The sequence below is a fragment of the Ochotona princeps genome, chromosome 19 (assembly GCF_030435755.1).
Source record: "Ochotona princeps isolate mOchPri1 chromosome 19, mOchPri1.hap1, whole genome shotgun sequence".
NCBI lineage: Eukaryota > Metazoa > Chordata > Mammalia > Lagomorpha > Ochotonidae > Ochotona > Ochotona princeps.
In genome coordinates, this window is record NC_080850.1 from 47,313,124 (window position 1) to 47,455,332 (window position 142,209).

General features: G+C 53.4%; 1 protein-coding gene across 1 annotated transcript; it reads left to right on the top strand.

Annotated features, from left to right (window-relative positions):
* Positions 1-22,494: 22,494 nt before the first annotated feature.
* SEMA6A (semaphorin 6A) lies at positions 22,495-113,596 on the top strand. Its single transcript, XM_058677263.1, has 20 exons — positions 22,495-22,956; positions 72,132-72,269; positions 73,970-74,087; positions 77,458-77,518; positions 79,133-79,195; positions 79,723-79,824; positions 81,725-81,815; positions 82,242-82,361; positions 82,812-82,900; positions 83,630-83,847; positions 86,059-86,190; positions 87,365-87,520; positions 88,831-89,007; positions 89,580-89,720; positions 89,812-89,892; positions 91,694-91,752; positions 93,708-93,728; positions 93,854-93,904; positions 98,096-98,260; positions 112,434-113,596. Exons 2-20 carry the CDS (start codon positions 72,170-72,172, stop codon positions 113,594-113,596), a joined length of 3,108 nt encoding a protein of 1,035 aa, XP_058533246.1. The 5' UTR covers positions 22,495-22,956; positions 72,132-72,169.
* Positions 113,597-142,209: the final 28,613 nt, after the last annotated feature.

The window sequence follows — 142,209 nt, forward strand, 5'->3', positions numbered from 1 at the left end:
AGCTGGGCATAGCAAGCCTCCCCCCTCACCTCCTCCTTCACCTCCTCCCTCCTCATCTCCTCCTTCACCTCCTCCCTCCTCATCTCCTCCCTCACCTCCTCTCCCTCCTTCTCAGGGCTCCCCAAACCCACATGGCCCAATGGAGGGGGCTGACCTGATTTAACCCAAGAGTGACCACGTCTCTGGATTCCCCTGGACTTTCTGGCAAGAAAGCAGGTGTGCTCATACTATTCATCAGCTTGGCATCAAAATGACTGAAATACCAAGAGGAACATCTCGGCAAGGGAAGAACCTCTCAGTGTTCCCATGGGTCTCGTGTCTACAGAGGGTGTGCAGAGGCACATGGCGGGAAGCTTGCTCAGCTCACCAGCCAGCCCCCCTCCATGAAAACATCAGTAACTCTGCCTTTCAAACAGATAAATCTTTTTTTAAAAAAAAAAAAAGTACACTTGTGCTTTCCTCTGGCCAGATGGTGTCCTCGGGGCTTTGTGAATCCTCACTTCTTCACTGCTTGCAACAACCCTAGCTTGGAGGGCCTGAGTGGTAGGCTGCCATTCCCAGTACTGGGAACTTGCCCAGGGGCACAGGGCCGCTGACTGGTCCAGGTTTGGTCTGAAACCAGGCACAGGAGGTGAGTCACAGCCCTGAAGGTCTTCCCAAGCCTTAGGAAGCAGAGGCCACCACCGCAGGCCCTCAGCCTCTGAGGAGTTCTGCAGTGGAATGCTTCCCTCGGGCGCTCCAGTGGCCCATGGGGAAAACTCTGGTTAGACTGGATGGTTGGTGATGAGGTGGGTCACAAGTTAACTCACAGCAAATCACCCGCCATAAGTCAGTCCCAAGCAGTTCATTTGTACCACCTCAGTCAGAATCCACAGTGAGAGCCAGGGAGAAAATGTCCCAGAGACCAGTGTCAGGGTATTCTCTGGAGCAATCAGCCAAAGAGCCTGGTGGCTGCAGCTCAGCCACACTCGGCAGCGACTTAGAATTCCCAGTGTCGCTCACAGCAGCTCTGCAAGATAAATGACTTCAAAGCAGCAAAGTTTCCATTCACAAAATGGGTCACAGACCAGAGCTCCGGGGCGCACAGGAAGTCTAACAAGCAGAGAAATGTGGCAGCCGGGAAAATGGATTTTTACCCTCGTGCGGCCTTTGCTTATCTGTTTCACACTGCATTACCAGCAGACTCGTTCCTTCCTCATCACAGCAGGAGGAGCCAGGGAAGGGGCTTGGCCTTACCCCAGATCCCACTGGGAATGCAGCTCCCACACCTGCCCAGAGAACCCCACTCACCCATCCCATGGTGGTGGCTCTGCTGGGGCTGTGTGTCTCCGCAAAGTTGCCTGTGACAGGAGTGTCGCGCGCTGCTCCTTGCTCCACGAGGCAGCCCACCTCTGCCTGCAGGTATAATCTTAATCTTGAACAGAAGGTAAGGATGGCCCTTGTGGATGGCTCAAGCTGCTATTCAGGAACAGCACCTGGTAGCCCGTTAGCCCGTGCTGATGGACTAGGGATAAAGGCAGATGCTGGCTTCAGGTTTGGAGCCAGAACCATCTGGTGATGCCGTGGGAGAGCAGCTGGAGCACCCAGAGGCGATGGGGGCAGGTGGAAGGGGACCTGAGTCACAACAGACATGGAGGCAGCAGGAAGGCCCCTGCCACCCCCATCTGGTGCTGAAAGAGCTTGAGGCCACGTAACAGGGTCACGTGGCTCTCACTGCATAGGCTCAGCTCTGCAGGAGTCAACTCAGATCTGGTTTCACATGAATTGTGGAGCCGGTGCGAGGAGCCTTGCCCCAGCCAGCTCACTGGCCAGCCTGGCCCTTGCAGCTCCCACTGATGATGAGGGACTGCTAGGACCCAGACCACGCAGCCAAGACCCTGACATCTTACCTGGGCCTGCACATCCTCCTTCTCTACACCCCTGAAACTCGACTCACCTTTCCCCAGCCCCACAAAGGAAAGCCAGTGTGTACAACTCAGGGAGAGGATGGCCTGAGCTGTGTGTTCCGGAGCTCCCTTGCCCAACCTGTGGGTTTCAAGAACTCTTGTCACCTGGCTGCGCAGGGAGGATGGCATGGGGCTGGGCAAGGCTTGGTTCCTGAGGCAGGGATTCTTATCCTCACCACCCCAGAGCTCCCTCTGCGTTTGTGGCAAAGTTAGTAGCAGGATACAGTCAGCACACACCTCTTCCTGCACTCCGGGTTCAGCCAGAGGAGCCTGGAAACCAGGGCCAGGAGCAGAAAGTGGGGAAGGAGCTGGGAGCCCAGCCAGCAGGGAGGGCAGCATCCAGAGAGGCTGCTGAGAGAAACACAAGTGTGTTCTTTGGCTGCTGGGTGGTGACACGCATGGACAGAGCCACATGGGGAAACAGCAGTCAGAAAAATAAGCCAGAGGGGAAGTGCTTGCATGCAGTACAGAGCCAGGCAGCAGCGAGCTCGGGCCGCCTTCTAACTGGCCGCCTTCTAATTGGCCGCGTGACTCCAGCCACAACACACTCGTAGCTAGATTTGGCTCCCAGGTTTGGTCCCACCACCAACAAAACAAATGTAATTGACCAGTGAGTCAGGTCGCTGGCACGTGCCGGGCACGGTTGTCCCCACCTCTCCATGCCCATAGTGTTCTCTGAAGACAAAAAGAAGGAAGACAGGATATTGAGTCGCCAGCTGCCTTGGAAGCAGACCACTCCCTTCCCTGGGCCTCTGGGTCACTGCACAACGCCACTTCCACGTATCCACCCGCACACACACGCTTGCCTGGAAATCACACAGAACGGCCTTGTGGGGGTGACAGTGTAAGCACAGCAGATTACAGCTGTTCTAGGATGCCAGCATTCCATGGAGGGCACTGGTTTGGGTCTAGGCTGCTCCAGTTCTGATCCAGCTCCCTGTAAAAGCTCCTCAGGAATCAGCAAAAGTTGGCCCAAGCACTTGGGACCTTGCGCCTAACATGGGAGACTTAGATGAAATTGGTCAGCCTGACCCAGTCCCAACCATTGTGGTCACTTGGGGAATGAACCAGAGGATGGAAGTCCCCTGTCTCTGTCTCTCCTCCTTCTCTGTAACTCTGCCTTTCAAATATATATATGAAAAAGTATAAAAGTTGTTTGTACTAACAATTAGAGAAGTCCTGGTCCTAGTTGGGCTTTGTCCTTACAGAATTGTGGCCAGCCAGGACAGACAGAACCAGTGCTGATGCAGCTGGTAAAAAATCACAGCTTTTGCTTTCTGCGAGAGTTCAGGCCACACCCGCTCCCTTTGTCCTTTCTGTAGAACTCAGTGAATAACCAACTAGGCGCTACTTGCCTTCTGAGATGGTGTTCAGAGCGCACGCCCTCACACTTGCATCCGCGTCACTAAGTGTGTCAAGGAGACCAGCCTGACAATATCATTGTGCACTAGAACTCCTTCTTCTGCAGTTCCTGGGAACTCCAGCCACCCTCTGAAGATTGTAATCGAACCTGAGGCTATGCAGGGAACTTGCAGGCTTCAAGCAGGAAGAGCTGCAGACCCTGGCCCCCACTCTGCACTCACCTGTGGGATGGACAGAGCAGGGACACTGGGACCAGGGCCACCTGCCTGTACAGTGTCATGTGCTATACTTCCTGTACGTGGCTGCTGCATTAAGTCCATTTGGACAAAACATCGTGCGTGGAGTCAGGAGGAGTCAGAGTGCCAAGTGATGTTTTTCCCACTACTGCATTCCTGATGCCCACTACCGTCCCTGGGCTCACACGCTCAACCTCGTGTGTGTGTGTGTGTGTGTGTGTGTGTGTGTGTGTGTGAGATGAACCAAGCACCCACGGCAGGGGTCGCTGTTCACTGGTTCCCACCAATGAGTGGTTAACAATTCCAATCTGTCACACGGAATAGTCTTCGAGTGTGCCTGTTAGCTAAACTCTTCAGTCACTCACTGATGGGGAGCCGTGGTCTGTAGCCGACACCTGCAATCTAATTAACCTGCACATCCCTACTCAACGCCAACTCAATCATCCCTGGAATATTAAATGGGCATTAACCCTTGGCCAGCAGCGGCCAGGTGTGGAAGATGCAGAGCTGGATTGTCAGGTAACATGTGGTTCAGTAGAGGAAATGAAGACATAAACATGAGACCCGGCACTTCTGAAGGGGAGTTCATGAGAGTGCTTCATGAACAAAATGGAATGCAAGCTAAATGCAAAAGAACTGTGAAATCCATTCATGGGTTTTCCACAACAGACTTTCTGAAAATCCTTAACAAGCACTGATTTCAAAACTTTTTGTACTAATACAAATTTATCTTTTAGCTTCACCTTCCATAAACACTGGAAAGTTCCATCCTATGTATAAATGTCTTAAAGAAGAGGTTGAGAGAAGGCCCTCCCAGGACACATATATGTACAGTGCAAAGGGGACCCTGGGGTGCTCTATGCAGCATATGATGTGGGGATTCTGGACTTTTCTATGCAATAGCCCAACCTGTGTCCGCACATGGTTGTGCTTTGGGACCCACAGGGTATTTTTTTATTATTTATTTATTTTTATTGGAAAGGCAGATATACAGAGAGAAGGAGAGACAGAGAGAAAGATCTTCCATCCATTGGTTCACTCCCCCAAATGACCACAACGGCCAGAGCTGACTCGATCCGAAACCAGAAGCCAGGAGCTTCTTCTGGTTTTCCCACATGGGTGCAGGGTCCCAAGGCTTTGAGATGTCCTCTACTGCTTTCCCAGGCCACAAGCAGGGAGCCGGATTGGGAAATAGAGCAGCCAAGACATGAACTGATGCCAGTAGAGGACCCCAGTGCGTGCAAGGAAAGGACTTCAGTTGCTCGGGTACTGTGCCGGGCTCCCCACAGGGTACTGACTGTAGGCTACGCTCCCCCACAGACAACTAAATCCAAGGAGCTCCTATCCTCTAAATAAAATGGGATAGGTAGGGGTGTTTGATTCAGCTGTGGGGAGGCCACATAGAATGCCTGCATCCCACATCCAAGTGTGTGGGTTTTAGAGCTAACTCCACTCTCAATCCCAATTTTCTGTCCCTGCTTGCCTTGAGGGGAGCAGCAGGCAATGGCTCAAGCACATGGATTTTGGCCACCCGTGTGGGACACCGAGACAGAGTTCCTGGGTGATGGTTGTGGTCTGGTGCCGTCCCAGCTTCAGAGAATACATGGGAAGTAAATGTGGCTGAAGTGAATGGAAAATCTTCCTTCCTTCCTTCCTTCCTTCCTTCCTTCCTTCCTTCCTTCCTTCCTTCCTTCCTTCCTTTCTTCTTTCTTTCCTTTTATTCATTTTAATTGGAAAGGCAAATTGACAGAGAAGGAGAGATAGACAGAAAGATCTCCCATTTGCTGATTTGCTTCCCAAATGACCCCAATGTCCAGAGCTGAGCTGATTTGAAGCCAGGAGCCAGGAGCTTCTTCGGGGTCTCCCACATGGGTGCAGGGTCCCAAGGCTTTGGGCTGTCCTCAGCTGCTTTCCCAGACCACAGGCAGGGAGCTGGATGGGAAGTGGGGCAGCCAGGATATAAATCAGCACCCAAGGGGGATCCTAACACTTTCAAGGGGATGATTAACCAACTGAGTCATCATGCCAGGCTCGCTCTCTCTCTCTCTCTCTCTCTCTCTCTCTCCCTCTTTCTAATAAATTAATAAAAGTTAAATGCCATCACATTTGCATGTAATCTGGGTACATCCTTCCATATACTGAATCACAACTAGATAATTTACTCTAATGCAGGATGAATGTTGTATAAACAGTCATTAAACTGCCTATCTAGGGAATAATGACCAGCAGAAAAGGTATCCCAGATGGCACTTGACCTTGCTGTATTGCACTGCCCTTGCCTATACCATGTAATGCTTGGAACAATATTAATGACTATTTTATGATATGTGAAAGCTCCTTGAACTGCAGACTTTTTGCCCACAAGTCAAGCTCTCATGGCACATAGCTCAGCTCATTCTCCCCACCTGTGGATGCTGTCGCAGAACACTGGCTGAGGGCAGAGGAGAGATGGAGGAAGAACAAAGCCCCAGGTGAACTTCTTCACGGGTGCTGCCTGCAGGTGGCGCTACACTAGCATCAGGCTGTGCTTGGCAATTTCTTCCTAGAGTTAGGATGAAGGCAAAATGAGTTTGAAACTCTGAAGTACCTGTTAGAGAATTCACACCCCTACCAAGTTTGCTGCAATGCCATTCGAAACACTGCCAACTCTTGTCACGGGTGACAGCAATGTACCCCTCACCCATTCTGCTAATACACAAGGACCCAGAGTGAACTCAGGCCTGTGGAAGCTGCCCCAAGCATGACTTGGGGCCAGACAGGTGCAGACATGGGGATGTGGACCAGTGGTCACCACAAGGTGTCCACATTTGCAACTGTGAAGCGAGAAGCTCGGTCAGCTGCTGGGCCAAAGCTGCAGGACAGTGGGTCTCACTGCCCACTTTCCATCAGTCCTCAGCGTCAAGAGAACACCCCAGGGTTCCAAACAAGAGCACTAAGGGCCAACTCTTCTTCTTGCCTCCCAGGACAGGCATCCTGCTGTCCCTCCCTTTTGGAGCCTTTGCTGTCACCTCCTTTCTTTCCTTTTTACTAAAACAGTATTTAGAGAGTATTTAGTATTTAGAGAGAGAGAGAGATCTTCTTTCTTAAAAATATTTTTATTGGAAAGGCAGATGAGACTTACAGAGGGCAGTCAAGACAGAAAGAAAGATCTTCCATCTACTGGTTCACCCCCCACATGGTCACAACAGCTGGAGCTGAGCTGATCCAAAGCTAAGAGCCAGGAGCTTCTTGTGGGTCTCCCACGTGGGTGCAGGGTTCCAAGGCTTTGGGCTCCTGGCCCCTGGCTCCTGGCTTCACATCAGCTCAGCTCTGGCTGTTGCAGCCACTTGGAAAGTGAACCAGCAGATGGAAGATCTTTCTGTCTCCCCTTCTCTCTGTAAATCTCACTTTCCAATAATGCATACTTATTACAATCTCATCCACAGCAGCAGGACTCTTGGCAGCTTGTGCAGTGTGGGTGGGTGCATACACTTGTGTGTTTTGGGGGTAGGTGTGCCAGTATGGTCTGTATGTGTACACGTGTCTCCTTTGTATTGTACCAGTCTGTGCATCTGTATTCACATGTGTGTGCACACGCGCACAGCAGTCACAGCTGTCCTCCCCCGGGTGGGGAAGGGTAGAGGAGGTCTGAGGGCAGAATCATGGAATTTGGCCCTATTCAGTGATGAAGGCGTGGCTCTGGGTATTCAAGGATAAAATGCATGGATATTTCAAGAAGGCTTTTGATCAGGTTCCTGTAAAATGCCCTCTGTGTGCTTTCAGACGGAATGTGCTGTCATTACCCTTGCTGGCCCCTTCAGGTAAAAGGCTTAGCACTCCCACCAGGAGTGTGGACGCTGAGTCCAGCAGCTAAGGAAGCCAGTCCACGTGGCCGAAAACGTGAAGAAAAACCAGCCCCAGAACAACACAAGCTGATGCCAAATCTGATTTGTAAATCAAGAGGACTCTGATTTTCAAAAGCAAATACAGAAAGATAGTGTTAAAAAGTTGATCAACCTTAAAAATTCTAAGATCCAGTGAGCAGTCTAGATCATGGCTGGCCTGCTTACTCCCACCGGGATGGTGTGTCTATCTAACTCCCTTTCGAGGCTCCTCGCCTTTGGACGACACTTCTTTAAAACACGGTGGCGTGGCCTAGCGACTAAAGTCCTCACCTTGAACGCCCCGGGATCCCATATTGGTGCCGGTTCTAATCCCGGCTGCTCCACTTCCCATCCAGCTCCCTGCTTGTGGCCTGGGAAGGCAGTTGAGGACGGCCCAATGCATTGGGACCCTGCACCCACGTGGGAGACCCGGAAGAGGTTCCTGGTTCCTGGCATCGGATTGGCGCACACCGGCCCATTGCGGCTCACTTGGGGAGTGAAACATCAGACGGAAGATCTTCCTCTCTGTCTCTCCTCCTCTCTGTATATCTGACTTTGTAATAAAAAAAAATAAATAAAATCTTTAAAAAAAAACACTAAGGGAGCCCCTGTCCCGTTCACAGCTGTTGGTGTGCCTTGGATCTCTGAGGACCCAAGCCCATCTCTGCAGAATGTTCACGGTCATCCCAGCTCCCACATCCTCTCCCCATCCTGTGTGCTGACTCTATGCCTGGGGCTGGAAACACAGCCCGAAGAGGCACAGACCCTGCGTTGAAGAACCTGAGCTCTGAGGGCACATGGGTAGCAATGCCCCACGTCCCACATGAATGTCAGTCTAAATCCCATCCAGCTCCCTGTTAATGAGCCTGGGAGGACAAGAAGACAGGGCCCAAGTACTTGGTCCTACAGAGCAAAAGACAGGTTCTCCAAGATAAACACAACTCAGAAATGTCAAAAAAAAAGAAAAAAAGGTGGGGGCAGAACTCATCAATCAGATGGAAGTGGTAGGAGACACAGAGAAGCCAGTTAGCAGGGCCCCTGGCTGCTGCCTAGGGTGAAGCCCCTGTGAGTCTGAAAATTCCAAGTTTCTTCTAAGCCCTTGAGGAAACTATATGCATATTCAGTCATATTTAATCACAGCCGGAGGACAGGTGCAAGTATAGTTAAATATAATCTATTCTTTAAATCTTGCCTAATGAACACACACATGTAATTTTCCTAATCACAGTCTTCAAAACTTAATACTAGTATTGCGGTTCTTTCCAAGTTGATTTCTTCTATACCATAACATAGTTAAGCAATTCCGTTCTGTTTGATTTTTCAGCTCTTTAGGCCATGAGCAGACAAGGGTAAATCCCAAAACCACGTTCAAGAGGCAAACACGGGCTTGGGGGCAGCCGTGATGCAGGTAGAGTGACTCAGTCCTCAGAGGGAAAGTCTGAAGTCCTGGCTTATCCACTGACTCCCTGGTGGGAAATAGGGACATGGTGTTACACTGCAAACCATGCTAAGTGGAAAGCCGGGCTCCACCAGCACCAACACAGCAGCCCTACCATGGCCAAGACACCCAAGCCTCTCAGGTCTCCTTCTCTGTAGAGCTCCCACTAGGAATTTTCTGCAACTGCTTCCAATTCCAAATCCATGGCTCTGCTACACCAGTCAAGCATGGTTTGACTCCAAGTGATAGAAACAGATCACAAACAGATTTGAATCAAAGGGGAGACGCCGTGGTCCACGGCCTGCTGAGCTATTCGCAGCAGACACAGCACCTTCCCAGAAACCAACAAGCAGAACCCTGAGCGAGCATGTGACTTGGCAACATTTCCTTGCAAGAACAAAACAAACACAAACACACATCTATCCCTTCCTCTGGGTGCATAAAGCCGTGTTCCCAGAGGCACACAATGGATTTCAACCACCTTTGACCTCTCTGGCTGGGGATCCGGAGCAGGTCCCAGTTGGCTCAACTCCGCAGTGACCCGGAATCTCAGGGCAGTCTGCACCCAGCGACCCAAACACCCCCACCTGGACAGACTCTTTCTTCCTGGCTCTGCCTTTGTTTTGTTGAATCTACTTGTTTCTCTCTGCCTCTCCTGCTCTGTGTGTGTGTGTGTGTGTGTGTGTGTGTGTGAGAGAGAGAGAGAGAGAGAGAGAGAGAGAGAGAGAGAGAGAGAGAACAAGAGAGGAAGAGTCCCTGAGAGCTGAAAGTGGAGCTCTGAGCCTGCCCAACTGCATTGGCCAGGGCATCAGAGAGAAATGAGCAACAGAACTCAGCGGCCTGGCATGGGGCTCAGTGGGCAGAGGGGCCCATGTGCTCCTCCAGGTTTCCACAGTCCCTGGTAAGTGCAGCAGGCAGGCTAGGGAGACTCAAAGGTCAAGCCTTCCCTGAAACAGTGACATCAGCAGGACCTGCAGTGTCACCAGCTAGTGCTGGCAACGCTGCAGCGAGCATGGCAGACCTGCACATTTCTGGTGGCATCACTCACTGGCACCGGCTTCAGAAAACTATCCAGCCTTCTTGATCAATAGTCATAAAGGACGTTGGTATCGTGTGGTACAGTATTACCCTGAGAACTTCTCCTAGGGAAACAATGGAAATTTAAAAATTCATGCATGTGAAAATGTTTATTCAACACTATGTAGGATGACAATGGGTGGAAATGGCCTAGCTGTCCAACTCAGGGGAGCAGCTAAGTAAATTATAACATAACAACTGAATCAAATATTGAGTAGCCATTAAAGTGACAGCCACGAAGGGTATAAAACAAGCATGCAAGGCAGAAAAAAAATGCATGCATAAAAGTACATAAATTCTTTGATGACAACAAGAAAAAATATATAAGCACTGAGAGTACCCAGAAATTAACACTTAAAAATAGAACTCCTGTTGCAGATTAGACAGGAAGGGGACTGGGATGTGGCTTTTCTTTACATTTCTTCTGATCTTGTCTAATGTTGCTTTATAAGAAAAGAAATTGGCTGAGAACATCCTACCCATAGACAATGCTTTCTCCAGGATTACGCGAGACAATGTGCATAAAATGCTGAGGGGGAGTGTGCCCTTTGCCGAAGACTCAGCTCTACCGGCTGAGGATGCAAAGACAAGGTACCCAAACTGGGAGCACTTTCCAGGGTGCTGGAGCAATATGTGAAGTTGGTTCACACCCAGGCAGCCCAGCACTCTCCTGAGCTTCCTAATGGCCCCCTAAGGGCCCCCTAAGGTCTTCCACAGGCATTTGTGGTCAGCAGCTTCAGACCAAAAGGAGATCTTCCCAGGAGGGGCCATTGCCCTGGGCTGTGGTTGCTGTCCAGTGCGGAGAAGGAAAGAAGGGTGGGTACAGAGCCAGAGGTCACAGAAGCTTACTGTCAAAGGTGAAATGTTCTAATCCCAAAGTAACACCCGAACGCACTCTCCTTCTGAGCCACTGGCACTTGGGGCTAACCTCCACTGTGATGTACGTGGTGTGCGGCTCAGTCTGTTCTTGGCCGGTAACAACAGCACTCATTTCAGAGCTTTCACAGCCAAAGCACCTTCCTGGGGGCTGGGAAACCTACCATCAGGGTTGACAGGGGGGTTGGGCTCAGGTGGGGGCTCTCTTTCCAGTGTTCCATCTTGTCATACTCTTCCTGTGGCCAAACATCTTCAAAGGAGGGGAAAGGAAGGAGAGGAAAAGAAAAGAGAGAGAGAAGAAAAGAGGAAAGATCCATTTCACTGGATCTGGACCCTGCCCTTATTTCCAATGACATCATCTGATCCTAATTAAATTCTTCCTCCCAACAGAACCTGCCCTATTGGGGATTAGGGCCTCATACGGAGTCCAAGCAGTACCCTCTCCCTTCCCTCCTAGGCATTCTCTCTCCATTCTCGGGCTCAGACATGTATGTAAGCTTTACTAAAAAAGAAGAAAAAGCTCATAGATTTCAAAGTTGTTCTTAATTTTGTGTCACTGAAAAACTCTTCCCCAGGGCCAGTTTGTATCCTGGCTGCTCCACTTCCAATCCACATCACTCTTTGTGACCTGGGCAAGCAGTGAAGGATGGTCCAAGCCCTTGGGGCGCTGCACCCATGTGCAAGACCCAAAAGAAGCTCTTGGCTCCTGGCTTCAGACTGGTTTAGCTGTGGTTGTTGTGGCCATTTTGGAGAGTAAACCAACAGATGGAAGATTTCTATCTCTCTCTCTCTGTTTCAAATAAAATTGAATAAATCTTCAAATACATAAGCAAATCTTTCACTAAAGAAAAGAAAAACTCTTCCCATACATAGACTTCTTCCATTAGCTTGATGTAAAATGTGTAAATTGTGCTTGGCAGCTATACGAACCTCTAAAATATGGCTACCATATATTTGATCATATATTCTAAGTAACCACTCAACACTAACTGATCAACATTTGAATCACTTCTGGTTCTTCCCAGCTGCCAACAAATCTATAGTGAGAATTGTTTTTTTTTTAAAGATATATTTTATTTTTATTGGAAAGGTGGATATACATAGAGGAGGAAAGACAGAAAGGAAGATCTTCCATCCGGTGTTTCAATCCCCAAGTGACCACAACGGCCGGTGCTGTGCCGATTTGAAGCCAGGAGCCAGGAACCTCCTCTAGGTCTCCCACACGGGTGCAGGGTCCCAAAGCATTGGGCCGTCCTCGACTGCTTTCCCAGGCCACAAGCAGGGAGCTGGATGGGAAGTGGAGCTGCCGGGATTAGAACCGGTGCCCATGTGGGATCCTGGTGCATTCAGGGCAAGGACTTTAGCCACTAGGCCATACCACCGGGCCCTATAGTGAGAATTGTTACATCTGCCTCTGGCAGACACAGAATGCCTCTCAAAAGTGAATTGCTGGATCGCAGAGTATGTGCAGTGACAGTTAGAGTATCTCTCTGCCCTGAACTCAGGAATTTAGTCTTATGCCAAGGGCTCTAAGAGGGCAGAAACCTAATCCAATCACAGATTGTTGTCGAGTGGCTTGATAGCATTAGGTCCTTGGATTGGATCAGGGCAAAATGCTGGTGGCTTCCCCAGGGCCTGGGAGACACAGCTGTTTTCTTCTCCTGAGGTGTTGTGGCTGCACCATTGCAAGCGGCTGAGCCAAGAGGCTTGCCCTGGGAGCCTTCACAAATGAAAGGCACAAAGAACCTGTTTTCACCATAAATTCAGGCTCGCTCAGGCATTGCGCTACAGTAAAAAAGAAGTGATTAGTACCAGTGTGTCATGCTGCTAGATTATCCTCCCAACTGGTTTCCTCACTAGTAACTTAGGAAGTTCCTTGTCCGAATTCTGTACCAGATGTTAATACTCTGTGTCAATGTGATGAGTATCACTGAATGATGCTCAGATCAAGCATCTCCCTGGATGGCTACTGGGCAGGTGAGCTCCATGCACAGCATTGCTTCCTTATAGCTTTTGTGCATTCTTCCCTATCAAATTCTTTATCACTGTCTTATTCAGTTTGTACGATTCCTTTATCAATCTTGCATCTGTTAGTTAGGGTACAAATGTTTTCTCCCATTTGTGTCTTTATATTTTTTCCCAGGAAATTTTTATTTTGCAAATAGTCAAAACAGCTAATTTTTCCTTGAGAGATTTTCGCTTTTGGTGTCTTAAGAAAGTCTTTTCTTTTCCAAGATCATAACCATGTTCTGTCACACACTCATTCCACTCCCCTATTTTGTTTTTCTCTTACTTTTAGCTATTTCACCTATCTGGAATTTGTTTTCAGAGTTGCCATGAAGCTGAAACTAACTTTGTTATTTTCCACATGGACAACCTGCTGTCCCAGCATGGCAAATCAACTCTCATTGTTAGAAGTTCATCCTCTAGGAAGAGAAATCCCATTTGTAATTCACTGTTCCTGGACCCAACTCAAGAGGCACATTAAGCAGTATGCGCACAGCCGTGCCCAACAGTCCTTGGAAAAAAGGACCACACACACAGAGTGACCCATGTGTGGCCACTCCTCACGCCCTACAGCAAGGAATCCAGGGTGAGGTCCTTGTCCATACCACACACAGCAAGTATTGGCTGGAAACGTGAATGTTAACACGGAGCCTGAAGCAAGACCTGGCTTCCACACTGAGCGCTGCCAAAGCCAGGCATCGTCTCCCCAGAGGAAACTCGCATCCCCATCTGTCTAATTTGGTCTTTACCACAAAAACACACCAAGACATATTAAAGTTATTTCCACATTTTCCCTCCCAACTACAAAAAATTCTGCCAAGAGAACTTTTATGTCAGTCTTTTGTGTAGCAAGCTGAAGATTTCTCAAAGCTGAATTGCTGGGCCATTAGTCTGATCAGGTTTTGATTGAAGGAGCGTGTATTTAAATGGAAGCAATTTGTGGAAATTGTGTTGGGGAAGGGATGCCCATGACATCACATGCATTTGGGATCACCCCCGAATTGGTTAAATTAGCATCAATGATCAACACCATGCATCTCAGAGATCTTCTGGACTCCAATGTATTTTCTGAAAGGGTTAAACCCACCCACTGCATGCAGTGCCCCACTTTCCTACGCTGCCCATGCGGGGGCCACAGTTTTGGCTCTGCCTCAGCTACTTCACAAGTGGCAAATGTTGGCTGTGCTACCTCCTGCACCTTGTCAGTTGAATGGGCACAGTAATAACAACTGTACATTGAGCCAGTGTGACAGCTGACAGTCTCCCTGGGGGAGAAAAGGGAGCTGGAGAAAGACAGACAGACATCAGCCAGCTCTTGCTTATGAGGCTTTAAGTGTTCAACAGTTCTGGCAACCAACTTTGGGAACCATTTCTGAGGCCCAACAATGTGCGTTTGTACCCTCACCACCAACAACTGGTAGGCATTGCTCAAGGGCAACACTCACCTTCACCACAAAAGTGCATTAAGGAGAACTTGGGTGGAGGATCAGTTCTGAGCACAACACACACACACACACACCTGGTGGCCCTGATGTGACCCAAGGACTCCAGCTGCTTAGGCGGTTATTCACTCATTCACTCAAACGTCAGTGTGTGCAGAAGACATGCTAATAAGCACAGCAGACGTGGTGGCAATGCAGGGCTGCTGCCTAGGTGCTAGCCAGTGCATTCCTGGCCAGAAGGCAGCACGTGCCACGAGGGAGATGATGGTGAGGCAGAAGGAAGGCCAGGCAGAGGGGACCCGGGCCCTGACTCTGATAGGGGCAGGAAAGATGTTCAGGACAGTTTTTGGCAGAATTGTGCTATGATTTAGTGAATCTGTGCAGAGGCCACCACGACTCCCATGCCATGGGGCGAGGCCACAGGGAAAGAGTTCTGAGATCACTGCCAAACTCCAAGGGAAAATGAGCTTGGTCATTCTCCTACAAACCTGGGGGAGATCCCGTTGGTTGGCGGTCAAGGGAGGCCAATGGCACTCAAGGATGACAGGAAGTGACAGATGAAAACGGAGAAGCCAGGGACACTCAGGGTCCTGTCCACAGTGACTGGATGTCATTCCGATCACGTGTCACCACTAACAACCAAATACAGCAAAAGGGGAAAGCCCCCAAAACAAGGGACTCACAACAAAAACAAAACAAAACAAAACATTGTATGTCAAACTCGGGGCTGTAACCATGCAACCACCAGGCTGGCGATCCTGATGGGAGACTGGAGGCCAGAAGGCAGCAGTGACAGTGACAAGGGCCAGCAACTTCGAAAAGTTTATTCTCCCATTGAAGAAAAGGCTGAAAAAAGCAAATGATTCCGTGGCTTTGAGGCACGGACAGGGAGGGAGAACAATGATAAGGAAGCCCAAACACATTCATGTGCACGAATCTCAATTGTCCGGTTCATGATTCTGCTCTTTAAGAAAACATGTTCAAATACTGAAGCACATTGTTCTAGCTCGTGTTATCAAGTGCCTGCTTATAGTAGATACACGTGCCCTGAAAAGCAACTGACAAACCAAGAGCTGGGAACCACTGAGCGAGCCGTGGGAAACTTGGACTGTACCACATTGTGTGTTATTTATCTTCAACTATGCCATGAAAGCCAAATGGAGTTGAAACAGTTTAGGTGGAAATATTGTTCAATCGAGCAGCTTCGGATCAGTATTTTGTAGCAGAGGCAGCCACGCCAGGTGCAGCTTCCACAGCGGGCGAGACAGCAGCAAAACACACTTCCACTACATCATTACTCACCAAAGGAAGGGTACAGAGGATGATTTTATATTCAATAATATAATTTTTAAAAACTTAGCTTCATGATCTTCTTTAGGTCTGAGCATACTTTTAAAAAAATCGGCCCATTGTCCACAGCCCTCCAGTCTGGCTCCGTAAGTTTGAAACAGCTGCCTCTTGTGTTAAGAACCTCAGCCGCCAAACAAAGCACACTTCAGTTGTCTCCACTTGTCAGGTTATAAAGTTACTCTGAAACAAGCATCAACCGGCCTGGAAGAAGTCTTGGAACCAACACTGGTATTGAGTTTCCTCACACCGTCCAGAAACTAGGATGGGAACAAATTGCAGCATAATTTCATGCCAGTGGGTGTTCCCAGGAGAGTTTCCTAGTGGGCTTTCCACTACCTTGGAGCCAGGGCTTTGCAAGCAGTCTCTAGATAGACATGTCAGTTAATTTTTAATTTTCATTGCTTTTTGGGCCAAATAGCAAATTCCAAGCTGGTGTTTCATCAATGCGCTTATCTTATGAAAAGCACAAATTACCTTCAGGGAGGTGCATTTTATAAAGCTCACCTCGGAGTGGGAATATGAAGGTCTAAGTATTACTAGGAGGGCAATTAAAAGAAGTCATGTGGGAGCTCAGCAACAAAAGAAAGGCCAAAGACAGTCCCTTCTCTGTCCTCTATCAGTGCAGACTTCAGCCAAATCTAAGGAGCTTTTGTCGGGGTGCTGAAGGGAGCCCCGGTTTACTTAACGCCTATTGTCCATTCATGACCTTATTCCTAATCTACCATTCTCTTAATTTCCCCAAAAACAATGTGATATCAGAAGCGAACGGAGCCAAGCTTCACAGTGGTACAGTGGCGCGATTGTCACACACGGTAGCAGAGACTGCCACACACACGGAAGGCACACAGTGACTCACTGTGCGAACCCAGCTCACGGGGGGCAGGGACTCCAGACACTCCTGTGGGGCTCCCTGGGACCGAGCCCCAGTTTTCCTTCCTTCCCCTGCTCTTGGAGAGCTGCATGCAGATTCCCATAAGCATCTTGCTTTTGTTCATGCTGACTGGATGCTTCTACTTGCCAGTCTTCCTTGCCCCTCGTTCACAGAGCAAACCAAACCCTGCTCCGTGGGAGTCTGGTGCTGGAGAAAGGCCAGATGTGTGCATGTGTGGAACGGGAATCTCAGGGAGGCTCGGGCAGCTTCCCAGCGATTTTCCCTTCTCTTTTTAATTACCCTATCCCATGGTAATCCCAGTTCATCCTACTGAGTTCCTGAAAAGAGCTCCCTGCTTTCATGAACTCATCTCTCTCTGCGAGCTGCTGCGGCACAGAAGGGAAACAAGAGGAGCGAGTGAAGGGTTCCTCGCAGTGCAGTGCTGCTGCCTGTCAGATTTATTTATTTTTGTTTAAAAGCTAGAGAGAGGGAGAGAGGGAGAGAGAGAATGTCCTATCCGCTGGCTCACTCCCCAAAAGGCCACCACACCCCAGGCTGGCTCAGGCTGAAGTCAGGAGCCTGGAATTCCATCTTGGTCTCCCACCTGGGTGGCAGGAACCCAAAATTTGAGGTCACCAAACACTGCTTCCCCAAGCGCATTGAAAGCAGAATGCCACTCCAATGCAGAATGCAGGCAATCCAAGTAACTGTTTCATTAGCCATGCCACATGTCAGCCTGTGAAAGGTTTAAGGTGCAGGTTGATGTTCTCAGAGAAGCAGCTTTCAAAGATCACTTTGGCTGAACTCTGGAGACTGGATCCGTGGAAGGAAAACCAACCGATCCAAACATGGCAAGGACTCTTCCAAAAGCTTATGAAGAAACTTCATGTGGACTTCAAGTTGTTTTATACCCAAACTAACTTACATTTTCATTTCAGTTTCCCACAAATGCTTTGAAACCCTCCCTATTAAAAGTGTGTGTAGGGGGCCCCATGCGGTGGCTCAGTGGTTGAATTCTCACCTTGTGTGCACCAAAATCCCACATGGGCGCCAGTTTGTGTCCCAACTGCTCCACTTCCCATCCAGCTTCCTGCTTGTGGCCTGGGAAAGCAGCAGAGGACAGCTCAAAGGCTTGAGACCCTGCACCCACGTGGGAGAACCATAGGAAGCTTCTGGCTTTGGATTGGCTCAGCTCTAGTCATTGAGACCACAAGGGAGTGGACCAGTGGATGGAAGATCTTTCTCTCCTTCTCTCTTTAAATTTGTTTTTCCAATAAAAATAAATACATTCTTTAAAAAAAGTGTGCATAAGCCCAAGTAACTGCAAGGGAGCACACAGAACTCTGGACAGCACAACCCATGAAGAGTGGAACAATAGGGAAATACACTGAACATGAGTGTCCACCGCATCTTATTGCTTAAAATGTTCATTTTTCTGAATGGCAAAATCTGGAATGTTTGTTGCATTATCCTTGCCAACTCTGTAACTTCAGATGTTCCGAAAAGACAAAGTTAACAAAGACGGGCAGGTGTGGCTATGCAGTGGTGCAGATGCTGTTTGGCACACCTGCTCCCCTTTCGCAGTGTCTGCATCCCAGTTCTGTTTCTGCTTCCCATCCTGCTTCCTGCCGGTGTGCCCACTGTCACAGGAGATGGTTGAAGGGCCTGAGTCCCCACCATCCAATTGGAGACCTCAGCCCAGCTTAGCCACCATTTACGTGCATCTGGGGAGTGAACCAGGTGACGGAGGTCTCCCACTATTCTTCTTTCAAAGAAATAAAGATGAAAAATAAAATGGTTGAAAAAATAGAAGTGTGTTACAGAAGAGCAGAAAGCACTCCACAAAAGGATGGAGAGATCACGTTCACACGTTCACGGTTATCCAGAATTCACACAAAATGAAAACCCGCTGTGTTTACTGACTCCAGCATGACTGAAGACTGAAGTAGCAACCCTGCGGATGGAGGGCTGGGAACAGAAGCCAGGCTTGGCAGTAAAGACAGAGGGCAATGATTGTCTGTGACTTTGGCTTTGAAGGACAGGAGAGGTGAGGTGGTTTGAACGGAAATCAGGGGCCACAAGAGGGCCTCGGGTGAGAATGGAGCAGCTTACCTGCTGATGATGCCATGCAGGGGAGGGCACAGGCAACCTGTGACCTAGAGGGAGATGAGGAGGGTTGCTGTCCTGTTGGAGGGTACACAGTCCGTGCCATGAACAAGGAGCATGGAAGAGAAACGTCCCTGTGGTTTCAACGAACTGCAAGGAGGCAGCAGCAGATGGCTTGGGAGCAAGAGATGGTGATAGTGGAGGAGGAGGACCCCACTGAGGCTGCCCCTCCACCCGGGACGCTCAGAGTGAGAGCAGAGGAGGCTGGTGTGCACACACCTTGGAGTTGCTGTGAGTTGGGCGCGTGTGGCAGCAGTCAGACATGTACCACCACCCCTCAATGCCTGACTCCGGTATTTACCGGAAAGAAAGAAGTGCATTTCAGCTCACCACCTTGGAAGTGTTCGGCTAAGGACAGATGTTTGGTGAGACTGGAGCTGGCAGTGCCCCAGCTCGTGCTGAGGAAGGATTGCATGGAGAGCCGGCAAGCAGAGGCCAGAGTCAACCACCTCCCTCTAGGCCCGCCCCCCAGGGCTGAGGACGCTTAGTGCAGGGCCTAGGGCTTAGTGGTCCACACTGAGTTCAGCAGCCAGATCCTGCTCAAACGGCAGCAGGTGGTGACCAGAATGTGGCAGAACAGGGACATGAGGGGATTGTGCAAGAGCTGAGTGCACAACCCTGCAGGTGGGGCAGGGAAAGACATGAGAAACCAGGGCATCTATGCCTGTGTGATGCAAGCTCTGCCACAAATAGGGACGGGAATGGGGGACACACAGGTGGGCAGGCAGCCTGGTATCTGTTCTTGGAAGCATGGGGTAAAACAAGGCTTGCAGCAACAGTGCCTGTGTGTGGAACACAGCCACCTGGGACAGGGTTAAAGAACCGGAAGGCAGCACCTCCTGACAGGGAAGGGCAGGCCAGGCAGTGTGCTGACAGAGGCTGGGTCCTCCGGAGCAGTGGCCCTCACACTGGCTGGGCATTACATCAGCCAGGAGCTGCAGGGTCCCTACCTCCGTGCCAACTGGAGCAGCCAGCATCTCAAGGCACCTCTGGTAATGCAAGTGGATTGCACAAACCTCGGATTCCAGGCAAGGAGGGCTGGGGACACAGAGCCTGCTCCTGATGACAGATGACCACAGCCTGAGCCTGTAAAGCATCCCAAGAGGTCACCAGGCAACTGTTCCAGTCCAAAGCTCTATCCCACAGCAGGAAGGTCCTGGCAGACTTGCCTTGACCTCCAGGCTCTGCGCAGGCAAAGCCAGCATTTACTGCAGGTGCACTGACTCGGCGGCACCCAGGCTGACCCAGATACAGGTGCTGGGCAAGCCACCTCTGCCCTGTGTGCCTCCACCTGACCCCTGTAAAAGGTGGCCCCTGGATTGATGTGGGGATGACAGATGCTTGTGAATCTTGTCCAGCTGGCCAGTGCTGGACTTTCCATGGGCCACTGGGTCCCTGGGATGTGAGAAGAGCAGGAACCCCAATGGCTAGTCCCCCTGGGCTGGAGAACGGTGGAGGGACTTGGCTGGGGCCGACTGCTAGGGACTGACCCAAGGGCAGGGAGGCCTGCATGACCTCATTTGGTGCCACCTATTCTTTGGTTTCTTCACCTCCACAAGCGTCCTCCACCTGCAGACCTCAAAGGCTTGGGGGATGGGAGGGACAGAAATCAAGGCGGTCTAGAGGGAGCAGGCAGAGGACACATCCAGGGTTTGGCACAGGTGCACCCAGGCTGTGCGGGTGGGTGCAGCTCTCGCAGGAGGTATCAGTGTGACGTCACATGGTCCCGCACCTCACTGGAGGAAGGTGCATTCCAGGCCTAGGAGGGGCCCAGAAGGACCATGGGCAGTATTTCACCACCGCCCGGGAGTGCTTCTCTCCATCATAGTACAGCCGGTCAGTGAACTCATCTTTCACTTGCAGGTTCCGGCTCGTGGCTAATTAACCCCTCAAGCTCTAACAACCAAGGATAACTTCCCCGTAAACTACGTCCCGGAAGCGGACGCGGGCCATACGCAAGACACCCCCTAAACGATGCAGAGGACCTCATCGCCTCCGTCTCCCAGGGGAGCCGCTCAACCCCGCACCCGTGCAGTTCAGTCCAGGAAACACCAGTCCGCTCGGTAGGATGCTACGTGGAGAACTTTGCGTGGCCACGTCGGAAAGGTCCATGGCGAGAAAGCGGCTTGGGGCGGCGGCGGCCGCAGCCGGGTGACCAGGGCACGCGGCGAGCGCTCGGGGACGCGCCAGCCCTGCCCGCCGGCCCGGCCCCTCCCAGCCCCGCGGCTGCGCGCGCACCCAGGGCCGCGCGTCCCGAACGGCCGTGGCCACGGACAGGCGGGGCGAGCGGCCCCTGCTGGCAGAGCTGCAGCTCAGCGGAGGAGGCGGCGACTTCACCGCGCTCGCCGCCTTCCCCAGGTGGCTTGTGCCACACACAAAAAGGTGGCTGTGGTGGTGGCGGGGGTGTGGGGGGGCGGTGTGCTGCAGCGTGCTCATTTATTCCGCGAGAAGATGTCTTTTTCCATGCACGAACGACATAAAAAAGGGACGCGCCCTGGCTGGGGCCCAAGCCCCAGGCTAGGAACAGATACCAGGTACCGCGTCCAGTGGTAGGGCCACGGCCACAGTGGGGACCGACAGAGACCCCCGCGCTCTCGCTCCATCGACTTTTCTCGGCCGCACCCCTCGACCTCCCGGCTCTTAAACTCGGCTCCGATAACTGCGTGGCGACAGGCGCGCTTTTTGCTGGAGCTGCGGTGGCCGCGGCCCACGCGCCCCGTGCTGGCCTTCGGGGAGGGTGGCTGGGAATTGATGCTACAGGACAATGACCCCCCTCCCCCGCCCGGCGATGCGTGACTTGGCGGGCATTGTGAGCTCCAGAGCGGCCCGGAGGCTGGCCACCGTCCACTGTACAGCCCTAACAATAGGTCTTGGTGCTTCCACGAAGCTGTGCCGGGTTCTCGCCGGACTCGCTGGCGCCTCGTTTCTCAAGTTCACTCATTTTTCAACGCGGTCCACCCTCCCCGCACACTCCCGAGCGCAGAAGTTTCCCGGCCCACCACGGGGTGAGCGGCACCGCCCGGTGGTCGCCGTGCGCACCTGCCCCGCGGCCCCGCGCGCTCGTGCGCCGGAGGCCACCACGCTCGCCTTCCCCGTGCGCCCTGGCTCGCGCCGGCTCCTCGCCAACTCCGCCGGCCGCGCGCGGCGTCCGCCGCCCCTGGAGTCCGCTTCTGACACGGTGATCAGAATCGGAAAGGCTCGCAGTTCGCTCACCCTCGTCCTTTAAAAACTTTTCCATTTAAGAAAATCGATGGGTAAATCCTTTCTTGTAACTCGTTCCTGCGCTACGTCTATTTTTATTTATTTTTCTGATTTAGCAAGGCTCAGCAATGCTGTCCCGGATTTTTCTTCTTCTTCTTGCCCCCACCCCACCCCCTTGGCGAGAGCAGCTGTGGGGGTGGAGCAGCCGAGGGCAGGGCTCCAGCCGGAGGCGCCCCCACGCTGGGACCTCCGTGGGGCTGGGAACCGTTCTGGAAGGCAGCAGCACTGGTGGGTTGCTCCTGGGCTCCACCTGCAGCCGCGCTGCCGCGTTCCTCGCGCTCCGCACCCAGGGCTAGCTCGCACCCCTCCTCTCTATCCCCACCCCCACCCCGTTCTCCTTCGGGTCGGAGCAGACGCCAGCGAAAGGAGGCGGGGTTGCGGGAGGAGAGTCCGCCCTGCGCAATCCAGTCCGGGACTTGGCTCCGCCCGGGAGCGGAGGCTCTAGTGACAGGGGTGAAGGCGCAGCCAACTCCGCTCCCCGCGCACTCGGCTGCCCAGCGCCCCGGACGCAGCAGCGCCGCTTCTCCGCGGGGCCGACCGCCCGCGATGCCCGCCTAGGAGCGTGCGGCCGCGGCCAGCCAGCCTCGCCACGCCCGCCGCTCCGCGCGGCCGGAGCCGTGCGCCCCTGCCTCAGCGCCCAGCCCGACCCCCGCCCTGAAATGACTTCTTAATCGGCGCCGGCACCACCGAGGGGACTCGCCGGAGTGGAACCCAAGTGGAATCTGGATTTGCAGAAGAGTTTCTTGAACATTTACCCTCTTGCTCGTTGCTGGTGTTTTTTTTTTTTCCTTCTTCTTCCCTTTCCTTTGGCTTCTTTCTTTCGTCTCCCTCGCTCCGCCTGCCACTGGAGATGAACACAGCGCGTCTGCACCCCACAAAGTAGCCGCTGCGACTGTTGCCCCGAAGAGATCGGCACACATGTAGGAATGACAAAGACGTGCGGAGGACAGAGCGCAGCCAGCGGCCCAGAGAAGTCTCCTCAGTAATGGATTACTAAATGGGATGCACGCCGCGCCAGTCTGCCCGAGTCCCGGCCGCCTGTCCGTCCATGCACCGAAAAGGTACGCCCGGGCGCCCCTGCGCGCCCCACCTCCCGGGCGGCCGGGCTGCAGCCGGAGGGTCTCGGGACGCTAGCCGCCGTGCGCCGCGGGCTTTGTGGTGCCTGCGTTTAATCTTGCCTCGGTGTCCCTGTCTCTCGGGCTCGGCGCGGCCCCGGGGGAACTGCCGTAAGAACCTCACCCGCCGCCCCTCTCCGCCCTGAGCCCCAGAGACCGCCCGGCTCCTCGCCGCGAGAGCCTTTCCACTCGCGCCGCACACACGCCCGGCGCCGCCCCGGACCACGACGGTGCGGATAGCTGCCCGACGCTCCCCGGGACTCGGGGCTCGTCCTCCCTACCGGGCCAGCGGGGAGCAGGGCGGCCTGAGAGGGTGGGGTTCTCCGAGCGCAGAGGCCCCTCGTGGCAAGCAGTGATCGGGGGCTCTGCCCTCGAGGGCTGGAGGGGGCTGGGAGGAATATTGCCTTGTGCGTCCAGCGCGGGGGTTTGGGTTCTGGAATGGGAGCAGGGGTGCTGCGGGCATGCAGGGGGAATGAACGCAATCTTTTGTTGTCAGCGCGAGCTCTGTGGGCTGGGCTCGGTGGAGTGCGGGAAACTTGTAATGGCCCTGGCACCCGTGCGCTCTGCCTCTGGCTGAGACCCCGGCTCGGGTGGCCGCTGGCACCGGCCATTCCGGGCTTTGTTTGCTCGAGTGAGTGCTGAGGGGCGGTGTGGCAGCCCCTGCCGTGATCACTTCCGAAGCAGCGGGGACTCGGTCTCGTGGCAACGGCCCTTCCCAGAGAGCCCCCCATTCCGGGGCGGGCACCCGCTTCACCCTCTGCCGTGGTCGGTGTGGTCCCTTCTTGATAGGTTGGGGGGGGGGGGTGGTTGTAGACCTGGCCGGAGGCGGTGCTGGGCTAGTCACTCAGACAAGAGTCGTGGATGTCCAGGGGAGAAGGGGTGATGGTGGAGGGCACCGGGGCGCCCGGGACCCGACGGGCAGTGCCCACCCGGCCGGCTTGGATGGATCGGGAGGGAAGCGCCTCCTTCTTGGGAGGTTGTCTCTGTTCTCAGCTGTGGGAGACGGTGCTGCGCAAGCCCCCGGGGTCTCCTGGCTCCTCGCTCGACCTCAGCTACAACAGGCGAGCCAAGGAGCAGCCGGAACTTGGGGGAGGGATGAGGGATCGCGGATGGAAACAGCACCAGGTTCTTTCCCGCTGCCTCTGCGCCCCCGCGCCCAGCGTCTCCGACCCCCTTCCAGCCGCAGGGTCACTAGACCCAGACGCTTCAGTAAAGTTTCTGGAAGCGAGAGGTGGCCAACACAACAGGATTGGGGGCTCAGCGCTTGCAATCTGCGGGACACTAGGGCCAGAGGGACTCCAGCACAGCCCGCGCGTTGCGCCTGGGAGCCGAGTACCGGCCCCATGGAGAGGGGCGCCCAGCCGCGGCGCTGCTGGCGGATCCAGTGTGTCCGGCACTGGGGAAGGAATGGGTTAGGTGGGGATCCTGCGGCCGAACTCGCTTCTGCGCACCGCGGCTGGCGCGAGGGGGATCCCGGACTCAGGCTGGAGCTCGCTGGTTCCAAGCCTCCAGCTGGCCGCGCGCGCCTCCAGCTGCTCATGTGTCCACCGAGCGGCGGGGCAGAGCCAAGTGTGCGTGAAGCTGCGGAAAAACGCAGGCTGGAGGCGCTGTCCTCCCGGCCAGGGCAGGCGCTCACACGGAGGCCTCCGGCCTGTGGCGCAGCAGCTGATTAGGCGTCTGGCTTTGGGGAGAAAGGTGTCTGCTTTAGGGAGGATACGGCCAAGTAGACGGCTCCTCACTTGATCTCTGAGAATGGAGTTGCTGAATTCATACGGGAAAGGTTTCCAAGGCAGCGAGCGCGCACACGGACTCACAACTTTGCCTTGAATCTGAATTTGCCACTTTACCCAGTTGCAGCCCTCTGCCTGCGAAGCTGTTTAATGCCCCCCAGCGCTGATTTTTAGGACTGGCCCGGTAAGAAGATGGGACGCCCTTGCTTTACCTGTGGTTCACCCCCGAACCAGCAGGCCTTCTTTCCAGGGGCAGTTTCTCTCTCAGGAAGTCAGTTGCAGGTTGGCAGAGGGAGGTTCCAGGTGCCTTAATCCCCCATTGATACCTTTCCCGTCTATTTGGGTTCTGAATGTAAATGGCCTGCTCTTTGCAGCTTGGGGTCGAGATGGCAACTATTTCTGTATGGATTCGGGCCCTTACAGTAAGCCTTGATTAAACTACTCCAGGCACTGGAGTTAATTATTAACCTAACTTTAAATATAGTGCAGAGCCCTGTCTGCACCTATTAACCTAAACTATCTGTTAAAAAATAATTGCACTCGCTCTTTCTATTGGGTTGACCCAGACTTGTTTATAGGTAAGTTTGATTTCGGTTTGAGTAACTCTGCGCCCTGTTACTATTTTGGTTTGGGGACATTTTTAATTAGGTGCCTTACCAGGGAGCCTGAAGCCAAAAGCAGTGAGTGTCAGATTGGAAGCCTTGATTTTTGTCCCTGGTGCTTTTTCATTTGCTGCGGGGTGACAGGCTCCCCAGGGACTCTTGGCAGCTCCTACTTTGGCTCTCACCCCTGCTCAGGATCCACAAATCCAGAAGGGACTCATGGATCACCCCACCAGGTGTGAATGCGTTGAAGAACCCGTGTAAATGTTGGATGACAGAGTGGTTGACACATTTTCTGTGCTCAGAGCAGGCCCGTTTGTTTTTCCTACTGTCAAACATGATGCCTTCAAGTACAGTTATTGCAAGATGGCAATAAGCGCAACTGCATTTACACACCAGCTCGCACCCCAGGTTCTTTCCAAGTCGACATTTGCATTTTGAGTAGGCCGGTAACACTGCTCTAGTAAAGTTGAATGTGGTGGAGTCTAGAGAGCAAAAACAGGGAAACTGACATCCTTCCTTGAATACAATGCAACAACCAGAGGCCTGGATTTCGCCTGGAGGGCCTGGGTTCCAACCAGACTCTCCTGCACACCCTGAGAGGCAGCAGTGGGCTCTGAGAGTTGGGTCACAGCTACCCATCCCAGAAACCTGGATTGAGTTTCCTGTTTCTGGCTTTGGCCTGGCCTGGTCGTGGGCCAGAGTGGTGAGGGGAGCAGAGGCTCTCAGGATGCAATTGCTCAGGTCTTGACACCTTCCCCCATCTCACTTGTTTGCTTACAGGAAAGGTTGGATGCTATTGCTGACAGCTTAAGGCATCGACAGTAGTTGGCCGGAAGGCCTGTGCCTGCACTTGGCCGCCTCCTCCTGTGCCCAGTGCTTTATCTGCACACTCAGGAGCTGCTGCGGTGGCAGCCACCTTTGTGTGTGCCTGGGGACGGTGACGTCTTGGCACATTCTGCTCTGCCTCCCACCCCAGCTCTCTTGGGAGCCGGTGGGGCCGAGTGGTCTCTAGACATTTCTATTGCAGTGAGGGCCTTTCTCACCGCCTTCAGAGGCACTGTAGGAGCCACTGAGCTGATCGCTGCCAACTGCCTGGCCCCTCCTGGGGATATGGGAAGGTAGGTCAGGCATGTAATCCCTTGGAAATGGCAAGTAAGATGTCCCACCCTGTGGGCCTCCGGAGACAACAGACAGAGCTTGGGGGAGCATAGCAGCATCAGATGCACCCAGGGCCCCAGGATTTGGGAAACAGAGACTGTGGCAAACCCTGCTTGCTTAGAATCAGTCTGGCTGCATCATGGGAGCGTGCCCTGTATGGCTGTCAGGCCACTGGTGCAGGCGCCGGTGACCCCACCTGCTGACTGGGGGCTCTTCTCAGGCCTTGGACTGCACAAACTTAAACAGCCTCACTCTCTTCCTTGCTTCTAAATCTGCTTTTCTCACTGTCTCCTCCCCCATGCCAATAGCAACTCCAGTGAGTCGCGAGGTCCCAAAAGAGCAAGACACTTCCTACCTGCCCCTGCCACACACACACACACACACCCCACACACACACACCCACACACACACACACCCCCAGTGCCGGGATGGGCCATTGACTCCACCTCCAGAATGCACACAGATTGGCTCCAGGCTTCCCACCTGGGTCACCCGGCACAGAGCCAGCCACTGTCCTTGCTACTAGCTGAGTGAGCCAGCCTCCCCAACACTGCCTGCTCCTCTCAGTCCCCTACAGCCTTGTTCTCCACACAGCGGAGATCTAAATCACCTATTACCATATTTCCCCTGATTTGTGCCGCACCACCTCCCCGGCCCCACCCCTCTCTTGTCCATGCCAGGTTCATTCTCCTTGCAGACTCCTTGTACTCATTGGGTCATGGCTCAGGACCGTCCTTTGGTTTGTCCCTTGCTCAGGCCCCGTGCGCAGCTGCTTCTTTGATCACCTGGCTGCCCCAAGTCCCCCAGCACTCCCACACCTCTAAGAAAGGTGGGCCTCACTGGTCACAGACTTGGGAAGTATGTGTTTGTCTTTTTTTTCCCTTCCACTAGAACCTAAGGCTACTGGGCTAAGCATTGTTACGTTTTAGTCATTATCAGCACCTGGCGGCTCTCTGGGTCTTTGTGACAAGGGTTGTTGAGTGAATATTTCTGCCTTCAACTCTTGTTCCCCATCTGCCCTTGCCTTCCTGTACCATACACTCTAAGGAGATGCTTGTGGGGTGGACGTTTGATGTGGCGGTGAAGGCCCTGGCATCCCGCGTCAGCCTTGCTCTGTTCCCAGCTCCACATTTCTGCTCATATGCACCCTGGAAGCAGCTATGATGGCCCAAGGACTTGGGTTTTTTTGAAAACATGAAATGCTTCTGTAGGTGACTGAATGTGTAGGGGGGAGGGGAGGGACTTCCATGGATTCATGGACAAAATGAGATTAAAGGCTAGTTTTCCTTGGAGTCCAGGGAACGCTGACCTCTGGGTGTGGCTGCCCCACAACGTGTAAGCATTAGGAGACCCTATACACTTGTACAGACAGAGGTGCAATGGCTCATGCACCATTAGTGAGACAGGCACTGTGGGTTGTTTTCCTAGTCTCGGTGATGGATTGGGGCCTGTTGGTTCCCACACTCCCACCCAGTCCCCTTCTGTGGCGCACACATCTGGGAGACACCTGGTCACAGCTGGAGGGAGTGTGAGTTAGGTAGCAGCAACTTACTGTGAAACATTTATGGGCACTGAGCTGTTGACCCTGGCCCCATTTGTTCTGCATTCTAACCACCAGTCACAGAACTGGCATGCTTTTTTTCCCCCCCGAGTTTGCTAATGGCAGCTTTCAAAATACGGCCTTTTGCCTGGAGCATGTGGCATGCCCAGCCTTTTGGTTCTTCCCGTCACCAATACCACTTGACTGCTGTTGAAGGTCCCGTTCTTGGAAGACTTGGGTTCTACACCCTTCCACTAGGCAGGGCAGCACTCTTGTCCTGTCTGAGGCTGTGTTCATGATTACTAGGAAAAATCACAGGAAACCGCACATATGATCAGGGGCGTTAAAGCTGCATCAGACTACATGGAAGTTTGGAAAGCTTGATGCTGACTTTTCCTCCCAGTCCTGAGTGACAGTGACTCCAGCTGATGATCTTCTGCAACGTTAACGTTATGCCCTTATGGAAACACAATGTGTAGTTGCACAGTATCTTCAAATTCATTGGAAATGCATAGCCCACGTCGAGTTTGCTTGGGAGTGTTCCATATCAGAATGTCCGCTGTGTCGAGGGAAGACTGCTTTCCATGTAACTATTAAGCCAGCTGAAGTCATGGGAGTGGCATGAAAAAGTGACAGGATTGTTTTTGCTTGGTTCAGTTCTGGAACAGTTCGTGTCAACACACCCATGGATGCACAGCTGGGGCTGGGGGGGGCCAGAGAAGCAGGAGCCAAGTTCCATCTTTGTGGTAGATTCCCTGGGGCTGAAGTTCATGTGTGTGGGGAGGTGTGGGGGACGCAGTGGACAGCTCTAGAGTAATGTCCAGCTCATGCTCTCTGGCAGGTGTGCGTCCTGTTTTTCTTGGGCATCTGCAAACAGTCTGTCACTTCTCTGCCTCAGTTTCCATTTGCAAACCAAGTGTGTGAAGACAGGGTAGGGATGCTGAGAGGAGTACATGGGACAGCACCAGGCCTGGCCCCCTGTGAGAACTCAATTAGTGTGTAAGGAGTCTTTTTTGATAGGGTGAGGGCAGCCATGGCAAGATGGTCTGGGAACAGGAAGCAACAGAAAGAGATGCTGCAAAGGAAGTGACCCAGGGCCCAGCAGTGACCATTCACACCAGACTCTGGCCGTGGGGGCTGGGCGTTAAGCTGAGAGGCCAGGGCTTGCATGGCTTGCAGGCTGGAGAAGTGAGGCTCCTCCTCGCTTTGGAATATCAGACCCGAAGCATGGAAGGAGAGGGCCTCTCTGCAAGCCAAACGAAGCAGGCTGCACTGGGCTTGCATCAGAAGTTGTTTCTAAGAAACCCCAGTGGTTGCTGAGTAGCTTTGCACCCATTGTTGGAATCTGGGAGCGTCTGCACAGGATTGGCTTGTTGAGTTCCCAAGGCACAGAGCAAGGCTGATCTGATCTGCCAGGATGCTGAGACTTCTGCATCAGGGGCTTCTGGCGGCCTGCACGGGTCCCTGTCCACCCTTGAAGTCAGCCTGGGAGAGTGTGAGTCCTCCAAGGCCAACTTCCTGCCTTCCCTACCAAAGGCAGGAGACACAGAAGGTTAGGGGATCCCAGGAGGAGAACACTTAGCCAGTGACAGGTGACCTGCTGCAGTTGTAGAAGTAAATCAAGTGGTGGCCCCACTGGTTTTTGACAGCAAACAAAGCCCGACTTTTCAAGTGGCTCAGCAGAAGGGGAAATCAACCAGGATTCCCCAGGGACCTCCTCCTGCCCTGAGTCGGAAGGACCCTGGATTGCTTCCGTAGCCAAAAATTGTCTGTTGTGAAAATGGAAGGAGGACAGGAAGAGCTTAGAATAAATTGGCAACAGCCCTGCCTGGAGACCAAAGGGTGGGGTCCTTGGGAGCTCTGGTGTGATGCACATGGCTTTGAAAGTGCTGTCCGCCGTGGGCAGTGCCACCTGCCGCCGTCAGGCCTTTCAAAGGGCCAGGTGCTTTGTAGTGGCTTCCACCCATCTGTAGAACATTAGATTCAAAGGCTTTACACCGACTGAACAAAAACGAGCAGCAGAATCTCCCAAAGTGATGCTGTCTTAGCCCTCTGCCTCCCACCATGAGACCTAGCATTGGCTCTGAGATCAGCTCTGGCTGTGATCGGACGGGGAGCATTTGAACAGGGTGGGAGCTGGCACACAGGCCAGTGCAGTACAAGCCGCTGGGAGATAAACATCTTAGGACCAAGGAAGAACAAAACAAGATATTAATTATGGGTTTGCACACGAGCTCTGGGCCATGGATCTCTTTCTTCCTTTTCCCTGTTCACCAAGCTTACGGGAGCAACCTATCTTTTCATGAATATTGCAGCAACTCCCGCATTGCCCCTCCCCCAGCCTGCCGTGCGAGGAAGCTGGGAGAATACTGATGGAGCTGGTGAATGGAAGCGGCCTTGGCCTGCACATGGGACGCTTTATGAAAAGTCGCATTCCACACAGCGCTCCAACAAGCCCACGACTGTGTCCCTCCTCCTCCCTGCCTCAGAGAACCACGTGTTTTCATTCATGCATTTTGGGTTTTTGGATGTGGGTGTGCCAAGGTCTCACATGCACGCCCAGGTGGAGAGCCATTCTACTCTGTCTTTCGCTGTTCTACCAGCGTGAGCATCTCATATCCTGGGAGTGGTCCTGTCTTGGCAAGGGCGGGCGATCCGCGGAAAGCCTGCCATGGCCACTGCTCGCTGCTGGAGCCCACGGAAGCAGAGTGCAGTGGATTTTTGCAGGAATCTTTGCATATGGCTTCCCAGACGGATTCTGTGCTAATTCTGCTCGCCTCATGAATGATGGTCCGAGGCAGGCACTGTCGCCGCGATCTTCATCTATTAATCATGGAGGCTGCTTGCCTATTCGGTTGCCATAGTTTCAGGGCCTCGGATGGTAGTTGGGGTGTCTTGGGAAAGGCAGAGAGACCTCTTAGGCGTGTTATCTCGGCAGCTGAGCTGTACAAGAGCAAACAGCTTCTCGTGGTGTGATTCGGGGCTGGATCCAGGGCAGGTGGCTCCAGTCAGGGTCTCCCCAGACCTCACTGGGTGCACAGCCAGATGGTTTTGAGTCCGGGGTTTACCTGGCTCTTGGGCTCACTGTTGCTTTCATCTCTCCAGCAAAAAGCCCTTTGTGAATCTGTGCTCCCAGGGCTCGCGTGGGGTGCATTGAGGGTATTTGTGATTTTTTTTGTGTGTGTGAAATCTCCACTTCATCCTTCTCAGTCTGGGCTCTGCAGATCGTTAAATAAATAAAATGACATCATGCATCTTTGGAGTGGTGTGTTGTTTTGTGCTGTAAATAGTTCAAGCTTTCCCCAGGGGACTTAGCCTTTTTATCTTGGAGGTTTAGCACCTTGTGGCTGATGCCTCTTCTAGCACAAGGCAGGCACATTTTGGGCTCCTTGTCATGTGCATGAACTTTTGCTGTTTGTTTCTTTAGCCGTTTTTGCCCCCCATCCGCCCCCACCCCCCGCCCCACCTCTAGGATGTGTTTAGGTTTGTGACTTCAGGTTCGTTTAGGGAAAGCTGTTCAGGGGTGTGCATTTTTTTTTCTGAGTTGGTCACAGAGAGCTTTGGGGATGAATTTCTGCAAGCAGGAGCCTGCCTTACTGCCTTCCTGCTGATGCAGTGGCTTGCTGTGGCTGCGTGGACTTGGCCTGTGTGACAGGTGTGGGGACGTTTCCTCGTATCTAGTCTACGTCACTCAGGTGGATGGACTTGCAGGGGTCACCAGCAGTCAAGGCCGAGCCACCTGATCCCTCTGGAGAGGAAAACCTAAAATCATCTTGCTCTGAATTCAGGACCTGCCAGGTCCCAGTCTAGGCAGAGTCGGCAAAGAACAAGCTTTGGATTCCTTGCAAATGGGACCAGTCACCTTGGATTTCTACATTCGCAGATGCCTTTTTTGTTTGTCTGTTTGTTTGTTTGTTTGTTTCTGGGTGCTCTTCACAGCAGCTGTTTTGAATTTCCCCTTTGCATGAGATCAGCAAGCATATTTAAACGCACGTGCCCAGAAGCCTGACCCTCCCTTACCAACCACACAAAATGATTGATTTTTGGAGACCAATACTGTGAAGTAAATTAAAAGGATACCATGGCCTTAATTGTTCCTGGCTTCATCAGGCTTCTCCTGGGCACCGGAATTCCTCAAGGAGAGGCACTTTTAAGTGTCCCAGCAGTGTTTGATCATATGGTCGGGCTTGCCCCAGGCTGCAGCTTCCCTCGCCCCAACCCCCTCACAGTCACTGGGAGCTTTGTCACTTCAGACCCCTGACTATCTGGCATCCTAAGAAAGTAGTTCCTACACCTTTCAGAGTGTTCTGCTGAGCTGTTTAAAAATCAAAAGGCACAGGATGAAGAGGAATGGAGGGCTGAGATCAAAGCTTCGGTGTTAAAAGAATTTTGGCAAGTTCTGTGCACTCTCCAGGATAGCAAGACTGCTTACTCTGTGCAACTTGCGGTAGTTCTTGTGGGTGCAAGTCACTTACAGTGGGAACTTTAGTTAACCTCAGTTAATGATATTGGATTCTAACCTTTGCGACAGCAGCGTATCAGTTTTAGGTGGACGAGAAGAGGAACGCCTTCTCGCGCGGACCACACTGAGTTCTGCCTGCTGTGAGAAGTGGGTCGCAGCTGGGATGCCTGAATGGTGGGGACTGCTGGACTTGACTCCTGGGCGCCGTGTTCCTTCCAGATTTGTCTATGGGAATTACTGATACATCCTGGCTCTGAGCTGAACCTCAGGCCGTACCCTCCCCAAGACTGAGTGGGACTTTGAACAATGCCACACGTCTTTCCAGCAGAGGCGACCTGCCCTCCGGAGGTGGTGGGCCCTGTGATGTTCGTTTTGCCTAGGAAATTGGAGGCAGCACTGGGTCTTACTTCTGGTTCAGAGAACTTTTTCGTGTGTCATGAGTTTTCAAGCAGGTATCTAGCAGCTGAATTACAAATGTTAATGTGCTATTTACATTCAATTTTCAACCAGAGAGGCTAATAAAAGTTAGATATAACATATAAATGCCAGCTTATGAATTCAATTTCTTGTGAACAATCATTTCGTAGCTTATATGAAGCCCTAATAGCATATAACCCATCTAATTTAGCATAATTTGTGCTGATGAATTATAAATGCTTGGCTTTTTACAATAAGACTTACCCATCTGTGGGCATCTTAATGAGAAATTACCAAATTAAATGGATAGGTAGTATCTGCTGTTCTGGCTTCTAAGGTAGTGGCCGTCTGAAGTGGTGTTCAGAGTGGTAGTGTCACTGCACACAACAGAGTTCTATTGTTCGTAGAAGTAAAATCACCCAGTGGCACAGACACATGCGTGGCCAGTGAAGAGACGCTGGACGTGACAGAGCAGACTGGCTCCAGAACACAGCCAAGAGAACAGAAAACAGATCTCTGGATGCTTTTTAAAAAAAAGTTCTTTTACCTGAAAGTCAGAGTTACAGGAAAAGAGAGTGCGTAAGCTCCCACCTACCGCTCCCTAAGTGGCAGCAATGGCCAGGGCTTGGGCCAGGATAAGACCAGGGGCCTGGAGCTCCATCCGGGGCAGGGACCCAGTCCTTGGGGGCTGTCTTCTCCTGCTTTCCAAGGAGCGTTTGCAGGGAGCGTAATCACCAGTGGAGCAGCAGGGACTTGAACTCATGCTCATAAGGGATGCCGGCGTTGCAGGAGGTGCCTGCGGCAGCAGTGCCGTGATGCTGTCCCTGCATGCTTTTTTTGTTGTTGTTTAAAGCAATGTTCAGCATGTAGGGGAAAGATTTCCACTAAAAAGCCCACTTTTATCTGCAAGGTGTTTCCTCTCCTTGGTGGAGAGGGGAAGTTCACACGTGGGCCCTGCTGATGGACTCATTCTCCAGAGGGTGGAACTTTTGTTTTCCGGTTTTGTCAGGTCTACAACACAAACCCTGCTGCTATCGCCCAAAACATCCGTTCCCAAGAACTGAAAGGTCAGCCTAAGCCACTTGCTTGGCCATGGCCATCAGCCAGCCCTCCACCACACTGGCAGACCCTGCCTGGGCCAGGTATGCTTTGAAATGGCATGAATAACTTGACATTATCACCCTGTTATTGAAATGCAAATTCTGCTGGGCAGCAAGGTCTGTGAATGGAGGACCCCGACACTGTGCCTTCCCGCGAGATGTCCAGCGTGCAGGCTCTGAAGGCGTGCACTCTGGACACTGCTCTTTGCCCCCTCCCCGCCCCCAGAAGTGTCCACATGGCACCCTCTGGGTGGCTCCCTGTGGCCAGTACAGGATAGACTGGCTCCCAGCCCCGAGACAGGGAGGAGATGGGGCTCCTCAGAGGAGTTTTTCTGGATCTCATATCATGGAAAATATCTCTGAGTCAGAGTTACGGGTGCTGGTCAGCATCGCAGCGTGCCCTGGTGTTATTTCGCTTACCAAGACTTATTTGTGTAGTGCTTACACTGCTCAAAGTGTGTTTGTAAACACTGCCTCCCTGAATTTCATCCCAACCCTCTGGGCAAGGCAGGGTGTCTATTATGATGTCCGATTTAAAGGATAAGTAACTGAGGTTCGGCGAGGTCAACTCCTTGGCCTGAGAGCTCACCTTGGTCAGGGAAAGCATGAGACACGGTCCCCAGCCCTCTGAGTTTCGTGCTTGTTCACGTCCATTCTCAGGAGACTTAACAGGTGACTGTAGCCCTGCCACGTCCCTGCCCCCAGCCAGAGGTGTCCTCAAGCCAGGCCCTTTAGGCAGACTGACTGCTGGTGACTTGGGACAAGTTTCCTAGATTCTGCCAGAGTCGTCTTTGCCAGTGGGACATAAACGCCTGCCTCTGGAGGAGTTTCTGGAGGGGACACTGGCTTAGGAGGCTCTGGAATCAAAGCCACCCCCAAGGAGCTTAACTGGCAGCAGGCTGTGCTTGCCTGGGGTTCAGTCCCATTTCACAACAAGGACAGGAATAAACACTGATGAAAGGCGTGACCTTGATCTTGGTGCAGGTGCAGCTGTAGGGACAGGAGGCCGAGCAGCAGCAGTGTCCCCCTGGGCTGGCAGCATGAACCCCAGAGCATGGAGTAAAGTTAACCTTGACTTTGTAGACTGAGTAAGCAGTCAAAAGGCTTGGAGTGGTGGTTTGGTTGTCGGGAACTTAGCACTTGCTCTCGGCAGGAAAAACTTCCACACTCTACAGTGAGGAGACTGTGCAGCTGCTAGACTCCACATCCCACCCCCATACTAGTGAAGAAGGAGGATAGGTGAGGACATGGCATACAAGATGATGTTTCCTGTCTAGCTACGAGGTCAGATTCCAAGTGGGAGGAAGAGCTGGGGCTGAGAGGAGAGGTCCCCCCTGTGACTGGAGCACAGGTGCGTGGTTGTGGGGGAGGTCTTGAGGCTGGAAGGAATAGGTCCTGGCGGGGACAGCGGCAGAACCCAGAGAGCTGCTAGACGTGTGGGCTCAGCACATGCTGCTGGCAGCAGTGAAGAGAGGAACCCAGGCTTACAGGATCTACCAAGCACCTGCCATGAGTCTGTGTGAGGATCAGGCTGATCCCACAGCCTGGATGTGTGATCATCTCCAATGGTGGCGGAATGGACAGATCTTCCCGCTGAGCGTGGTGAAGCTGTGCCTGGGTCTGGCAGCTGGGACCACACTCTCTACCAGTGGGGAGGTTCTGGCCCTGTGGTGAGGAGGGTGGGCTACAGGAGGCCAAGCACCACCCAGCATACCCCTACGGGCACCGCATCCCTCATGGAGCACCTGGGTTCACCCCCAAGCCCCATTTCCGATTCCCACTCCATGCTAATGCATAGCTTGGGAAGCAACAAGGGCTTGGGTCTTCTCCCTCCACATGGGACACCAAGATTGCATTCTGGGCTTCTTGTTTGTGCCTGACCCAACCCTGGCTGTGGCAACAATACAGGGGCCTGAATCGGTGCATTCAAGTTCTCACTCTCTCTGCCTTTCACATCAAGTGCAAGAATACAAAGAATCAGGATACCTATGAAGCCACAAATTTCTTTTTTTTTTTCGTTCCAAACAGTGGTGTTTCATGAAGGTTCTTGCATTCTAAATTGAATTCTGAACTGTGCCCTTCCAGTGTATTTATGAGTGTTTATCTTGAAACTGCCTCATGCAACTGAAATGACACAGATGATGTAATTCGCACAACACAAATAACACCTCAGCGGTGTCATTAATCAGACAGCGAGGCCCATTTCCCCCCCTTGCACTGCACTAAACTTGAACATTGGTAGGGGGTAGTGTTTGGAGACACTAAGCAGGAAGGAAATTATGGCTGGGGTGACGGAGGTGTCACAGACTTCACTTAATGGCCTCAACCCTTGATGAGAGTTGATGTAGGACAGATGTTTCATTGCCTCTGAAGGGGAAAGAACCAATATTTCTACTCTATCGAGAATCCCTCAAAGATAAGTTTTCTGTGTATTCTCTGCCCACTTGGCAGCTCAGGGGTCTTGCAAACTTACAGTACCTGAGTTTTCAATTCTCACTTTGAGAAAGAAGCCAAACCTTGCAGGCACAATGGGGCTCCTGGCAGCAAGTGACTGGGCAAGGAATTTCTAAGAGGCACAACCTTTGTGAGAGGGTTTGCTTTGATGTCTGATTTTAAAGACACGTTCTGATCTGAGGAAGAATTCAAGCCTTTCTAAGGGTGGATGTGGGTGACCCCCTGCCTGGTGTTGCTGGCTGAGCACAGGCCCAGCTGCCTGGGTGTAACCTCACATACAGGCTGCCCTCTAGCGTCCGCTGGTCTCAGCACAGCATCTCCTTTGAGTCCTGGAAAGGAGCAGGCTGCGGCTGAGGGCCAGGCCTCCATGGGCCTGTACGAGAGAAAAGAGATGAGACTAAAGGAATTCTACAACAAGTACTGTACTGCCTTTCAATGACAGTTACAGGGATTCGGGCGGGAGCTGCTGGCCAGGCAGCCTCAGCTTTTGTGCTCCGAGAGCTGTCAGATTGCAGTTTGTCTTCTCAAGTCAGAGAAGACCTTGAGGACGGCGGGGGTCAGCAGCCTCCTGCAGCCCGTACCTGCCTTGCTGTGGCCAGTGAAGGGAGAGCAGCTCCCACTCCACAGCCTCTTCTGTTGGCATTCCTCATGGGTGGCAAACGGGGTGTGGCCTCATCCCTGGTAGTCCAAGCTCGAGTCCACCGAGTGACAGCCCAAGTCGAGGTATGCACAGCTTCCCCAGTTTTCACGCCCACACACACCAAAGCCAAAAGGCGATACCAGCTCTTGTCCAGTGTCCTGAGTTACAGCCTTTGGAGGGTTTGCATTCTTGTAGTGCCTCGGATCTGGGTCTTGTTTGCCTCCTTTGTTAGATGGAAATCCTAACAGTGTCTGTTTCATAAAGTGATGCGAACAGTACGTTCTAGAATGATAGGACGCACCTGCTCACACGTGACAGCAAGGAGCTCGCGTCCCAGCCCTCCCCCTCCTGACCGAAGCAACTCCGTGAGATGTTCGCGTCATGGTTGTTGGGACAATGAGCGTGTTGGCAGGCACAGTGTTCAGAGAGCTTTTTGCTGCCACCTTTCTCTGTGAGCAGGGGCATGGCAGATCACATAGTGACATTCAGCACCCGCCTAGCATGTACACACAGCTCCCAGACACTAGACAAGGTGCTGGAGGCGAGGGAGTGAGCCCCAAGCTGCGGCCTCCTGTTTCCCGGGGACCCTGAGGGCTCCCACATGGGGTGACCTGGCAAGGCCATTATTTGGGTTGTAAGCCAGGTTATACTTTGACTCCCTGTACTTGGGAATCTCACCAATAAAGAAAGTCCAGCCAGAGATTTCCTGTTAATGCCTGACTCAGAACCAGTGCACAGATACAAGCAAACAGTTTAGACAGTAAAAAGTTGGGCTCTAAGTGGCATTGGCTAGTTACACCAATAAACTCAACTGCCAGCTTGAGTCTTCAGCTGTCACCACTGGTTTCCCATGATGCCTGAAGGCTGAGGCCTGACAGCATAGGGGGAGAGGCAGAGCAGACACATGATGGTCATCCACTCTCCAGCAGACCCAGGCCCGTCCTGCCCGAGTCTGAGCCAGCTCCTTACAGGGGGTGGCAAGGCCTGATTGGAGAATGGGGGGTTGTTGCTCAGCGTTTGAGGCCTCTGCCTGGGGAATGCCGGCCGGGCTCCGGGGTGCCCTGGGGCAGGGCAATAGAGTTCATTCGATATCCGCCCAAAGCCTGGGTCATCTGACAGCTGTTTGGTGTTTCCTGTGCAATGGACTTGGACCCTGGCCAGATGCCAGTGGACAGATGTTCACAGCACAGAAACATTCGTCAAGACAGGCGTTAATTGTCAGCCTTCTGACTGTCTCAGCGTTTAAGGTCAGAGTGGGCCGGACCTGCTGGGAACCATGCGTTCCCCAGCCCACCTCCCGGAGTCTTAGGAGAGCCCCTCTCGGGACGCTGGGCTGTGTAGCCAGTGACCTTGGTTCCAGGGTCTCTGGATGTGCAACCTCCCAAGAGTCAGGTCAGAACTTACTGTGCATGCGCACATGCCATGTGTATGCATGCGTGTGATTTTGTGTTTTCTGAATTGCAGCCATTTAGGAATGGGCCATTTGGGCTTTGCCACCTCACACCAAGACAAGGCTTAAAATGCAGCATCTCCTCCACAAACTTGGCTTCAAATTTGCCGAGAACTGTTACCCGTCAGCCTTTGTGTGAACCCCTCCAGCTGATTGTCCTGTGGCATGCCTGTGCTGATTGCTAATGACTGCGGCATAGTTTGATCAGTGCAAGGGTTTCGGTGCCATTGGACTTGTGCATGGCAGCAAGGGTGGGCACTACAGGCAGCTTTGACCCTGGCCTCATAGTTGGATGGCCGGCTGCTGCCTGCACAGGCTGTGGAGAACAGGCCGGTGTTCCAAGGTTCCCGCGGCCCTCCAAGTGCCTGAAGCACTGCTCTGGTAGGAATTCTCCTCCCCTCTTTCTCTCCAGTTTGGCAAGTTGAGCACACACCAGTGCCCTCCTGGCTGAATGCTCCTGGGCTCAGGTCTCTGGCCATGGGCTTGACAGCCACTGATGCGTCCTAAGGCAGGGGTCAATTGTTAAAACACTTGGCCCTATGCATCAACTCATGGTTTATCTATATAGACTTAGTCCCTGAACAGACACAGGAGAGAGGGGCCTGTTCCCTCCCTGTGTGGGGCTCTCCTGTGCCCCACCTCTCCACCCATCAAGGTCCTCACCACACAGGAGCTGAGACAAAGCCCTAAGCACAATCTCTCCACCCCCTCCATTAACCTGGCTGGAAGGCTATAGGCAGGCTCCCATCCCATTTCTATAGTTCTTTATCCTCAAGAAAGTCAATTCAGACTCGGCTGCGCCTCCATCACATTGTGGAGGAAACTCTCTCTGAGGGTGCCATTCATCGGGGTGACAGAGCCTTGGGTTCGGCCCTAACGTCTTACTCTGGGGATGGCTCTGCCCAGCAGTCACACGCCCCCTCCCCCTGCCCTCCGCCAGGCTCCCGCTCCGGGATGAAAAGCGGCTCTGAGCACGGAGCAAGAATATGCCCAGCAACCGGTACTGCGGGCTATTCAGCACATTGTCTGTGCCCAGCGCCCTGGAGCCAGAGCTCATTTCGTAGCACAGTGTGTTCTAGGAATTCCACCCAGGGAGCACAACGGGCCCTCTCTGACGCCTTCCTCTGTCCCCTCTCGCTGCTGTCACAGACAGCGCCACACAGTCCTGGGGCAAGCAATTAGAATTCTCCTCTCTCCTGGGCTCCGCTCTCACTCGCCCATTGGCGAGGGACCCCAAGGCATCAGCTGCCACATGAAGGAGATGCTAATGACGCCCGGGCTGATGTGCCAAGGCAGCCAGCCATCTGTGGGTTTTTAGGGAGGAATTCCCGGGGAGGGACTGAACTTGGAGTCTCCAGTGGTCACCTGTGCACTGTGGCCACGTGGAGGTTTAGGACAACATTTGGCTGCGACAATGCTAGGTGCATTTCTGAGAGATCTGGGGTGAACGTGTGCACATGAATGGAGCTGGCGTGCAGAGTGTGGGGTGGGCTCGCTGGCCTGTCTGTCCACTTTTGCCTTTTCCAGATTCCCAGTGGGTTATGGCAATGGTTGGATGAAAATCTGTTCATTTCTCCCTACATTTGATAACACTGGGTACCACTCACGCACTGATTTTCTACTCAGTTTTCTACCCCATCAGTAGCCCTGCAGGTAAGACTGCGTGTGAGACGCCTTTCCACGGCCAACCTCCCACCTTCCTGTGCAGGCCTGACAGCAGGGAGGGCAGATGTGGCCCAGCTGGCCCTTCTCCTCCCCCAGAGGTGGGGAGAGCCTGGGCTGGGCTGTGGCCCTGCCTGCGTGCAGGGTAGAGAACTCCCTCCCGGCACCCTCTGCTGTGCACCGTCAGGGCCTTTGCACAGTTCCTAAGAAGCACCTGTGCTCATGCTGGGTTGGCAAAGAGAAGTGACCTCCTCTGGAGTCGAAGGACAACCCAGAGAAGTGAGGGGTCTTCAAGAATCATTTTGCCTAAATCTCATGCTTTGCCATTTTCGAATAAACAAAACTAAGAATGGTTAGCTACCAAGTCTTTTCTGCCCCTCTCCTCCCACAAAAAAAAGCCACGGGAATAGCAGTGGAAGACCTGGGTCATGGCTATTGCCACTGCACGTATTCTCGGTAATCTCCCAGCGCAGGACCAAGCCCTCAGCTCACCTCGTGGTGCTGTCCATGCCTTGGTGAGGAGCAAGTGGCACGCCTGTGCTGCTCCCTGCCACTGTGTCCCGGGTTACTGCATCAGACTCTCGGTGGCACCCTTGTGGCACCCTTGTGGCACACAGCAGGTGGATCTGCTGGGCAGCCCTGTCCCGGCTGTCACGAGGCTGACAGCTCCTTATGCTGTTGCTGCCAGCCCAGCTCCTCAGTGGGATTTATTGATGGCGTCCATGGAGCATGTCTGTGTTTAATTGCAGACAACCAACTTGCTGTGATCCACAACCTCTAAGACGCCCATCATACCTGGATGCAGCCATCAGGGTAACAGCTAAGAGGTGAGAGGGAAACAACGTTGGCAAAGGCAGCCACGCCATGGAAGACACAGAGTGGGTGGAGCCCAAGTTCTGACCCGCAGCTCACCTGCACAGGCTGGGGGACCTCAGGCTAGACCTTCCCTACATGCAATGGAGCAGTCATCATCCCTACCTCCTGCGGGAGCCGCACGGATGCACGAGTGTCCACGAGCGTTGTTGTTACAGGTGCACTGCTCAAAGCACCTGTTACATGGTAAGCACCAGGCAAGTGCTCCCTGCGGTCTTGCACTCGCACAAGTCTGTAGACACTAGGAGGGTGTGTGTGTACTAGGGAGTCACCAGGCTGAGTCTACATGAGAATTGTGATGCGTACACCTGGGCCTGTGCTGACTGCTCCGTGGGAGGGCTAATGATGCCTTAAACATGGGACCTTGGGAGTCTGCTTGAGTCCCGTGTCCCTCAGGGGATGGTGACCCTCGGTCCATTTTGGAACCCATGATCTAGCTCATCCTCATGAGCAGAACGGGTCACATGAGGGAGATGGTAGGAGAGCCAGGCTTCTCTCCCAGGTGCTGCTACAGCCAGCTGAGGTCCTGTGTTGGTGTCACACGGAGCCCCAGCTAACCAACCACAGCTAACCAACCACAGCTAACGGCTACAGGGCACTGCCTCCTCAGACTGTAGGACACAGGGCTGCCTGCTAACTGTTGCTAGAGAAGGCACGGCGACACTTGTGGGTTGGCATCTTGGCTTTCGCCAGGTTCTATGAAGCCAGTGAGAGGCAGTGTTGCAGGTCCCAGAGCCTGCCCTGGGACTCCATGTCTTCCTGCAGGGAGTGTTTCCCAAGCCCATCCCAAGGTCAGGAGCGGAGAGGTGGAGTCCTGGTGTCAGATAACCAAAGAGGGCCTTGTTCTCTGGATTATCTCTCCTTCCCCCAAAATAAACCAGACTATGCTGACAGCGTGAAATGTGTGACCCGCCGGGCAGTCGATGCATTTTGCTTTGAAACGAGATGTGTCCACTGAAAAAAATATATGGAATTCATACTCTAAATTAGTGAATATTTTTAAATGACAGTGATGGTGATTTTTAATGACCACTTTAAAAAATTTACCCTCTCTATGCAGCAGCCCCTTGTGGTGTAGAGTTTAAAGGAGGCAGTTCCTTGTTTTCTAGAAGGGACTCTTTCCAAAATGGGTAGAAAGTTGAACACTGGGGGAAAACCTACACGTGAATTTCAAAAGTTTTTGCATTAAAAGTCACCTTCTCTTTCAATTCCCCTGAAGTTGCCCTGATCGAAGTGTGGATGCTTCACCAACTTGAGTGTGATGCTAAGCTGCCCACTTCAAAGTCAGAACCCGAGTTTCTGGGTTGCAGGGGCTTGGACGGACGAGCGCTGTGACTCACCATGAGTGAAGGTGCTCCCGTGTGCACACGGGCGGAGCCAATGCTACATGCGCATGCTCTGTTCCGCAAATGGTTAACGTTTGCACGCCACACAAGTGACCCTAGGGGCAACTTGCAGACATTGCATGCAGGGTGTACTGCTCACTCTGTTAAAAAGAATTAGGTATTTATGCCCCATTCCAGAGTAATTTCCCGGTTATTATAAATCATCTTTGTTTCATGCTGGGAGTCTCCACCCACTGACATTTTGTTTCTCTGCTCAGTGATGGTAGACTGTGCACGCGGTCAGCGTCCCTGACCCCAATCAACGGTGGCCCCAGGTCCCCATGCCGACCCCCTCAGCTTCTCTCCACCTCCAAATGTCACGGGAGCCCAGCGGTGGTCTGGCCTTGGCCAGCAGATAAGCATAACCAGTTTCCTTCTGCTTCTGATCTTTGCAGGCCCCCGCTCTCCTGTCCTAGTATCTAGGGGCTCCACATGCTGTGGGGAGGCAGAAAGCACAAGGACTAATTGCCTGATTATTTCTTGATGGAGTCTCTCAAAGGCTAAAGGCTCGGCAAGGCTTGTAAGGCAGCCTGTCAGGAGGCCCATGGCTACATGAAGGCAGTGAATGTGGGAGATTTTTTTCCTCCAAAATCTCTCAGAGATTTTGAAGACATGATTTTGCAGATCTGTGTTGTTGTTTGCTTAGGATGCTTTTTCTTTTTTAGTTGGTTCATCAGAGATTTGGTAAAGTGCTCTCTGGCTCTTGCCACCAGTTAGGACCAAGATCCCTTGATGGTTTAAGAAGACTGTGCCCATCATGCTTTGCTCAGTGAAAACTCACTTCCAGGAGTGACAAGTGCAGCCAGACCAAGCCAGGCCTGTCCTGTCACTCCCTGAGTGTCAGCATTCACTTAAGCCTAGTGTCTAGTGTCCAGCATGGCTCTGGAGATGCGTGAGGCCCCCTAGGTGAGCCTCTCTGGCTCCCAGAATGGAAAGGGGCAGAGCGGTGTTGTTGGAAAGTGAAGGGAAGTCTTGCGGGCAGAGAACAAGTTGTCTGCTTGTCTGTACGGATCACAAGCTATCATTTGCGAGCAGTTGTTTGCTGGCCTCAATTTTCCCATTGTAAAGGGGTGTTTTTTGGAAATGTATCAGATAACCATTCAACTGCAGCAGCTGCACCAATGGAAAAATGCGTAACTCAGGCACATTAACAACTTTTTTATGCTGCCCATTACAGTTGTATAATATATATCCAAGAGCTTTGAATGCAATGCAACTATGGGAGGGCTATTCAACAGGTCCTGACTGCCAAACCTCTGAGCTGTGTCATGTGTCATCAACCCAGAGCAACCCTCAGGAACCAAGCACGAGCTGGGCCTTCCCCCGGGCGTGCCCCCCCCCCCCCCGAGACTGTCACCGAATCAGACCTTAAGCCTGGACAAGCCACTGCTCAGCCAACATGGGCATGGCAACTCCGTGTACAATATCTAGAGATGCCAGCCTTCTGAAGTTCATAAAGGAAAGCCATCAGGGACATTAATACCCACAGAGCCTTCAAGCCGATTCAAGACCCATGAATCCAGACCTGGGCAGTGAAGTCGTGTCCATGGACAAGTTCAGTGTTTTTTTTGCAAAAAGCATTGAGTTGTAGCCCCTAGGAGAGTTTTAGCTCCTGTGACTTCATGCTTCAGGGTTCAGCATGTGCTACACCGTCATAAACAGCTCCAAGCATGCTGCCTTGTTGTTTGCAGGATGCTGCCCGGGTCCCTGCTGCGTGCAGGCTCTGGGGATGGTTCAGCCGCTTTGATAAAGTGTCAGATGTATAGCCAGCTATGGAGCCCTAGGTTTTCTCCTCTGGGCTAAATCCAAAGGCCTTAATAGCCAGTTTCAGTGCCAGCATGTTGGTAACACTATTACAAAACTAGGGCATCAGTTCCAGAAGCTTCCTCAACAGACACAGCAAAGCTCTTTCCTTAAGCAGTACATTACTTGAGAGAGCATTAAGCAAACAGTGAAGTCATGGAGGGGCAAAGAAATAAGAAATAAATACTTTTAAAACATTGCCCTGTACACTTTCGGAGAGTAGGAAAGCATTTGTGCTCAAACCTCAGATTGGCTGGCATTGCAGATGCTTAGGAATTAACGTCAGATACTTAAATATTGAAAAACAAACTTGAGGCAAAGTATGAATCCATTCCAAGGGTTTTGTACATGCCTTGGCTAGCAACCCAATTAGGATGGCCCAGAAGAGCAGGATCAAAGCCAGTCTCCACCTGGTATTGACTGTGAAATCTTTCAGCCACATCAACACCAAACCTCTCTAGGATACTTTGTACATGTGGCCATGGTGTCACCTGCCATTTCTGTAATGCAAGTAAAGTGATTTTTTTTTTGCTTTATTGTTAATAGGATTTTTAAATCTTTTAGAAGTCTTTTTAGAGAGCAAGAAGACCTGAGTCAAAGAACAAACAGGATGACTTAATGGAAATCACATTAACACACCTGAGGGACAAACACACGGGTCTGGAACCTGCAATAAATTAGAAATACAACACTTTCCATTCTGCCCCCTTCCTCTGTGGTGTTTCAGGAGCATCTATATTTGTGGAGTGCTTATCAGGCCAGAGCTTGTGTTTGCTCACAGTCATGATCAGGAGTGGCCAGCACGGGTGGGTGGGCTCTGTAAGTCTGGACATTCCCCTTACGCTATTATGCTCATTGGAAAGGGCTGAGCCTGGGATCTCCTGAGTTGCTCCCCACAGTCACCTGCTCACATCGCTGGGGTCCACACTGCTGGTAGCAGCTGCCCAGACGCCTTGGCAGTCGGCTGGCTGTGCATCTGCCCTAGACAAGGTCTCAAGGCCATCAGCACAGGCGTGAGGTTCAGAGAGAACTCCCTGGAATATGAGGTCTGAGGACACAGAGTGTAGGGTGGACACCCAGTGTTAGCACGAGGGGCACAGGCTCCTTCAAGCCAGTGATTCCCTGCGTGGAAGGCACATGAGGGTGTGCAATAATCACTCATCTCTCAAGTTGCGAAGTAGTCCAAGTTTCCATGAAAGAATGACCTGGACTTTGGTTTGCTCGTGACTGCACCTACTGGGGTGGGGTGGGGGAGCCCAGTGTTTGTCTGGGAGTCCCAAGGCCAAAAGGGGTGGAGAGGAGAAGGCTGGATGAGCATCTCAGAGGCCCCTTAGATTGTGGGGATCACCAGGCTAGAGTGTTTTCGTGCCAGTAATTTGGGGCTCTGTACTTGGCTTCCAGCTCACACTTACTATCAAAATCATTTCCTAGTTTATGAAACCCTCTGGCCTCCAGATGCTTTCTAGCCCTTGAAAGACAATCTCTGCATTTTCAACACCCTCATGGCATCACTCAGCACTGTACTGTGATTCTCAAAGTCTAGCGATGGTTTCTCCAGTGGCCCCTGCAGAGTTAGAGCAGATGACAGAGGAGCTCAAGGCCCTGAAGGGAGCAGGTGACAAGACATGGACCCTTAGAGCAGGTGGTCACCACGTCTGACAGGGACCTCTGGCTGCCTTTTGCCCAACCTCCTGCCCTGGCAGGGCAATGTGACTAAGCTACATTCCTTGACACAGTTCCCCATAACTGGGCAGGGTGAGGCTACAGGTTAGTCCTCCGTCACTTCGCCTTTTATGCTGAAGTCTCAAAGCAATAAATACCAGGCTGGAGAAACATTGACCAGACCCAGGGAGATCACAGTCATTGCAAATATGGCTTGGACCTTGCAACTTTCTCGTGCGGTATCTCGAGTTCACCCGGCCAAAAAAAAATCCTCTAGGAAGCTGTCAGGATGTTCGCGCCGTGGGCCCCACATCTGTGTCCTGGACTCCAGCCTTGGGCTAGAAGAGCGGGAAGCCCATTCGTCCCTCCATGATCCCAGCCCCCAACACTGACCAACAAGGGCCACCAGAAGGGACAGTGGTTGGGAACAGTACCTCCAGCTTCTGGAAACTTCTGGATAGACTTGATGTATAGCAGCTTGCTCAGGACAAGGACAAACATGTTATTTCCTGGGGACATTAGGGACCGAAAGAATCCTTTTTTTGTTGTTATTTTTAAATCTATCTCCCTTGGCTTCCATGACATGAGAAAACTAAGGGAGAGCACCGTCACATAATCCAAGGCCACACTCGTGCATCTTAGGAGCTGCCTGAAAGATGAGACAGTGCTAAGGAGCAGGGAGAACCCAGCACGCCTCCTGAATAAAGGAAGGAGGCCAGTGAGGGCAGGAATTCAACCACACCGGCAACGCAAAGGCGTAAGCACCTCACCTTATCATGCTTCCCCCCAGACTGTCTTCTTCTGCCAGCACAGACTCGGGGGCCAGGCGGGTGAGAGGCGCTAGGGCCGCCTAATCTGTGGTCAACAGCCTGGGAGGGTCAGGACACGGGTCGGATAATAAACCTTTGCAGAAGATGAAAGCGTCATCGTGGGTTGATCAATCTTGACCATGCAGAATTGAAAAATGGAATTCTTGGCCTTATTTAAAAGGTAGCAAGCCAAGGGCAGGCTTTGCTTCTTATTAATGGGACTTTCTGTGCAGCCACTTATGTTTCAAGAGTGATGAGCGTTATCCTAGGAGGAGAAAGATGTTTTCAGTGGGACTAGCATGAGAGACCTACAAGAGCTAAGGTACGCCTGCAGATTTGGAAGATAGCTCAGAAAGGGTGGCCGTGGGGAGATCCTGAACAAAGGGAGACTTCACTGTGGTCTTGTAAGAGTTCTCCAGCAGTATTCAGGAAAAATCACTAAGTTACAGAATATAAACACATCCATGGCTTGGAGTCCACTTACAGGCCAAACACAGTGACACCGGTCACCATAACCTGGGAAGGGAAGTACTAGCGTTTCTTGAACTTCAGGAAAAAATCCTTAATCCTTCAACGCTATGATAAACAACCATGTATATGATCCCAATTTTTTGTTTGTTTTTTTTTATACCAAAATAAACCTATGTAATTCCATCTTGCGCAAACTTCTGGAAACCCCCGTGTGACTATGCAGATAAACTTAAACTCATGGAAACTCCGAGTTACAATTGGAAAATAACACTGCTGCTTCCAAAATCGCAACAAACACAAAGTCTCAGGGAGAAAGGTGTGGAAGCAAGCGAGTGGCAGTCCCCGGCGCAGCAGGCACGGGGACAGGCTATGGAAGAGCACCCGTTAGCTACCCAGACTTCCTGCTCAGGGTGCTACAGGCGCTTCCCGTGCCTCAGCCTGGCACTGCTGCCAGCCTTGTCCGGATTCTCCCTGATACACCAGTGGCTGAAGGCCACCTTCGGAGGGCTCAGTTCCCATGCTGTCCCACCCGAGTGCAACCGTGCCGCCTTTTTAGACTCTTGGAGGCAGATACACGGATCTGTGTCCCTTCTCAGTTCCCCGAAGCCCTTGGGAAATGAGAGGTGGGGAAATAAATGTTTTTCAGAGCCTGTCTATGGGAGACAAAGGCCTAGCATGGCAGGAGTTGGGGGGAGGGATTTCTTGGGGACAAGTAATGCACAATAGAGCCCTGGAGAGGAAAAAGCAAGGCTGATATCCTTTGATTTCCCAGACGCATCCACATTCCCGGCCTACATAAATGGCAGGATATTAGTCAGTCATGGAGGCAGACATGAGTGCAGGGTCCCTAGACTGGCCATTTAGTTGGCTGACAGCAGCAAGAAAGCAAGCGTACAAGAAACAATTACTGCTGACTCCACATCCCGAGTCTTTACAGCAATCCCTGAGAGAAGGGCTATGCTACTTCTGTATGCTTCCTGCCAGCGACAGGCCCAGGAGCCACAGCAACCACGAGGAAGACAAGCAGCGGGCACGTCTCAGCGCCTGAGCCAAGAGACGACACGGCTCCTGCAGCAGGGGCTCCTTAGCCGGGCAAATAAAGCAGCTTCAAGAACCTGCCCTGGATAGCCAGTCATGTGTAAGAGGTTGCCAAGTTCACTCTAACTATTAATTAGCTTTGAACTTCTAATGACAATAATGCAAGGGTAGCCCTGACAGAATGAACTTGTGTGGGTGGCCTCCTAGCATAGGAACACACGCAATAATTAACCCTTTATTTCAGAGTGTTAGTATGGAGTTGATCCCTTTTCGAATATTGCTGTCAGATGTCCCCGAATGCCAGCAATCAGTAAATTTACCAGTAGCACTTTGGATGACTCTACTTGTCCCCACCTCCCAGGACTTCAGAAAACAGACACAGCAGATCTAGACAAAGACGTGCTGTGCTCATCTGAAACCTGGCACGTTTGGTATGCACCCGACACATTGATCACCGCGGCCTGGCATCTCATCTCAGGTGGCCAGGCCAGCCAGCCTGGACTTGGCCATTTCTGAGCTTGTCCTCTACCCATTGCACCCTCTTTCTCTGATGGTCCACGTCAGTGTGTTCAGGCATCTGCAGCCTGAGCAAGCATGATCCAGATCCAACAGCTGCCTTCTGGCCCAGTTCTAGCCAGAGCAGCGGCAGAGTCTCCCGGCAGCCATTCTTGTTGTCATCTGAACATCGCAGCCATGAGGCTTCCGCCATCTCAGGATAAATCAAGAGCTCTGAATCCATTCTCTGGCACTGAGGGGAAATGTTATTTACACAAGACTGTTGCGTGTCTGTATCCAGCCATGTAAAAACAAGCTGTCATCCAAGTGCCAGCAGACGCTGCTCTCAAGAAGTTGCTGGCAGGTGTGGGTGCCAGTCACATGAGAGTGAACCACCAAGGAAGACATGGGAAGGAAAATGCCAGCTTGGGCCAAGTATCTTTCTTCCTCCTCTTGCCCTTGAAATTGAACATCTAGCACACACACACACACACACAGCATCGCTCTGAATGCCGTAGGGCCAGGTCTGAGCATAAGCAAGCGGGAGCTTCGGGCATGAATACAGCCTTCTGTTATCATGTTGTGGTTCTGAGATCAAAGTGACAGGTGGGGAAGGGGTGTGTGTTTTAGGTTTTGGTGACAAGGATGCAGGCGTCCTGGGTAGGGGAAAGGCGTGGTGTGAAACACCTGCTGTCGCATCAATCAGGGCGTTGTTTGTGCAGCCTAAAGTAGAGACGGTGGTGGGTGAGTCAACTTTGCTGTCCGCCACTGCTCGCACAAGCCCTGCCCTGTGATGCTGCCCGCATGTGCGCCATCTCTCAGAGGCACAGCCGAGGTGACTGTGAACCGAAGGGATTGTGATGGATAACCCCACCTGTTTTGCAAGTCCTGTGTTTCTCAGTGTTGGAATCGCTATATGTCCTGAAAATTAATAGTTATCAGCTAAAGGAAACATGCAGTCTGTGTGAAGGAAGGCCCTTACATGACCAACAAGTGATGGTACAAGAAGCATTCTGTAAATAGGGTGCTGTTTAGCTTGAGAAAATGACATGAGTTTGTAACTGGGGGGAAGGGGACATAGGAAAAAAAAACCAGAATAACTCTCAGAACTAACAACCAAAGTAATAACCAGACAAAGTAGTGACCGGAAGAAGCAATGTCGCGTACCCATATCCAGTGCTAGTTTAAGGTACATTTGAAGAACAGGTAATGTGACTGATGACCTGGACCTCAGTAATGAAAAGCTTACGTAAAAATCAAGAGGCCAAAAAGAGTCAAAGCCAGAAATCAAACAGTGACCAAGTATAGTGTATCTGGAGTTTAAAGACCAGCAGGTCTGCCACTGACAGACGGGGTGAAAACCCCAGCTGTGCGAAGAAATGCACGTTAGTGTGTGTGTTTGATTTGTAGTATGATTTGAAGGTGATGAGGTACAACATGAAAAGAACTCCACTCTTGAGTGTTTGGGGAGTAATCGAATGCATTGCAGTGAAGACTGTGGCCACCCAGCCACAGCAGTAGGAACCAATCCCCCCAGGAGAGAACCTCCCACACCCAGTGCACCTGTAGCTGCAAGGCCCCAGTTAGGGCTCTCTGATGTCCACTTCAGGAGTACTACAAAAACCAGCATGCACACAAGCATGGCCCATGGTCACCTGACATGTTAAGAAGCTGGGCTACCATGGAACACTTGCGCAAGGCAGCGCAGCATGTACCTGGTTGTGAAATGCAAGGTGGTGCTAGAGGAATGCATTATTGTTCATCAGAGCTTCTCAAGTCAGAGATGTGGGGTTTTCATACCGAATGATTGGGTGTGCATGTTGGAAACCGCACCTTTTTTGTAAGAGTTTTTGGCTTTTAAGACAACTGAAACTGTTGTCTTTGTTGCCATGAATAACTTCCAATGTGGGGATAGAAGGATTCAAAAAAGATGCAGGTGAAACTGACAGAAGAGGCAAAGAAGAAGAACTCTTAAGACGCACAACAGTGGTGTGTGTCCTGATGGTTTTGTGTGTGACCGGGCTGGGAGTGTGGCCGGGTGAAGAAGGCCAAAGTCAAGAGGCCTGAGCTGTGTGTGGAATGTTGTCTATTTATGCCATGAGTCGGCCATGATGAGAAGCAGCTAGAAGAGTCTAACGACTCACTTCAGGTAGCAGCTAAGAGCGGCATGCGTTCTTGTTGAAGGCAGAAATGTCTGATCACGCTCGGGGGATTCTGCTCCTCTGGACGGAAATGTCCAGAAAACACGCCCAGCACTGGGACTGGGGGACTTTGGACAACACGCAGATGAAGCACGCAGCATAGTTCACAATCCGCAAGGAAGGGCAGGCTCTCCCAGGAGAGCACGGCCCCCAGTTTGCACATGCCCGTGGCTGCTTGGCCACACCACACGTCACCAGGAAACAAGACGGTCACGTGCCCAGCAGTCAGTCACCCTGAGGTAGCAGGTGCTTCCAAAGGACCCACAGACACCTGTGACTAATAACGGACAAAACCAATGCAAACCACGGACCCCACATGGAGAGAAGGCACACCACAGTGCTTGGCTCACACTTTCCAGATAAAAGCCACTGAACATTTTGCTGGAGTGACCCCAAGACCCTCACCCAAATACCTTTGTGGTTACTCTCCCTTTTTCTTGCCAATGCATTTCACTTCCTAACAGCATCCTACTCTGGGAGACTTGAGCAGCTAGAAGCATGGCAGCCCATGTGCATTTAAGGCATTACAGCCTTAGGGATCCACCTTTGGGGGTGAAGTTGGTTGAGGTTTTGAAGAGTGAAGGGGAAGTTTTCCTTGGACCACACAGCTGGATAAAGGCAGGGCTTGGGGTGCAAGCCCAGGTGAAACTGATGCTCAAACCCATGGCCTGATCTCTGTGCACAGGCAGAGTAGCAGGCACGCTGCAGGGCATCCTCTCACAAGCTGGGAAGCACTTGGGCCCAGGCATGCTGGGTGACTTTGGGCAGCGTGCCTGACCTCTGCACAGCCAGGCCTGCTCTCTGCAGGCAAACAGGCCTGCTGTCCTTGGGTCCTTCCTATTTCCACGCTATTTCCTGTTCCTCCCTGGTGTTTATTATGTACACAGGCTGTGGTGTACTGTGCACGTGGTTTTGTGTGTGTGTGTGATTGAGAGAGAGAGAAAACAGACCTCCCTACTGCTACTGCAGCTATCTAGGGCCTGAGAGGTGGTCCCAAGCAGCTTTTAAAAGGGGCTGGATTCCAAGGAACACCCATTTTATTTTTCTTCTTTTCTGCTTATGCTTGTACACAGAGCGCACATTGCCTCTCCAAGGAACACGTGAATCTTGAACTTGGAGCCAACCGCAGGCTGCCTTTGTAAAGCACAAAAGAGCACCAGTTTTGTGGGGTTTTTTGTTTGAATTCACAGCCTTTGGAGCGTTCAGAGGCTGGGGCCACTGTCTGCAGGCTGCGACGAGCTGCTGTGCACTACCTGGGGAAGGAACGCGTGCAGCAGGGGCTGGAGCTGCTGCCAGCAGCCCCGTGGAGGACTGGGCCCCTTCCTGCCCAAAGCCTGATAAGCACATTGCAGTTTGTTGGTGGTGGAGCTGCCTTGCCTGCCAGCATTGGCTTCACATTTTCCGTACAGTGAGGTTTTTCCAAGGTGCTGGCACTGCCTTGCTCCCACCGCCACGCAGTGTACAGGAGGCTCCACGTGGCCAGAGTCCACGCGCAGCAGCAACACCTCATGGTGTGGACGGAGCTCCTCGGCTGGCGCCCGTGAACAGAGCTTCTTTCTTCCCAAGTGAACGGTGAAGATCTGCTCAGCCTGGCCTGTGTAAAGGCAGCCAAGCAGGCTCCTGCTGCGGGGCGGGGATTCCTTTGTTTGTGTGTAAGTCAACAATGGACTCCATTCTTCCTCACTAAAATTAAATTGCCGTCACTCTTAAAATAACCCCCAAAGGGCCAGCCTAACTCTCCTGGGCAGGCAGGGGCTTTGCAGGGGGCCTGGGTGGAGGCAGGTCCGCTGCTGGCAGATGACTGCTGCTACACTCAACAACTGTGCACACGCCTGGTGATTGCAGAGAGCTTGCCTAGCTCAGGAAACCAGCCCGGGCCTCCAGGTGGACAGGGATGAGGGGGACAAAGGACCAGTGGGTGTCTTTATCTGAGCTCATCGTTTTTGAGTACACATGAGAGGTGAGTGGCCTCTCTGGAGGCTGCCGTTAGATTTGCTTTTGTTTTTTAACTTATTTGCATTTTTCTACCTATGGCAGACTTTTTTTGCTATCCGCTTGTTCACTCTTCCAAATGCTTACAGTAGCTGCAGTTGTTGTCGAGTGAAGCCAGGAGCCTAAAGCTCCATCCAGGTCTCCAAGCAGGTGTCAGGACCCCCAGACACCTGCTGTGCCCCGGTGTGTGTACGAGCAGGTGTCAGGACCCCCAGGCACCTGCTGTGCCCCGGTGTGTGTACGCCAGCAGGAAGTTTGGCAGAACTGACATTGGAGCCTAGGCACCCTGATAGAGGAGGCTGGCGTTCCCAAACAGCCTGCTAACCCCTTGTAACTTCTTTGCCAAACACCTGCCTTTTTATAGTGTTTTTGTAAACACCCAGACTAAAAGGCTATGTAAAAACGGCGCATGGGTGTTCTCACTTTAGGATGCCACAGACAAGAAGGGTCAGCGTATGCAGACGCAGGATGCGCAGGAGCTGAGCTGGGAAGTGCGCAGGCGTAAAGTGTGTGAAGCCAGGCTTCAATCCTGTGCACAGACGACAGTCTGACCTTGCCCTTGTGGGCAAGGGCTGGGTATTACCGCTCCCCTCAGCTCAGCCCAAGTCCTCTCGCGATGACGGGTCCTTCCTCTTAGCGAGCCACACTCCGGGTGAAGCCCACCTCCTTCCCCGCAGGCTGCAGTTCCCATCCCAGGCTCAACTCCGCAGCCTGTGTTTCTGACAGCACATTAAGTCATGCGCTTACGTACATCCCCAGTAACGACTGCTCTGAATCCAAAGATGGTGCACCTGCCCGCAGAGGTCCTTCCTGCGCCTCACCCCCACCTGCACGCACACAGCGGCCTGCTGCAGCCCCCTACCAGGCCAGGGACCTCATTAGTTGTTCAGCTCCAGTCTCCCTTGTACTGGTCAAGCCCCTCCATCACCCACGCTGCTCTGCCAGCCAACTTCCTTCTCTGTTTTTGGCTAGCAGCTGCCCACATTTGCCCCCTCAAAGGCTGCCTCATTCCTCTTGCAGATCCAAGCCAGTCCCTGCTCGCTATCCAGAGGTGTGCATTTCCTGTGTCACGCCGGCTGCTTCCTCCCAAGGCCAAGCGGCCTGACTTAACCTGTATTCAAGGCCGGCATCTCCAATGCCAGGAAACCCAACGTTTGCATTTCCTGTGTCATGCCGGCTGCTTCCTCCCCAGGCCAAGCAGCCTGACTTAAAACCTGTATTCAAGGCGCATCTCCAATGCCAGGAAACCCAACGTTTGCATTTCCACGGTTGCCCCAAGGCAGTTGGCCAGGAAAAGAAGGGCACTCACCATTTGGCGGTCACTGGAGAGAGCGTGGACCAGGCAACTTAAGAGGGATGTTGAGGTGGTGGAAGGGTGGGGCCCACACACCTGAAGGTGGTTTGCTTATTAGCAAGTCTGCGGAGCTGAGAGCTGCTGGAGGTGGGGCTGGGCAGGGCAAGCAAGGGGCACAGGCTTCTGGGTAAGAAGGAGCCAGCACACACCTGTGCCAGCCCATGAGTAAGGAGCAGGTGCTGTGGGCCAGGCTGAGGGGCAGTGAGGTCTCACCTGATGCACCTGTAGCTTGGCGAAGCTACGCCTACCATGTGGTGCAGTCCCCGACTTAACCCAGAAATCACTCCTCCAGTTCCTTCCGCCCAAGCTTCGCTGAAACTTAGGGGCATGAAAGATGCAGAAGGCAGCTAAGTAGTCACCTGAAAAGGCAGGAATATTCCACACCCAGGGCGATTGTGTGTGGACTCCCAAGGGCCAGGCGCCAGGCACCTGCTGCGACCATGCAGAGAGGGTACTAGCAGCACAGGGAAGAGGGGAAGCCAGCAGCGTGGGCTTCTGGGCAGGATACTTGCTTGTGGAGCTGGGCAAGGCGTGGTGAGGCATTAGCCAGTAAACCATGAGCTTGGCCCAATTGCATGGGCAGTTGCAAAAAGGGTTTCAGGTGGTCATAGCTTTCCCAAGGCATTGCATTGTAAGAGTGATTAAAAGACCAGCCCTTGGAACCATTGGATCCAGTGCACACCCATAGGTGGAAGGCCTGGTGTATTTCAGAACCATTGGCACAGGGCGTGGGGGAATCTGATCCCCGCACTTTGCAGTTTACCAACTGTTTGCACCTGTCATCTCCGTCTGGGCACTATTGATACTCTCACAATCAGGCTGTCAGGGTCTCAGCGCTCTGGGACAGTGCTTGCGAAGCTGCCCCAATCAAAGACATTGTTGCTGGAATGACCACCAGAGCTGCAGAAACACCACAGCACCGTTCCGCGGTCAAGCAGGAGGGCTGGGCCTGCAGGTCTGCCATCCAGAGGGGAACCTTCCTGCTGTAGAGCCCCATAGCACCTGCTCCCCTCTGCCGAGAGGGTCCCACGAGGAAGGGACAGCAATGGCCACTTGATGTGGGTGTTGTGGCATCATGATGTCCTGCTTGTACAGTTGCGGAAGGCGTTGTGTATGCTTAACCCTGGTCCTCCCCCATCCATTGTCAGCTCCCACTCCCAGTGCTACATGCATGGACTAATTTGCATGTATTAAACAATCAGGGGGCTCAAGATTAGGGGAAATGACTGTGATTAGAGGCGCGGCATACACAGTCATTAAGAATGTGGGCCTCCGAGTCGGCCTGCCAGGTTCATGTCCCTGCTGCCCAACTTGCTAGACCATGTGTGACCTTGAAGGTGCCTGGTCTATACAGTGGGGTAATAGCAGCATGCTCCTGCAGGTGCTGCGAGGGTTAACTGAGGCGTCCCACATCAGCAGTGGCATCTGAGGCTGTGTGTGCCAAACACATCATCAAATATTACTTGGCAGAAACAAATCTCCCTTGGGCAGAGAGAGCTCTTCTGAAAATATATCCCCCAAAATAAAGGCAAGTATTTTGGGTTCCTGATTAAAGAACTTCATTCAGCTCCTGTCTTTTCAGGAGCCTTTATTCAAAATTACAAATTTTAGATAAAATGTGGGTTTTCACCCCTCAGATGTCCAAAGGGCTTAAAATAAAACTGCATACAAAACCCATTATGAGTCTTTAAAAAAAACAAACCTCTGAATTATTTTTTCCTCTTAAAAAAACTTGCCAGAGTCGGTTTCCTTTTGGAACCAAGTTCACATCGTAGATGCCAGATTTCAGTCTTCATGCCAGGCAGAATGGCTAAGCTGTGATTTTTTTTTTTTTTTTTTTTTGGCCTTCCAGACACACAGGCTTGTGAGGACCTGAGCCAGGACCTTGGTCTCGGCTGCAGGACAGTGAAGTCCATACTGTTTTCTACAACTAGAAAGATGCAAAAAAGCTGAGCACGTTTGTAGCAGGAAGCATCTCCTTAGCTACACTCTTCGAATGGGTGTCACTGCCCTACGGCAGCTTGCAGGCTCACGTCCCAGGGCAGGGATGTAGTGGTGCCTTCTCTGTTGGGAGAATCTTGCAGCTACTGGTTTACTCACAACAACTGGGGCTGGGCGAGGTGGGAGCCAGGAATTCCATCCAGGTCTCCCACATGAGTGACAGCAGCCCAGACAGTACGACCATCATCCACTGCCTCCCCAGCCACATTGACAGGGAGCTGAATCAGAAACCAGTCAAGACACAAACTGCTGCTTTGCTGTGGGATGCTGATTTTGTGGGCGGAGGCTTAACCCACTGTGCCACAGCACAATGGTCAGGGGTTGTTTTTTGTTTGTTTTCCCTGAAGATATCTAAGATTTACAGCAATAGTGTTCAGATGGGTGTGTCTGTGACCTTATATAGTCACCTGTGCTTGGAAGAACACTACGCAGCTCTCATGGACCTGTGAGGCGGCCCTGCAGGGCTGTGTCTCACCATCACGGAGCTACTGGCTGAAACATCCCAAGTGCCAGGGCAGCTACTGCTGTCGCTCAGCAGGTTGCCCTTGTGTGTGCTCCAGGCCTGTTTCCCTGTCCGAAGGGCCACAGCACCGTCGGAGCCTCAGTGCCTCATGCCTAGAACCCATTTGCTCATTTAACACAGGCGGGGGCGGGGGGGAACGCCTCTTCCTGGTCGCCGTGCTTCTGTCCAGTGGCAAGGGGTCAGGCGTTACCAGGGGAGGGAGTCCCTGGGCACAGCGATTTGCCACTGTAGAGGGAGTGGTGCAACCACAGCTGGCAGCAGCTGGGCTGGGGCATGCGTGATGTACCGCTGATCCCCCGTCGGGCGGGCAGCTGGGACTGGGCTCTGGACGTGGGTCAGGAAGGCAGGGTACAGAGCCGAGCCGAGGCTCTTGGTGGCCGAAGGTGACACCTCTGCCAAGTCCTGTCTCGGGTCCATTAGCTGAGTGGATATTTGAGCCCAGTTGCTTTCAGTGAGGTCATGAGCTTGCCTGAGCTGTCAGTGGGGTGCTGTGAAGGCTGGTGGGGCCCCCAGGGCTGCGCAGGAGGCGCGGTCAACCAGAGACCCCATCCTTTCTTCCTTCCTTGTAAGGGCCACTGCCAGGATGCTGGTGGGGCAGCTGACCCCGGACTTACACCCCATTGTGATTTTCAAGGATGAGGCTGAAAAATGAGAAGGAAGTTGTGTGCTGTGTTAATCACCTGAGACTGTTAGCCAGTTATTAGGGAAAGGAAGTGAGAGAAAGGCTGTTGCGGGTCCCCTTTATTTGATTGGTTTCACCTCTAGGGCATCCCAGAGAGCCGGAAACCACTTTGCAGACACACTGACTTTTTCACGAGGAACTGAAGGAAACTGTGCAGCAGCCAGGTTGTGTCCTTGGCCTTCTGAGGGGTGGGGTGGGGTGGGGTGGGGGTGTGTGGTGCTTTTCAGACTTCTGGGCACCTACAGTAATGACACCTGAGTTGGACTTGGGCCCCGAGAGATGAGCACAGCTCTGCTGGCCTGTTAAAATTTAATCTTATCTCAAGTGTTAGTAACGCAGGGTTGATTATTAACTGAAAAAGTTATTATGGATCTGCATGCCATGGTGTTAACTCTGACAGCCCCGGACTAATAATTAGACTTCATTAGGACCAACTGGTTTGACAAGAACAAAAGAAAACAGTTGTTAAACTACATACACACTCGCGCACACACATGTCTTAGTCGAAGTTCAAGACTTCGAGGCCACAGGGAGAGTCGCCCAGCTGCCCTTTGGAGGAAGACAGGAACTGCTTCCCAAATCCTCCTTCCATTTTCCCCTTCCCGTAGAAACAGCGCTTGCCCAAAGTTCTTAAGTGAGTAATGTTTCCCTCCACGTGGTGGGGAAGCCTGCCTGTTTTCCCCAAACCAAGCCTCAGGAGGAGTTTCTAACAAGCAAGCGCCAAATGTGCTTGTTTGATTTGGCAATGGCTGCCTTTTGGCCAGTCCAGTCCTTCCTTATCCAACATCACAGAGCGTCCAGCACTATCCGCTTTCTCGGGCAGCGGTGTCTGCTAACTTTGTTATGATCACTGTTATTTTAGTTCCGAGGAAAACATGTTTGGTGTCAGGTGTGACTGTGAAGAATTAACCTCCGAGGTGATATTCTTGCAGTAGGAGTTTAAAGTAACTGATAAACACATCTTCATGTTTTCACACTCCAGGGATTCTGGGCCAGCCACATCTTTTTCAGTTCTTATTGCATTGTCCATATAATCAAATAAAATATCTGCTCTAATGCAATATCAGCATCGCAGATTTAATAATACAGAACTTGGGGAATGTGAAATTTACTTTTCTCTGGATAACAGCTTCGCACTCATGCCACGTGTGATATATACTCGCGCTGCGCCCTCAGCGTCATAAGTAGGTCAGGGAGTTGATGGGACGTGGAGGTGTTGTGTTGCTGGGAGAGAACCGCGTCATACGTCTCATGTATTTTTCAAGAGGCTGCATCTTCTAGCAAGGCAGCAGGTGCAGCCCGAGGCAGATAGCGCCACCAGGGTGTGCCTGTACGATAGCATCACTAGGGCCAGATAGCACCGAGGCATTTGCAAAAGCAGGTCGGTGGCAGGTCAGGCAGAGTGTCCTCCCACTAGTAATGGGCTAGGTCAGTCAATTTAAGTCTTTTTGGGAAATGGAAACTTAGCTTCTATTGCATTTTCTTATCGTAAGTTTCCCCTTTGTTTATTAGTCTTATTACCTGTGTCACCATTGGTCTTTATTCTGTGAATAGGGCTTGTGTGTGGGGTTATTCAGTTGAAAATCCACTTCTTTACCAGGTGGTCTTTGTGGGTTTGTCAGTTTTTGCGAGTTTGTGTGGACAGTTAGTAGGCAAATGGCATGAAAGTGATGGAGCCCCAGGTGCTGGGGAAGATCGGGGAGCCTGTGGGAATCAGGGAGGACCTCCCAGAGGAGGTGAGGCTTGGAGGGGAGGAGTTCACAGGGTAGAAAAGCACCCGGAAGCAGTACAGAGGATGGAAAGTAGCAAAGAGAAGGCAGAAGACAAACACACACCGAGGCAGAAGCCAGCCTTCCGGTCCCCTTACCCTTCCAGTCCCACCACACGATGCCAAACTCAGCCTGGATATTCATCCCTGACCCCCAGGACTGGGGCTGCTCACCTGACTGCCAGGTGACGCGATTCCAGAGCCTTGCCAGATGGCACTTGTCAGTTGCCCCTCAACTGTTGCTGTTCGCAGTGCCCGGGAGAGCACCTCGCTCACGGATACAACCATCGCTCCCTTTCCAGTGCTGGAAATGCAGGGAAGCCAAGGCCGCCTTGGTCTCAGGTGTGTGATGTCACTGGAAGGGGCTCAGAGCCACCGGGAGACCCTAACAGCTGAAATGGCGGCTGAGCGCCGGCCAAGGAAGGCACCTTCTCAGAGTGACAAGCAGAAGGTAGGTAGCTGCAAGGCCAGGGGACTGGAGGCCGCGATGCAAGGCATGGCGAGGAAGCACCGCTGGAGGCAAAGGCTGATGGGGAGGAGGTGGAAGTGTGCTGTCCATCACAGTGGGAAAACAAATGCAAAAGGGCAGAAGGCCAAGGGTGAGGAAGAACCCCTTTCTGAAACCAGTTCCTGGGGGCCAGGAGCTTGAGGTGCTGTGCCCACTGGAGGGACAGAGGGCACCGGCACCCCACCAATGGAGAGGACATGTTGGGGAGCCCCTGGGATATAAGGGCCATGAAAGCAGCAACTGCCCAGACACATGACAGGTGCTCAGTAAAGCCTTTCTTAACCAACCCCTCCTCCTGTCACTCTGTCTACTAAGTGCTTGGAGTACGGTTAAGGAGAGGACAGAGTTTTACAGGAAGTTGTGGAGATCGGCAAGTGCACGCACTCGGTGGAGAAGCAAGCATGGCAAAGGTGACAGGTGGAGAGAACGGCCCAGCTCTCTATCCCCACGAGTGTTGCTTGTACGGGTCAGGGAATGCTTTCCTTATGGCTGAAACAGCAGCGAGACGAAGCCGAGAACCTCTAACCCCACGGGAGGCAGCTTCCAGCAGGGGTGTGTGAGCCCATGCTGTGCGTGCGTTCTAGAGCAGGGTAAGAACCTGCGGAAGTAAACAGCGCTGTGGAGAGGTGTCTTTAACCCTCCCTGTGGCGCTGGCTGCTGGGGACGCTCTAATTACCGTCATGTGTCTGGCAGCTGCTCTGAGTTTCCCAAAGGCCTGACAGCTGCCCTCTTGATATGTATGTGTTTCTTACCGGGGAGTCCAGGATTCACCACTCCGAGCTTGTAATGAGGAGAGGGAGACAGCACACACAACCCAAGGAGCAGTCCGAATGGGCCATTGCCAGAGAGGCACATCACGTGTTCTGTGCCACTTTAATGGGGAAACAGCTCGTTGGTGGGGTCACTTTCCCTTCAGCGGAGATAATTAAGTCTCAGCTGACACCAGTGTCCAGCTACTTATGATATATAGTCAGTTACTAACAATGCAGCAATCAGTAATCAAAATTTATATTTCCCAGGTTACCGGGGCATGGGAGGAAGAGAAAGGCGGTTTTGATAAGGCTGGGAGATGGACTTCTGCGCACAGGCTTCACGTGGTCGCATCTGGGTGGGTTAATTAGGTCTGTCTAGTTTCAACCCTGTCACAGTGGGAACCTGCTATTGTCTGTTTACAGTAGGAGTTTGCAAGCCTTGGGCTGGAAACGGAGTTTTATGCGTGGCTCCATGTCATTTTTTTAATGGATTAAATTCTATTTTGTGGGTGGATTTCCGTGAGGGTAGGTTGGTGTGAAAGAAATGCAGATATTTTTAAAGCTACGCCAGGCAGCTGGCACAGGCACCAGTCTGTGAGTCATGACTGATTGAAAGGGAAGGGATCCAGGCCATCGTTTGGATGCCCCTTGTACTGGGGTCTGAAATCCCCCAGCTGGGCCATACCTTGGAGTTTCCAAGCCCCAACCACACCTCCAAGTCACAGTTCCAGTGACCAGGCAAGTCTGGGTGCTGGTGTGGGTGGTTAAAGACAGAGGAGCCGGGACAGGTGGAGGATGAGAGTGGGGGGACCTGCTGCCAGGTAAGGCTGAAATCAGAATGAGGAACTTTCATGTCCACGAGAGAACTTAAGTCACAGGAGGAGCATGGTGGGACCCTGTGGGTGACAGGGGCGGGGCACCAAGAAAGGGGGAGGAACCAGCTCTACCCCCTTCAGAGAGGCAGGTCACCTACCACAAAGGCTGCGAGGATGAGGGGTCTCCTTGCTCTGCTGGCCAGGGCGGTCTCCACCTGCCAGGTGCAGTTGTTCTAAAGTGACCATCCCAGTGGAGGGCACTCACCTTGGTGGGTGCTTCCAGAGCAGGGCAAGGGTCCCCGTGCGCATGCGCCGAGAAGTACAGGAACCAAGGAGGTGTCTGACTGGAGCTCATTTGAGTGTTGGAGTTCTGGTGTTTCCCCACTCCCCACCCCCGCACCAGATTCCAGAACATTCCACTGGCAATATGTATGCTGCCCCCCAGATGACAAGACCCTGAGAAAAACTGCTGGTTTGGCTGACATTGGCCAGGCCTAAGTTCCAGGTTTGCCTCTGCAGACAGATTTTTCAAAAATGAGCAGCATGTGTAGGAGAAAGAGATTCGAGACAATATCGGAGTGTGGGACACAGGATTACCCTCCCACCCCTGCGCTCGTTTCTGCTTCTCAGACATGAGGACCCGAGTATTCCTGACAGCAAGAAACCATCAGTCAAGCTCCACCTGCATTTCAGTTTTCATTCACAAAAACAGCCTCTGACAATGACTACAGGATGCAACACACCAATCTTGGAAAATACTCAGAGCTCCTTGAGTCAGAATCGTTAACACTTAGCAAGTCCCTTCCCATGTTGCTGGTGCATGCTGTTTCTAAGGTGGACTTTGCAGACATGTCCCCAGCAAGGGGTCTTTGCTGCCCAGGTTTTTCTCAGGAACAAAAATGAGCTCCCCCTTGCCCCCCAGACGCCCTAGACCTTCCCCCACGTCATATGGCTCGGACGTCCATGTGGGTGGCTCCCTCTGGCTAGAGCTGTGTCTCCCAGCCTTCCTCCAGATGGCCCTGCTCAAGGATCTCATATTTCCCTGGGAAATAAAACCTCGACAGGGCTGAGATGAAGAGGAACAGGACTCGCAAGGCTGAGCGTGCAAGGCTGGAGGCTAAGAGGGTCCCGACCCTGGCGCCATCCCCACCCGTGTCTTGTGTGTTGCCAGCGACACATCCACCCTCTCAGGCCCCTGGGGGGCACTAAGCTGAGCATGTAGATGTACGCCCCAGAACCCCTACCCCGAGACATCTGTCTTCTCTCCAGCTGGCCAGCCCAGCTGGTACGGTGTCACGCCCCGATTCTGAGTCACTGGGAAAGGATGGGGGAGAGCGCAGTGAAGTCATCTCCTGGAGGCTGATCGTCACTGGCAGTGCAGACTTAGACCCGAGCCGAGGGCTGGCCTTCCCAGGGACCCACCCAGCCAGGGCTCAGACTCCGGCACCTCCATGGACAGAAGAGGAATGGGGCGTGGGTGGGTGCTGGCTGGACACCCTCTCCTCGCTCATGCAGCCTGGCAGTGTGCCAACACCCCATACAGACCAATGGGATCCTGGGAACCTGGCTGAGCAGGGCTTGGCCAAGGCCAGAGAACTTCACTTGTCTGTTGCTTCCAGCCCATTGTTTCAACACCACGTGTGCCAGCAGCTGCCAGCAAGTTTGCATGCACGCAGGGTCTTGCTGCGCCATCTGTGACTTCCTGCTCCAAACAGTCCAGACGGGAGGAGGAGGGGCTTGCCAGGACACCCCAGGGGATGCTCAACGTGGGTGGTGGCTGCATTAGGGTGACCAGTCTGCGTTCTGTGTTCCTGGAACTGCTAAAATGTTCTGCTGCACTTGGGCAGAAATCCTGTCTTCCTAAAGTTCCCACCCTCTGGGTTTGGTGGTTCTGCCCCCACACAGCTGGCTCCTGGTTTTTTGTTGATTGCTCACGCTGAGTTGTCTCTGATGGTCTTTCATTGATTCTCCACTGAGAACCTGTTAGAAGTTTCTGGCGCACAGGATTTTTGTTCTAGAACCTGGAGATTCAGCAAGTATGCACTGCACGCATGAAGCCCCCATTTTCTCTAGAGAGAAGGGATCCCTGCAGACACCAGGCGCACAAATGTGGAAATGTCAGCTGGGGACAGACCCAGGGCCGACACCCAGAATGAAATGATAGGGTGTCAGGGAGAGATGGCCAGCTCATTTATTTCACAGGAGTGGGGGAACATCAGCCATCCAGCCCTGCGAGACGACCATGGCAGGACCTAAAATCGTGAAACCTGTTGCCAGCTAAATTTTTCAGTCCATAGTTTTGTGTGACCTGTGAAATCTAAATGGCCCTTCGCAGAAAACGCATTCCTCCCTAGCCCACGTCATAGGGAGAGACGTGTTAGCTGTCCTGAATAAGATGGCCTAGGTGTAGAGCTTGGGTGTTAGAGCAAAGCATAGCCGAGGGCAGAGAGAGGGGGAGAGCTCTCTTCCGTCACCTTGGTCACTCTGCAGATGCCCACAAGACCCAGGGCTGACCTAAGGGGAAGGCAGGCAGGAGGAGCCTGAAACTCCATCATGATCTCCTAGGTCAGCGTCAGGGACCCAGGAACTGCCATCCTCTGCTCCTCCCGGGTGTGTTTGCAGGAAGCTGGATGAGAAGTGGAGCGGACAGACAGAACTCCACTGGCACTCCTGGAGTGCAGTGCAGATAGCCCAAGCAGCTGCTTCACCTGCTTCCTCCATGGCTTTAGGAATGCCAGTCTCTCTGTGCATCCCCATGGCTGTGTCCTGTCCACGGCATTGCTCAGACCCACATGCCCCGCCCTGACTGGTGAAAGCCTGGCCAGCCCAGCGGCAAGGACATCAGTCGCTTTCCAAGCCTGCTTTCCAAGCGTGCGGGGCCTTCCTTCCCTTCCGCAGCCAGCCTGTGTGCAGGGACCCTCATGTCGAGCTGGGGTCTCGGCCTGTCTGCTCTCTCTGCTGTCCCAGCCTCAACACTGTAATTCAGTTTCTGCCCGTCACACACAAACTTATTAGATAATTTCATTCCCCCTGCCTGGTTCTGGTCTCTCTGGCAGCAATTGTAATTACAACGATTGCTGTGCTATTAATTATCAGGATTGTGTTTTTTTTTTTTTCTAAACTTGTGGGTTAATTGGCAATATCCACTTGCTGTCTTCCCTCCAGGTGATTTGGACTGCAGTAATTAACCTCGCGTCCAGGTTCGCTGGCGTTAACCATTTGCCTCCATTTTACCTCCGGATTCACCCACCCGTGTGCCTGAAGCCAGCATCCCCACCCTGGAGGCAGCCAGAGCGGGGCGCACAGAGAGGCGGGCCAGATGGCACATCTCCCGCACGGGGCTCTCTAGCAATCTAGCTCCTAGTGCACTGGCCGCTCAGAGTCAGAGACAAGTTGTCCAGAGTGCAGGCAGAGCCAGTCGTGTAATGAACAAGAGGGCGGAGGCTGCTAGGGACCAAACTTGGGCATTCGCTGGGGACAGATGAGCGGTAGTCACCATTCCCTTAGACAAGCGACAACCCCCAGGGCTGAGGGGGGACCAGCCGGGGGGGGTCAGTTTCCAGGGCTTGTCATGCTGTTTGCAGATACAAAATTGTGTACTGGATTTCCCAAAGCAACTGGCTTCATCCAGGTTAGACCAGGGAAAAACAAGCCTGATGTAGACGTCAGGCAGAGGAGCGCGGAGGCCCCTGTGGGCCCAGCCACTGTGCCTCGCTGCCCTGGCCACGGTCCATTCCCCTCTGACCTACAGGACAGGTCTCTTAGTGGTTTGTGGGTGGTGACTCTGCAGGCAACTATGTGTCTGGTCCTTCAGCAAATCCATCTTTCTGAAATTGAGTTTGTTGGCCTTTAAGGACGCGCGTTTGCAGATAACCGTGGGTGAGGGAGGTGGGATTTCCTGGTGACCGACAGAGGCCTGGGCCAGTGGCGTCACACGGATCGCCAGCACTGGGAGATTCCCCAGCTGTTTTGCTTCAAGTAACCCAGGCCAGGCCAGCGAAGCCAAGGACAGGACACGGGTCTCAGAAAACAGTTGGCGAGGTCTTCCAGCTCCAGTGTGGGCACACAGGAACGTAGAGTAAACTTGGTTTTTTTGTTTGTTTGTTTTGTTTTGTTTTTTAATGAATTTCCTAAAGAACATGGGAGAGTAGGTGCCTCCACCTCCGGTTGGTCCTGGCCATTGTATGTGCTCATGTAAGGACAGAGGGGCCGCTCCCTGTACCTGGTGTGGCTTCCTCACCAGTAAGTGCCAGTCAGTGATGCCCAGCTTTCTGTGGAGCCACTCCTCAAACAATATTTTTCTCCTTGTGTATCATCAGAGGCTGGTAGTAAAATACACTTTTTGGCTAAATGTTAGGGCTCAGTTAAAACAGAATATCAAAGGAAAATGCATTATATGGGAAAAAAAAAACCCTATGCATAGATTTTAGAAAACAATTGCGCCAGAATAAATTTATCTTTCTGTTTTCCACGAACTTGTTAAAGTTCCCATCCTACGAGAAAAGATAGTGTGTGGAACCGGACACACTCATGCAAGTTCACGGATCTGTGGGGTTTGGTGAGAGCTGGAGTCTTGGGTGGCACTGTTTGGGGCCTAAGGACGGCAATGCCTACTGGCTGCCAGTCCCTCCTTGTCCCTGTCTTCTCCAGCAGCCCCAGGCGTGTGGGAGCTGGAGGGTCCGGCTGGTGCCAGCAGTGGAGAGAAGCTAGGAGAATTGGCTAGGGCGACAATCCCTGTCCAAGGCCATGACTGCATTGGTTCATATCTGCTCAGGATTTTGACAAAGGTGTTTGGGAAAGCCCTGTCTTTTTAAGGCCTCTGTGCAGCATCTGAGTGCCCAGGAAAGGCGACCTGGGTTTGTACTGGTGCCGCTGCCCTTTGCATCAGGGTTACAATGTTACACATGTAACAGAAAGTCAGGAAGACAACTAGCCAACCCCCCCTTCATCGGATCAATAGCCTTGTTCGGAACTTCTGTCTCTGCACTTTCCCCTACCACCCTCGTTATACTCTCAGCTGCAGCACTTTAGCTCTGACTTGAGATGAAATGAAAAAAAAAAAATCCAACCATTAGACAGTCATTTAAAATTCCTTAAGCAGAAGGTGAAATGGTCCCATTGGAGTCTCTGAAATTCAGTGAGCATGGAGTTGCCCTTCTCAGGACAGCTGCCTTGAGCTGGCCTGCCTGCCCCTCTTCCTGTAAATTATGGTGCACCTGCCAAGAGGTGCGCGTGTGCATACACACATGCAACCAAAGCCAGGAGCCAGGAACTCTGTCTGGGTCTCCCACATCCGTGATAGGAGCCCAAGTACTTAGACCATCATTCCTCCCTCCTGGGGTGCATTAGCATGAAGCTGGATTAGAAATAGAGCAGCCAAGACTTGGACTCTGTTATGAGATGCCCGGCACCCCGAGCAGCAGATTAACCCACAGTGTCACAACACTTATCCCTACAGCTGATGCCAATTTAGATTTTTCAAGACAGTGAGCTGGAGGGATAAAGACGGGAATGTCAGGCAGCCTCTGCATGTGACAAAGCAGTGACACTAGCCACCTCTTTGTCCAGCTTAGAACTGGGGCCACAGTGGGGCCCCGGCCGTCCACCCTGCTGGCATGTCTGCTCGCACTCTGCCAACTGTGCACGCCATAACGACTGCAGCTGGCTGACAGCTACCCAGGTAAGGGTTTGTGTTGCTGCACACGGCCATTGGCACAGACACGCTGAAGGCCCCTGGGGTGTCTGGCCCCGTGCTCTGCCAGCCAAGAAGAGAGAGTCAAGACGGGCTGCATGCCCTGGGCATAGAACTTCTGTTTCGACCCAGAGCATCTGACCCAGCTGCCCAGCCTGACTGCTTTCCTGCTGCCATTCAGGATGCCCCAGTGGCTGTCCCGTGCCCACTTCCAGATCATGGCACAGCTGAGCATCCTGGGAGTTTCCCGCGGTCACAGGTCTGCATGCCCTCCCTCTAGCAGGACAGCGTGAACTGTTGATTGATGACCCTGACCATTTCCCAATGTGCCAGTGGAAAATGTATTTGTGAAAGTGAATTACCAAGATGTATGCTCGTAAATGTCTTTACTTGTTTAAAATCAAAGAAACAAAAAATAAAACAACAACAAAAAAAACATGTCAGTCCCATCATTCTGTGTCTCAAGGCCGCACTCAGAGTTAATATCCAAGATGCTGTATATCTGCAAATTTCATCACATACAGTATTTTTCACATCATGACCACTTCCTATGACGATGTCCGTCAGAGGCCAGTGTTGTGGAAGATGCTGCCATGTGTACCCGATGAGGCATGAGTTGTGCCAAAGCTGCCGTGCACCTGTGCTGAGGTCTTGCTTACTCTGTGTGCCCAGGTCCCAGCAACTGGGTCCATTCATAAGTGGACACACACCAGGTCCCCTGAGGATAACCACAGCACCTTTCACCAAACAGCAGCGGTGATGACCACTGCCTGGGGACCCAGAGCCTGCAGGAGGGAAGGCAATGGGGTTCATGGATGGAAAGTGTTTTTAACCAAAGACAGCCAGTGTCCTGTTTTGTCAGCCCTGCTCAGCTCTAGTGTGGCCACGTGGGACCGTGGACAGCAAAGCTATGTCCACATTTGTGCCTTTTTTATTTTAAGAAGCCAGCAATGTGGAGCTTGTGTTAAATCTTGCATTCTACCCCTGAATGTTGCGAATACCATGTTTCTTCTCAGGGAGTTAGCTTTGGCCAAGTACTACTTGTATATGATCTTCAGTAGAATTTCACACAGCAGGATTTGGGGGAGGAATTGGGCAGAGAATCGGGGTTCATGTCAGGGTGACACCTGAGGGTTTCTAGGACTGGGGACACTAATGTGGTTTCCTGCTGCCTGAGCCCTTCTGAAATCAACCTCATGGATTAGAAGTGCGATGTGACCATTGGTGGCATCCTTTCACTACTTCCTGTGCCACCTGCTTCGCTGGCACGAGGATCTGCTGTGTGACCCGAATCTGCCTCACAGAGGATTCCATTATTTTTAAAAAACCACCACCAGTGTGAACGCCATCACAGCACCTGCAGACAGGTCACCTTGGCATGCCTTTGTTGGGCCCAAGCCCTGGACTACCTGGTGCTTTGCTGGCCAATTTGCATTCTGCGCAGTTCTATTCATTCATGGCAGCCAAGAGTCACAACACCACTTGTGCACTGCAGCTCTGTTATTCAATTTAGTCTTAAAAGCTGTCGGGAAAAATTACAGTAAGGATTTTTGTCTGGGCTCAGAGTGTGTAGACAGTCAAACACAAATTAATTTTAGATGACTCTAAATAGAAGAAGTAAGTTCACCAAGCAGCTGCCTGTTAAAATTCAGAGTGTGCTCAAGATTTTCCATGAATTTTATGCACCGGACAGAGTAGGACTTTTACAGAAATTGTGTATTTTTTAATACATTTGTTTATTTTTATTGGAAAGGCAGAGTTACAGGGAGAAAAAGGAGAGACAGGGAGGGAGAGATATCTTCCATCTGCTGGTTCATTCCTTAAATGGCTGCAGTGCCTGGAGCTGAGCCAGTCCAAAGCCAGGAGCCAGGAGCCAGGGTTTTTTTCTGAATCTCCCTCATGGGTGCAGGGATCTAAGAACCGGAGCCATCCTCTGCTGCTTTCCCAGCCTGTAAGCAGGGAGCTGGATTGGAGATGGAGCACCTGGGATAGGAACCAGTGCCCATATGGATGCCAGTGCTACAGTCAAAACTTAGCCTGCAGTGGAATGACACCAGCCCCACGATGGTGTATTTTCCTAAGAACTGCGGAAGGCTGAGGCAATCAGATGGAAATTTCACAACCTTCTGCAGTACAGTTCTGCTGAGCATCCCTCGTATTGTCTTGGCTTACCTTGTTTTATGAATAGCTGCTTACCTCTAAGTCAGACTTAGTCTGTGCATGCAACCACAGACAGGCAAGTCTACAAGTGCTGGCAGATACCTATAAATAACTCTATGTGGGCAGCGCTTCCCAAAGTCTTGAAAATTACTTAAACAAGCTCAAAAATCACAGCAGCCCAGCTAGCTCAAGATGTTCAGAACCCAGTGGAAAGTTCTCCCTTGTGTTTGCTGGATTGGGCTGCCAGTGTGTACTGCTGTGGTCCTGGGTTGCAGACACGGCTCATGTTCTGCTGGATGGGGCCTGGCAGCATCAGTGACCTGGGATCCCTGCACACAGTCATCAGCTCAACAAGCAAGTATGCTGTCTCCATGCTGACAGGGGACGCGCTGAATAGGAACAGAATGACACCTCCGAATTGCAGCTGACTTACCGAGCGTCCATGTGTCCTGCCCAGACACTCCCCCACTGTGATGTCCAAGTTAACACCTGATGAGATGGCAGAAAGGCACGTGAACCAGCTAGGATTACTAGCAGAGAGCCTTCCTGTAAAGCTGGAGATACTGAAGTGACACACCTCGGCCAGGAACCCCAGGCAGAGAAGCACTCTTTTGCGGAACAGGTTGCTTCTGCATGCATGGCTCTTCCCACCAGAGCTCTTTCAGGTGAGGTGGCAAGAATTTTAATCAGGGACCGGAAAACAGCAGATCTGTGCCTTGCAGGATGTTCAGATGAAGATGCAAGTGGCTGTGGAAGGACATGCAGCTATACATGTATGTACATTTCCAAAGATTTCACAACGAATGACAACGGGGCCCGGCACAATGGCTCAGTGGTTAAATCCTCGCCTTGCACACACCAGGATCCTTTATGGGCGCCAGTCCATGCCCCAGCTGCTCCGCTTCCCATCCAGCTCCCTGCTTGTGGCCTGGGAAAGCAGTCGAAGATGGTCCAAGTACTTGGGACCCTACACCCCCATGGGAGACCCAGAAGAAGCTCTTGGCTCCTGACTCCTGGCTTCAGGTCAGCTCAGCTACAGCCCTTGTATCCACTTAGGGAGTGAACCAGCAGACAGAAGATGTTTCTCTCTTCTCTCTGTAAATTTGCCTTGCAATAAAAATAAATAAATCTTAAAAAGAATGAGAATCATGCTTTTGAGTTTGGGTTCTTATTCCATGCCAGGCTGTCCCTCTGGGTCCCTGGGTACCGCGGTCCCCTGCCCTGCAACTCTGGGTCCATATTGCTGCATCCTCACCTGCTTATTTAGGCCCATGGCATGGGCATGTGTCTTTTCTGCAGCTAGTGAGCTGGAGCAAGAACATGCAAAGCACACGGGAGCATCCCATGGCACAGTTCCTTGGGGTTCAGACTCCAGCTCAGGGACAACTGCCCCCCCCAAAGGAAGAGGTGGCAGCTTTGCGCCATCTGCGAGTTTGTGTTACTGTCTGTGGCAATGGGCTGCCTTGTGACCGAGTCATCACTTCCAGCACTTCCAGTGTAATGTGAATCTTGCCGTCAGAGATGGAGAGATGGAATTGTTCAGGCTTTGCTCTCAACCCTTCTCCCTCTTTGATTTTCAAAATAATGCAAATTAATTAATGTGCACTTTTCAATGGAAGAAATGATGAAGAACCAGCTGTGGCTGTGAAATTAGAAGTTGCAATGTGGCATGCGGGACTTTATTAGTGCTTTTCTTGGCAGGCAGAAAAGAGACAGAGGTATCTGATAAGAGACGGTGTTCCAAAAGGCGTCAGTTAGCAGTTTGTTTGCCAAATTAACTTTCAAAGACAGCTGGATCACAAGGTCTGACATTTCTACACACAAATCTTCAATGATTGATGGACTGCTGTAAACCAGCTTTGCTGGGAAAAGATAATCTTTGGCAGTCTGCTTCAAAGGCGACTCCTGGAAAGATGAAAAGATAGCGCCCTTTGCATTAGTTTTGCAGAGTACCGTGCATGTGGAAGACACCCAGCAGTCCTGTGTTGACTGTACAGAGTCGTTTCTCGTATCTGGCAGCTGCACATGGGATGGTTTTGTTTCCAATGTGGATAGGGACTTTGCTACGCAGAGCATCTGTAAAGACCTACAGATGAGCAGAAGTGTGAATTGGCCATTTTACTCACTAATGTCTCATGGCAAGGTAGTGGGCCGAAATGGGGAGAGATAGGACCTTTTCTAAAGCAGCAAATCTGGAAAGATCCATTTATTTCTTCTGGAATACAGATGGTGTGATTTTACTTCCAGAAACCAAGGGGTGAGACACCTCAGTGAACAGGTGAAGGTAGCACTGGTGGAGATGAACAAACAGGGCCAATGGCACACACACACCTGCGAGGGGCGGGTTTGAACTCTGTAAAGCTGCCAAGAAACAGAATTTATCCTCATCCGAAAATGACCGCTGCTCTGCTCCCCACAGTTTCCAAGTCTGTCTGCTCTTGTAACGAGCACCACCCCCCATTCACTCTATAAAGGAAAGGAGACCTTTTACACAGCCCTGGTCACGGGCAATGGGAGGGCTTGGGTGATGCATCAGATTAGGGTGGAGGTGACAGTGGCTCACGAGGGACAGGCCCAACCTGCACTGGGCACTCCTGCACCTGCCAAGCCTTTATTCATGTGGGCGGAGCCTCTCTTAGGCCCCACCTCCCAGCACTGTTGGCAACGGAGATTCAGTTTCCCACCCAGGAATTTGGGAAATAAACCACGGCACCTGCCTACCAGGGGCCTCAAGTGGGCTCAGGACAACGGGACAGAGGCTCTGGAGGGGGTGGAGCTTGGCCAATGAGTGCCTGGAAAGGGAGGGTGCGGCGGGTCACAGAGAGGGCTCCTTGGATGGACAAGGCAGAGGCCCTGACGTCTGGGTGTGGGTGAAGCTGGCGTGCAGAGCAACCAGATCCCGCCTTTGCTTTCTGGCAGGGTGAAGTAGAGAAGTCCACTCTGCCCGCGGAGCTACTATGAGGTTAGAAGCCCTGCTGCTCTGTTTCACACTGCTGCACTTGGCGGGCGCCGGCTTCCCAGAAGACTCTGAGCCAATCAGTATCTCGCATGGCAACTGTGAGTACTCTGCCCCCGCCCCTCCACCCTGTGACATTCCATTCTGTAGGAGACAGAAAAACAGACTTTCCGGGTCATTTGATCCTGGGTAGTGTAACCTCAGTGGAGGTTGCAGATGCAGAACCCACCGTCAGATGCTATTTGGGGGACACAGTTGTAGGGATCAGAGAATCCTCTGTGCCCCCAAGCTCCAGTCAGGACCTTACCATGCTCAGTGCCACAGCCACCTTGTGGGAGCGCACTGGCCCCGTTTGGCAATGGCCAGTCTCCCATGACTCCTGATGTACTCAATACCTGAGGGGTTTGCAAGCTAGGACAAGCGGAGCATGATGAGACGACTCTAGGGGGCCTTAGAGAATTGCCATTCCTTCAGAGTTAGTGGTGTCCTTGCTACATGTGAAGGCAGAGTGACCTAGAGTTTGCAGGGACCTGTATTAGTTCTTTGGCCTTTGTGTTGCCATCGGGGATAACAGAGACCAACGGACTAGGGGTTGGGAGCTTAGGGAGGGAAGTCCTGCTGGTGTGGTGAATGGAACATCCAACTCACTGTACGCCTCTCCCCTGATTACAGTTATCTGATCGAAGGAAAGGGGAGAGAGTCCCCAAACTGTCCAGCGCAATGACCCAAAACTCAGACACCGAAGGGTCCACGTGGGCTCTGTGACATTCCCCCGGGACCCTCAGCAGGTCCCTCAGCTGCACACTGGAGGGCAGGGGGAGGCGAAAACAGAGGCCAGGGGGCACAGGCCCAGACCATAATGGAGTGAAGCAAGTGACTCCTGACCCACATTTGTTTTCTGAATGAAGACAGGTGCCACCGTGGGCGGGGTGTGGACACAGCAGGGATTTAAAGCATAGCACCCCTATATGAGTTCCTGAGTGGCTTCCCAGGCCCCAGTCACAGCCCTCACCCCTCCCGGTGCAACTCTGCTTCCTAAGTTTGAGTCTCCTCTCTGTGTCAGAGGATGGCCAGGGCTCCGCAGAGCGTAGGTTAAAGGTAGAGACATGTCGGCGTGTTCTAAAGGTCATAGGTTACTCCACATGGTCCACTCTTAGTCAAAGAGTTGGAGCAAAGGAGAAAATCACTGCCCTGAAACTCCTACATTGGCTCTCCAAGCCAGGGAACATTCCAGATCGCCTGACTGGCTACACTCAGTTTGACCCTGGCCTGTCAAAGCCCGTGTTTCTACGAGCTGGGCCAATGGCTTCCCTCTGGAGTGAGCTTCCCACAGTTCCTCGAATGCCAGCCAGCCTGGCCCAGCGGCCTTCAATAGCTGACCATTCCCGCGGGATGCCCGTGGAGACGGCGTTTTTCTCCTGGCTCCTGGACGCCAGCTCTCGCCTCCAGACCTCCTTGCCTTTGTACTGATTGATGGGAAGGCTGCTTTGAAATAGTTTGGTCCCGAGACAAGGTCTTTGGCAGGCTGCCCCCCACCCCCAGGCTTAGCACTGCATAGGAGATGAAAAGAAAGCTGGGCAAGAAAAAGAACACCTTCGTGCTGGCAAGGCGGGCCCCAGCAAGGGGTGCGAGCCAGGAGGCTGTGGCGCTTCGGTCCGGGCCTCTCAGTAACGGGCAGTGCACCAGTACCCAGTGGCTCGCTGGAGACCGAGGTGGCGGCCAGGGGCACGTGCGACGCGGCTTTGTGTGGCAAGCCCTGCCCCTGCCTTCCTTGTCTGACCAGCTTCTCCTCTTTGCGCAGATACAAAACAGTACCCGGTGTTTGTGGGCCACAAGCCAGGACGGAACAGCACACAGAGACACAAACTGGACATCCAGATGGTCATGGTCTTGAACAGAACCCTCTACATTGCTGCCAGGTAAGCCACGGCCAGGCCCCAGAGGCCCGCGTGGGGCCAGCTCCGCTTCCTCTCCCAGACCCCGAGGTCCCCAAACACCGGATCGGAGGTCACTTGTACCTTGTCAAGCCACAGCTTTCAAGATTGTCTCGGTCTGTTTAACTTTCTATGAATTTAGAAAAAAAATAATGACCGCATGTTTCAGAGCTTAGAGGCAACTATTCCACTGTTAATTATGAACATACGGGCAAATATTTATTCAGTTACCCAATAGGGTGATTCACTCTTTGACACTCACTTGTTAAATTAAGTTGAACATGAAAACATGAAGGACAAACGCATGTAGGTGTGTAAATTAAACATAGACTGTTTCAAAGAAGGCCATGTCACCCCCAACAAGGCCCAATAGGGCGAATCTTTACTATAGATATAGATATAGATATAGATATAGAATTTTTTTTTCAGGTTTGCTTCTAATTCTGACCTTTGTTTAGCTGGACTCTAACTTCTTGGTGACCTTGGTGTCCTCTGCCAAATAAGAGGTGACTTTTAGAAAGCCGCCCTTCATTACACTGCCCCACTTTGCAGTAGAAGCACTACACTGGGAAGAATCCAAGTGAGCAGGGTTGGGAACATGTGTGGAGTTCCACTGTGGTCCCTCCTGGGCCTGCACTGATGTGCGTGTCTGGCCATGGGCACAGATACAGCAGGTGAAACAGAGTACTCGACTGTCTTTAACGTGAGAGTTTTTTCTGCTGTGTTAGGTGGGAAGCCACTGGCTGGCTGAAGGAGGCCCCAGAGCACCCCATACTCAGTCACGGCGGCGAGCCAGGCCAAAACACACTTTTTCCAAATGTTTAGCTTTGTAAATACTTGTACTAGTTGCATGTGCTGACTACGTATGTGCTGTGCAGGTTGCAGACAGAACTGTCAGTTTTAGCACTCCAACTCATTCAATCCTAGAAACAGCCCTTGGAGAATGAGCTCTTATCACCCTCAGGTATTAGAGGAACCCAAGGGAGGGAGAAGGGGGTGGTGACTGGGCTCAATGGGGCCATACAGCCACTCTGTCCTGGCACAGTCCCCGAAGGCGGACATCCCAGTGGCGACTTGCTTGGACAGCATTGGCTCCTCTAACTATCACTAGCCCCTGATTCTGGCTGCTGGAGAGCAACTGCAGCCAGGTGCTGTGAAGACAGACATGTGACCAGGAGCCAACTCATGTGGGACCAAGCCTGTGTCATCTTAGCTCCCTACTACCAGGAAAGAAAACAAGAAGCAACAGAATGGAATGCATTTCTAAAAATAAACGTTGGAAAGACTCATCTGCCACAAAAGGCCTGGTTGACCATCGTGGTCTCCATGCATACCCGTCAGCCATCTGTGTTCCCCATGTCTATGCTTCCTTCCTCTCTGCATGTCACATCACCCCACTACTCTGGGGATCCTGGCTGCAAGAGACAAGGTTGCTGCGAACTCCAAGCCGTGTCAGCACAGTGCAGTGGAAGAGGAGGTCCTGGGATCCTATCCTGGGTTTATGTTCTGGGAATTGATTCAGGAAGGGCAGCCGCAGATCCGGGATGGACACATTGGCCATTGGGGGTGACCCCGAACCTGATCTGTGGTTCCACAGAAAGTGCTGTCTGTGCTTGCTGGGGCCATGGGAACTCTTAGATGTTGAAAAAGATTGCCACTGCCCCAAGAGATTTCATTCATACTATTCTGTTTTCAGAAGGCTTCCTAGTTCTTCCTGGACAATTGATGTCAACAATTGCTAGCCAAGTCCCATGCAGAAGCGGGGGGAACTGAGTGAGGCTGGGGGCAGGAATCTCTTTCAATTCTACTTTATTATTATCCCCTTGGTGAATTCTCCTTTTTTTTTTTTTAGTAATCTCTCAACCGCTCATTAACATATACAAGCCATGCCAAAAGTGGGCGGGGATTGGGATCCAGAGTTTTCTGAGGAGTTGCCAGTGCATGTTAATCAGCTGTTAATTTAGAATTCCTATATTCAGCTCCCACTTCAGTTTTGGAGGCTAGGCTGGCAGGGCCAAGAGTGGCCCAGTCTCAGAGTCACTGGCAATTCCACTGCTATAAAGCTCCTGACCACAGTGGCCTCATAAAGTCAAACACATAATAAACCATGCAATCAAAACCACCTTGAAATTAAAGGGCAACTTTGCCCCAGCACTCTATGGAAGTTTGCAGAAACTTCCCAAGTCAGCATTCCACCCACACAGGCCTCCTCATTCTCCCACTCACCACCCATTCCATACGTGCGTGTGTACACACACACACGTGTGCACACACACATGTGTGTGCATTCTCACAGCTCCAGAGGCAGGATAGGGGTCCGGAGGATAGGGGTCCTGCCCTCTCTCTGCATTTCATGGATAAGAGGAGAGCCTGGTTTTAATCTCTAGGCTTCTCCAGTGGCTCTCCCCAAAAGCAGTAGCAAACAGACTTCCCCCAGGGACTCTGAGAAGTCTCAGACGAGGAGCTAGCGCAGCAGAGCAGGGAAACAATCCCTTCCTTTCTTCCTTCTCTTTGCAGCCCTCCTCCAACTTCCCCACTAGCCCCCTGTTCCTTTCAAGTCATGAGGGGCCTGGAGGTCTTGGTTTAAAGCTGTGGATAATTTTCCAGCCCCAGGACTTCCTGAATTTTAGAAAAAGTCAATGTTATTTCAAGGGAAAATGAGCTGTTTTGCTTAGCCTTGCCAGCCGCCACCTCCTCCATCGAGTGCAGTTCTTTTCTTGGCTTGCTTCTGAATTCCAGACAAAAGCGCTCTTGTTCTCGGCTCACACAGAAGGGGAGGTTTAAATATAGCCCCACACCTGAGCTGCTGAGGCCTTCTCTCCCCTCGCACGGAGAGCTCGGCAGCCAGTTGCAAAGAGGACCAAGTTCCCAGAGACGCAGGGAGGCGCGCTGCAGCAGGAGACGCCCAGCTCCACTCCAGCACCCCTCAGCCTCTTTTCCAGCCTCGGGAATGAATATTACCTTCATCATCTTGCCTCACCTTGGCCCAGTGAGCCACACTGATGTGTCTCCTTAAGACAGGGTGGGGGAGGGAGGCCAGCTTTGGACAGGGTTGGGCATCGGGATGTAGGCTCGAAGATCCCGAAAGGGTGTGTGGACCGCAGGTGTTCAGTCGAGTTGCTCAAGTGCAGATCAAGGTTTTCGTGAGATGCTGGACGCCAGATTGATGGCAGGCTGACCGAGCCAGTGCTGTGACTGGAGGCGGCCCTCGCAGGCTGGGCTCCTCTCCTGTTCTGGTGTGTTGGTGTTGTGGTTTATTTTCACTTGTGGGTATGGGCTTAGTGGCCTTGGGTGACAGAAAAGGGATCTTCTGACACTTGTGTCTGACCCTTTGTTCATTCTCCTTTGTCTGTAGGGACCATATTTATACTGTTGATATAGACACGTCACACACAGAAGAAATTTACTGTAGCAAAGTAAGTCATTAAAAACTTGCTTTTGTTTTTTCTTTCCCTGGGGTATGCATTGTGCTGTGAGGGACGAAGCTGCTGTTTGGAACACCACATCAAGTACCTGCTCCTTTCCAGGCCTGCCAGTGTGCCCGGGAGGCAGCAGGGCATGGCCCGACTGCTTGGGCCCCTGCCACCGTGGGGGAGACCCAGATGAAGCTTGTGGCTCCTGGATTCAACCTACCTAGCCCAGGCACTTAGGCCACTGTCTCCCCTGCTCCCTGCCCCATTACTTGGCCTTTAAAAAAAAGTTAAAAACTGTCTTTCCAAAGTGAAGACTTTTTAGGATAATCTTTTTTTTTTTAATTGTGTTAAGATTTATTTATTTATTATTTTTTAGATAAACATTATGAAAACTTTAATTGTTTTTCTATGGTCATTTAATGAATGGAAAATGCCAGCTTTCTGATAATCATTTCAATATATAAATGTAAATTTACCATATGTAAAATTTACAATATGTAAATGTAATAATTTTTTAATTAATTATGTTGCATTATGTGACACAGTTTCATAGGCTCTGGGATTCCCCCAACTGCTTCCCATGCCCTCCCTGCATGGTGGATTCCTCCACCTTGTTACAGTATTACAGTTCAAATTCAGTCAAGATTCTTCCTTTGCAAACATAGACCAAGCATAGAGTCCAGCATCTTATTGTCCAGATAAATCCAACGGTTTCTTGGGGAGACCATCTCTGGTCTGAAGTCAGAGCTAGGATAAGCTTAAAGAAAATGAAATTGCTGTTAATCATTTGGAAATAGCAACCCATGTTTTGTGAAATCCTAATTGGAGGGTAGGTTCGGGTTTAGCACACATTCAGAAATAGCTCTAGATAGAGTTTGGAGGTTTTTGGTCATTTCTAAATTCATCTAATAAGTTATTGTCCTGTTCTAGGGAAATACCAGTTTTCATAACTAAAAATTCTGGCCCACAGATATCTCAGTGTTGAAGTTCTCTGTAATATTAAGCTTGATTGGACTGTTGTGGTCTCAGGAATTTCATCATTATCCTTTTGAGACAGACCAAAATCATAAGCTTGGTGTCCTTGTAACTCCACATGGTGATATTTCGGTTCATAAAAGCTGTGCCATGGAAGTGGAAGATCGGCCCACGGAGTTTCATGAACAAGTTTAACCTGAATTAGATCTTTGTTCTCCAAAAGTGAATGTGCCCTTTATGTGGGAGAAAATGACTTCCATATTTCAAGGGGAAAGCCCTTCTTAACAAAAATTGATTTATCATCTGAAAGGCGAGGGCAGGAACACGTTCAGGATCAGAGTAAGGCTGATTTCGCAAGTGCATCTGGCCATGTTGTGTGACATTTCTGTGGGGTTCCTGGCCTTTTCCTGGATGTCACAGAGAAGACCTTTTTGCAGTTACACGACTAGTTGGGGGTTCAGATTTGAAGCCGCGTTTCCATCTCTTATCTGGTGCTGTTCTGGTGAATTCATCATGGAGAAGGGGTACAGAAAGCTTCCTATAAATATGTTCAGTCTCCCATCTCCCCCAGGGAACTCTTATTTCTAAATCCAAATCTGCTGACCCCTGAGCTCTAATTGATTTCTTTCTTGATCCCTGCAGAAACTGACATGGAAATCTAGACAGGCTGATGTTGACACATGCAGAATGAAGGGGAAACATAAGGTTGGCAATCCGCCTTTATTCCTCAGCGGCCGGTTGGGTGCAGGTGCTGGGTGGTGCCTGGGGACTAATGGCATCGGATGGTGCCAATTTTTCTCCCCTGAGCCACCACTTTTCCCACCAACTTCCTGCCTTGTGCACTGCTCAGAAGCCCCAGGCTTGGGGGTAGTTGGGCAGACACCCCGTCTTCCCAGCACTTGGCTCACTCAGCCACCTCATAGCCCACATTCAACGGGAATCTGCCAGAAGCTTTTAAAAGGCTGTGCGCACACACTGGGTTTTGTATCTGGGGTCCTATAACAGCTTCACCCAACAGCCCTAGATGCGAGCCAGTGCCCCCAGCTTGCCTTCTCTTTGGAGTGTCAAGTCGCCGTCTGCTGCACTCCAGACCTTTGCCTCATTCCCCGCCCTGTGGGTCCCGACCCTGGGCCCCCTGTGTTGGACCCTTACTCTGGGCAGACCTCACTCGACACAGGATGGGTGTCCGTCCTGTCAATGGGCTCTGCACAACAGCTGGGATTATTTTCTAGGACGAGTGTCACAACTTTATCAAAGTCCTGCTGCGGAAGAACGATGACACGCTGTTCGTGTGCGGGACAAACGCCTTCAACCCTTCCTGCAGAAACTACAAGGTAGACGCTGCGTTTGGCTGTGGGAGCCCTGCGGCTGCGAGGGCCTCCCACTCACCCACACTCCCTCCTCCACCTGATGCCTTGCTCGGCGGGGGCCAGCCCGGGCGCCCTGCTAGCTTCCTGTTTGGACAGGGCTGATTGACGAGTCTCTGAAGAGCCACCCAGCACAATCCACTTCTCTAAGACCCTACTCTTCATTGTTCCCAGACTGACTGACTGCGCTCGTGGGAATGCCGTGTGCGTTCCCTCACTGCCTCCCCTCCCCATCTCCCCTCTGAGCACACACTGCTGTGGCAAGTGAGCTCTATTCTGCATGGTATCTCTGATGCCTGCCCTTGGAAACCAGAGCCTCCTCCAGGCAGCACTGCAGAGGTCTAGGAAGTGTAATTCCAGGGAACACTTGGCTTTCTTGAATGGGGTCTCACCTTTGTTGACCTTGATGCAAGAGAAAGAGGAAAAAACCAGCTCTCAGAGAATTAGCTGACACAGCTGGTCCTGCTGCAGTCACCAGAGATGTGGCAAGAAGGCAGGCCCCCCAGTGCAGGAGCCAGGTTGGCAGTGATCCTGGCCCCCCACCTGCGAGCAGCACTCTGGGCCCTTACCCCCTGACCAGTCTCTACCTTAGGAAACTCAGACTGAGTGTCCACAGCGGCCAGACACACTAGGGCCCTCCACCTTGGGAAGCCAAGGGTTGCGTGGCCGCTACAGCAGAAGTGTGATGAGGCATGAGGCTGGCCTGGAGCAGGGGGATGCTCCTCAAGGGTGTGGATAACCCCCACACGTACACATATGACTACCTGCTGTCCTTGTCCCCTGGCCCGATGGGAAGCCCAGGTCTTCACAGAAGACAAGGTCTCCCATCAGGTGCTTAACGTTTATGGACAAAATAGAGAAGGCTTATCATAAACCAAAGACCAGCTTTTTCCACCAACCCAGGGTCTGTGTGTTTATGTAGAGGCTGGCCAGTCAGCACCTTACACCATCCCCCACTCTGTGTCCTGTCACCCTGGGACCCTACTGAAGACTGAGCAGGGTGCACAGACACCCACTCTGGAAGGCTGCTATGTGCCACTATGCTACAGGGGCAATGCCACTACCGCTCCTGGTGACTGTCATTCCTGCCAAGATGAAAGTGGGTCCCAGACCCCTGAGAAGACACAGATGGAGTATGGCTCACACTCAGCTCCCGTCCCCACGCTCTGTACCCGATGACAGCCCTGTCCATTATTCAGAGAAGTGGTTGGGATGCAGGGTAACATGGCTTTGCCAATGACGCAGGACTTAAGATACCTGGGTGTAGCAGGGGTGGTGGCCTCTCTCTCTCTTTTCCTAGGATATTTTATCAACAGACCAGGGCCAAAGGCTCACAGCTTAAACCATCCTCATTCACTAACAAAGCCCAATGTGCCCAACAGGTAGGAGGCAGAAGTGGGACCACAACCAATTGTCCATCTCTGCCTCTGCACCCTGCCTTGCCTTGTACTGTTTTCATAGTAGGATGCATGCATGAGAAAGACTGTAAACCCACACGTCATTGGGGAACAATTCAGGCAATTTCCAGTTGTGTGATGCCCACACCCCAGATGAGCTTGGTTCAAGACCCACCGCTCCACTTTCCATCTAACTTCCCTAATGTGCTGCACAAGCAGTGCCAGATGGCCCAAGAGCTTAGCGCGCTGCCACCACGGGGGAGACCGGTTCTAGACCATTCTGCCAGAGTCGACTGTGGTGGAGACGAGTCATGCAGGTGACCACATTTCAGGCTGTCCTGCTGGAGAACTTTGGTCTGGGACCTTGACTTTGAGAGCCAGTTTCCTCCCTGAAAGCCGGTACACTCTGGCCATGTCAAGGGCGATGGCTTCTCTTGGTGTGGGTCAACAAGTCCTCTTGTCTCACACAGATGGACACCTTGGAACCATTCGGGGATGAATTTAGTGGGATGGCCCGGTGTCCATATGATGCGAAGCATGCCAACGTCGCCCTGTTCGCAGGTAACTGCCCAATGTCTCCTCACTGTGTGTAGGTGCGCATACATGTTCAGCCTGTGGCCGGGGGTGTGCTGTGCAGGAGTCACAGAGCCACCATGGTGTTTGATCCTAACGGATCCTAACGGATCGCGGGCACCATGGGAAATGGGGCTGTACATGGTGTTTGCTGTGCTTGTCACTGCAGTCCTGGCTGTTGGCTATCTTCAGCTTCGGATGGCAAAAACCACGAAGCAGGGTGTCAGCGAGATACGGTTCATCTGGTGATCCCACGTCAAGTGGTCGGAATATGGGCTGACAATCTCCCCCGTGGCCCTGGCCTGCGCCCCGTCCCTAAGCAGGAGAGCAGGCTGTGGACATCTTCGCTCCCCTCCCTCCCCACCTTGCTCACTCACTCTCTCTCTCTCTCTCTCTCTCTCTCCCCCCTCCAAGATGGGAAACTGTACTCGGCCACTGTGACGGACTTCCTCGCTATTGACGCAGTCATCTACCGGAGCCTGGGAGACAGCCCCACCCTGCGGACCGTCAAACATGATTCCAAATGGCTAAAAGGCAAGTGGGAGTGGAGGCGTGCATCCTTGGGGGGTGCACTGCGGCTTGGTTATAGTGATGGCGCCCATAGACAGGTGACAGCTGCACCTTTGGTCCCAACTAGTCAGGGTGCCTCCCTCCCACCCCATGACCTCGCACTGTGAGCCCAGAGTCCCACAAGGGAGGACAGGAGGAAACGACAAGGGGTACAGGTGGCAGGGCTAAGAATAAGCCGCCACAGCCCATGCGAGCCAGGGTTTGTCTTTGCTGTTTTGGGCACTGCGTGGTGGCAAGTACAAATGTGGGGACATGGAAAAGTTTTAGTGGTCCATGGCACTATAGGTTGCTGGCCTGCACCCTACTGTCTCCAACATTGGGTGTGCAAAGCCTGTGTAAGGTGGAACACAGCTGTGGCCTATAGCTGGTGGCAATGTCACTCACACTGAGTGCCCCTCCCCTGTTCGCCCACAGAACCCTACTTTGTGCAAGCGGTGGACCACGGCGACTACATCTACTTCTTCTTCAGGGAGATGGCTGTGGAGTACAACACCATGGGCAAGGTGAGGACACTGCTGGACGCCTGTGTGTGATGCCGTTCTCAGCGATCGTGCGTGAGTGCTCTGGCCCTGCTGGGGAGGTGTGGTTTGAAGGGGGTACAGCCACAGCCAGCCAAAGCAAGACCTCTGCTGTGCTCGGAGGGGCCCTGTCTGCTTCCTTCGAACATTCTGAAGCCATGGGCAGCCTCTCGCAGCTCTCTGCCAGAAGCCAAGCAGGCAGCGTTCTGGCTGCCTTCTTACCAAGCTGCAAGCTGCAGAGTGGGATTCTCCTGTTTTGTCTTCTTGTTATCATTGAGCTACATTGTGCAGAGTCTGTAAGCAAACCCTGCCCTGGTCTTGGTCTTTATTGCAAAACAATCGGGTCCAGTTCAAGGCTTTTGTCTTGTTATTCTTAGCAGAAAGTAGGTCAAGGTCGCTACACAGGCAGACACAGATGAAATGGCAGAGTGGCCCACACAGACAGCAATACCCACTCAGCCTGGGCAAGGCAGGGCCCAAAGTGAGGCATGCAGCCTACATGTGCTGGCTGTGCAGGAACACCTGCTGAGCAGGATGTGCAGCCAGAGGTCCAGTGGCTGCGAGTTCACTCCCGAGGGTAACTTCTCATGCCCCGCAGGCACTCACTCCCTGTCCCCTCTTGCAGGACGCTCAGGTTGAGCGCCCCGCTGCGTTGCTGTTGCTGGGGAGCAGTAGGTAAGAGGTCAGGCTCACACCCCGTGCTTGCCTCTGCAGGTGGTGTTCCCCAGAGTGGCGCAGGTGTGCAAGAACGACATGGGTGGCTCACAGCGGGTGCTGGAGAAGCAGTGGACCTCCTTCCTCAAGGCCCGTCTCAACTGCTCCGTGCCCGGCGACTCGCACTTCTACTTCAACATCCTGCAGGCCGTCACCGACGTGATCCGCATCCATGGCCGTGACGTCGTCCTGGCAACCTTCTCGACGCCTTACAACAGGTGACTCTGCCCCACCCAAGGGGCTGACCTCGGCCGTTGTTCCTGCTTCCTTTTCCCCAGGGGGTGCCCTCAGCATTCACAACTGACACAGTTCCACTCACCACTGACCAGCGTGACTGATAAAACCTATACGATCAGGGCTTCAGAGGGCATGATAGCTAATATGTACATGCCCAGTGCAGCAACACTCTGCCAAACTCTGATTACCCTTTTCAAGTTTAAACACACACACACTGGAAATCTAAGAAAGTCCTACTGGTGGAATCTGGGATTTTGATAAACCTAACACGTCTCTCCACTAAGGGACTCGGTAGTTTCTGAGGTCGCCATCATCAGACAGTCTCATTCAGTATAGTTAGCCATGGCACAGCTGGCAGCCCCTGCACCATGGTCCTTGTGGGGACCCTCATGGCCTGGCTCTGCCCCCTCCCAAGCTCCACTCACGCCCTGCTGTCCGCCAGGCCTAGCCCAAGCCCAGCCATCCCGTGGGACCTGGTGCCACCTCTGTATCTGCTCTGAGCCATTGCTGTTTTGTAGACACACTTTCTGGACTGCGAGCTGGCTGAAGATAGGGCTTTTGGGTATAGGGCGCATGTGCTGTGTTAGGTAGGGGCTCCACAAATACAGTGTTGAACAGAACAGGAGCAAGGAAGGAAAGGGGATGAAGAGAGGGTTTCACAAGAGGCTGTGACCTGGAGACAAGTGTGAAACCTTAGAGGACCTTTCGTTACTACAGGCGGTCCAAGATACTTCAGGCAGTGTTCGTCCTCTGTAAAGAGGTGAACCTGCTGCTTTTAGCAGAGAAGAGGGTATAACAAGGGCCATGGGAGGTGGGGGTATTTGGCCTGGCATTTAAGGGGCCATCGTCCCTTACCAGAGTGGCCTGGCCCCCATGTGGGCTCTGCCTCTGTCCCCAGCACTCCTGTCTCCCACGTAACTGACCCACACTGAGCTCCTGTCTTCTGTGTGCCCCGCCCCCAGCCAGGGTGGGCATCTGGGGAGTGACCCAGCAGGTGAAAGATCTCGGTCTCTCTCACATACACACTTACACACACTCTGTCTTCCTCTCTCTGTCCCTCTCTGTCTTGGCCTTTCAAATGCATAAGAAATTATTATACAAAATTATTTTTAATTAAGTAATGCTGATGTTATGAAATTCCAAAACAGGCAAGGATCACACCCTTAGTCATACACAGTTTGGTAAACAAACACACATACATGTTGCATACTATGAAGTCCAGGTTGCCATCTTGCTTGAAATAAGCTCTCCTATTCTCTTCCCATTTCCTGCTTTATCAGTAAGACTTTAACGATCATGTTATGAAATTAGACAGTGTGGAATGCTGCCAATAACTTGTGAGCAGATTTCCATATTGGCACAGTATTTTCCAGCCTAAGCCTGGTCATCCCACCTGCCCTGGATGCTGTGCCCTTGGGTGTGGAGGCCCCTGCCCCATCACAGCCCCTGCCTCAAAACCAGCTGGGGCCTGCAGTTTATCTGAGCAGCACCCAGGAGTCACCCCATCAAAAGCAGACAGGGGTGCGAGTGTACGCAGTGTACCTGGATGAGTAACGCGTGCCTTCCCACTGCTAATGAGAAACACAGCTGAGCTTTCCCGGAGTGCCAGGCAGTGATCATGAGTGCCGTGATCACTGACTGTAAGGTGATATTTTTTTGCAGAGATCTGGTATTTTAGAAACTACATTGCTGAATCTCAAGCAAATGCTCAACAGAAGAAATGGCAGGGCAATGATGGGAGCTCAGTGTGTGGAACTGCACCCCATCCCACATACACACACATACTTTCTCATATGCTGAGCTGGACTTGAGGTGTCATCTATGGATGGCAGGGCACTGTATTGGGCATATTTCCCTACACAGGTCTTCATCTCTGAGTAAATGGGTAATGAGAACATGGGTAAATGTGTTACCCGCAGCCCCATCGCCCTTCCTCCCTGAACTGATGCAAGTCACAAGGCAGTGGTACCACGGGCAGTCTCCCTCAGTGAGCTGGCCACAGCTCATTCTTCAGGGCCATGGTGCCCATTCAGTTTGTGGAAACACTCTATTCATGTACTAGGGCTCATCATGCTAGGGTAGTGTGTTTGGTAACACCACGTGTGGCATTCCACGTTGGGCCATGCCCAGCTCTTTGATGTGGTGCCTACAGAGCCACGTGCAGTAACACTGCCTGTGACACTGTGTTACAGTATCCCCGGCTCTGCTGTCTGTGCCTACGACATGGTGGACATCGCCAATGTCTTCACTGGGCGATTCAAGGAACAGAAGTCCCCTGACTCCACCTGGACGCCGGTTCCTGATGAGCGAGTTCCCAAGCCCAGGTACCCGCACACGCTTGTTGGGCTGCTGCGAGCTTCCGGACAGGGTGCTGCCTGCTCCTGTGGCGCTGGCGGGCCCCAACCTCCACAAGCCTTCCAGACACAAACACCAGCATGATTGAATGGCACAGCACAGGCAGCACGGGGGAGGTCACTTGCCTCCATCCTGCTAGCTATAAACCCAAGTGGCCTTCAGAACCCTCTGATCCTCCACTTAGTAGGCTTTTGCTTGAAAACAACTGGGCCCACAGAGGTCAAGGGTCAGCCTATCCCCAGGTTGCTTTTTGGAACACCCATGGCCCAAAGGCCTCCCAGAGCTCTGCTGGCTCTCTGCACTGGCCGGCAGGCTCCACATACCACAGCCCATCTGTTCTCTCTGATGAGAGCAGGCCTTCCCTCAGTCCCATGCCTGTTCTCTGTAGCTATCCCACACATTGCACCTCCAGGTTATATGCAAACACACATGTGCACTGCCATTTTTCTGCAAGGTAGCCCAACACTTGAACATTTGGTCTCCCTCACCTGCAGTTCCCTATACAAACACCAGCCGCAATCCTTCCATCAACTGGATCAGATCACAAGACGTGCCCTTCTTGAAGGGCACACTCCCATGACCCTCCACCAGCAGCACCTAAGCTACATACCTGTTCACCCTCCAGCGGAACAGGTGTCAGAAGCACCTGTGACCAGCCACCACCCGTGCCCTCACCTAGGTGCATCCCGGACGTTTCTCAGGCCTGGCTGCTTAGGGCCAGCTCTGTCTCCCCTCTGGACACATTGGCCTTACCTGCTTTCCTGTGATGTCCCTCGATTCAAGGCCAAAGCATTTCTCACGGAAGCTGTCACCATCACTGTTCAGTTCCAGGAAAGCAGGTTCAGGGTACCTGGCCTCCCAAACCTGCCACAATCAAGCAGAAATAAACATGTGATTAACATACAAACTTCCTGCCAACCCCATCCAGCCCTACTCATTGGGTTTGTCTGTGCCTCTGGGAGGAGGCCAGGCTGCCCCCGGCAGAAGGAAGTGGTCATAGGGACCTCCCAGTGTTGTCTTGGGTGACACGCACATGGCCCAGCCTCTGCTTGCCATCAGGACAGCCAGCAGTGGAGTAACTGGCCACGGGATGGGGAATCTGCTCGCTCCTTGCCATGCCCTGCCCACTTTGTTTTGTTTTAGGCCTGGCTGCTGTGCAGGCTCATCCTCCCTAGAGAAATACACCACGTCCAGCGAGTTCCCGGATGACACCTTGAATTTCATCAAGACACACCCACTCATGGATGAAGCAGTGCCCTCCATCATCAACCGGCCTTGGTTCCTGAGGACGATGGTCAGGTGTGTGCCAGGCGAGCAGGGCCTTCCTGGGCCTCTGGGGGACTCACGCCTTGGGTGGCACAAGATGCCTGTGGGCCGAGCCACCAGAGCCTCGTGGCCACAGTGCTGGTGAGAGGAGTTCCAGTGTGGTAAAGATAGGTGCACCTGGCCAGCAATTAGAGGAGGGGCAGTACTTCCGTCCCTCTGGCACGTTAGCCCAGCCTGTACAAGGGAAAGGCACAGTGAGGGAGACAAGGGACCCTTGTTGGCTGAGACAGGATGGGAAAATTCACTGCAGGCTGCCCTGCCCAGTGGTGCATGGACACTGTGCGTGGCATGGTATCCTTCCGTCAGCCTCTGTCTTGAGAAGCAGTGGCCAGTGGAGGAGGGACAGCTGATTGGAGAATGCAAGGCCTTGCATTTCTTCAAAGATTTCTTTTTTTTAAGATTTCTTTTTTTATTAGAAAAGCAGATTTACAGAGAGGAGGAAACAGAAACCCCCTCCATGTGTCCCACGTGGGTGCTCAGGCCATGCCCTTCGACTGCTTTCCCAGGCCACGAGCAGGGAGCTAGACACGAAATGGAGAAGCCAGGATAAGAAATGGCTCCCGTATGGGTTGCCAGCTCTTGCGGGTGGAGGATTAGCCAGTGCGGCACGGTGCCAACCCCCAGAGCTTATTCCTAATTTACCGAGAGGTTTTCTAGTCTCACCCCCTCCGGACCAGCCACAGTGCTGATGAACCCTAGCGCCATTTTTCTGCCGTGACTTTTCCCCAAGAGATATTAAAGTACTCTGCAGGCTCCTTCCGCCTCCCTGCTGGGACGCACGGTGTGTGACCCACGGGGCGGCCCATGTGCTCAGCGCAGACATCAGTGGATGAGCTGAGAGAAGCCCACAGGGCCAGCTCCACCTTGGAGTTTTCAGCCACGCCACAGGTCCTCCTCTGCTGCTCCCCACTGTCCTTCCCACCCTGGAAACTGCAATCCAAGTTGTAGGATGAGGCCCCGGCCCAGGGACTGGGAGCGGCTGCCTTGCTAGCTGATGGGCAGGAGGCATTAACTGGGCCCTGCTTGCATGTGGGAGAACCGCTGACCAATTTCAGATGATTTTAGGTGTTTATTCTGGAGAGCGGCCTGTACACACTGACCTCCCCCTCCCCTCTGGAGCTGCCACTTGTGCGCCAAGTAAGGAAGTTAGGACCCCAACAACGTGTACACACTAGGAAGTTGCACGTGCACTCCTTGGGGGGCTAGCTAGGAGGCTGCCATGCTGTTGGACATGGTGCCAGGTGGGGCACTTTAATGACACCACAAGAATCCTGTCACTTCAGATACCGCCTGACCAAAATCGCCGTGGACACCGCAGCGGGGCCCTACCAGAACTACACCGTGGTGTTCCTGGGGTCGGAGAAGGGGATCATCTTGAAGTTCTTGGCCAGGCTGGGCAGCAATGGCTTCCTCAATCACAGCGTCTTCTTGGAGGAGATGAGTGTCTACAATTCTGAGAAGTGAGTGCCGGGCTGCCTCCTTATGGCTCACAACTTGTCGTGCTGCTGGGGAGCCTTCCCAGCACAGCATGGCAGACCACTGCTGTGTGTTTTTAGGTCACGTCTCGTGCTGTTTGTAAAGGCTTTTTTTTTTTTTTTTAATTTTAGATTTGTGTATTTGAAATAGCTAGAGATATCCTCTGTCTATTGGCTAACTCTCTGGATGGCCGCAGTGGGCAGGCCAAGAGCAGGACCGGCCACACGGGAGCAGCTGCTTTCCCAGCTGCTTTCCCAGCTGCTTTTCCAGGCCATTAGCAGGGACCTGCCTCAGAAATGGAGCAGCGCCATGGGATGCTGACCTCGCAGGTGGCAGCTTAACCCACCACACCCACTATATCCTCATAAAAGCCTTTAAACACACAGCAGACGCTGTCTTCTCCTTGCCAGCAGCTGTGTGTGATCACCCGCACACACGGGTGCTCTGATGTCACAGGAGACCCCCTTTGTGCTTGGACATGTGGGTGAGGGTAGAGCAGCATCCAGGGGGGCTGACTGTGGAGGGCCGGTTCATGGTGGGCCTGCCTCGCACCCAGGTGCAGCTACGATGGCGTGGAGGACCGGCGGATCATGGGCATGCAGCTGGACCGCGCGAGCAGCTCTCTGTATGTGGCGTTCTCCACCTGTGTGATCAAGGTCCCCCTGGGCCGATGCGAACGGCATGGCAAGTGCAAGAAGTAGGTGCTGCCACCTTGCAGGCGGGAGGCCGGGAGTGCCCACGGTGGCTACCGAGCAGGGTGGAGGATCTCACGGCCCCTGTTCCCACAGAACCTGCATCGCCTCTAGAGATCCCTACTGTGGGTGGGTGAAGGAAGGCAACTCCTGTGCCCACCTGTCACCCAGCAGCAGGTAAGGAGCACGTGCGGGCAGGGGATAGTGGCCACTCCAGGCACTACACGACATCCGCACACACACGTACACACACAGGCTGACTTCCCGTCAGTGTATCAGCCATGGGCTGGCTCAGGGACAGAGAAAGGAGGCCGGGTGGGCTTCAAAGACTTCTTGGAGCAGGGGAGCGGAAGCAGCCTACCTTCCACTCTTTGTATAAGAAGCACTGCAGGAAGGAGCAGCCAGGTGCCAATTTGGATAGCTAGGGTGCAGCCCACTGCTACAGCACCAGCTCTGGGAACACACTGCACAGGGCTGAGAGAAACTGGCCGGAGCTACCTCGGCCACGCGCGTGTGCTATGAGTGGGACCTACCCGTCCAGCCCCCCTCACCCCAGCCTACACTGAGGGGCAGGAGCCCTGCTCTGTGCAAGGCAGCCTGTGCAGCCACGGCTGTTCTCCAGCAGGAACCAGCACCTACAGAGGCTTCGGCAGCTTCCATTCGATACTTTTGGTCTCAGTGGATGCAAAATCCAAATCACACTCGGGAGACTCCTGAGTGCATGTCTGTGGCCAGCTGTGGTGGCACCCCAAAGCTGCACAGGTCCTGTCTGCCAGAGACCACTGACAAAAGGCCACCTGTGGGGCCCGGTAGCCTAGTGGCTAAAGTCCTTGCTTCGCAAGAGCTGGGATCCCATATGGGCTATGGTTCTAATCCTGGCAGCCCTGCTTCCCATCTAGCTCCCTGCTTGTGACCTGGGAAAGCAGTTGAGGACAGCCCAAAACCGTGGGACCCTGCACCCACATGGGAGACCCGGAAGAGTCTCTGGGCTCCTGGCTTTGGATTGGCTCAGCTCCTGTCACTTGGGGAGTGAATCAGCAGATGGAAGATCTGTATATCAATAAAATAAATAAATCTTTAAAAAAAAAAAGGCCACCTGTGACACCCGCGACCTGCCCCACTGGAGGATGGTTGAGCTCTCCTGCTTCCTTTTGCCTGTGACTAATGGAGACAAGATTGGCTGGCTTTACACAAGTCAGTCACGCAAGGTGTGTGCCCCTTTTGCAGCAGGGGGTCAGGAAGAACACGGACAACGAGCTCAGGCAGTGAACACCAAAATCACACCACTGGGTGTGGATGTGACTTTGAGCCACACCTGGGGGAACTTTCACTCAAGGCATCACCAGCAGACTTTGGTGAAGCGGCTGCAGAAAGAAATGCCCATCGTCACAGCAACAGATGCCAACATCCCCCAAAGACGGCTGCCCCATTCGAAAGCTCAGCACCGGTGTCATTAGTGCCGTTTGTGCTACAACACTGACCTGTGTCCAGGAGGCAGGCCTGGGCAGGTGGGGCTGCAGGCGCAGCGAGCGCATGGGGGAACTAGAGGAGGAATACCCCTGGGTGCTGATAGCAAAACACTGTCCCTAGGGCCTGTCGTCTCACAAGCCCACATGTCCAGTGGCCATCCAGCTCCAAGAACTTCTGCATGTACACAAGGCTCTGCTAAGCAAAGAAATCCATAAAGTTCAGGAGTGAAGGAAGTCAAAAAGAGAGTGGACTTAGGCTTCTGTGTAGATACCATGCCAGTGTCTACAGCATCCTTGGGGTCACAGGCTGTGTGTAGCCACAGGTGACCCCTGAAACTCCTGGGCGAACTGCTTAGGCATCCTTGGAGAAGCATCTCAGACTCAGCCACAGTTCTACACTGCTACCTATTTCTCTTTGGCACCTGCCACCCAACGTATCAAGTTGTATGACTGCAGTCACACTGGAGCCTCACATGACCGCATGTCTCTTCCCCACCCTCTTTTCAAAGGTTGGCATTTGAGCAGGACATAGAGCGTGGCAACACGGACGGCCTGGGAGACTGTCACAGTAAGTGCAGTTTATTCATTTTCTTCTTCTTTTTTTTAGTTCAACTTTGTCTTGGGTTTGAGATGTTTTTGTCAACAAGTGTCCCTGACACATAATCCCACATGTGGGACTGAGAGCAGTTGATGCTTTAATGCTCATTCAGAATCGAAATCATCAACTAAGAACAAAGCCAGCAGTGTGTGTGTGTGTGTGTGTGTGTGTGTGTGTGTGTGTGTTTGTGTGTGTGTCTGTGAAAGAGCCAGTGCTGTGTGTGTGTGTGAGACAGAGCAAGCCAGTGCCGTGTGTGTGTGTGTATGTGTGTGTGTGTGTGTGTGCGTGTGATAGAGAGAGAGGAGAGCCAGTCCTCCAAGTGCTGGCACTGCCAGCTGGCTCCTAGCTCGCTGTGGAGAGCTGTGGAGATTAGCTCTAGAGAATATTAATTAGAGCAAACAGTAAGTGCCGTCAGCATTTCCATTACCAAAATGACAGTTTTGTTGTGTTTTAAGATGTTCTATTACACCGTAATTTCAGCCAAATAATAAAAAGATTGATCACTGCACTCTAGCTTTTTTAATTCAACAAGATGGTTGTATTCTTCTTGAACTTATCAACAAGCAGGGGTAATTATGTTTTTAATTAGATTTATGTGTGTTATCGCTTGGGCTAGAAAGAAATCTCAGAACTATTATGCTGGCACTGAATGATTCAAGGTAGCCTTTTCATAGGACTTAACATGCAATGGTACTCTCAGAGTTCATCTGAAGTGTTACCACATGGCAACGCTTTAGTTAGAGTGTGATATTAAAGATCATAGTCCAAGATTGGCCCACTTGTCCTGTGTCCTCACCACACATCCATACCCCCTTGAAAAACATTTTAGTTGTGCTAATTTGAAGAAAATGCCACACCCTGTCTAGGTAAGTGTGGCTTGTGGTTCTAAGTGTCACACACACACTGAATGTTAAGAATCCTGCTTCAGAATAGGACCACCCTAATGCAACGCCTGGATGTGGACTTGGGTCTTGGTGATGATCAGATAGACGAGCAACAATGGCTGCCATAAGAGTCACCTTCAAATGCTTGCCCATGCACCGTAGCTTTTGTCTGTAAATATATTGTGGGGGGAAAAAGGAGGCATTTTCATTATGTCTTTGCATACAAAATGTATGAGTTAAACATGAGCACAGGAGACAGCATTGGCCTAGAAGATGGGATATAAGTGCACTCGTCTTATTTGTGAAATAGAAAGAGGTCTCATCCATGGCCTGAGTCATCTTGATGCCTTTGAAATAGGTTTCAGGGTGTATGTGTGTATGCATATTCATATGTGTGTGTGTGTGTGTGTGTGTGTGTGTGTTCACAGGTGCTTAGTCAGCTGGCTTTGCAGAACTGTCTTCATCGAATGTTTCTGAGCAGGGGGAAGGGATGTTGGTAAGAAAACCAGAGACAGAAACTTGGGTGGACTCAGGAGACATGTAAGGTCTTCACTACCACAGGAAGTGCCTACGGCACATTGGACCTAAGAGACTCCCTCAGCGGGCCCCAGGCCTGCCTGGGCTTTTTCTAGCAGATCCCCAACTTTGAGCCCCATTCCTGCTAAGGCCCTACCAGGGATGGCTCAGGTCGGAGTGGGCTGTGTGCTGTTTAATTTCTAAACTAAAATCCTGTTGACTGAGAGCACTATGATCTCAGTCCCTCTCCATGTGGTTTTGAGGACAGAGGAAGAGAGAAGTAAAGAAAAGTGCTTTGCCCATTGTCCCATCCACCCTACCCTGGCTGCATTCCCCAGAATCACGTGTTTCCCCAGTCTCTGCTGCCTGTGTGTCCCTTGCCAGTGAATTGGAGTCCACTCATGAAGTGGAAGAGAGGGGCAGTGTGAAATAAGCCTGGGACTGGCCATGTTCTTCCCATAGAGGATGTGAGTGGCGCCCATGTCGGGGCACGTGCTCAGACACTTCTCCCCTTCTGTCTTTCAGATTCCTTCGTGGCTCTGAATGGTAAGGACGATGTTGCTCTCGCAATGTTCCTTCGGGGACAGCCTGTTTCACTAACCCTCTTAGAGGATTTGCAGATCGTAAATTTCTCTCTTAATTTGTGATCCTCATTGGTTTTTTTCTTATAGACATGTCAACTCCTCTGCCAGATCATGATATGTCTTACAACACAGTGTATGGTCAGTTTACTGGTTTTGTTTTTAACTACTCAAGTCACTCATGCTGTGACAGTGTAGGCCTCTCATTACTAAACTTCCCATAAAAGGTTCAAGGTCTCATGAGGGCCCCAATTCACCAACGTTCTCTGTCGAGTGCACAGTGCTCCAGAAAACACATGGTTATAGCTGACACAGGAGACCGAGCCTGGATTCTGAATTCACATAACATGAAACTGCCAACCACAGGAGAAACTGAAGAAAGGATATGATGGGATCTTGAGAGAGAAGAAAAGGATTTTTGATGTGGGCATAACTGGCTGCCAGCACCTCACCCTCCATGGGGCGGAGGCGAGTTCTTACAAGGCAGACCTTGCCAGTTTTGTCTGAATGGGGTCCCTGAAATTTAGGCTCACAAAGTATAGGAATCCGCAGCCATGTTCTCAGGGGTTTCTTCAGAACATACACAAGAATGAGTTGATGTGCAACAGCATCAACCTCCATTGTTGTGAGTTTGAAACACACAGGCGCTGTGTTGGAGCAGCCCCCTCAAGGTCATCAGCAGAACCTTCTAACCTTCACAGAGCCAAAGTACAGTGCAGCCAGTCCCATGACGTTTCTACATGTCCCCCTCCAACTCCATGCCCAAATATTGATCCACACAGAGTCTGTGTGTTTTCGTAAATGCCACATGGAGCACAGCTGTCCAATGGCAAAGCCCAGCTTCAGGATGATTACAAAGGCAAGCTTTGGGGGGTGCAAGAAAGACTGCAGTCCATGCATAGATTTTTTTTCAAAATATGTATTTCCATGAACTTTTTGAAGATCCCTCATATAGCCATAGGCAATACAGGAGAGGGTAAAATAAAACAAAGAAAGGAAAATTTTCTCTTTCGCAGAGTTAGGAGCCGAGGAGATCCTTCTAAAGGTCTCCGAATGTGTTCAAGAAATACCTCCACGGAAAAGCTCATTCCCTGCATGAATTAGCATAAATGAAACTAAAACCTCTTTGAAAGTCTTAATGACTTCTGTGCGGAGCTGGCCGGTGAGGGAGGCAGACCAGGGCTTTCTCTCCCCTGCCCCTCGTGTCGGGCAGGGGAGCTCGCAGCGCTGTGCCCGTCGGCACAGCTCTGCAATGATCTGAGCCAGAATGCTCAACAGCAGGGGCCAGAGCAAGGACTGCTGAGGAGGCAGGTGCTCCGCCCGCCCTTGGGCTGGTGAAGGCACGCAGCACCTGCTCTTTCTCGTATCACACTTTGCCATCTTCTCCCGTTGTTGCATCGTCTTTATCAGACTAAGAGATCCAGGTGTTGAGTCTCTGAGCCAGCAGCCTCCCCAGGCGGCCTTCCACTGACGGCCAGGTGCAGTGTGTGTTCCCAGGCCGTTTCTCTAACAGACAGAGTAATGAAACCACGGGCTGTGTTTTATGAACCGAGATGGCTCTCCGAGCTGTGGGTCTCTCCTGGTTCCTTTACAGAAGGAAACATGCTTATTAATTCTCCCAAGGTAACACTTTCAAGGTCAGTGCCCATTTGTCCTCAGCTCTCAGTCAGTGGTTTCTTTGAGAAAACTAAAAAAAAAAAAAAAAGACTTGAAGTTTTTCTTACTAGTGATTGATCCTGTCCATTTCAGACCAATTGTATTCAGTATTGAGTGGCTAAATGATTACTTAACCATCAAATTGAAGGCTGGCCCAGACACTACTTAGAAGACTATAGGAGAATCCCCCCCAACACATAGACACAACCCTCCTGCAAGAGTCACTTATTTCTGAGTTAACAGACTAAGAATAGAAGCAAACCTTTCATTCAGCAAAGCCTCATTGAGAGTGACCACTATGGCAGGAAGTGGAGTAGGCACCAACTGTGTGAGAACAGGTGCAAGACCAGGAGGCTAGTTTGAAAGCGTGAGCACAGACAAGGCAGGCAATCCCTAACTCCAGGGCACCAAGACTGTGCGTGTCCTTCCCACTGGCCAAGGGCAGGCCCACCAGGCGGCCCACTCAGGAATGAAGTGTGAAGCCGTGCTGCCTGGCAAGGGCTGTGTGCACCACCCATCACATCCACAAGAGTCTGTTGAGTGAATTGGGCCCCCGTGAGTCCCCTGCTGGCTTCCTCTAGAGTACTGACTTAGTGTCTTTGTGTGTTTGTCTAATTAGCCATAGTCATTGTTAATAGGTTAGAGTAGTTTGATGGGTCTCTAACCTCTAGAATCACAGTAACTTGTAGATGTGGAGAAACAGTGTGATGAACTGAAGTTAGCGTTTTAAATATAATCTGTTTACAAGAATATTACAAGAATATTACAGCATGCATTCCATAGGTCAGAATGGAGTGACTAGACAAAAATGTAGGTTCCAAATCTACTGCCATTCAGTACCACATTCTTGAACCTCTAAAATCAGATTGAAACAGAATGGTGGTCTCCGAGCTTGGAGGACATCATCACGGAGAACTGGCGCCCCGAGGTGTTTTGCAGAGCTCTGAAGTGGAGACCCAGGTGTGGCTTGCCCTCGGGAGCTCACCGTTGGCACACGTGCTCTGTCCTCAAGCACAGATTTAAAAGATTATGAACTTTACATAGCTCCAACAGTTTTTCCCTTTTGAATAAATCAGATGCATGGTTTCTCTAGATTTACAGCTACCCGGCGGGGCTGTGGTAGGGGTGTGACTAACACTGCAGTGACCAGGGGAGGGGCTGAGACTCACATTTGTGTCGGGCATTTTCCAACCTAACAACCATCTGGCCCACATTCCTCTTCTTTACCAATGAGTTCTCCATGCTTTCCCAGCATATGGGCCAGGAAATCCTTCTGTAGAGAAATGTGTCCCTCAGGCATGTATTTCCCCTAGATGACCGTATTAAGCCACGTTCTCCCTAAACCGTGCTTACGGCACTGCCATAAAATCACCCCCTGGAACACAGAGAAATGCCAGCTGCTCCAAATGCTTATCAATTTAGGTCAAAGAAACTCCTGGCATTTGGAAAGGAAGGCATCTGAGGTCCTCCCCTACTCTGCCCTCTTTTCCTTCCAACTAGTGTACGCAGCTACGTCTCATCCTTTGCTTCATGCTGGGGGCAGAATTCCCTCTCAGGCCAACCACGTCGTTTTATTCAGAGAGTCTTGAACTTGAAAGTGGGAAACATGGGTTAAATGTCAGCCCTCCTCGTAGTAGGAAAGGAAGTGGAGGAAGTTCTGTGTTTCCGCCACTCGGCTGGCTTTCCTGCCGGCTTATCGCTTGCCGGGATCTGAACCCAGCGGTCCCTGGATGTGCACTGAGCCTCTCTGTAGTCACGGAATGGGAAGCAGTCTCTTTCCAGCTAAGTGCATGAGATGCTGAGGCCCTAAGGAGCTCTGCACAGAAGCCACCTCTTGAGTGGTCCCCGAGCTCTGTGCCAGCGCTAAGAATGCCAGCTCCACAGAGCATCACTGTGGCCCAGATGAACTGCCTGGCTGCTTTTCTCTGCTAAGCAAAATCTTCGAAAGATAAAAAGCAATGTCTCGGTTTTGGGGTTTTTGTTTGCTTCTTTGTTTTTGCACATGCTATCTGTAATTGGTGATATTGAAGCCTCCTGGAAATCCAATTCTACGAATTGTTTAACACCTACACGGGTCCCCATCCCATCTCAGTGGCCAGCATTCCATGTATCCTAGGTATAGTGACACAGCATGTGATCGGAGCCTCCGTTCTCCCTGCCAAGGGCGTGAGGGTAAGGCTTACACACGCTCATGTCCTGGTGTCTTTCCAAAAATTGCCCAAGAGGTTGCCCTAGGTAAGGTGGCCACTAAGCCAAATCTCACCTGAAGTAGTAGAGAGGTCACATTTTGTTTCTCCCAGAACAGGTGGCAGGACTTCTTTTAGTCATCGCAACAGCACCTGCTACATCAGGGAGAGTTGACCAGTGTGCTCACAGGAAAGGCCCACAGTTCCTGCAGGGCTGCTGGCCTAACTGTTGTCTTACCCCAAAGCTCCATCTTGTCAGTTAGAGAGGCCTCAAAAACAACCTGGCATAAACACAAGTCACAACTCGGAGGGACGGGTCACTATCCCTTCTGGGTACACGGTGCCCCACTCACACCAGCCCCTAAGTCTGGCAGTGTGCAGGACCCGTTTGAACCACAGCCATGTGGCCGCAGAGCAGAGGGGACAGAGAGGGAACAAAAGCTTGATATCTGTGAGGATACCGCCCCTAACTGTGTTTGTGCTGGGACAGGGCGCTCCGGCTCCGCCTTGCCCAGCAGCACCACGGCAGACGCGGCGGCTCGAGGGGGCCATGAGTCCCGGGCAGGGCTGCCCGACTGGACAGAGCTGCTCCACCCACCTGGCAGCACAGACCCTTTGGGGCCAGTGTCTTCCCATAACCACCAAGACAAGAAGGGTAAGGCCTTGGAATCGCTCTTCCTCTGCGGGGAGAGGGAGGGAAAAGCGGGGAGGACAATGTGACTGCTTCCAGCCCAAGCCCGGCCCCCTCAGCGCTGCACTGGCACCCAAACCCCCAGCCTCTGGGAGGCACCATACAGAACAAACAGCACAACTGCAGAGCCGCCCACCCCAGAGAGGCGTGGTCACACGGCTGCTCCACCCAGTGGGAGGTGGCCTCCGGAGTCCCACCCACTCATCTGGCCACCTCTGTGACTTTGGTCCCTTCTCTGCCTCCCACAGCCTGGCTTGCAAGTAAATCGAGTGGGAGCCAAAGCTGCCAGTTGAGGAAGCAGGGAAGTGAGAGGGCACAGGACAGTTTTTCCTGGCAGGGAGTAGCTCTCGCTTGCGTGGTCCTGAATCTGAATGGCGCGGCGTCCTCCGGCCTACAGTAACTGCCCCAGAGGACCGCGGCTGAAACAAAACTATGCTATTTCATCGAGCAGAGTTGCTATGCATCTGAGACGGACAGGAAGCCGCGCTTGGTGAAAGGGGCTCCACTGTGAACTGTCCTGAATTCTCCTCTGCTTCCTTTGCTGTCCCACCGACAGGAAATGTCATCTCTTGGCCTGGCCATTTGCTGCTTCTGGTAACACACCCTGCTTTAGCTGCAGCTGCCACCCAAAGAGGCCTTCGTTGTCCAAAACACAGCCTTGTAACTCAGGCTGAAAAGCCCAGTTATGTTGCTGTGCTGTTTTACCCCATTCAGGATTGTTCACTTCTATATGTTCTCAAGAGTTCACCCAAGCAGGAGTTCAAGTTTGGAGACGAAGGCAGCGAGCAGGAGCAGCCCCAGCACCACCCCCACCCCGTCTCCGTCCGTGCTTCCTGTGGGGGATAGACTCGCATTTTTTCTCCCTTTTTTGCTTTGCGACTCCTGAGTCTACCGAACACTCAGCTGGCTACCCCAGTTGCCAGGCCGGAGCAGGCTACATCTTACCCCGAGCAGCTTTAAAACTTGTGTAGACACGCGTCTATACCCTGCTGCTCCAACTCGGGGTTCGCTTCTGTGGTTAAGCCGCTTTCTGGAGAGGCCACGATCCCCCAGAAAGCTCCAGGGGGAGGAGCGGCCCCAGCAGCTGCTGTATTTGTTCTGTGTGGCTCCAGCCCTAGGCTGTGGCACTCTGGACAGGTTTCCCAAAAGGAGAACAAACCTACTTGCAGCATACTTCCAGTTCAGGGGGCAAACCCCAGCCTTGGCAGAGGGCGTTGGCCATGGCGACCCAGCCTCTCTCACGGGGTGGCCTGAAGCACCCCCACTGCCAGCTCCTGCGGGAGAATGGAGCTTCCTCAAGAGTCCAATTAGCACAGTGACAGATGGCCTCGGAGTCTGGTGCTGACCGGCCCTGGGCCTCAGGGGACCTTCCGCGGGCTGGAAGCAGGCACATGTCATCAGACAATGGTGGCAGAGGTGACCGCACGAGTGTCCGCCATGACCGCTGTTCCTGTGCTCCCAGCTCCTTGCCCTGCCCTGTCGAGGTGCACACTGTTGGTCCTGGGATGGTGACACCTTGACAGGGCAACGCCAACGAGTGGCTGTGATGAAAACCTTTGTACGACGATAGAGCTTACCCATGACTTTTATGATTTTAATTTCCATCTGCTCGAATGTGTTTTTTTTTCCCTGTTGAACGTTCATGATTTTTTTTTTCGCCACACGTCTGTTCTGTTTGGCCCTGCACTGTGTACTGTCCCGGGTGATGGCGTCCCTCGCTCAGAAAAGCCCCGGTCCTTTCCTGACTCATGACTTGTCGTCGTCCTCCCACCCCAGCCCCGGCTCCAGCCGATCCCTGACCCCCCTTGCTTCCCATTCCCGACCCCAGTGCCGTGATGATGTCACATCCACCTGCGCGGCGTCTCTCCAGGATGCAAGGGTTTCCTGGGGACCCCCGAGGGCCAGTGACAGTGCCCTTGTCACTTGGGACTGTGACATTTCGTGTGCTCCAGCTAAATATACTCTGGAACGGCGAGCGAGTGAGCGAGCAGCTTGTCGAGGCCATGGCGAATGCCTGGCCAGCCTCCCGGCTCCCCCCAGAGGCCCGCCTTCACAGAGTATGTTTGCTCGCCGCCTCCTGTCTGTCCCTGGCTGTGTCTGTGGTCTTCACTCAAGCCTGTGCGTCCCTGCCATTGTGTCACCGCACCATTCCTCACCTGGCAGCCCCCAGCCCTTCTGCTACCATTGCTCTCGGCCTCCCCCTGGGCAGTGGCAGCCCTGTGCCCTCTGCCCCCCGTGGGACGTTCCAAGGCCCTTTCCTTCCACACTGGGCGGGTGCTAAGGTGTGAGGTGAGCATGTGCCCCCACAAAGCCCCCGGATACACACATCCACGGAGACAAGCACCTGCCTGGGCCTGCCTCTCGGCACCCTGGCGGCTTCGCATCTAAAACTGCCAGGTACCTCAGTCAGAACACAAGAAGCCGGGGTGCTCCCCCAAACCCCTAGATGCCTGCAGCTGCCACCGCCCGATCAACCCAACATTTCTTCACCCACTGAACTGCAACCCCGACTTCCTTATCCTAGGTTCTACCACACTCAAAAACAGCTAGGATGCACACATTCTATTGAGGCGGTAGTGGAGGGTCACAGAAGGGCTCTTGGTCAAGCATAAATGAGGAAGGAAATGTGTCTAGGTTCACACACACACACACAACCTTCACTCAACCACTTGGGTCTCCAGTCTCACTAAATGCAACCACATTCTGAAACCTGGTGGCCACAAGGGCTGGGGGGAAGCCAGGGCCTTGGCCAGGGACGGGGCCCTGCCTCAACTGCGCAGTGTTCCTGCAAGCTGTCAGAGCACGGGTGGAGCATCCATAGAGGCAACGGGCTTCCCACCACCTTAGCAAGGGGAGAACAGCAGGGTGCTTTTATATTCTGGGGAATCTTGAGAAAGATCTTCTCACACTATTACATTTAGTCTGGAAGATCTACTCTTTATGGACACAGAGAGGAGGAGAATGCTGGAATTGTCATCAGAGATGAGATGAGACTTAGACGGAAATGCAGTGTATGCTGTGTGTCGGAAACCATGTGCCAGCTCCTGTGGTGGCGGTGTGTGACACTGGCAGTGCATTGCGGTAGCATTCACAAGGCCTGTCAAGGATGAGGAGTGTTTTATCACAGTCTCGGATGGAGTGGAATGAGTCAGAGACCACCTGCAATCCTCCCAATAGCCAATCATTTATTCCTTAAGTGCCATGTAGCCTGTGACAGTCTTTCCTCCAGAGAGCAAGCGGCACCTGCCTTGGGGTGACTGACTGGGCCCGGGAGGCCTGGAGGGGGGACAGCTCTCATTTCTCTCTGGATTTTCCTGAGCACATTGAGGTGCCATGTCACCCACTGCTCCCTAAACTTGCTGCTGTTCCTTTGTGACGAAAGGAGACAGCGCTTTAGCCTTGCAGCTGGAACCAGCTGGAACCAACACTACTTTTTGGTTCTGGTTACTTTTACTTTTGTGTCTACCTTTTGCCTATGAAAAGTGATCCTGTTTTCCACTTATGATAAGGATCTGAAGTTCCCACTAGCAACACATTTTAACAGTGATTCGGTTAAAATATCGAGTGCACAGCAATTAGGGATGTAAAATACGCAGCGTGAACATACTGAGAAAATACCTTGGAACACGGTAAGTGGGACTCTTCCAATGTGATGGAATTAAAGTGTGGCTGACTGGATAGCTCGGGTCCGGAGCCATCAGCAGAGCCCAGGGTACTAAGCTCCACCAGGAACGCTGCTCTGCCCAGCCCTCTTATCCTCCCGACCACGGACCCAAGCAGACACAGCCCCAAGCGTTGCCACTGTGCAACCTGCCGCTTCCAGTTGTGTGTCCAGCTACTGAGCCTTGTGATTGAGGGTGGGAAGCAGGACTGTAAAGCTAAATGGACTTGAACTAGAAAATCAGCCACGCTAGGCTTGGACACGTTGGGCAAGGTTATTCCTGCACCAACAGTGAGTCCCTGAACAGAGGGCTGCCCTTCCCCCACAAAATGTGCCTGCCACGCTCGGCTTTCCCAGAACCCATCGGACTGATGCGTTCCTGAGTGCGCGCCTGGCCTGGTCCTCCCTGCACCTCGGCCTCTTCCCTGCCTGCCTGCCCAAGCCCCCAGAGCCAGCTGGCCTGCCTTTATAGCAGCAGTCCCCTGGCAGGTGCGCCCAGCCAAAAAGAATGTAGCCCCGCCCTGACCTGGGTGCCAGTGCCCTCCAGCCTCACACATTGTATTCTGATGAGAAAGGTAGTTTGTCAGCTCCTATCCAGTCACATGTAAGCGATGCTACGTACAAGAGTTGATTATTCCCAAGGAGGAAAGGTAAGCCTCCACTCTTGTCCCGACTCTCAAACTCTTCTGCTACATCTGTGTGTGGGAATGTTTTCTGGGGCCTCCTGGCTTTGTGGTGCAGCTTGCTGCCAGACACACACATGGTGCCTGTCCAGGACATCACACCTGGCCAGACGTGGAGCCACAGGGACGTGAACACGTGCCAGGGAAATGCTGCACCACCACTGTGGTCTTTGCGAATCAGGTAGAGCTAGGCACATCAGACCAGCGAAAGACAACAGATGGCCAGGCTGAAAGCAGCAGGGAACCAGCAAGTGGAAGCCGGCACCCTGTCCTTCCCTGCCATTCCTGCCTGAAGGCAGCACTGCATCATCTGTCAGGGGCCGGAAGAGGGAGGGCCATTTGGTGCAGGAGTTTGAGGTGGAATTTTTGCAAGAATATTCACATACGCAGGCATATGCCATCCACAGTAGCAGGGGCTGGGGCTGTTGAGCCTGGGGATAGCCAGGCATAGCCTGAGACAAGCAGCCCTGAGGCAGGTCAGGAAAGTGATTCTTACTGTTGCAAACCCTCTGAGTTTCAGTTCATTTATTTCTGTTCCTGGGGTTCAGAGGACAGGCATGCTCCAGTTAATAAGAAACCCTGTCTCTCTCCCTCTCTCCCTCTCTTTTTAAAACTTCCATCTCCTGGTCCTCAAAGGGCCACAGTGGCTGGGGCTTGGCCAGGCCATCTGTTCTCCCACATGGGTGGCAGAGACCCGAATATTTGGACCATTCCCACAACCTTTTCCTGGGCACATAAGCATGGAGCAGGATGGAAAACAGAGTAGTTGAAATTGGACCAGTGCTATGATACAAGATGTCAGCCTTGTAAGCTTCAACTTAACCCACTGTGCCATGATGCTAACCCTCTCTCCGTATTTTTTTTTGCATATGGCTATATCTGCCCCATAATGGTTTACTATTATTATTATTATTATTACTATTATTATTATTCCTCTCTTAGATTATTTTAACCCCAAACTTTGAGGATGGGTGTGAAGTGTATTTAGGGTTCTTTGAAGACGCCATAGGGTAGCAGGGAAGGGCTGCTAAGGACGACACAGGCTGAATGGTAATTAATTAAACACGGGGAGGAAACTGAATTGTTAATATCGCCCAGAACCTACTTTTCCCTGGGATGTGGTTGTTTGCCTGAGGTTCAGATTTAGCCTGGAGTCTCTGTATTTTGTAGCCGCCTGGAATTCCTATTGAAAACATTGCTGAACACGCCCTCCCTGAATGCTTAGCATCCCTTTAACTTACAGAAGTTGAGTGACCCGTGTCAGAGGAGCCTCAGCAAACATTTGTTCCGTGAAAAATACCCTCACTGCCACATGTTCGTTTCTAAGAACAGCCACTGAAAGTCATCTATGCTTCTGGAATATGACAAAAAAAATTCGGAAGATTATCACCCAAAGAAGAATTCCAAATGCCATTTTTTTAGCTAGCAAGGTTTGGGAAGCAAACTGCTCTGAAAATAAGAGCAGGGCAAAAACGGTGAGTTCTTCTTAATTTTACGTCATCTCACATTTTTCTCAGCCGTTATGTTAACTATCTGTACTCCTCCCTTCTTCAGCTCTAAAGCTTTCCCAATTCAGTGGTGTGGCTTTGAGAGGGAAAATCTAGATTTACAAAGTAAGAGCGAAAAATATGGGGACAGATCTTCAAAAAGTTCATGAAAACGTGAATTATGAAAGTATTATGCACTCAGCTTACATTTTAACCCCTTTTTCCATGGCCAGGCTGAAGTCCCCTTGTGGTGGCTGTGGGGACCAGGCAGGCTGAGGGCTCCCCTGCACTTGGCTGCTTTCCGTCGTCTGTTCAGCACAAGGACAGCTTGCCAAGACGTCAGCGACGGGCCAGGGCAAGCACTGGGTGCAGGCGGGGAGCCGATGCAGGGAGCCGATGCAGGGCCACAAGGGAGATGCTGGCTTCCAGGGCAGGTGGAGGAGGAAGAATGTACCCAGTGGGAAAAGCTACATGCAGTACATGGCACTGCGCAAGTCCAGCGTGTGAGGACGAAAGGCAGAATGGAGACGGAGCAGTAGCTTGGAGCCTCAGCTGCCGGCAGTGGGGAGAGCGAGGGGCGTGTGAGAGGGAGGGGCCCAACACATGCAGAAACTGATGAGTGACAGATACAAGTCATGCTAGGATGGTCGTGACAGCCAGTCTGGGAAGTGGACTTCTGTACCAATTTTGAGTCTAAAACGTGTGAATTCCTGTGCCACTGGCATTTTGCTGGTTGGTGACTTCTAGCTATGCCCTGGATAAAGTCCCCAACATGCTGACTCCATCCGTAGGCTTGTCTCTCATCTGTGACATGTGACAGCCAGCAGCAGGGACACAAGCCAGAGTGGCCCCATTCGTTTTTATTTTCACTGTGTGACTCCTGGGATTTCCTTGTTAGCTGGCAAAAAAGGAATTTATCTGTAATCTCTGACTTTTCTTGGGAAGGTCGGGGGATGTGGGACTGGGAGCTGTTAGGGGTGAAGCCTGCAGGGCTGCAGGCCAGGGTGCCCTGTGGGAGGCTCCGCCCGCAGCTCTTGCAGTAGTGCCGGCATCAATGCAGACTGTCTAATTCACTTTGCATGCTCTCGACAACTGGCTGAATTTATCGAAGGTCTTGATGAGATTATTGTGCGAGGGGCAGGCGGGAGAGTTAAACGCCGGCTGTGTGGACAGCTACCTGCTGGGTCTCCAGTGGTATCTGAGCTTTCTTTCCTGGAGATTCTCAGGGAGCCCTTTTCTTTGCTCTTAGTGTGCATTGGCTCAAAACTGAAGGACTTTAATTGTGATCATGGAGACTTCAAGTTTTGCTTATAGAACAGTAACTTACACCTTAGGCTATTAGAAAAAAAAAATCAGTTCACCTGCTAGAGTGGTCCTGGCCTTCACTGTTAGCTCCCACCTCATTACCAACGATGTGACACTTGACCTCCTGTCCTTTGCATGCTCACACACACACACACACACACACACACACAGTGACAGAGTTCTCTGACAACTTAATAAGACACCCAAGGGCTACAGGGACTGGGTTGGGCCTGATCTGATTAATGCAGCATCTGGAATAGTTTAAAAGTTGCTCTTTAACTGGCTCAACTGCAGTGTGTTTGTCTAGATCCTGTCGGGTCCTAACAATAAAATGGGGAAGAGCCCATTTGTGCTTCTAGCTCATGTGCAAACAAATGGAAAAACATTAGCTTTGCCTCAAAACTTTTTTTTCCCTGAAAGCCTAGTTTCATGATGATTTTTAAAGGCTCAGTCAGGGCTTTGCAGACCCCACTGCTCCCCAGACAAACCAGTCTACAGAGGGCAGTCATGGCAAGGGGCATCTCTGATCTTGACGTCAAACGAGGAAACAACAGCTTGCCTGGAATGTGTGACATACACCACCGCCCTCATGAGCGAGGGGGACAGAGAGGCCGCTTCTAGAGATGTGGGCCTTGCAAAACACAAACACACAGGCACAGGGTCTGGCCTCATGGAGCCCATTTGAAAGTCAAGAGATCAGGGCAGAGTGCCTGGATGTGCCAGGGGATGGGATCTTACTCAATGCAGAGCATCAATGCCAGGCAGCCTGAAGGTTTATCATCCTTAATGAATATTCCTGGTGCTTTTATAACGCCACAGCCTGAGAACTCTAGTCTTTAACGAGGAGATTTTTCTCCAATTATTCGTCAGGTTTATACTTTCCCATCATGTATCTGCAGTCAGAAGCAGGCACTGTGAGTGGTGGAGGCACAGCGCAAGACAGTGCAGTCAGCCGCTGGTGATGGCAGATTAGCAAACGGGGCAGTAAGTTTACAGGGCAGAAAACTGCATTATACCTAGCCTTTTGGACATAGGAGAGCCGGCCCTCTCCAATCCTCCAGCCCCTTGTGACTCATAGATAATAGATCAGGTTGGACACGAACGTCTGGCATTTGTTAAGGGAATAAACAGATCCTGAGTGCCGACGGGTCCAGCACACACAGAGATTTAATGTAACTCGGAACGTCCACATGGGCCTGTGGATCCACAGGCAGGTCTGCTCAGCCGGTCGGGAGCCCCCAGCGCCCCAGTGTGCACCGTCGTGCAGGGCCCTTTTCTTGGTTCGCAGGAGGCCAGGACCGCCTGGCCTACGGGGAGATTTATACATGCCCTGCCCCCTTCTCCCTCCAGTGTATGGGGTCTGATTTTGAGGAGGGGCAGGCCTTTCAAAGAGGCAGCTGACTGTAGTGACGGCCTCCATGGCACATTCAGCTCCTCTGTCCTGGGTTCCCCTGGACAGAGGAGCTGATCCGTCATAAGTGCATCTCTGTGGCTCACTCTGACATGACCTGATGCCCACAGTGACAGTCGGGGGTAACATCAGACGTCCCCGTCAGGGTCTAAGTGCTGGGGCAAACACAGCGACCACAAGCACCTATCTGGCAGCTCTGGCACTCACAAGGTAGGTGATTGGGGATAGGAACAGCCACGGGCATTCGTTACTTGTGGGTCCAGTATCTGGGGAACGGTGACTTGCCAGTCATTGCCCCCAGGACTGAGCTCCTTGCCAGAGGATGACGGCCACAGGAAGGACACTGAGCTGAAGGTCCCCTCTTCAGGGTGTGTATGCACCTGCCCTTTCACAAGCTGAGTCCATCCATGCACTGCCTTGGGGTCTCCAAGGTTAGACTCCCACCCTTCGAGGCAGTGCTGCGGGCACTTCCGTGAGTGTAGGTGTGCCCCGCCTCCTCAGGGACAAGAGGTCTGGGTGAGCCCCGCGGATGTGTTTCCGGCAAGGTCCCCATAATGCTAGATACTCCGAGCTGCTGGGGAGCCGTCTGGTAAGCCCCCGACCAGAGGGCTGCTGCTGACTTCCTGAACTGTCATTCTCCAAGTCTGGGTCAACATGACTGAACCCTACCAAAGGGTGAATCCAACTCCTCATTCTTGGACCCATGCAAGGCAGACAGCTTGCCAGAATTATTACATTGTATTACAGAATGGGCTGTCACAGGGGTCTTATACAATGCCGACACCTTTGCACAGGTTCATTTAAACCAGCTTACTCCTCCCCCACAGCCCTTGTCTTGCAGCTGCCCCTACCAGGCCTTGGAGAATTTGCTTTCTGACCTTGGCATTTAGGAACCAATCCTTAACCAGTAGTCAGTGCAGTCCTGTCTGTAACCCAGAGCCCAAGAGCTGCACAGCATGTCAGGTTAAGCAGACCGTTGGAGGCATTCTTCCACAGGCCTATGTCCTTATATCGGCTTTGGTTTTGGTTTTTAGAGAGAGCCCACTCCCAGTAATTCAAAGCCAGGATCACCCACACGTCCCCATTTCACAGGGAGCACCCCTGCCATTTGCCAGCTCTGGTGGCTGGGAGCCAGCAGAGGAAGAGGATGGGCCAGGTGGCCGGGGAGGGAAAAGCCTTGTCTGCTTTCAGAAACCACTGAGTTGCTGGACTTCCCATCTTACAGAGAAAACCTCCAAAGGCAGGAAAACAAACTTTGCTAATCCATCTGAAGCTTGGCCAATCTGAAATAACTCTTACCTTTACAAGGACGCTACTGGCCGTGATGCACGGAGCCACGGGCCAGCATTCCAGGGCACAGCTTATGGCTCCCTTTTACACAATGTATTTACTCTAGAGGTGGTGGTGGAGAGAAGTGATCTATCAATGCCCAAATGTCCACAACAGGCTGAGCCTGGCAGCTGCAAACTCCCTCCATGTCTCCCACGGGGGGTGACAGGAGCCCAAGTACCTGAGCTGCCTACCACCTGCCTTCTCCCAGGGAGCACAAGAGTAGAACTTGGACCCGGGCATCCCAGTGTGGGTGTGGGTGTCAACTGCTGTGTCAAATGGCCACCCCCAAGGCATGACCCTCCAGCTGGACACCACAGGAGACTAGGGGTGGAGCACGCCTCTTGGTGATGCTGGTCCTACGTGGTGGGGACAGAGGAGCCATGTTCTATTGGCCCTTACAAGTGACACTGGGTGAGTCTTCCCCCCGCCCGTGGTGGCAGGATGTGAAGTGGGCTCATGAGCAGGCAACCTTAGGAACGTGGTTTCAACATGGGCTTTCAGAATAGCTCTGGCCCCGGGAGGTGGCACTGCCTGGCCAGGAAGCCGCCCCTGCTTTGACGCGGTTAGTAGTTAACTTCACACATCGCAAGGACCACGGCCCCTCCCTGCACCGCATTCTCAGCCTGCCAGGAAATTATTATTTTTTTTAATGAAAGGGAAAGGAAAGTTTAAGTTATAAACCCCGAGCCGATTTCCGTGGCTGCTGGTTTTCCAGTGTGTTTCTAGGCCATCTGGTTCACATTAAGCAGTAAGACAAGAAGGCGGCAGCTTCCTGCCCGGGCAACCGCAGCCAGCTCCCGTTTCACTTTCCGTGTGGTCATCTCCATTGGCTGGGGTGTGGCTTTGCGGGCAAATTGTCTCCAGTTAAGGTTTTCCCCCCTTCTTTTCTGCTCTTCTTAACAGGGACCGCAGGGCAGCCCCATGTGGTTTGAGCCGCACTGCCAGGCTCACGAGGAATTCATTCACTCGTGCTGCCTTGCAGAACCTGGTATTTTGCTGCCGTCAGATTTCCAGGCTAGAAAAAAATGGGCTTGTTAGATACCATTCACCCAAGTTGTTAGGAGGGTTTCAAGAAAATTACAGGCTTGTCTTACTATAAAGCAGGATGCAGTCTATTTTTAGGGGCCCCTCCTTCTGGGGCTTTTCTTGGTGCCATGCCATCGCTCCAAGCTCTCGGACCCAGCGCAGACCCCATCCGGCTCGGCAATGGAGGGAAGGCCCGCCCTGCTACAGCTTTGCATGTTCTGCCGAGGGACACAGAGGGGCTTTGTGTCTGCGTGGTCGCTGGGGCCGCTCTCTCCAGATGCCCATTAACCACTTCGCTCTGGAGACAGACACATCCATCATATCGCAGAGTCCAGAACATGCAGGCGTGAGAAGGGGAAGAACACAGCTAGGCCCACTTCCGGCTGCCCTTGGCCTGAGCAGGTAGCCAGGTAAAAGGTAGGTGCCGGAAGCAGTTGATGTCGTGCCTTCTCATTTTGCTTCACATTTTAAAAATATTTGTTGGAAAGAGCAATAGAGATCAAGGAGACACAACTTCCGTCTCCTGGCTTACCCCCCAAATGGCTGCAACAGCAGGAGCTGGGCCGGACCAGGGCCAGGAGCCTGGTCACATGAGTGAGGAGACCAAGGACTTGGGGCATCTTGAGTGCTTTCCCAGGCACCTGAGCAGAAGCAGAGTTGCAGGGCATTGGACCAGCACTCTAACAGAGATGCCAGAGGCACGTCCTGCTCTTGTGCTTCCAAGTCTCGGTGTGTGCGCCCACCTGTTGCCAGCCAAGCACCCGTGTGCCTGGCGGCTCAGCATTCCTCTTCCTCCGACTGTGGTCCAGGTCAGCATGAAGCGTGCAGCAGCTGTCTTCGGAGCATTGGAGACAGCGCACAGTCCCCACAGAAGACAGGCTCTGCTGGGGCTCTTCTTGGCAGGCTGTAGTCTATGGTCACGGTCCCTTCCCTGCTTTGGCTTCCAAGAGCTCTGTCCTTGGCCTCCTGCAGGCTCTGATAGCTCCATGTCAGGCAGGACTTCAGAGGGCCTGCATTCTGCAATAGCCAGGAGGAAAGGGTGGCTGCTTGGCACTGCAGGGCCGATACCCCAAGAGTCAGTACAAGGCCAATTTGCAGCTGGTGACAATTTGCAACTGCTGGTCGGGGCTGGTAGAGGAGAGTGGGGCAGTGAAAACTCACTGCTTCCTGCAGTGGGGGGCCCTCTGGAGCTGGGCACCAGCCCCCCACAGAATCTTGCACTTGCCCAGGCTTGCAGGGGACCTAGGAGCCAGTCACATGCTTCATTCATTGGAGACAGTTCCTTCCCACTGGATCCATACATTGTAACAACCAAGCTGTTCACCCTCATTGACACTTCTGGAATGATCCACGAACCAATATGATTTCATTTTGCTTTATTTTTGTTTTATAAAAAAACAGCAGGTCTTATTTTGAACAAATATTGAGCACCTCTGTAGATTTGCTTGGATTTGCCTGATGGGAGAAAGAATTGCATCTTCGAAGCAGGGACCCCGTCACTCTGAGACGGCACCAGGCTGAGGTTCCACTGACCAGGCTCCCTGCCTCCCCACGTCCTGAACACCCATCGCTGAACTTGACAGCTGTTTGCTGAGTTACCTAACAGCGCTGGGCTCCACAGGGGTTCCCCACAATTCAGCATGGCACCTACCCTCACAGAACCTATCCGAGGGGACATCTCCGTCAGGCCCTGCCTTTTGCTCAGCGTCCTCCACTTCCATTGTGCCCGTTGCTTCTGCATCTAGCAGCCCTAGGCAGCTGGGCTGCACCAGCACCGCCTCCTTGACCCCAGGCAGACAGCACAGGGCTTGGTGCCCAGCAGGGAGCAGCACCCGTGGTGCCCTGGCTGGTCGCCGACCTATACTTACGCTTTGAGGCTTCCTTTGCCTTTTAGCCTTACCCAGCACACAGCAGCACCAGAACCCGCTCGATTCCCCTCCACATGCAGGAAGGCCATAAGGTGGCATGCCTGAACCACATTACAGGTGCAGAAGGCAGCCTGGACAGGCAGGAGGCAGTAGCCTATGTCCCAGCCTATAACCAGTTCCAGCACCCAGTGCAGTGGGTCATTACTGGCCTGCTGTAAGCAGAAGCTTGTCCTTTGTGGGGCATTCCTGAAGGGCACTTTTGTAGCCTGCGCTTTGGCTTCTCAGTCTGCTCTGATAGGAAGTCTGAATCTCCACCTGAGGAAAGGCCCTCACCTGCAGATCTACGGGGGAGATGAGGGACGTGCCAAAGCCCTGGTGACATCGCCAAGGCAGGGCTACACCGAACACTTCTCCCCTGCCACAGTAACTACTGGGCACCCGAACAAGTGTGTCTTCCACTGCAACAGGGTTCCATGCTCCCAGGAAGTGGGCCATGTGTTTAGTGGAGTCTGAGCAGGCCAAGGAATGAGGGCAAGACACCAAGCCAGGGGACAGCGGGAGCGCGTTTACGTTCAACTGTACAAGGCCAACATCAACGTGGATGGTGGGGGGGAGGGGTCTACACAGCACCCACCCTCAAAGGGACTGCCAAAGCCATGGAGCTCACAGGTGTAGCATTTGTACCACCAGGGCCAGGTCATTAACATGGCACCCAGCAGATCCCCATACACAATCAAAGTGTAAGCAAATTCCATGACTGCTTTCATGTAAAAAGGATGCGCAAACTTGAGGGTAACTTCTCCACCAAAACATGGCCTCTGTAACACCACTAGCCTCCCACCCCCAGGATGCGAGCACCCCGCAATACAGGCACTGCATGGGCACCACATGGCCTCTTTCCCTAAGCACGCTCTCCATTCCCCGTGGAGATGTCCGGCTATTAGTGTATTTACCTGGAATTCCCTGTGGTGTTGGGGGTGGGGATGGACGGTGGAGCTATGCAGTCAGCATGAACATCTGTGAACCCGAGCTGTTTTCATCTGAAGAAAATGCCACTGCTTGACAAGAGAGTGTTTTTTTCCTAGATGGCAGCCCTGGTGCTCAAGGAAGTAATCAGAAAAGACCCTCCCCGTCCCCCCACACACCTGCAAGTGCTTATGATCTGGCCTCTAGAGAGAGATCCTTTTAAGGAGGGAGCCTAGTTCTAAGAGGGGAGGACTGAAAATAGATTGCAGTAATATAAACCTGCCTGACTGGACAGGGAGGCGAGGAGGCTTCCTGCGGCCAGCGGCCCCACTCCCCCGTCAGAACCACACATCCACGTAGATCGCCCCGTTGCTAACCCGCTGCGCTGTGCCTTACAGGAGTGATTCGCGAGAGTTACCTCAAAGGCCACGACCAGCTGGTTCCCGTGACCCTTCTGGCCATCGCTGTCATCTTGGCGTTCGTCATGGGGGCCGTGTTCTCGGGCATCGTCGTCTACTGCGTGTGCGACCACCGGCGCAAGGATGCGGGCTCGGCGCAGCGCAAGGACAAGGAGCTCCCGCACTCCCGCCGGGGCTCCATGAGCAGCGTCACCAAGCTCAGCGGCCTCTTCGGGGACTCGCAGGCCAAAGACCCGAAGCCCGAAGCCGTCCTCACGCCGCTCATGCACAACGGCAAGCTGGCCACACCCGGCGGCACGGCCAAGGTGCTCATCAAGGCTGACCAGCACCACCTGGACCTCACGGCCTTGCCCACGCCAGAGTCCACACCCACGCTGCAGCAGAAGCGGAAGCCAAGCCGGGGCAGCCGAGAGTGGGAGCGGAGCCAGAACCTCATCAACGCCTGCACCAAGGACATGGCGCCCCTGGGCTCGCCCGTGATCCCCACGGACCTGCCGCTGCGGGCCTCACCCAGCCACATCCCCAGCGTGGTGGTCCTGCCCATCACCTCGCAGCAGGGCTACCAGCACGAGTACGTGGAGCAGCCCAAGCTGAGCGAGGTGGCCCAGATGGCGCTGGAGGAGCAGGGCGCCACGCTCGAGTACAAGACCATCAAGGAGCACTTGAGCTGCAAGAGCCCCAGCCACGCGGTCAGCCTGGTGGAGCACCTGGATGGCCTGCCCCCTAAAGTCCCGCAGCGTGAGGCCTCGCTGGGGCCCCAGAACGGCCTGAGCAAGCGACTGGAAATGCACCCCTCCTCCTCCTACGGCCTGGACTATAAGAGGAGCTACCCCACGAACTCGCTCACCCGCAGCCACCAGGCTACCGCCCTGAAAAGGAACAATACCAACTCCTCCAACTCCTCCCACCTCTCCTGCAACCCCAGCTTCGGCCGGGGGGACAACCCACCGCCCGCCCCGCAGAGGGTGGACTCCATCCAGGCCCAGCCTGGGACCGTGGCCAGGCAACCGAGCCTCAGCGGCTACAGCTCCCTGAGCAGGCCGGGGCTGAAGCGCACGCCCTCGCTGAAGCCCGACGTGCCGCCCAAGCCCTCCCTAGCCCCCCTCACCGCACCCATGAAGCCGGGGGACACGTGTACATAATCCCAAGGGGGAGGGGTCCGCAGTCCAAGCAGCAGGCAGCGGCAAGGCTGCCGGCTGCCCTGAGGCTCCTGCAGAGCTGAGGTCGCTGGGTGCCCCTGCCCCCCACTGCCCAGGGAACGCAGGTTCTCAGAACACGGGGCCGTGTGGTTTGGTGAAGGTTTGCCACAGCAAGACTTGCCTGCATTCTCTTCCTCCTCCTCCTCCACGCCCTGCAGCAGGTGGGATCCAGGAAGGACTGCTGTTGTCACCACAAACATGAGCCAAAAGCACATCCCCACACATGCCCTGTGCGCGCGCACACACACGTGCCACACACGTGCCAGGTGAACAGTAACTGCAGACTCCTGTCGTAACTGCACTGCAAAAACACATTTTTTTTTTAAATCATGAAAATCGAAAAAAGACAAAAAAAAATCCCTCCAGGACTCCATGTTGATTCTAACTGACTTTGACCGGCAGGAGCTGACCACGTGCAGAGACTGTGAAATGCCCTCCAGTGTTACACCGTCGGTCCCAGCAGACAAGTGCCGTGCTGGGCAGTGCTGTCCTCTGCTCCACTCTCTAATGAAATAACGTGACCGTTAACGCAAGTAACTATTTATTGTTCACCCTTTTCGTTGTTGTTCCTTAAGGAAAGGACTCGTCCACATATCATCCTATGAACAGCTCTTCTGAAGCGCAGTGAAAGTTAAACTATTTAACGTGAAATCCATTAACTGGAATAATTGAGTTTCTTTATTTTTACAATAAATTCACTGAGTGAATACGTTGGAGCTGGCATTCCTAGCTTTGTGTATGGGCTGCGTGCTCTGTAGCTACAGGGAGAGGTGATGAGGGTGTGGTTATGTCCCTCTCTGGCTTCATTTGCTGCTTGGGTCTCTGGCCTCTAACATGCAAAAAAAAAAAAAAATTAGTTGACAGTGCCTCCAGGTCCTGACTTTGTAAGCAAGCAAGAGTGAAACTGTTGGTGTGTCCAAAGTGCCCAGCACTGCCAGTCTGGCTTTACCAGGGGTCCCCCTGTCTGTGGGAGCACCAGCTTGTGATGCAGCCCCATTCACTTTGCAGGTGAAACAGCCAACAATCCCCCAACAGAGTGAACGAACTTGTGGGCTGGCGGCAGCCTTGCGGAAGCGAGAGGCTTGCTGGCATGGGCGTGGTGCAAAGTGACATCTGTGAATAACTTGCTTCCCACATGACAAGTTGTGCCTGGTGGGTTCTCCTTATGACCAACATACCCCACTTTGGGCATGAATACCCCCAGTTATTTAGCTCTTCCCCCAACCCCTCCAGGACCCATAAGATGGGAGCCAAGCAGACAGAAGGAGACCGCAGGCGTAATGATGGTGCTGGCACAGCATGCCCGGTGGCACCATGCCCTCTGAGCCCCACAGCCTTCCCTTGGGCCAACTTGCCCACTGGGACTTGTGGGTGACAGCTCCCCATTTCTGTATATCCTCAGATGGTTTCAATGCAGCCATGTTCTACTATGCCACAGGCTGTAGGCCACGCCCAGTGTCTTTGGACAGGTACCCAGCAGCGTCTCCGAGCTGTGTGTGGCACACACACACATGCCATGCACACAAAGAAGCCACGTGGGAGCAGCCACAGGCGGGCTGGTCCCTGTTGGGGTTTGATGGCAGCCCAAGAGACAGGCAAACCACCACAAATGCAGCAAAAACAGGGACTGGGGCGAGGCAAGTGGGGGGTGTTCCTTGTCCTTTTGTTGGCATTGTTTGTCGAGGGGTGCGAGTGTGTGTGTTCTCGTCCCACACGGCCCTGGCTGGCGCACACCGAGAGACGGGCTCCAGCTGCAGGCGCCCGGCGCTGCTGCTGCTCCTGTGGTTAGTGTGTGTGCACTGGTCTGCTTGTCTCTTTAATTTCCATTTCTGTCATCTGGGTTTAGTTTGGTCTTTTTCCAGAAACAGCCTTTGAAAGGACCGAGCAACCAGGACAGTCTGGGGTTGCTAAGGGAAGAAGTGGTGAAAGAAGTTGCATCGAGCCCACTACCGAGTCCTCTGTGGGTCAGCTGCTGTTTGGGGCTCTTTTTGTTCCCACGGCCCTCTTGCTTGCTGCCGTGTCCTAGCGGAATCCCCAGACACCAAAGCCTTGCTAGGCAGATAGCCAGGGAGGCAGCCGGCAGGTGCAGCCCCTGCTGCCTGCACTCCCCGACGCCTGACTGCCCAGAGCACTGACTGTGCACACCCAGCCCCTGGGTGCTGTCCATCTAGAGGCCTTTGCCGTGTTCAGGAGTCCCTGCTCCCAAGAGCTGCAGCCACAGTGTACACCCCACAATGCCCACCCCAAGTGTACCTTCGCTCCCCACCCTGGCTGGACACCGCTAGTCGCCACCACCAACTCAGACTTGACATGGACTGTCCCAGTCTCGCGATGTGTCCCTCCCACCTGCACACCCACTGACACCTGACCCACCGCTTCATGTACATTATAAGAAAGTTGGGGAGGGGAGGAGAGCGACGGACTCTTCATTACTTAAGGTAATAAAACCAGAGTGTTCTATATCCCCTTTGTGACCGAATGCTTTTATTTCTGAATTTCTCTGTGAAGTGGGCTCCTCCCCCACCTCCCTTGGGGTTTGAGCCCAGACAATTAAATAACTGTGCTGTTCAGGTACATGCATTTGCAACACCCACACCCAGCCTGGAGCAGGAGTTTAGCAAAAGCCACTGGGAATTCCAAGGCGGAGCACGGCTCGACTGCCCCCCCCCCCGTGTTTTCCTTTCATGGGCTGACTGAGCATCAGAAACGTGGTAGGCTTGGTGGGTTAAGAGATCAGGGCTGGCTTGGGGCTCGCCGGGCCGCTCGCAATAGCTGCCTGCACAGCTGTGACTTCAGGCTGTCGCGCATGTGGACGAGACAGGGTTGAGCCAGCAGATCCCCCTGGCCACCCAGAGGACACGGCAGAGGAGCATTGCAAAGTGCCCATAGCAGGTTGCCATGCTGGGATCTGCTTAAAGCTGTGGCTTCAATGAGTCAACCTTTTTGAACCTTTCCTTTTTCCCTGTGTGAGGTCACAGGTTAGTACGAGCACGGGCAGCGGCCGGCCAAGGCCTTGCTGTACATACTCTATGTTCTTTGAGTTGCACCTGCTGGTGGGCACATGGCCGGCTAGAAGGTGCTTCCTGGCTCCAGGCTGACCAAGAATGGCCTGGCCACACAATGACCACCAGAGGCCAGGTTGCAAGGCAGTGTGGCTGAGCTGTGGCTGAGTGTGCTGTGGGATCTTGAGAGCTCCGGCTGTTGCAAGCAAGCCTGGCAGGCTGTGGCTGCAAGAGGGACTGCTTCCTAATTGCTCAGTTTCCTCCAGGGTGGGCAGTGGAGGCCCCCTGGCAGGTCCCTCTTGCCGGGGCACTCAACTGCTCCTGTTCCTGTGGGATTCTGGACTTTATATGTAAGGGGAGGCAGTGGCTTTGCCCTCGCTCCCTCCAAAGACCCAAGCCCCATCCACCGAAGCAGCGATGGCTCACAGGGAAGCTGTCCACATACCTTCCCTTTGCCAACAACTAAAGCCAGGCCAAGCAGGGACTCTGATCCAGTACAAGCTGGCACTGGCCTGGGAGCCTCTGGATTGGCGTAGAGATGACCAAGGCTGCGGGGGGGAGGGGGTGCGGGAACGGGGTGTTAGCGGGAGCCCCAGGGAGGTGTCTGTCGGTTGGAGTTTCCTGATCTTGTTGCTTGGCCTCATTTGGAGAAGCCACACAGGACGTCCCAGAGCCACCTGCCACCTGCCAGGTCTCATTCTGCTGCAGGGAACTCCTGTCTGCTGTCTTAGACCTCAGCAGTGACGTCGCTGGCCTGGGCAGGGTCACAGTAAGGCTCCCACGTATCGATCAGGGCCACCAGACAGATGGGGATCTTAAGTGCTGCCATTAGCCATTAGAGGATCATGTGTCCCTGCCTCAAAAGGGGGCGGCAGGGGTGGTGACGTCACGGAGGGCTAGGGCTGAACAGATGTGCATGAACTGTGGCTGGGCGTGTGCAGCTGTCCCTCCAGCACATAGAAATCTAAGCCAGTGGAGAGAGGCAGCCACACACAGCCTCCCACGTGTACACCACAGACAGCAGCCCAGGGAGATCAGGCCTGGGAGAGGACTCCCACCCCTTGCCCGGGGACACACGTGCTGCAATGAAGCTCCTTCTGGTTCACAGTGCGCTGTAGTCAACTCATTTGAGAAGTGGGAACTGTGATGTTGACAGGCAACGGGCCACAGGTCCGAGCAGCCATCACCCCTGTGATTTTCTCGCTCTCCCTAACCATCCTCCCAGGCGTTAACACTGGCCAGGGCTGCAGTGAGGCCCCGCAGAAGGGGACAAGCAGGTGACCGCGACATCAGGAGCGTTGCTCATGAGTGGTTTCCAACAGCAATAGCAGAATCACATGAACAAAGGAACTGGGGTGGGGTTGGAGTCCCAGGACTTTTCCAGGTTGGGAAAGACGATAGCTTTCTTCTGGGAGCCAGCCACAGCCAGGCCATGCCATTACTAGTGCACGGATCACGGGGTGGGAAGAGTGGGAACAGACCCCTGGCCAGCTCAGTCCCTTCTCAGTTGTGAGGATGGATGTTATTTGGCGTATGTAGCCCTCTGTCACCACAAAGAAGGTAGCTAGCGTGCATGGCATCGGAGTGGAGAGTGGAACAGTCCCATGCAGAGGGGGCAGAGCTAACAACCAGGTTCTGTGTTTGTGGCATCTTCCCTTGGCATCCGTGTCCACTGCCCAGGGCCACCCTGCACCGGGGGCATCCGAGGAACTTTACAGCCGACTGACTGCCATAGCCAATGGATGTGGTGGAGCCTGGCAAACCTGCCAGTGGGGAATAGAGACAGAGGGGCTCCTCCTCCACATGCTGGCCCGTGGTTCCTGCCACCACCCCTCACATACTCTCCCTGAATGCCCATGTCTTCCCCACAGGGGTCGTCTCACCTCACCCCGATCTGCCCAAGGGATTCTCTGTTGCCTCTGAGATGCCAGGGGCCTTTGCAGGTCACCAAGGGGTTTGCTGGCCAGCATGGCGGTGGCAGTGGTGTGGACACACTCGACCAAAGCAGCTGGGGTCAGGAGCAGGCCCACAGCTCCCCGTGGCCTTGCAGCACTGAGCACCCAGGTGCTCGCAGAGGGAGGCTGTGTGCAGACAGAGATGCTAAAAACTCAAGTTCTGTATTCTTAAGTGGGTTGCCAAGGCTGTGCTGGCCTGGGGATCAGGCACACCTTTCCTGGGGACAGGACAAATGAAGTGTGGTGATGGGGGCGAGGCAAAGGGACAGTACTGCTGAAGGTTGGCACAGATATTGACTGATCTATATTCCTACTGGTATCCAACAGCCACAGACACATCCACCTGCGGCCTTTCAGGGAGAAGGGAGGTGCTGGGGTCACCTTTCTGGCTTGGGGAGCACGGCTGAGCCTTAGACTGATTGCATGAGGGGAAGCAGGTGAACAGGCCCTGTCGACTGGGCTCTGTTAGTATGAGTCGGTGGGAAACGGCTGTCACAGCACCCAACAAGGGGGGACTGACTGGGTGTCAGAGCATCTCCACCCCATTTAATCAGGTGACAGCAAGGGCAAAGCCATCTCCTTGTCACTCAGGGAGCCTCCCGTCCTCAGCGAACAGTGATCCCCAGACAATCCTTGTCCCATGGCTCAGAATCAGGGTGCCTTGGGACAGCCCCCCACCAACACTGCAGTGATCTGAGCCGGCTTCCAGACAACACATCCGATTGCGAGTCTGTGGGCCTGGTTCCGAGGGGACGAAGCTGGCCTGGCCACTCGGGGCAATGAGCCCAACCCTCGGCATGGCACTGTCTACACCGACACAACAGCCTGGCCAGGAGCGTGCAGGCATCAGCCGTGGGTGCTCTCCTCCCAGGGGTGCCCAGACGAGGCTCCAGCCCTTCCAGTCATGACATTAGATGACATGAGTTCTCATCCCACTGCCCACAAAACATCTCTCTGTCCCCTAATCTCCTATTGGTCGGCAAACACCCAGGTAGACCTGCTTACGTAGAAGCCCTGTGTGGTCTGGTGGAGAATTCTAGTCTTTTCCACTGCAGGGGTGGGGGGATAGGGACATCATGCATGTCCCCTTTGTCTGTTCCCAGATGTGTAGGGTCTGGGGAGATGTGGCCACACCCTGCCTGCTCACCATGTCCCCTGCCACCTGGGGCTCTTCCAGCTGCTTGGCCACATCTGGCACCTCTGGGCAAGACTTCTGGGTCTTGGGAGGGCATCAGAGCACACAGCAGGGAGCACAACGGGAACCCCACCCACTGCCTCGTCCCGCGCGTGGCACAGGGAGGCTGCCAGCCTCAGTGGGGCTATCTGCTGTTGTGACTTGTTGCTTTGTGTCTGATTTATTTGTTTACTTCCTTGTTTGCTGCAGAAAGGCAGAGGGTGAAGGAAAGACGCCCCTCTGGCTGCTTCATTCCCCCATGCCCACATTCGCCCCTTGGGGCGGGCCAAAGGCAGGGTCCAGGAATGCCACTGGGGCCTCTCACAGCGGAGGAAGAGGCCCAAGTCCTGAGTCAACACCTGCTGCCTCCCAGGGGGCCAATTTACAGGAAGCCACCTCCAAAGAGGCAATTGCACACGACCCCAGGAACTATGGGATGCGAGCGCTTTCAGCCGCACCTTCCCCAGCTGTGCCTGCAGCTGATCCGGCGCTTCCCTGCCTGGATCCACAGTTTCCAATCTCAGTCACAGGTTCTCCGGATGGGGAGCGCTGCACCCTCCATCCTGGGCTGTCCCCATGTTCTGTCCTCAGAGTTGGTGCCATTCCTTCCTTGGAGAAAACCACTGTGGGTCCAGTCAGAAGCATTTCATCAAATACGATGGGCATCACTGCATGCATGTTTAGGAGTGTCGGGAGATCCAGTGCAACATCTGTCTTTACAGATGAAGAAGTCACAGCATGAGAGTGGCTCACCACACTCTGGAGCCGACAGGGAGGAGTCCTGGTTCGTCATTCATCACGCAACACCATCCTCTGTTAGCCTCTGAGACGAGCCACCCAGAACACGAGCTTGGAAACAGACAGCAATCCAGAGTGGGAATTTGGCCCAGTGTTAAGCTGCCCGTGTGGATGCCCACATGTATGTCAGAATTCCTGAGCAGAGTCCCAATCAGGCCATCCACTTCCCATGTGGTTTCCTGCAAACGCAGTGTCTCAAGTACTTGACACGCTGTCACCCAAGAAGGCGACACAGATCAGTAGTAGGCTGCTTGCCCTTGGCCTAGTCCAGCCCTGGCTGTTAGAAGTATTTGGACAGTGAAGCAGTGGATGGACTATCACATATAACCAAATACAGACATACAAACAACTTGGTCTCACTCTTGTCTGACAGCCCAGAAGCACAAGGCTCTGCAGGCTGTAATGTGTGAATGTGGCTTCCATCTTCAGACTCTAGAAGATTCTACACACTCTTCTAATTGTACCGTGCCTCAGTGAATAGGAAGGGCAGATAGGCAGGGGTGCAACGGGCCCAGTTGTTTTTACTGGCTAATTCTGGTGGAAAGCTGGAAGGAACACTTCAGCTCACATCCCACAGGAAGGAGTGGAAGCCCAGAGCCACGCCAAGCAACTGGGGAGGCAGGGAGACACAGACCTCAGGCCCTATGCTCAGCTAAAACTCAGCACAGTGTATGGAGTTTGATGCTATGAAACTTCTAGAAGAAAATGCAAGGGGAAAGTTCCTTGGTATTGGCCTTAATGGTAATTTTATATAGGAAGGACACTAGAACAGGGCGCCAAAGCAAAACTGAGCAAGCGGAGCTGCATCCAACCAAAAAAAAAAAAAAAAAGAGAGCTTTCGTACAGCAAAGCAAACAATGGATAGAACAAAAATGCAAGCACATAGTTCATGTACCAGATTAGCATCCCAAATTCATAAGGAGTTCACAAAACTCAAGAGAAAAAAACTCCAAAATCCTGTTGAAAATTAGATAAAAGGCTCGAATTTCCCCAAAGACATGAAAATGATGAACAGGGTTAGGCAAGGGTGCTACACACCGCTAATCACGAGTAAGATTCAAGTCGGAATCACTGAGCAGCCGCCCCACGTCTGCCTGGGTGGTGGAGGAGCTGGGGCTGCACGCTGCTGGCAGGGTGTGCGGCCCACAGTCCCTAGGGCCAGCAGCATGGAGGCAGACCCACCACCCCAGCAGCAATCCCACACCAAAGACCTCGGTGAACCCATCCCAGGACTCCCTCCTTGCCCCGAATTCCAATCTGATCACTGTGTGAGGCCCTGTCCTTAATCCATTCTCACGGACTCTGGGGGACTCCCCAATCATTCCCCAAACCACAACAGGGCACACCCCCCCAAGGAAACGTACCGTGTTCCACGTTCACCATGACACCATTTACAACAACCCAACCTAGAACAAGCCAAGTGTCCATCCGTGGGTGAGTGGACAGAGAAATCATGGGGCATGTGCCCAGTGGAACATTATTCAACCGTAAAAATAACAAAATCCCATCATGGGCGAGATGGACATGTGCCTGGAGCACACTGAGCCAAGTCAGACACAGAAGGACGAGGAACGGTGACCTCCTGACACGCAGAATGAGGCAGAGAGGGAACACACACAGATTGGATGGGTGGTAGCCAGGGGTTAGGATGGGAGAATGGGGATGCTGGGAGAGGCTCTAAGAGGAGCACTTCCTGGGGACTTAGCTGCAGCAGGAGATGACACACGCTGGCTTGCCCCTGGTGATCCCAGGTGCACCACAGCATACTGCAAAAGCCACACACAATCCAGCTGCCAGCACAAATGTCCTCAGTACTGCCGCTGCCACCTGCACCAGTGCCCTGCCCTCTTCCTGGGCACATTGCTGCCTGGCACAGCCACCACACCTTGCAAGGCTTTGTTTCCAGGTTAAACCTGGAGTGTGTCAAGGGCAGGAATCGTACCTCCTTCCCCTTGGTAATCCCATGGCCCTCCCTGAGCCTGGCGGGTTGCAGGTACATGAAGCACCGTCTGTTAGGTGGCGCTGTCATCATCAGGTGCCACATGGGTGTCCCCATGCACCACAGAAACCCAACAGGGCCAGGTGCCAAGCCAGGTTTCCTGGGCCCTACACCACTCTGTCCTCAGGAGAACTATGGTGGGTAGGTCCCTCCACCATGTGCATTTGACAGTGCAGAGATGGGAAAAGCCTGGTAACGCCTGCCCCATGGTGGAGGTCACTCCACAGCCAGTGTTTTCCAACTCTGGCTCATCAACTGGGGTGGGAGATGGGCTTTTCTGTCAGAAGCAGGCGACATACAGCCCTGCGGGGACCTCAGTGGGTCACTGCGCTGGGGACAGCAGTTACGCAGGAGCTGCAACGCCTATGTTTGAACCCCAAGGAAAACCTGCAGGTACCTGTGGCTCTCGGCAGGGCCCCAGGCCAGTGCACATGCGCTACTGAAGTACTGTGCACAAGGCAAGCCAGCCAGGCCAAGGTTGGGTATACCCATTACAGGTGACCAAGAGGGCAGGTCCACCTGGGGTGCCCATCAGCTGTGGAGAGCAAGTGTGTGTGATCACCAGCATGGGAGGGTTGGAGGAGGGAGGAAGAGAGAGAGCCCAGCAGGCGGGGAGGGGGAGGAGGCTGCTTGTCGCTTCATCCGTGCTCCACTGTGTAAATGCTGATAGGAGTCTCCTAGAAGTACTCCTAGAAGAGATTTTATTAACGCAATTTGGCTGTCGTGAGCGGAGAAGACTCCTGATTTGGAGGGAAAAGACACCAAGATTTGATTTTACAGCCGCTCCAGCAATAATGGCGTCATCTTCTCCGTTTCCAGCAAACACAATCTGCAGGATTCAGGCCGGGATAAAGGTGCCACCACTGGGCCCGCACACTGCAGATTAAGCTCTTCTTTAATGCTGTTTAAGTCGCCTGTGAAGCAACCTTTGATGAGATATGATGGTTCCAACAATTTTGCAAAGAGCAGAAGACAAAGAATACATTTTTACATGGAATCAGTTTCCTAGGAAACACTGAAAAACGTAATCCGATATCTCTTCGAGGAAGTTCAAGGACGAGGGCTCCTCTTGGCTTATTTAATTTTTTCAAGTGGTGTAAACGCTGGCCTCTTCCCCCTCCCTGCAGTGGGGGGTGGCCCAGCGTGTCCCAAGGCCAAGGCCGACGGTCCTCCAGTGCGTCCAGCACCTGCTCTGCACGAAGGACGAGCAGCAGAGCCCGAGTGAGCCCCCTACGCCCTCTGTTCCAAGACCTTGAAAAGCTGGAATCCAGACTGTTCACTGTGCTGCACAAGACTCTCCCACATCCCAGCTCAGGAAGCAAGAAGCACACTGCCTGCCACTCCTCAAGCCCCATATTTCCAGGCCTTCAGATACAGTGTATTTTGGCTTGCTTTGCATGCTGGTTCTCCCATACATGTGGGCTGACATAGCAGCACCCAAATTAGCAGCTGATGGAATCCCAGTTAATACATGGGGGTATGGCTGGGGGGCCGGGGGCTCCCTGGGCAGGTGACAAAGGACAAGGCAGTGGGATACCTGCAGGCCACAAGTGCATGGTTACCCATACTGACGCCTGGGTCACCCCGATGGCTTTCCTTCCCTACCTGTATCCAGAGGAAATGAAAACAAGAGGGAAAAAGGAACATCTGGCTGTGTGGGCAGGAGTTAAAACTTACTTTCAAAATAAGAAAGGCAGCACAGTTTCAAGTTCCACTTATTCAGAAAGCCAGAATGCAAAGCAGTGTATTGGAGGGCAGATGCCGGGGACCTGGTGAGGGGGAATGGATGAGACTTTGGGGGCTCTCTCTGAACTCCTGACCCAGCAGGGACCCTGGCCCAGGGTCAGAGGGCAGTGCTGGGTTGGGCTCAGTCCCCCCTCCACAGCCAGGCTTCTTCCCAGCCCCTGACCTGGGGACCTGAGCATAAGACCCTGGTTTGCCAGTGGGGCCTCCAGGGGGCAGGAAGCGGGGTCTGGGTGCTCACCAGCCAATAAGTGACACCTCTGCACCAGGGATACTGTGTGCAGGCACCCAGGGAGCAAGGGAACCAGCCTGTGACCCCATCCCCAGGCCAGAGAGGAGTAACAAAAGCCAAGCCAGCGAAAGCAGGGTGGGGTGCACTGTGTCTTCAATGGAGAGACCCAGCAGCCCCCACCACCAGGACACTCTCATGCAGGTTGAATTGGACTGAAATAAACACACGTGAGCTCATGTAGGACAACTGGGAAGCATGAAGTAGCCCTCCTCTGGCCTCAGGAGCCACAGGCATGGGGACACCTGGGTGCTGTTCCAGGCAGCCTCTTCTGTATGATTTTGATGGACTGCATGACATCTACCTTTAACTGACAGGCGAACAGGTCACTCTTGACAGGCTGGTCCATGCCCTGTAGGGTCTGGAGGAGCAGGGTAAGCTCAAGCTTGGGGCACCCAGGATATGCCCTAAAGGCCATGGCCCAGGGCTCACAGCTGCCAGCTGCCACTCCCACATTCACAGGATGGCGCTGGAGGGAAAAGCCCAGATGGGCACAAATGCAGGCCCAGAACAGGTGCAGCTGCGGGTGGCTGCCACCTCCTGGGCGGCATAATGATTGGCAGTGGCAGTTTGGAGCTAGGCCTGCTACACAGGGTGCAGCTAGGGGGGCCCAAGCTCACATAACCAGAGTTTAGATGTGTGTGCAATGACCAGACATGGTGGGTGAAACAGGACTTGCTGGGATTGCCCAGGGACATCTCAGCATGCCCCAAGCACGGTGTTAGGGGCTTTGAGGGGCTCTGCACCCCAGAACTGGAAAGTCGGGGAGCAGGGTCTCCTCTGAGCATCCTGGAGCCCTTGGTTGGCCCAGTGTTGTTCACTGACGCATGGCACCTGGGCAGCTGGAGCTGCCCAGGGTCACTCTGATAGTCTGTACCCCAGTGGACATGGTCCAGGCTCTGCATTCAGCCCAGAGCCCCAGGCAAACCCAGGAACTACCAGCCTATGTAAGCCTCGCTCTGGTCTCCCCACGTGCAAAGCAGAGAAGAGTGAGGACAATTCCAGGGGCCACCAGGACACGCCCATTTCCCTCAATATGCCTGCCAAGAGCCAGAAGCGGATTCCTGGCGTCTGTATCCCGTGGCATCTGCACCAGGCTCCCGGGCTGCTCCAGGAAAGAACATGATGTGGGGCCTTCCCTCGGGTCCCTGAGACCCACGGGATGTCCCCAACATGGGGCCGAGAGCTGTAGCACCTTTGAGGAGCTTCTGAGAGGAGGCAGTCTGTAGGCCATGTTTTAAAGACCAAGTAGTCCTTGATCTGGGCAGGAGGGGTGCCAGCTGGGCTGCGGTGCTGTTCAGGAGCTATGCAGAAGACAGGGCTCCACAGGGGAGGGGAGACAGGAGACAGCTCCTGGAAGTGCAGTCAGCAGCCAGGGTCTCCACGTGCCCAGCAGGATGTGATATACAAGGTGGCAGCCCACCATGCCCCTTTGCACACACACACAGCCCCTCCATGCCCCCAAGCACCCTGTGGCACCTGCACCTAGCTAGGTTTTGCCAGGCTTGGGGGCGATGGGGTTGCTTGCTGTTTCAGCTCCCATGTTCCTAAACATCGGCAAAGTTAAGGCCTTTTTCCTCTGGCCAGGAAAACAAGAGCAGAAGACTGTCCCTCTGCCTTCTGCTGCCTCATTTTGCTTGCACGTCTGCATCAGGCAAAGCTTCAATCATCTCTTCTGTGCACACACAAGTTGCTCGAATGCCTCGAGTAAGGTAAGGCCTTCTCCGACCCTGCAACACAGGGGCTGCGACACTGAGTGCTGCAACTCTGACACACACAGTGCCTTCCCCCTGCACGGTTCCAGGCCAGGGATGGCTGTGGGAGAGATCTGGCAGCTGGGGTGACCCCACGGCCTCTGTACCCCGGAGGACATGGCAGGTGCAAGTGCTGTTACCAGCTCGTGCGTGCTGCTGCTCGCAGGGAGAGCAGCACCTGGACTGCGTATCCTTGGTCCTAGCAGACCTTGTCCTGCAGCCTCTGTGACCTCTGCGCCTCCCCCACAGCACAGGGAGGCAAGCGGAGAAGACAGTTGAGGTTGATGTGTCCTCCCAGGATCCAGTGGGCCTTGCCCACCTCGGCTCCACCTGCTTTCCTGGCTGGCTGCCAGCCAGGCCGACCTGCAGCGGCTCAGGGCTGGGCTTGCCGAAGGCAAGTGGCCCAACACAGACACCACCATGGGGTGTGAGTCTGAGTCGTCCCACACAGTGACAGGTGCAGCAGCCTAGCAGCTCCTAACCCACACTCCTCTCTCACTTATCACTCATACTCCCACTTCTCCCGTGAGGACAAGACACAGCCTCCAAGGCAAACACAGCCATGAGGGCACCCTGTAAGCTGTAAGACTCATGTCGGAGGGCAAGAGCCCGGGGGCGGGGAGAAGTACAGGGGTAGAAGCCCATAGAAGGATCCCACCAGAAGGTGCTGGCTTAGTCCCCTCCCATAGGAGAGAGAAAACAAAGTGGAAAGTCAGCTAAATGGTATACAGCTGTCCTGAGCTGGCACCAGAAGCAGGAGAGCCAGAGGCTTATCATAAGCTCTGGTCCCCGGGGCCAGCAGGGAGCCAAGCAAGGAGAGAATGGGTGGGAGGTCTCCCTGACCAATCAGGCCCCTGCAGGAATGTGTGCCCATGAAGCAGGTGCTGGTGTCCTGGGACCCATGGGAAGAAAGCCCTTGCACACCTGTGCCTGAACTCTTCAACAGGGCAGGGTATGGTCCAGCGCTTAAGCTTTTCTCTCAGGAGGAAGCCTGCATTGCACAGCAGGTGCCAGACTCAGTCACCAGCTCTGGCTCCCTGTGCCAGCTTACTGCAAACATGGACTCCAGGAGACAGTAGGTGATAAGTAATTGGGTCCTTGCCACTCATGGAGGGAGACCTGGATTTGTTTCCCAGCATCTCACTTTGGCATTTGGGGGAGCCAGCAGGTGGGAGGGATGTGTGTGTGTGTGTGTGTGTGTGTGTGTCTTTCCTCTTAAGTACAGACACTACATATTTAATAGACACAGGTGCCAAGGGCTTACAAGTGACATAGATACCAGTGTCTTCCTCCAGGGAGCCTGCTTAAGGGGAGATGGCAGACAGGAGAGGTCAATTGAAGTGCAACCACAGGGCACAGAGCAGAGGGAAGGGAGCCAGGACGGGTCAGGTGGGCACTGCTGGCTGACACACCCCCCAACTCTATCTATAAAGCAAGCACATAACGGGGTGTTCCATTCGGGGCCGTAGAGCCAAGTGCATGTGCTGGCATGAGAGGTCGGCCCATCAGCTCATAAGGCTGCAGAATCGGAGAGGCGGACTCCAGCCAGGCTCTGTGCACTTGCTTCAGAGTTGCCAATGCACACCCAAAGGCCCATAGAGAGGCAAGGACTAGTCAGAGAGGCCTCACCTGGGGCTGTCCAGTGCCGAAATGAGGGCACCTTGTCCTGCCCAGCCGGCCTCCCCATCCAAGGGCGCCTGGCCCAGCTGTGTGACTCCCACACAGCCAAGAAGGGCAGGCAGGTCAGCAGCGGGGGGTTGCTTCCGAGAATAAAAACCCAGCATTCTGGGAGGAGAGAGAAGAAAGGTGCACTCCTGAGTCATCTAAAAATACCTGGCCGCGAAGGGCACACGGGCTTGAGAACACAGCAGCCTGCTCCTGGGCATGCCTGTGACGATCGCGGGTCCTAATGGAACAGGAAGTCCAGGGACATGGGGTGATGGAGGACAGCGCTGCTGGCAGGCAGAGCCCCGTGGGAGGAAAAGCGCCTATTTGGAATTGGGGTGGGTGGCTAGGGAGGCAGCCACATATCTGTCCTTGGCAGTGCCAGTGGGGAAGCCCCACAGGGACTCAGCCTACAGCCAGCTGCCCTTCTCCTGGGCTCCTCAGGCCCTGGGGTGTGCAGATCCTGCACACTGGCCATGGCCTTCGTCCATTCCACAGGACTGAGTGACGCAGGGACGTCACACAGTGGCCTTCCTAGGAACCAGGCCAGATCCATCTGCCCTCTGCTACTTTCTGAAAACTACCCTGTCCGGCCTGCTGGGGCTCTGCAACCTCCCTGCAGTCATCCCTGCGCTTGCGGGCTCGCAATCCCACAGCCTTTCCAGGAGGACAGCATTCAGAACAAAGCAGCAACAGAGAGAGGTCGGCCTGTATTCCAGTAGCTACTTCTGGCGCATCCCAGGATCCTCTGCAACTCTGTCAGCAGGTGCACAGGGGGCATCCTGAGGATGGAGGCTGCTGCATGGCTGCCCAGTGACTGTGCGGTCAAGGCAATACCCCATTCTCCCACACCCTCCTCATTGGTGCCACAGGAGAACAAGACCCCAAGCACTGCAGACAGCAGCCTGGAGGATGGAAGGGAAGGCTTGGGTCACCAATGGCTGGTAGAAAGCACTAACAAGGCTGGAGCTTGCCACACAGGCTCCACTCCTTGCACAGATTTTCCACGGAGCAGGTGCAACAAACCTGCGAAACCTGGGTCTGTCAGCAGATGTAACCATAGAGGGGACAGGGACAGAACCAGGAGGAACAGAGCTGGCATTCTCCGGGTAACAACGGCCACAGATGCTGACTTCCACTTCAGAGAGAGAACCAGCCCCTAGCCTGGGAGGGTTCACCTAACAGGGGCCAGGGCAGCAGAGGGGGAACCTACAACCCCTGGCTCTGTGGGCTTTGTGCAGCAGCCCGGAGGGAAGCCCGGCACCCGGTCAGGTGACCAGGAAACAGGTGCTTCCTCTTGGGAACAGCCACTGCCTGGTCCTGAGCAGAGCCTGCTCTGAACGCAGCAGGTCACTTTCCTCAGAGCCAAGACAGCACAGGCAGGCAGAGGAGCAAGAAGCAAGGGCGTGCCCAGCCAGCCCTGGGCCTAGCCCTGCACCAGGTTGGGGGTGTGAGGAAAAAGCCTTCAGGCTGAGTTCCCTCCCTGCTGTGCCTCTGGGCATGGGAGAGAACTGCTCTCCCTTCCCAGCTCCCCGCACCTCACTCTGGCAGTGCCGAGCTGGCCAGGAGCGTTCTTGCACTCCCTTTACCCTGAGCTGGAGGGTGCTGCCTCCTGACTCCATCTCCTCCCCCTCCTCCCCACGCCGGCTCTGGGCTCTGCTTCTCTGGCCTCTTATTCCATCCCCACACCCTGCAGGGTGCCGTGAGAGGAGTGTCCCCAGTGGTCCAAGTGCTGTTCCCACTCCACACATCTGCTGCCCTTGGTTAGCTGCATCATATAAGCTGGGCTCTGTCCCATGTGTGGCGGGGGTCCCTCTGCTTTCTCCACCAGTGGTGGCCCAGCCCAGCCCCAATAACCCAAGAACAAATGGCCTCATCCCGCAGGATTCCTTTCCATTTGAAGTGAGTATCCTTGCTTCTTCTGTGAACCATAGTTCGACCTGCTCTTGGGGAAGCCAGACGTTGGTGTGATGCTCTTAAAGGAAACCTGGCCATTCACTAACAGTTGCACTCTGATGTGTAAACACAGAGGGAGATGTTTCAGCACATGGCATCCCTAACTGTAGAGCCAAGCCAAAGACCAAAATTCTAGACCTTTCCATGCACCTGCTGTACTGCTGCCTCCCTATTAATCAACTTACACACCACTTGTTCTGGAGGAGAAAGCTCTAAGGTGGCCCTCAGCAAGCCCCTGCTCCAGCGTGACTACATTCACATGGGGCACAGCCACGAGCCTTCCCTCTCCCCTTGCAGCCCCGCTGGACTGCAGCAAGAGTGCAAGTTGCACTGCAAACATGTACCAAAGCCTCCACTGTGTCACATCTGCTAAGACTCCAAAGCCAAAGAAGATGCGTGGCCAGCATCCGAACAGAGCCAGCCCCTTCTCAGGGCAGCTGAAGGTTGCTCTCAGAAGGAACTGAAGATTCCCCAGCGAATGCTGCAAAGAGGGCAGGGGTGGAACAGAAGTATGAAGAACTTGCCACCCACTGCAACAAGGAACAAGGAAGGAAGGGCGGCAGACACGCTGTCGGGAGGACCCTGTTCTGTGCCCGGTACTCAGCTGTGTGCTGCAGGCCTGACATCATGCTCACTGCTCCACTGGAGCCCTCCGGCATACATTCCCGACTGTGAGAGTTGGTGTTGGGATGCTCAGCTGGGTCTGTGCCTGGGACCTGCAGCCCGAAGGGGCTGCCTCACTCTGTCAGTGCCGGTGGATGCAGAGCTAGCAAACAGGTGCTGGCTGTTACAGCTGCAGATGCACATGTCCTGAGCCTGGGACCCCAGGCTTGAAGGGACAAATGGGATCCTGGGCCCAAGCCCTCCCTGGCTGGCTGTGGGTTTGGTGCCTGCTCTGGGCTCTGCTGGGCACTTCAACTTCCTCGGATTGCCAGCTTCCTGCTGTCCAGGACTAGGTGGGGACAGGTTTCTGGGGCCGCCGCCATGTGGCTTAATCACAACTCCCAGGAAAGGCACTGGTGGACCCAGCAGGGGTCCCACGGCTGCCACAGCCACTGCACCACCTGCAACAGCAGCTCCCTGGACACCACATGGCAGTTCTAGACCCCAGAACATGGCCCCAGATTCTGTGGGGCCCCCACAGCCTCTCCTGGACTGAGGCCTTCCTGATAACACAGGCAGCCACATGTGGTGCCAGGGGGTAGCATGCCAGGTATCCCAGAGCCTCAAGCTCTCACTTCCTGTCTCTCAGGAAGCTCTGCCCTGGACCCCAGCTGCTCTCCCTGGGAGAAGCGCAGGTGGACCCAGGTGAGCAGGCCAACCTGGGAGCTCCTCCTCCTTCCCCCGACCCCTACAGGCCTTAAACTGGCTCAGCTCAGCAGGAATGGCCTTAGCCCAGATCACTTCCCAAACTGCAAATCCAGGAGGCACAGCAGAGGGCATTGGCGGTTTCTGGACATTGTTCGGGAGCTAGATGTGGTGTAGTACCCTACCCCACCCCACCCCACCCCTTCCGACCAGAGCACCAGGGCCCTCACCTCTCTTGTGGCACTGCCAGAGACATAGGGCTCGGACCACAAAAGCTCTTGCTGAGCCAGAGAGCCCGGTGAGCCCCAAGGGGCACAGGCGGCAGCTGACCTGCTCACAGGTGACAGCATGCTGCGAAGGCAGAGGCCGGGGATGCCGGAAAGTTCCTGTACCTTCTCAAATCTCAGGCCAAGGGGAGCCTGTTTGAGGCCCTTCCCCCCGCCCCCCGCAGATGCAGGAAGACCACTGATTTCTCTCTGAGGTTCAGCAGGAAATGTTAGAGTCCCCCACCAACTGAGTTATTTTGCCTTCTCTGTTGGGAAATTCTAAACTTAGTCTGTCCAGCTTCCTCGCTTCTTCGGGTGATGGAGTCAGGTGCATCCACGAGGAGTGAGGGGAAGAGGCCTCCTCAGGAATGGCTGGGGGCAGGACAGCGGATGGTGCAAGCAAAACCACCAGGAATCACGTGCACCAGGACCTATGTGGGCATAGCACATCTGGCGATGGCGTTGACAAAAGTCACAATGGCTACAAGGAGCTGCTGTTTTGTTCTCTTACAACAACAACAAAAAATGCCTTCCCATCTCTCTAATATTTATTTTACATTTGGAGTACCACTCTGATAGTCCCAGTTCCAAAGTGGCAGTGAAAATCTACAATTACTTGGCACACCAAGGTGTAAGCTTACACCACGAGATTCCAAACCAAACACCATACCTGGTACTCATCTTCCAGGCGTTCCCCTGACCCTACTCCATGAAAAGTTGGACCTGAACTTGGGGGAGCTCTTGACCTTTGACCTTCCTGCTCAGCCAGATCTGCCACAGAGCTGAGGGGAGGTGGGCTGGAGCAGTAGCAATCTCCAAACCAAAGACAGGCAGGGAAGCTGGAACAGCAACAGACCCCCCGAGACACGGGGAGAAAGCAGATCCTGAACACAGCATCTGAGCCCCACTGGAAGCTAGGCCAGTCCAGGCCGGGCCACTACCCTGCAGCCCTGGCAAACCATACCTCTTCCTGAGCGTAGAAGGCGTGCCTGGCTGCCAGCCCTGGGAGCCCTCAGCCCTAAAGGCCTCAGGTGCGTGTGGCAGCCAACATGAGGTTTGTTCACTCCAACTGCACTGAGTGTCCCAGGCACGGGGCAGAGGAGGCGCCTATCATGCAAGCCCCGATTTCCCCATCCCTGCTCACCCAGCCGAGGTCCTCTACAACAGCTCAGCCTCCCCTGCCCCAGCAGCTCCGAATCATCAGAGGCCCAGGGGTCCAGGCCAATCAGTGACAAGACAGTCAGTCAATGTTTTGGAAAATCCTCAGCTTGGGCAGAGGTGGTCCACGAGCCCCCAGACAGCACCAGGCAGCCCACACTTATGGCCAGGTGGGCCCACTTCCTCCAAGACCAAGGCCCGCATGGGAGCAGAGCAGGCTGCTGGGCCAAGAACAGCCACCTGGCTTTCACACATCATCTCCTGGGGTCAGACCATGTCTGTTCACACAGGCCAGATGGTGGGGGCTGGCAGGGTCACCCTTGGCCACACAGAGGAGGGTGGGAGGGCAGAGGCTGGTTCTTACAGTGACTGGAGCTCCTGGGTGCCGAGGGCGCCGAGCAGCAGGGTGGGCAGTTGAGAAGCAAGCAAAGGACTTCAATAGCCAGTTCTCAAAAGAAGAAACGCGAGTGACCACAAATACATGTGCAGTGTCCCATGTCATTAGCCATTGGGAAAATGCAAATCAGAACCACCACGAGCTGGCCCCCCAGCCCTGTGAGAACACAGGGAATGAACACGCTGGTGAGAGGGGCCCGCTCGTACACGGCTGCTGGGAAGGGGAAGTAGTGCAGCCAACGTGGAGAACAGCATGGAGGCTTCTACTAAAACCAGCAGCCTTGCCATAGGATCCAGCAATCCACTATCAAGTGTACACCCGGCAGACTTGAACACAATGCAGCAGGCACCCACACCACTCTCCACTTAGCCAGAATCTGGAAGCAACCGAGGTGGCCATCCTCAGATGAGTGGGGAAAGACAGTGGCGCACACGTCTACCGCGGAATGTCGTTGAGTACGAACTACGAATGAAACTCTGCTAGTTGCAGCCAAAGAGACGAGGCAACTGGAGCACATCACGTTGGCTGAAAAAAGCTGGACTCAGAAAGACAAATACCACATTTCTTTCGTATATGTAGGAGCCAAAATGTAAAAAAAAAAAAAAAAATACAACCTCAAATACAAAGAAGAAACACCTGTGTGTAGCTGCATTGCTAACACAGTTTTGCCAAACTTTGTTGTTTGTGTTCTTCAAACAAACTATGATTAATGACACACTGTTGTAGTTTTAATGACTTGTGATTATTTGGAAATTAACTGTGTATGAGCAAAACTGGAAAGCCAAGAACAGTTCTCTGACAGCTGGGCCACTCAGAAGCCCCTGGGTCAGGTCGTCCACTTGGACTCTGAGGCCCAGAGGTCAGGTCGTCCGCGCGGACTCTGAGGCCCCGGGGTCAGGTCGTCCGCGTGGACTCTGAGGCCCCGGGGTCAGGTCGTTCACACAGAACTGCAGACAGAAGCTGCCGGCCTTGATCGGGCTTCCCCCATCACCAACCTGCCCAGGGATCCCACTGTGTGCCTCGTCCCAAAGGGCATGGCAATGAGATACCAGTGGGCATGAGCTGCAGAGCAAGGTCAGCCCAGCAATGCCACCAACCAGGACCTCTCCTTCGTCCACTCCATGGCAGCCCTCACCACCGGACCATGAACCTGACCTTGCCACACAAGTCTAACACACCGAATCCTGGGGCCTCCGGTGAGGGAAATGCCTGGGCGGTTGTCAGATCAGAGACGCCTGCCCTGAAGTCGGACTTACCTTCTCCCAGGGGGCACTGCCCAGTGGTTCAGAGAAGCAGACCTGGCCAGGGCCAGCCCACCAGATGGACAAGCTTTCCCTAGATCAGGCGCATTGGGGTGGAAAGGCGCAGATGCAAGCTCGCCCTAATGACGCATGAAACCATTAGCACAGCTGGCTGAGGGAACCTCCCCCTCCGCAGACAGAACCCTCAGACACCAAGTGGAAATTGTGAGTCATGTGGCTCTAAGGCACTTCTGAGCCCACTGCCCAAGGCCTGGGAGCCACTGTGGACCCCTGGACAACTTCCAGGGCCTGGAACCCTGAGCTGCAGCTACCCTGGGCTTAGAGTTCAGCCTTGGATCGTGACATTAAACCCCTGATGGAGTTGGTTAGGTGTGCACAAGCCAACATCAATGTGTCTTTGGAAAATGCAATTAAAAGTTCATTTGGGGGCCCAGCATGATAGCCTAGTGGTTAAAGTCCTCACCTTACACGCACTGGGATCCCACGTAGATGCCGGTTCTAATCCCAGAAGTTCTGCTTCCCATCCAGCTCCCTGCTTGTCGCCTAGGAAAGCAGTTAAGGACGGCCCAAAGCCTTGGGACCCTGCACCCGCGTGGGAGACCCGGAAGTGGCTCCTGGCTCCTGGCTTCAGATGGGCTCAGCTATGGCTGTTGTGGTCACTTGTGTAGTGAATCATCGGACAGAAGATCTTCCTCTCTGTTTCTCCTCTTCTCTGTATATCTGACTTTCTAAAAAAACAAACAAAAAACAGTACGCTTTTAAAAAATCATGCATAGATTTTAAGGTTTCTGCACAAAAATGAACTCATCCTTTTTGCTCCGTTTCATGTTTGCTCGTCAACTGCCCACAAGAGTAGAGGCCACACTAGATTGCAGCCATGAGCCAGGGACACAGCCCAGGTCTCAGTGACAAGAACTCAACAACCAGAGCCATCCCTGCCACCCCCAGGGTCTGCTCAACCAGGACACTGGCACTGACGGGGCACCTGGGCGACTTGCTCACCAGGCTAGACACCCGCCTTCCTGGGAGCTCCCCAAAGCCTCTGTGCACTAACCCGGGCACTTAGGGAGCCAACTTCCCCCTTTGGCTATGGACATGAGAGGGAAAGCAGGGTGATGTGCCACCCTAGCAACCCGCTGGGTGCCCCAGTCCCACCTGAACTCACCCTGAGCGCCAATCGAGCACCGCCTCATGCCAGACACAGCTCATGTGTCCCCGCATGACCAGTTGCCAGCTGTTACAGGTGGGCATTATGGCTGTCTGGGAGAAGGCTGAGAGAGGACGTGCCTTGTGGAAGCCACTGAGCCAACGGCAGGGAGAGCCAAGATTCCGCACAGGGCACCGCCCGCTCCAGAGCTAGCACCCCGAAGCTCCGGAGGCATGGGGTTTGGAAATGGCTGCTCTGGAAACTAAACTCCAGGAAAGGCAGAGTGCTGGTGTTGGTGGGGTTTTAGACTCCAGCACTGTGCACACCACAGAGTGCCTTGAGGGGAGCAAGCTCTGTGACCCCGCACCGCCCAGCCCTGGCTGCTGAGGAGCCAGGGCTAACTGGCAGCCACTCCAGACCTTGCTGGCCAGGGCGTGGGGGATGAAAGCTGTCGTGCGGCCGGTGAGCAGGGCCGCTCCCTGCAGCTGTCCTGACGACTTTCAGGCAGTCCTGGCGCGGGCCCTACACTCTGCACCTGCTCCTCCCTCAGACCCAGCCCAGCCCTCCTCATCCCCGCAATGAGGGCAGAGACACACCTGTGCGAGACTGAGTCTAATTATCCCCTTCAGCTGAGGGACTGAGGGAGTGTTCCTGCAAGGCCGGTGTTGAAAGGCTTTCAGTTATTTGAGGTTTGCTGAGACGCCCAGGCGCAGCGCACAGCTTTTATAAATTACACAGAGTGAGGGCCGCAAGGCTGCCGGAGCAGGGCAGGGCCTCCCGGGAGCCTCGCGCACGCACCTATCATTGCTGTTAATGGGGCCGGGCAGTGCGGCTGCTTCTGGCCGCAGCACACACTACAAGTCTGGCGCTTAGCATTCATTCAGCGCCTCGCCGCTCCCTGCCCACCCAGGCGAGCCAAGCCCCGGTGAAACGCGCCACAAGTTCTTCCCAGTGATGATTGTGGCTGGAGTGGAAACCATCAGCCAATTGATCTGACGTGAACTCCTTCTCGGAGTGGAGATGGGGACGTTCGGAGAGTCCCACGACCTCTACGCTGTTCCACATGAGACTCACAAGGGAACGGACCGTGAGCCCAGGAAGCCACCTGCCACATGCAGAGGCCAAAGGGTAGATGGGGGTGATGCTTGGAGTCCTCACCTCCCTTCTGCTGGGGGGCGGGGCTGAGCTGCTGAGCTGAGCCACAGTCAGCTGTGGCAGGCCCCTGGCAGCCATGAGGCTACTGTGCCCTGGACATAGAGCCCACGAGGGTCTGAGGGGTGCTGCCTCCTGCCAGTCCCTCGCATGTCTCACTGGTGTCCTCAAATAAACGCAGGACCACAGGGTGCATGTGTGAGTCCTAACAACTCCCATGGACCTTCATTTTACCAGTGGCACCCTGAAGGCCCGAGTCGTGGCTCGGGGATTTGCTGAGGTCACTGTTGGTGTACCTGCACCCAGTGCTCCACTGATGTCCCAAGTGAATCTGCCTCCAGTTCCTGGCAGCATCTTCTCAGGGCAGTCGCGAAAGTGGCCTTGAAGTCTCTCAGCCAGGAAACCCAGTGACCGTTGGCAGGGACACTGGCCAGGGGTGGTGAGAGGCTGACTCCTGGTGCCCTGGCACTGTCCGGTGCTCGAATGACCACTGTGTCTCCGGCCCTGAGACAGAGACGAGCAGACACGGGTACGGCCGGACAGGCAGGGACATGCATGACGGCACAAACAACAGATGCCGGCCCTGGCCCCAGGCAGTGAGGCGGTGTGAGAGCAAGACCAGCCCAGGCAGCTCTGGATGCCCGCGCTGGGGACCTCTCATGTCACTGCCGCACCTCTTTTTCCAGCCATACTAACATGAGAAATTTGGGGTTCAAACACAGAATTTATCTTTCAGGTCCACGTCAAGGCTGGCTAAAAATAGCCCCACATAGACAACAGCGTGTCATAGACCCGAAACGAATGAAATGCCCAGCCTCCTCCGATTAACATTGCTCAAGGAAACCGCCTGGGCCCTGACTCTGACACTAGAGAAAGCCTGGGTCGGGACTGCACAGAGATGCTGCCGTCACGTGGTAGGACGCACAGGGCCGGCAAGCTGGCGACAGAGGCAGGTGCTCCCTCCCTGCTGCCCCGCCCCCAGTTCCTGGAGTGCTGTCACCTTCATCATGCCAGCACGTCCCAGCGGGGCACAGGGGACAGGAGGCAAAAACACCAAGCCTGGTGTGAGCCAGGGCAGTGCTCTGGTTTGTTTCCTTGTACACAAAGTTTTCCCCAGAGAACTGGCCACCAGCTTTGTATTTTAAATACGTATTTAGATCTATGTAGATATACATAGATGCACATATGTTTAACAGGCAGAGTTCCAAGGGGAAAGGTATTTTCCACCAGCTGCTTCACTGTCCTAGGTGGTCACAATGACTGGGGGATGGCCAGGCTGAAGCCAGGAGCCTAGGACTCAATCCTGGCCTTGCACGTAGTGCAGGAGCCCAAGCACTTGGCCATCCTCCGCTGCTTTCCCAGGTGCACCAGCAGGGAGCTGGATGGGAAGTGGAGCAGCTGGGACTCAAACAGGCATTCTGATACAGGATGTTAGCATTGCAGGAGATCACGCCTCACCGGAAGCCGAAGAGAGGGAGGGACGCAGGTGCAAAAGAGAGGCATTTCCAAGCCTCTTTTTCTGCCCAGGGCTGGGGAGCCTTTCTGTGCACCCTCCAGGCAGACCCCTCCCCACATACAATGTACAACAGGAGAGCTACACTGTCATAGGTAGAAGGAGAAAAGAAGGGGGTGTGATCCCGTAAATCCTGGTGCTTACATGAGCTTCCCGGAAAGCATGGGCCTCCCCAGACCTCCCACATGAGAAGCCTTCAGCCACCACTGGCTGCCTCCCACCTCCCACAAGTGCCTGTTAGCAGGAAGCCAGGGTTGTGAGCAAAGGCAGGACTCGAACCCATGCTCTCTGATGGAGTGGCATCCCACGCAGAGGCCTGGCTCCTGAGCTGACTGCCCAGGCGTGTAACACTGCCCGAGCTCCGGCACTGAGCAAGGCCCTTATCTTCTCTGCTTGGCAGGAGTTTGCCTTGTTGGTGCCCCATTTCCCATCTGGGCAGGGAGAGGCTGATGCAGACACCGGCTCCTCCGGCTGACGGCCAGCAAGGAACCCTCTTCACCTGGCATTCCCAGAGTCATGGGACTCTCAGGGCCGGTGGGGGGGGGGTGTTCGCAGTGGGCTCTGGAGCCATTAGCCCACCAACTGCACTACTCATGGAGCACCTCCCTGGACTGGGCTCCCCAGGGGGCACTGGCCACCAAGAGACAGGGTCAGCTGAAATATGCGCCAGCCCCAAATGAGAAATGTCCGTGCGAGCAGATGGCTCTTGATGATAAGACCAGAATGTGCAGGAGGAGGCAGAACTGCTTTCACAGACCTGGCAGGCGTTTGGGACCCACCGATGATGGTAAGTAATTGACAAAACGTTAACGACATGTCCATCACCCCTTTAAAGAGGTTATGGCAGGTGGGGATCGGCCAAGTGCAAGCCAATCTGTAAATCATGTATTCAAGCGCATTCATGGCTCCCAGTGCACTCACACCTTTCCAAAAGCCCCACCTCTCAGCTGTTTCACTCTGCCTCCTCCACTCACAAGCAGTTGAGAATAGATGTAGGCACCATGCTTGGCACTGCTGGATGAGGGGTCGAACTCTTAGTGCAGGAGCCAAGCCAGGGCCAACCCCGTCCGGAGACGATTCCTGTGGCACAAACAGGGAGGCACTGTGCCTGTGCTGGGGGGTAGCTTAGGGAAGCCCATGCTCGCGGGGGAGGGAGATGAGCAACAGGCAGGGACAGCATCCCTTGTGGGTGCCGTGGACTGCGTGTCCACTCAGGAAAACCCCACGCTACTGCCCCCAGACGGCTTAGGCTGTGTGTGCAGCCTGGGACATTCCCTGCACACAGCAAGTTGGGTCTGGCTCTGCAATTGGCATTCAGCCTCCCACGAAAGTGCTGTTTTCTTCCTACCTCTTGCTTTCTGCCTTTGCATTCCTGGCACCTCTCACAACACTAGGATCTAAGAGGGGAAACTGAGGCAGACAGCGGTCTCCTGCCACAGGTCTGAACCATTGATGGCTGTCAGGGCCTCCGGGGGACCAAAGACCCCTGGTGAGGGGACCGGGAGCCTCTGCTCTGGAGGCCTCCTGGTCTGGAGGCAGGCTGTGCGGCCCCAAGATATGCCTGCTGCAGTCCACCCAGGGCCCAGCGGACCCCTGGGTAGCAGCAGAGCCACCAGAGGGCCCCCTGATGGCAGAGACACGACACAGCAGGATGCAGGAGGGATCCTGCCGATAAGCTGCCCCAGCTAAGGTGCCGTGGTTCAACAGCCCAAACGCCACGAGTGGATTTCGTGAGGTCTCGGTGGGGGACGTCGCGCAAGGTGAAGCTGCCACCTGTGAGGCCCACACCTGTCCTGGAGGGCTCTGGTCCTGCCCACTCGGCTTCACTTCCCAGATGACCCCAATGGGCAGAGTTAGGCTGGCCTGAAAGGAAGGAGCTTTCTCCAGGCCTCCCAGGGGGGTGCAGGAGCCCGAGGACTTGTGCCATCCTCCACGGCTTTCCCAGGCCACTGCCTTTCCAGCAGGTGTTAGCAGCCCAGGAGCACTGTGGGACTCAGCATCAATGTTCACGCTTAACATTTCAACACAGAACATTTTCCAGATATTTCTGTTTTCTTTTTGAAAGTTACTAATAAAGGAGTATCAAAATCCTCAAATATAATTCAAAATTTTACTTAAAAAAAACAAACAAAAAAAACAAACTAAAAACCAAAAAAAAAAAAAAAAAACCAAACAAACAACAAACAAACTAAAAAACAGCCCACTTGATTCAAAGGCAGCGGTTGGTTCCACACATGCGCTGCAGTAGCTGATATTTGAGCCCAGGAAAGGGGTTGATCATGCAGATCTTACTTATTGTCTTGCCTCACTACACAGTCAAATCAAAGCTGTTGGTACATTGAAGCAGTTTGGTTTTCTGTTTGTTTTTTTCCAATCCTACCATGGAGCTTCCGTCTACCAAACCCAGGCGCCTGGGCCACGCTCCTCAGGGCTGCCTCCTCGGGCAGCAGAACACTTGCTCAGCAGAGGGCTCTAGCGGGACCCAGGCCCTCGACCTTTGACCTCTAGCCTCCAGGTCTCTCAGCTTAGCTCTGTGCCTCCCAGACAGCCGGCAGGTGCCTCATGGGGGGAGAAAGCGGGTCAGCCCACCCCTCTGGTTTTCTGGGGTGGCTGGAGCTGGCTCCCTCCCTCCCCACTCACTGCTCTCTGACAGCTTCAAAGAACAGGCTCTGGTCAGCCATTCGTTTGTTTGTCCGGAAGCAGTGCTCGCAAGCTTCCAGGAAATGCTGGAGTTCCTGAGTGCAGAGAAGACAAAAGACTCTGCTGGGAGGCACAGGACCCCAAGGGTCGGTCATCTGGTCATCAGGCTGCAGGGCCTTAGGCGGAGGCTTGGTGGAGCTGTGAGCCAGGCCCATCCAGCTACAGGGCTGTGGGGCTGCAGGGCTGCAGGGCTGCAGGGCGGTGGCCTCAGGTGGCAGGGTGGCAGGGTGGCACGGTGGCAGAGCTGTGAGCAGGGTGGCGGCCCCAGGTGGCAGGGCGGCAGGGCTGTGAGCAGGGTGGCGGCCCCAGGTGGCAGGGCTGTGAGCAGGGTGGCGGCCCCAGGTGGCAAGGCCACAGGGCTGCAGGGCCATGGGCAAGGGCAGCGCCCTCAGGTGGCAGGGCTGTGAGCAGGGCGGTGGCCTCAGGCAGAGCCTTGACCAAGCTGTAAGCCAGGCCTGCTTTGTGGTACCCAGGTGTCCCCTGCCAGCCCCCTGTGTCGCACTCATCCTGTCTCCGAGAAAGCATATTCAGATGTCTTTAGAGCTAATTTCATTTTTGGCAAGCCATACATGTGTGTGGTTCAAAAACCAGAATGCTGTAAGGAGGAACACACAGGCACACACCCCTCATCCTCCCCGTGCCCTGGTCCCCAGCGAGGGCCCTGACAGGCTTCTGGCTGCTTGTGTATCCTTTGCATGTTGCTATACGCTTACTTCTCCCTCTTCTTCCTGAATGTTCTCCGCAGGGCTGCACTGACCCCCAAGGAGGTGAAAATTGGTTTTGGGACATGAAAAAACCTTCCTCTTTCCATGTGTTAATCACAGACAAGCATCATGCACACAGCAAATAAACAGACGTGCGCAGTACTGAAATCTCACGAGAGGATGAGGACTGGGGCGGGGTGGGAGACACTGATGATGGAAAGACAGCCACGAATCCCCGCTGTAGAAGGTGATGCCCACACACGCCACTCCACTCCTCGCCCTGCCACTCCTAAGGATCGGTATCAGCTCCGACACATCACCTCCTCATGAGTGTGTGACCCCGGCAGCTCTGTGTGTTGGCTCGGGGATCCTTGGGCTGGCTCTGCTACCCCAGTGTCACAGTGGGTGGCCTGTGACACGCACCCGTCTGTGCTGTGACCCCCACCTCCCCCCAGAAACGCAGTCGCTGAGTGAAAGCCGGATTCCTGCAGGACACCGTTCCTGCCACAGCCCTGTTTTCTGCTCCCGGCTTGAGACGTCCTCCAGCTTCAGCTTTGTCTGATGCCATGTGCTGGGCCAGACAAGGTGGCCCCCTGGACTCTGAGTGCTGCTGT

What these genes read in the sequence shown, in the direction of transcription:
- SEMA6A (XM_058677263.1), top strand. Translation starts at nt 72,170, where the DNA reads ATGAGGTTAGAAGCCCTGCTGCTCTGTTTCACACTGCTGCACTTGGCG. An exon ending in TTCCTGAGGACGATGGTCAG is followed by an intron (nt 87,521 to 88,830) that starts GTGTGTGCCAGG and finishes CTGTCACTTCAG; the next exon opens with ATACCGCCTGACCAAAATCG. An exon ending in TTCCTTCGTGGCTCTGAATG is followed by an intron (nt 93,729 to 93,853) that starts GTAAGGACGATG and finishes TTTTTCTTATAG; the next exon opens with ACATGTCAACTCCTCTGCCA.